This window comes from Chiloscyllium punctatum, chromosome 13 (assembly GCF_047496795.1).
Source record: "Chiloscyllium punctatum isolate Juve2018m chromosome 13, sChiPun1.3, whole genome shotgun sequence".
Lineage (NCBI taxonomy): Eukaryota > Metazoa > Chordata > Chondrichthyes > Orectolobiformes > Hemiscylliidae > Chiloscyllium > Chiloscyllium punctatum.
Genome location: NC_092751.1, coordinates 19233254 through 19377432, shown reverse-complemented (window position 1 = coordinate 19377432; position 144179 = coordinate 19233254).

The following is a 144179-nucleotide window of genomic DNA, read 5'->3' as shown; positions in this document are numbered from 1 at the left end:
TCCCTCTCTCTCTCTCTCTCTCTCTCTCCCCCTCCCCTCCATCCCTCCAATCCCTCCCCTCCCTCTCTCTCTGTCTCTCTCTCTCTCTCCACCTCCCCTCCCTCCCTCCTTTCCCCCCCTTCTCTCTCGGTCACTCCCCCTCCCCTCCCTCACTATTATCCCTCCCCTCCCTCTCTCTCTCGCACTCTCTCCCACTCCCTCCCTCCCTCCTATGCCTCCCCTGCATCTCTCTCTCTCACTCCCCCTCCCCTCCCTCCCTCGTATCCCTCCCCTCCCTCTCTCGCTCTCTCACTCCCCCTCCCCTCCCTCCCTCCTATCCCTCCCCTCACTCTCTCTCTCTCTCTCTATCCCCTCCCTCCCTCATATTCATCCACTCCCTCTCTCTCTCTCTCTCTCTCTCCCCCCTCCCCTCCATCCCTCCAATCCCTCCCCTCCCTCTCTCTCTGTCTTTCTCTCTCTCTCCACCTCCCCTCCCTCACTCCTTTCCCCCCTCTCCCTCAGTCTCTCCCCCTCCCCTCCTTCTCTATTATCCCTCGCCTCCCTCTCTCTCTCGCTCTCTCTCTCTCCCTCCCCTCCCTCCCTCCTGTCCCTCCCCTCCCTCTCTCTCTCTCCCCCTCCCCTCCCTCCCTTCTATCCCTCCGTTCCCTCTCTCTCTCCCCCCTCCCCTCCCTCCCTCCTATCCCTCCCCTCCCTCTCTCTCTCACTCTCTCCCCCTCCCCTCCCTCCCTCCAATCTCTCATCACTCTCTCTCTCTCTCTACCTCCCATCCCTCCCTCCTATCCCTCCCCTCCCTCTCTTTCTCTCTCTCTCTCTCTCCCCCACCCCTCCCTCCCTCCTATCCATCCCCTCCCTCTCTCTCTGTTTCTCTCTCTCTCTCCAACTCCCCTCCCTCCCTCCTTTCCCCCCCTCTCCCGCTCTCTCTACCCCTACCCTCCCTCCCTCCTATCCCTCCCCTGCCTCTCTCTCTCTCGGTCTCTCCCCCTCCCCTCCCTCCCTCTTATCCCTACCCTCCCCTCCCTCTCTCGCTCTCTCTCTCTCCCTCCCCTCCCTCCCTCCTATCCCTCCCCTCCCTCTCTCTCTCTCTCCCCCGCCCCTCCCTCCCTCCTATCCCTCCCCTCCCTCTCTCTCTCTCTCCCCCTCCCCTCCCTCCTATCCCTCCCCTCACTCTCTCTCTGTCCCCCTCCCCTCCCTCCCTCCTATCCCTCCCCTTCCTCTCTCTTTCTCTCTCCCCCTCCCCTCCTTCCCTCCTATCCCTCCCCTCCCTCTCTCTCTCTCTCTCTCCCCCTCCCCTCCCTCCCTCCTATCCCTCCCCTCCCTCTCTCTCTCTCTCTCTATCTCTCCCCCTCCCCTCCCTCCCTCCTATCCCTCCCCTCCCTCTCTCTCTCTCCCCCCACCCCTCCCTCCATCCTATCCCTCCCCTCCCTCACTCTCTCTCCTCCCTCCCCTCCCCTCCCTCCCTATTATCCCTCCCCTCCCTCTCTCTCTCTCTCTCTCCCCCTCCCCTCCCTCTCTCACTCTCTCACTCCCCCTCCCCTCCCTCCCTCTTATCCCTCCCCTCCCTCTCTATCTCTCTCTCTCCCCCCTCCCCTCCCTCCCTCCTAACCCTCCCCTCCCTCTCTCTCTCTCTCTCTTTCTCTCCCCCTCCCCTCCCTCCCTCCTATCCCTCCCCTCCCTCTCTCTCTCTCTCTCTCCCCACCACTCGCTCCATCCTATCCCTCCCCTCCCTCACTCTCTCTCTCTCTCCCGCCCTCCCCTCCCTCCCTCCTATCCCTCACGTCCCTCTCTCTCTGTCTCTCTCGCCCCCTCCCCTCCCTCCTATCCCTGCCCTCTCTCTCTCTCTCTCTCACTCCCCCTCCCCTCCCCCCCTCGTATCCCTCCCCTCCCTCTCTCGCTCTTTCTCTCTCCCTCCCCTCCCTCCAGCCTATCCCTCCCCTCCCTCTCTCTCTCCCCCTCCCCTCCCTCCCTCCTATCCCTCCCCTCCCTCTCTCTCTCTCCCCCTCTCCTCCCTCCCTCCAATCCCTCCCCTCACTCTCTCTCTCTCTACGTCCCGTCCCTCCCTCATATTCATTCCCTCCCTCACTCTCTCTCTCTCCCCCAACCCTCCCTCCCTCCTATCCCTCCCCTCCCTCTCTCTCTGTCTCTGTCTCTCTCTCTCTCTCCACCTCCCCTCCCTCCCTCCTATCCCTCCCCTGCCTCTCTCTCGCTCGGACTCTCCCCCTCCCCGCCCTCCCTCTTATCCCTACCCTCCCTCTCTCTCTCTCGCTATCTCTCTCCCCCTCCCCTCCCTCCCTCCTATGCCTCCCCTCCCTCTCTCTCTCTCTCACTCACCCTCCCCTCCCTCCCTCCTATCCCTCCCCTCCCCCTCTCTCTCTCTCCCCCTCTCCTCCCTCCCTCCAATCCCTCCCCTCACTCTCTCTCTCTCTACTTCCCGTCCCTCCCTCATATTCATTCCCTCCCTCCCTCTCTCTCTCTCCCCAACCCTCCCTCCCTCCCTCCTATCCCTCCCCTCCCTCTCTCTCTGTCTCTGTCTCTCTCTCTCTCTCTCCACCTCCCCTCCCTCCCTCCTATCCCTCCCCTGCCTCTCTCTCGCTCGGACTCTCCCCCTCCCCGCCCTCCCTCTTATCCCTACCCTCCCTCTCTCTCTCTCGCTATCTCTCTCCCCCTCCCCTCCCTCCCTCCTATGCCTCCCCTCCCTCTCTCTCTCTCTCACTCACCCTCCCCTCCCTCCCTCCTATCCCTCCCCTCCCTCTCTCTCTCTCTCCCGCTCCCCTCCCTCGCTCCAATCCCTCCCCTCACTCTCTCTCTCTCTCTACCTCCCGTGCCTCCCTCATATTCACCCCCTCCCTCTCTCTCTCTCTCTCTCTCTCTCCCCCAACCCTCCCTCCCTCCTATCCCTCCCCTCCCTCTCTCTCTGTCACTGTCTCTCTCTCTCTCCACCTCCCCTCCCTCCCTCCTTTCCCCCCCTGTCTCTCTCTCTCTCTCTCTACCCCTACCCTCCCTCCCTCCTGACCCTCCCCTGCCTCTCTCTCTCTCGGACTCTCCCCCTCCCCTCACTCCCTCTTATCCCTCCCCTCCCTCTCTCTCTCTCGCTCTCTCTCTCTCCCCCTCCCCTCCCTCCCTCCTATGCCTCCCCTCCCTGTCTCTCTCTCTCACTCCCCCTCCCCTCCCTCCCTCGTATCCCTCCCCTCCCTCTCTCGCTCCCCCTCCCCTCCCTCCCTCCAATCCCTCCTCTCCCTCTCTCTCTCTCCTCCTCCCCTTCCTCCCTCCTATCCCTGACATCCTTCTCTCTCTCTCTCTATCTCTCCCCCTCCCCTCCCTCCCTCCTATGCCTCCCCCCTCTCTCTCCCCCTCCCCTCCCTCCCACCTATCCCTCACCTCCCTCGCTGTCTCTCTCTCGCCCCCTCTCCTCCCTCCCTCCTATCCCTCCCCCCTCTCTCTCTCTCATCCCCTCCCCTCCCTCCCTCCTATCCCTCCCCTCCCTCCCTCTCTCTCTCTCTCTCCCCCTCTCCACCCTCACTCCAATCCCTCCCCTCACTCTCTCTCTGTCTACCCCCTCCCTCCCTCATATTCATCCCCTCGCTCACTCTCTCTCTCTCCACCTCCACTCCCATCCTTCTTTCCCCCACTCTCTCTCTCTCTCTCTCTACCCCTCCCCTCCCTCCCTCCTATCCCTCCCCTGCCTCTCTCTCTCTCGGTCTCTCCCCCTCCCCTCCCCCCCTACCTATTATCCCTCCCCTCCCTCTCTCTCTCTCCCCCTCCCCTTCCTCCCGTCTATCCCTGACCTCCCTCTCTCTCTCTATCTCTCCCCCTCCCCTCCCTCCATCCTATCCCTCCCCTCCCCCCTCTCTCTCTCTCTATCTCTCTCCCGCCCCTCCCTCCCTCCTATCCCTCCCCTCCCTATCTCTCTCTCTCTCTCAACCCCACTCCTCCCTCCATCCTATCCCTCCCCTCCATCACTCTCTCTCTCTCCCGCCCTCCCCTCCCTCCCTCCTATCCCTCCCGTCCCTCTCTCTCTCTCTCCCGCCCCTCCCCTCACTCTCTCCTATCCCTCCCCCCTCTCTCTCTCACCCCCTCCCCTACCTTGCTCCAATCCCTACCCTCCCTCCCTCTCTCTCTCTCTTCCCCTCCCCTCCCTCCTATCCCTCCCCTCCCTATCTCTCTCTCTCTCCACCTCCCCTCCCTCCGTCCTTTCCCCCCCTCCCTCAGTCTCTCCCCCTCACCTCCCTCCCTATTATCCCTCCCCTCTCTCTCTCTCTCTCTCTCCCCCTCCACACCCTCCCTACTAGGCCTCCCCTGCCTCTCTCTCTCTCTCACTCCCCCTCCCCTCCCTCCCTCCTATCCCTCCCCCCTCTCTCTCTCTCCCCATCCCCTCCCTCCCTTCTATCCCTCCGTTCCCTCTCTCTCTCCCCCTCCCCTCCCTCCCTCCTATCCCTCCCCTCCCTCTCTCTCTCTCTCTCTCTCTCTCCCCCTCCCCTCCCTCCCTCCAATCTCTCATCACTCTCTCTCTCTCTCTACCTCCCATCCCTCCCTCCTATCCATCCCCTCCCTCTGTCTCTGTTTCTCTCTCTCTCTCTCTCTCTCTCCAACTCCCCTCCCTCCCTCCTTTCCTACCCCCTCTCTCTCTCTCTCTACCCCTACCCTCCCTCCCTCGTATCCCTCCCCTTCCTCTCTCGCTCTCTCTCTCCCCCTCCCCTCCCTCCCTTCTATCCCTCCGTTCCCTCTCTCTCTCTCCCCCTCCCCTCCCTCCTATCCCTCCCCTCCCTCTCTCTCTCTCCACCTCCCCTCCCTCCCTCCAATCTCTCATCACTATCTCTCTCTCTACCTCCCATCCCTCCCTCCTATCCATCCCCTCCCTCTGTCTCTGTTTCTCTCTCTCTCTCTCTCCAACTCCCCTCGCTCCCTCCTTTCCTCCCCCCTCTCTCTCTCTCTCTACCCCTGCCCTCCCTCCCTCCTATCCCGCCCCTCCCTCTCTCTCTCTCGCTCTCTCTCTCTCCCCCTCCCCTCCCTATGCCTCCCTCCCTCTCTCTCTATCTCACTCCCCGTCCCCTCCCTCCCTCTTATCCCTCCCCTCCCTCTCTCGCTCTCTCTCTCCCTCCCCTCCCTCCCTCCTATCCCTCCCCTCCCTCTCTCTCTCTCTCCCCCTCCCCTCCCTCCCTCCTATCCCTCCCCAAACTCTCTCTCTGTCCCCATCCCCTCCCTCCCTCCTATCCCTCCCCTTTCTCTCTCTTTCTCTCTCCCCCTCCCCTCCCTCCCTCCTATCCCTCCCCTCCCTCTCTCTCTCTCTCTCCCCCTCCCCTTCCTCCCTCCTATCCCTGACCTCCCTCTCTCTCTCTCTCTATCTTACCCCCTCCCCTCCCTCCCTCCTATCCCTCCCCTCACTCTCTCTCTCTCTCCCCCCCACCCCTCCCTCCATGCTATCCCTCCCCTCCCTCACTCTCTCTCTCACCCCTCCCCTCCCTCCCTCCTATCCCTCCCCTCCCTCTCTCTCTCTCTCTCGCCCACTCTCCTCCCTCCCTCCTATCACTCCCCCTCTCTCTCTCTCTCCCCCTCCCCTCCCTCCCTCCTATCCCTCCCCTCCCTCCGGCTCTCTCTCTCTCTCCCCCTCCCCTCCCTCCCTCCATTCCCTCCCCTCCCTCTCTCTCTCTCTTTCAGCCTCTCCTCCCTCACTACAATCCCTCCCCTCACTCTCTCTCTCTCTCTCTACCCCCCTCCCTCCATCATATTCATCCCCTCCCTCTCTCTCTCTCTCTCTCTCTCTCTCCCTCCCCTCCCTCTCTCACTCTCTCTCTCCCCCTCCCCTCCTTCCCTCCTATCCCTCCCCTCACTCTCTCTCTGTCCCCCTCCCCTCCCTCCCTCCTATCCCTACCCTCCCCCTCTCTCTCTCCCCCTCCCCTCCCTCCCTCCTATCCCTACCCTCCCTCTCTCTCTATCTCCCCTCCCCTCCCTCCCTCCTATCCCTCCCCTCCCTCTCTCTCTCTCTCTTTCTCTCCCCCTCCCCTCCCTCCCTCCTATCCCTCCCCTCCCTCTCTCTCTCTCCCCACCCCTCCCTCCAACCTATCCCTCCCTTCCCTCACTCTCTCTCTCTCCCCCCTCCCCTCCCTCCCTCCTATCCCTCCCCTGAGTCTCTCTCTCTCGGTCTCTCCCCCTCCCCTCCCCTCCCTCACTATTATCCCTCCCCTCCCTCTCTCTCCCTCTCTCTCTCTCTCCCCCTCCCTTTCCTCTCTCACTCTCTCACTCCCCCTCCCCTCCCTCCCTCCTATCCCTCCCCTCCCTCTCTCTCTCTCCCCCTCCACTTCCTCCCCCCATCCCTCACCTCCCTCTCTCTCTCTCTCCCCCCACCCCTCCCTCCATCCTATCCCTGCCCTCCCTCACTCTCTCTCTCTCCCCCTCCCCTCCCTCCCTCCTATCCCTCCCCTCCCTCTCTCTCTCTCGCCCCCTCTCCTCCCTCCCTCCTATCCCGCCACCCTGTCTCTCTCTCTCCCCCTCCCCTTCCTCTCTCCTATCCCTCCCCTCCTTCCGGCTCTCTATCTCTCTCCCCCTCCCCTCCCTCTCTCTATTCCCTTCCCTCCCTCTCTCTCTCTCTCTTTCCGCCTCTCCTCCCTCACTACAATCCCTCCCCTCACTCTCTCTCTCTCTCTCTACACCCCTCCCTCCATCATATTCATCCCCTCCCTCTCTCTCTCTCTCTCTCCCCCTCCCCTCCCTCCCTCCTATCCCTCCCCTCTCTCTATCTCTATCTGTCTCTCTCTCTCTCTCTCCACCTCCACTCCCTCCCTCCTTTCCCCCCCTCTCTCTCTCTCTACCCCTCCCCTCCCTCTTTCCTATCCCTCCCCTGCGTCTCTCCCTCTCGATCTCTCCCCCTCCCATCCCCTCCCTCCCTATTATCCCTCCCCTCCCTCTCTCTCTCTCTCTCCCCCCCTCCCCTCCCTCTCTCACTCTCTCACTCCCCCTCCCCTCCCTCCCTCCTATCCCTCCCCTCCCTCTCTCTCTCCACCTCCCCTTCCTCCCTGCTATCCCTGACCTCCCTCTCTCTCTCTCTCTATCTCTCCCCTCCCCTCCTCCCTCCTATCCCTCCCATCCCCCTCTCTCTCTCTCCCCCACCCCTCCCTCCATCCTATCCCTCCCCTCCCTTACTCTCTCTCTCCCCCTCCCCTCCCTCTCTCTCTCTCTCGCCCCCTCTCCTTCCTCCCTCCTATCCCTCCCCCTCTCTCTCTCTCTCCCCCTCCCCTCCCTCCCTCCTATACCTCCCCTCCCTCCGGCTCTCTCTCTCTCTCTCCCCCTCCACTCACTCCCTCCATTCCCTCCCCTCCCTCCGTCTCTCTCTCTTTCCGCCTCTCCTCCCTCACTCCAATCCCTCCCCTCACTCTCTCTCTCTCTCTACCCCCCTCCCTCCCTCATATTCATCCCCTCCCTCTCTCTCTCTCTCTCTCTCCCCTCCCCTCCCTCCCTCCTATCCCTCCCCTCCCTCTATCTCTGTCTGCCTCTCTCTCTCTCTCTCACCACCTCCCCTCCCTCCCTCCTTCCCCCCCTCTCTCTCTCTCTCTCTCTCTACCCCTCCCCTCCCTCCCTCCTATCCCTCCCTGCCTCTCTCTCTCTCTCGGTCTCTCCCCCTCCCCTCCCCTCCCTCCCTATTATCCCTCCCCTCCCTCTCTCTCTCTCTCTCCCTCCCCTCCCTCTCTCTCTCTCTCACTCCCCATCCCCTCCCTCCCTCGTATCCCTCCCCTCCCTCTCTATCTCTCTCTCTCCCCTCCCCTCCCTCCGTCCTATCCCTCCCCTCCCTCTCTCTCTCTCCCCTCCACTTCCTCCCTCCTATCTCTGGTCTCCCTCCCTCTCTCTCTCTCTATCTCTCCCCCTCCCCTCCCTCCCTCCTATCCCTCCCCTCCCTCTCTCTCTCTCTTTCTCACCACCCACTCCGTCCTATCCCTCCCCTCCCTCTCTCTCTCTCTCTCCCCCACCCCTCCCTCCATCCTATCCCTCCCCTCCCTCTCTCTCTCTCTCGCCCCTTCTCCTCCCTCCCTCCTATCACTCCCCCTCTCTCTCTCTCTCCCCCTCCCCTCCCTCCCTACTATCCCTCCCCTCCCTCCGGCTCTCTCTCTCTCTCCCCCTCCCCTCCCTCCCTCCATTCCCTCCCCTCCCTCTCTCTCTCTCTTTCAGCCTCTCCTCCCTCACTACAATCCCTCCCCTCACTCTCTCTCTCTCTCTACCCCCCTCCCTCCATCATATTCATCCCCTCCCTCTCTCTCTCTCTCTCTCTCTCTACACCTCCCCTCCCTCTCTCACTCTCTCTCTCCCCCTCCCCTCCCTCCCTCCTATCCCAACCCTCACTCTATCTCTGTCCCCCTCCCCTCCCTCCCTCCTATCCCTCCCCTCCCTCTCTCTCTCCCCCTCCCCTCCCTCCCTCCTATCCCTCCCCTCCCTCTCTCTCTCTCCCCCTCCCCTCCCTCCCTCCTATCCCTCCCCTCCCTCTCTCTCTCTCTCTCTTTCTCTCCCCCTCCCCTCCCTCCCTCCTATCCCTCCCCTCCCTCTCTCTCTCTCTCCCCACCCCTCCCTCCAAACTATCCCTCCCCTCCCTCACTCTCTCTCTCTCCCCCCTCCCCTCCCTCCCTCCTATCCCTCCCCTGAGTCTCTCTCTCTCGGTCTCTCCCCCTCCCCTCCCCACCCTCACTATTATCCCTCCCCTCCCTCTCTCTCTCTCTCTCTCTCACCCTCCCTTCCCTCTCTCACTCTCTCACTCCCCCTCCCCTCCCTCCCTCCTATCCCTCCCCTCCCTCTCTCCCTCTCCCCTCCCCTTCCTCTCCCCTATCCCTCCCCTCCCTCTTTCTCTCTCTCCCCCCACCCCTCCCTCCATCCTATCCCTGCCCTCCCTCACTCTCTCTCTCTCCCCCCTCCCCTCCCTCCCTCCTATCCCTCCCCTCCCTCTCTCTCTCTCGCCCCCTCTCCTCCCTCCCTCCTATCCCTCCACCCTGTCTCTCTCTCTCCCCCTCCCCTTCCTCCCTCCTATCCCTCCCCTCCCTCCGGCTCTCTCTCTCTCTCCCCCTCCCCTCCCTCTCTCCATTCCCTTCCCTCCCTCTCTCTCTCTCTCTTTCCGCCTCTCCTCCCTCACTACATTCCCTCCCCTCACTTTCTCTCTCTCTCTACACCCCTCCCTCCATCATATTCATCCCCTACCTCTCTCTCTCTCTCCCCATCCCCTCCCTCCCTCCTATCCCTCCCCTCTCTCTATCTCTGTCTGTCTCTCTCTCTCTCTCCACCTCCACTCCCTCCCTCCTTTCCCCCCCTCTCTCTCTCTCTACCCCTCCCCTCCCTCCTTCCTATCCCTCCCCTGCATCTCTCCCTCTCGATCTCTCCCCCTCCCATCCCCTCCCTCCCTATTATCCCTCCCCTCCCTCTCTCTCTCTCTCTCCCCCCCTCCCCTCCCTCTCTCACTCTCTCACTCCCCCTCCCCTCCCTCCCTCCTATCCCTCCCCTCCCTCTCTCTCTCCCCTCCCCTTCCTCCCTGCTATCCCTGACCTCCCTCTCTCTCTCTCTCTATCTCTCCCCCTCCCCTCCCTCCCTCCTATCCCTCCCATCCCTCTCTCTCTCTCCCCCCACCCCTCCCTCCATCCTATCCCTCCCCTCCCTCACTCTCTCTCTCCCCCTCCCCTCCCTCTCTCTCTCTCTTGCCCCCTCTCCTTCCTCCTCCTATCCCTCCCCCTCTCTCTCTCTCTCCCCCTCCCCTCCCTCCCTCCTATACCTCCCCTCCCTCCGGCTCTCTCTCTCTCTCTCCCCCTCCACTCCCTCCCTCCATTCCCTCCCCTCCCTCCGTCTCTCTCTCTTTCCGCCTCTCCTCCCTCACTCCAATCCCTCCCCTCACTCTCTCTCTCTCTCTACCCCCCTCCCTCCCTCATATTCATCCCCTCCCTCTCTCTCTCTCTCTCCCCCTCCCCTCCCTCCCTCCTATCCCTCCCCTCCCTCTATCACTGTCTGTCTCTCTCTCTCTCTCTAACCACCTCCCCTCCCTCCCTCCTTTCCCCCCCTCTCTCTCTCTCTACCCCTCCCCTCCCTCCCTCCTATCCCTCCCCTGCCTCTCTCTCTCTCGGTCTCTCCCCCTCCCCTCCCCTCACTCCCTATTATCCCTCCCCTCCCTCTCTCTCTCTCTCCCCCTCCCCTCCCTCTCTCTCTCTCTCACTCCCCCTCCCCTCCCTCCCTCGTATCCCTCCCCTCCCTCTCTATCTCTCTCTCTCCCCCTCCCCTCCCTCCGACCTATCCCTCCCCTCCCTCTCTCTCTCTCCCCTCCCCTTCCTCCCTCCTATCTCTGACCTCCCTCACTCTCTCTCTCTCTATCTCTCCCCCTCCCCTCCTTCCCTCCTATCCCTCCCCTCCCTCTCTCTCTCTCTCTTTCTCACCCCCCCTCCGTCCTATCCCTCCCCTCCCTCTCTCTCTCTCTCTCCCCCACCCCTCCCTCCATCCTATCCCTTCCCATCCCTCACTCTCTCTCTCTCCCGCCATCCCCTCCCTCCCTCCTATCCCTCCCGTCGCTCTCTCTCTGTCTCTCTCTCCCCCTCCCCTCACTCCCTCCTATCCCTGCCCCCCCCCTCTCTCTCTCACCCCCTCCCCTCCCTCCCTCCAATCCCTCCCCTCCCTCCCTCACTCTCTCTCTCTCCCCCTCCCCTCCCTCCCTCCTATCCATCCCCTCCAACTCTCTCTCAGTCTCTCCCCCCTCCCCCCTCCTATCCCTTCCCTCCCTCTCTCTCTATCTCTCTCTCTTCCCTCCCCTCCCTCCCTCCTATCCCACCCCTCCCTCTCTCTCTCTATCTCTCTTCCCCCCTCCCCTCCCTCTCTCTCTCTACCTCCCCTCCCTCCCTCCTATTCCTCCCCTCCCTCTCTCTCTCGCTCTCCCCCTCCCCTCCCTCCCTCCTATCCCTCCCCTCCCTCTCTCTCTCTCTCTCACTCCCCCTGCCCTCCCTCCCTCCTTTCCCGCCCCTCCCTCTCTCGCACTCTCTCTCTCCCCCTCCACTCCCTCCCTCCTATCCCTCCCCTCCCTCTCTCTCTCCCCCCTCCCCTCCCTCCCTCCTATCCCTCCCCTCCCTCTCTCTCTCTCGCCCCCTATCCTCCCTCCCTCCTATCCCTCCACCCTGTCTCTCTCTCTCCCCCTCCCCTCCCTCCCTCCTATCCCTCCCCTCCCTCCGGCTCTCTCTCTCTCTCCCCCTCCCCTCCCTCTCTCCATTCCCTTCCCTCCCTCTCTCTCTCTCTCTTTCCGCCTCTCCTCCCTCACTACAATCCCTCCCCTCACTCTCTCTCTCTCTACACCCCTCCCTCCATCATATTCATCCCCTCCCTCTCTCTCTCTCTACCCCTCCCCTCCCTCCCTCCTATCCCTCCCCTGCGTCTCTCCCTCTCGATCTCTCCCCCTCCCATTCCCTCCCTCCCTATTATCCCTCCCCTCCCTCTCTCTCTCTCTCTCCCCCCTCCCCTCCCTCTCTCACTCTCTCACTCCCCCTCCCCTCCCTCCCTCCTATCCCTCCCCTCCCTCTCTCTCTCCCCCTCCCCTTCCTCCCTGCTATCCCTGACCTCCCTCTCTCTCTCTCTCTATCTCTCCCCTCCCCTCCCTCCCTCCTATCCCTCCAATCCCTCTCTCTCTCTCTCCCCCACCCCTCCCTCCATCCTATCCCTCCCCTCCCTCACTCTCTCTCTCCCCCTCCCCCCCTCTCTGTCTCTCTCGCCCCCTCTCCTTCCTCCCTCCTATCCCTCCCCCCTCTCTCTCTCTCTCCCCCCCTCCCCTCCCTCCCTCCTATATCTCCCCTCCCTCCGGCTCTCTCTCTCTCTCCCCCTCCACTCCCTCCCTCCATTCCCTCCCCTCCCTCCGTCTCTCTCTCTTTCCACCTCTCCTCCCTCACTCCAATCCCTCCCCTCACTCTCTCTCTCTCTCTCTACCCCCCTCCCTCCCTCATATTCATCCCCTCCCTCTCTCTCTCTCTCTCTCTCCCCCTCCCGTCCCTCCCTCCTATCCCTCCCCTCCCTCTATCTCTGTCTCTCTCTCTCTCTCTCACCACCTCCCCTCCCTCCCTCCTATCCCTCCCCTGCCTCTCTCTATCTCGGTCTCTCTCCCTCCCCTCCCCTCCCTCCCTATTATCCCTCCCCTCCCTCTCTCTCTCTCCCCCTCCCCTCCCTCTCTCTCTCTCTCACTCCCCCTCCCCTCCCTCCCTCGTATCCATCCCCTCCCTCTCTATCTCTCTCTCTCCCCCTCCCCTCCCTCCGTCCTATCCCTCCCCTCCCTCTCTCTCTCCCCTCCCCTTCCTCCCTCCTATCTCTGACCTCCATCCCTCTCTCTCTCTATCTCTCCCCCTCCCCTCCCTCCCTCCTATCCCTCCCCGCCCTCTCTCTCCCTCTCTCTTTCTCACCCCCCCTCCGTCCTATCCCTCCCCTCCCTCTCTCTCTCTCTCTCTCTCCCCCACCCCTCCCTCCATCCTATCCCTTCCCATCCCTCACTCTCTCTCTCTCCCGCCCTCCCCTCCCTCCCTCCTATCCCTCCCGTCGCTCTCTCTCTGTCTCTCTCGCCCCCTCCCCTCCCTCCCTCCTATCCCTGCCCCCCTCACTCTCTCTCTCCCCCTCCCCTCCCTCCCTCCTATCCATCCCCTCCAACTCTCTCTCTGTCTCCCCCTCCCCCCCATCCCTTCCCTCCCTCTCTCTCTATCTCTCTCTCTCCCCCTCCCCTCCCTCCATCCTATCCCTCTCCTCCCTCTCTCTCTCTCTCCCCTCCCCTCCTCCCCTCCCTCTCTCTCTCTCCCCCTCAACTCCCTCTCTCTCTCTATCTCTCCCCCTCCCCTCCCTCCCTTCTATCCCTCCCCTCCCTCTCTCTCTCTCTATACCTCCACTCCTTCCCTCCTATCCCTCCGCTCCCTCTCTCTCTCTCTCTCTCGCCCCCTCCCCTCCCTCCCTTCCTCCTATCCCTCCCCTCCCTCTCTCTCTCTCTCTCTCACACACCCCCTCCCCTCCCTCCCTCCTATCCCTCCCCTCCCTCTCTCTATCTCTCTTTCCCCCTCCCCTCCCTCCCTCCTATTCCTCCCCTCCCTATCTCTCTCTCTCCCTCCCCTCCCTCCCTCCTATCCCTCCCCTCCCTCTCTATCTCTCTTTCCCCCTCCCCTCCCTCCCTCCTATTCCTCCCCTCCCCAGCTCTCTCTCTCCACCTCCCCTCGCTCCCTCCTTCCCCCCCTCTCTCTCTCTCTCTCTCGCCCCCTCCCCTCCCTCCCTCCTATCCCTCCCCTGCCTCTCTCTCTCTCGGTCTCTCACCCTCCCCTCCCTCCCTCTTATCCCTCCCCTCCCTCTCTCTCTCGCTATCCCCCTCCCCTCCCTCCCTCCTATCCCTCCCCTCCCTCTCTCTCTCTCTCACTCCCCCTCCCCTCCCTCCCTCCTATCCCTCCCCTCCCTCTCTCTCTCTCCCCCCTCCCCTCCATCCATCCTATCCCTCCCTCCCTCTCTCTCTCCCCCTCCCCTCCCTCCCTCGTATCCCTCCCCTCCCTCTCTCTCTCTCTCTCTCTCTCTCCCCCTCCCCTCCATCCCTCGTATCCCTCCTCTCCCCCTCTCTCTCCCCCTCCCCTCCCTCCCTCCTATCCCTCCCTCTCTCTCTCTCCCTCTCCTCCTTCCCTCCCCTCTCTCCCATCCCCTCTCTCGCCCTCTCCCTCCCTCGCTCCCTCCCCTCTCTCCCTCTCCTCTCTCTCTCTCTCCCCCCGCTCCTTTACTCTCGCTCCGCCCTCTCACTCTTGACCACCTCAATCAGTGTCTCTCTCTCTGTCCCCTCCTCCCTCTGTTTGTCTCTGACTGAATCTCTCTCCCTCCCTCCCTTTCTCTCAGTCACAATCTGTTTTCCTGGTCTTTCCCTCTTCCTCTGACCCAGAGACTGGGGGTTGGGTGGGGGGAGTGATTGGTCGTGAGGCTGCCTGTGGTGGGGTGTGGGAGATGTGGGAGGTAGGAGAGGGGGATAACGGGGTATCGATTGAACTGCTGGAGGGAGGCAGAGACGGCAGGACAGAGAGAGTGAGGGTGAGGGGAAAGGGAAGAGTGGAGGCAGGTGGAGAAACCGGGGTTGTGTGTGTGTGAGAGAGAGGGGGAGAGAGGGAGTAGAGGAGGGGTGGTGATAAAGAGGGAGAGACTTGAGTAGAAAGTGGGGGGAAGATGAAATGGGGTGTGCAGGTTGGTTTGGGGGGACAGAGGGAGTTAAACCCAGCTCCTGAGCTCAGGGCGCGGTGCCCTCCCCTTCCCTGAGGACCAGGACTTGGGGCTGAGTCTGTCTCTCTCCAGCTCAGCTTCTCCAACACAAAGACACACAACAACATCGGTCACTCTGCTGCTCGGCACGCTTTAATCAATATTTTTATTGGTTACAAATGGAAGTGATGGATACAGTCAGTGGGATGGTGCCTTTTCTCACTGGCCCCTGAGTTGTGAGAAACACTGAAATGTTCCCCTGTAACCCCCTTGGGGGATAAGGATGGACAAACCAGCGCTACCCTCAGTCTGTTACCATAGCGACAGGCAGCTCCATCGCTGAAATACTGAACTGAAATGTGAAAATCCCGGATGGATTGATTAATGAGGGAGTTTAATGGATGGATGGATTTGGGTGAAGGGATATTTCAGCACATTCTTCAGCTGGTGCCTGAACTTGGTCTGGGTCACGGCATAAATCGCGGTGTTTGTGCAGCAACTGAGGAGCTGCAGCATGAAGCCCAATTCCTGCACAAAGGGATGGAGATACACAGACCGATACCCAATCCACCACATCCGTCTCCATATAGAATACAGCATGACCGTTGACCATAACAGGATGAAATTGGCCGAGATCACAAACAGTAAAATGATGGATTTTTTTCGGTTTCTCATTTCAGTGTCAGACTGAGCGTCCCCATTGGTGTGAGCGCGGAGTCTCCTGCGGGCTCTGCTGGTCACTAAAATGTGTCTGACGGTGAGAACATTGAGCAGCAGAATCAGGAGAAATGGGACACACGGGGTTAGAATGTGGTGGAGGAACTCGATTGTGACCCAGACAATGGAGAATGCAACAGCGTCTGTTCCATCACAAAACCAGGGCTGGTTCCCCAGGTAATACACAGCCGAGAGCATAAAATACCAGGAAATGTTCTTTAAACAGCTCAGCACAGTCACTGCTCCCAGAACCACAGCCGCCGTTTTCTCACTGCAATATTTACTTTTCAGCTTCTGGCAACAAATGGCCACAAACCGATCAAAGGTGAAAGTGACGGTGAACCAGACAGAGCAGTCAGTGACTGCATAAAGCAGGACGGTGTGGATATTACATACGGGGACGGAGTACAGGAAATAAAACTGTTCCTTATAAACAATGGGAATGTGTCTCAGAATCACGTCGAGGATATGACCAGGAGATCCGCCGCTGCCATGGCCCCCAGGTAACGTCTGACACATGGAGACAATCCACAATCTTTATAAAGCAGGACGTAGATGGTCACTACGTTAACTGTGAGGAAGGAAAACAAACCCATTATCCATCAGCCTGGAGGCAAAGGGACCCGTTTGATCGGGGACCCAGTGAGATTTTCAAATGTGTCCCTGTATTCAGGGATTTATTAAAATAATTGGAGCTGGAATAACAAATGGGAAGGTGGGAATTACTGACAAAAATGTGACATAAACCACAAGAAACCCTCCCTCCCCAAACTCACAGAGACACATCCATAAGGACAGATGGTTTCTAGAACATTCCCACACACTCGATCACTCGAGAGCAGACACAGGTCACTCCATCCCAGTTCCTAATACGGAGGGTGGGAACGTTACTGTCCTGAAGGATTCTCTCCCAGTTTCCGGAAGACAAACGGAGTTTGGGAATTCCTGTATTTTGGTCTAAATTGTGGTCGATCCTGTGTCGTGAAGAAATGTAAACGCAGGGAAAACGTATTCACCCCTTTAACTGCCTGAGGGCCCTTCGGAACAGTGTCTCCTTCTCCCTGGAACGGGATCTCTTCCCTCGGGATCTTATCGTTTGTTCAATTCACTGACGTCCGGCCGTTCACAAACAAAGTCAGGGACAGAACGTTCCGGGGAATGTCAGTTATAGAATGTCAGGGACAGAACGTTCCGGGGAATGTCAGTTATCGAATGTCAGGGTCAGAACGTTCCGGGGAATGTCAGTTATAGAATGTTGAGGACAGAAATTTTCGGGGAACTCCTAGACCTGTCCATGACCTTTCCCCCCTACCCACCCCGCCAACATGATGTACTGTTCCTGGACACACTGTAACATTAATGAGGTGAGAGACGGAGGGTCCAATCACAGGAATGGGAACTAAAGGCATTGCCAGATCAGCTGAAATGGTTAGATATACCACATTCTCAATCCACCTCACCGAACCAGCCCAGACACCATCCACCCAGAGGAGATATCTGTTCACCGTGGAACACTGTGTAGACCAGGCCAGTATCCTGCTCAGTACAACCCAGCAATCTGTCCAAATTCATCCATTACACTGGTCAATACAACCCAGCAATCTGGCCAGAGTTGAGCACTGTGCAGACCACAGCAGTGCATTGATCTATAAACCCGGACTAGATATCTGTCCAGGATGGGGAGCTGTGGAGACCACAGCAGTGCATTGATCTATAAACCCAGACTAGATATCTGTCCAGGACAGCGAGCTGTGCAGACCACAGCAGTGCATTGATCTATAAACCCAGACTAGATATCTGACCAGGATGGGGAGCTGTGCAGACCACAGAAGTGCATTGATCTATAACCCCGGACTAGATATCTGTCCAGGACAGCGAGCTGTGCAGACCACAGCTGTGCATTGATTTATAAACCCGGACTAGATATCTGTACAGGTCGGGGAGCTGTGCAGACCACAGCAGTGCATTGATCTATAACCCCGGACTAGATATCTGTCCAGCACAGGGAGCTGTGCAGACCACAGCAGTGCATTGATCTATAAACCCGGACTAGATATCTGTACAGGTCGGGGAGCTGTGCAGACCACAGCAGTGCATTGATCTATAACCCCGGACTAGATATCTGTCCAGCACAGGGAGCTGTGCAGACCACAGCAGTGCATTGATCTATAAACCCGGACTAGATATCTGTCCAGGACAGGGAGCTGTGCAGACCACAGCAGTGCATTGATCTATAAACCCGGACTAGATATCTGTCCAGCACCGGGAGCTGTGCAGACCACAGCAGTGCATTGATATATAACCCCGGACTAGATATCTGCACAGAACGGGGAGCTGTGGAGACCACAGCAGTGCATTGATCTATTAACCCAGACGAGATATCTGTCCAGCACGGGGAGCTGTGCAGACCACAGCAGGACACTAATGTGTGAACCTGAAACAAATATCTGTCCAGAATGGGGAGCTGCACAGACCACATCATTGCAGAATCTATAAACCTCAACCAGATAGTCTGACCAGCACAACGATCTGTGCAGTGATCACCCGTGAATTAATTTGCAAACCAGGAGCAGTTACCCTCCCAGCATGTAGGACAGTGTACCCCACCCCAGTGCATTGATCTGTAACCCAGGAGCAGTTACCCTCCCAGCATGTAGGACCGTGTACCCCACCCCAGTGCATTGATCTGTAACCCAGGAGCAGTTACCCTCCCAGCATGTAGGACTGCGTACACCACCCCTGTACATTGATCTGTAACCCAGGAGCAGTTACCCTCCCAGCATGTAGGACTGTATACCCCACCAAAGTGCATTGATCTGTAACCCATAAGCAGTTACCCTCCCAGCATGTAGGACTGTATACACCACCCCACTGCATTCCTCAGGAACACTGTGTTAGATCCCTGCCCAGTGTGGGGAAAGTTGCAGCCCATGCTGGAAGTGACAGGATGTGCAGCTCCCACCCATTTCCAGCTCCATCTCTCCATTGTGCACTGACAAGGGGGTGCTGTGGGTATGAACATCATATGCCAGAGAGAGATGGCGGGGGAATCAGTTTAGATATCACCAGATGGGAAGGGTTTGGGAAATAGATAAAGATGGGGAGACTGAGAGACAGTGTCATGGAAGGATGTGTTCCCAGGTTGCAGAATGCTGAAAGGTAGACACTTCGATTGCATCCTGTAACATAAGCCAGTCTTCCCAGGAAAAATGGGAAAATGGGATATTGGTGTGAGGTCAGATGATGGAGAGTTTTGGATGAGCATTTGTTCTCCAGCTTTGTAAATGGAGTCCTTCATGTCTGGAGGTACACCCCATCACCCAGATGCCCCTGGATATTCCGTGATCCCTGACACTGGGGCCATCTTTAAAAGCCCATTGGGCACACGATTGAGCTTTCTCAGTTTGGAGCTGCCCTGCACAGTTTACCCAGAGCCTGGCAGATAAGGGGCAATTACACCACGGTTTGTCAACAGGGGCACGGAGGGTCTGGTGGATGGGCTAGTACAGAGGGTGACCATTCTCTTCCCAAAGGGGGCCACACCACCAGACCGACCGAGCATGGTCTGAGCTCCCCACCCAGCTCAGTGCAGTATCTGTGGTCTGAAGAAATGTCCAGCAATACAGGACAAGCATCAATAACCTTCCCCACTCTGTCAGGATAAGGGTCACCGTATTCTATCTGCTCCCTCACACTCACTGTATATCTGTTATAGCACCGACCCCCGGACAAGGCTCATGGTCCACCACTCTCACTGTCGCATGCTGCACCCTGTCTCTCTGTCTCTCTGTCTCTCTGTCTCTCTGTCTCTCCCTCCACTTCACCCCCACACTAATAACACTGCATGGATACAACACTGTGGACTGACTCCCACCGGACACCTCACCATGACCCCCTCCCCAACTACACTAACACTAACAGTAGGACCACAACCACTCCCTCCCTCACTCCCTCCCATTCCAGGAGAAACAGCCTGGAATAGGACAGAAAGGGCCAAGCCATGTGAAGGAATGCCCGATATCCGTTCCCTCACCCCCTCCCCCCGCCATGTGGGGAGGACCCTGGTAGGAGCCGGAGAGGACCGGGACGCCTGATGTGGAGATTCTGAAACATCCACGTCCCACCAACCGAGTAAGGAGCAATGTTAAGTGAAGGGCAATTCTCACTTTAAACCCACTGGCAGCTCCGTTTCCCCCCGGCACAACTTAGAAGCCGTGGCCCTGATACCATCTCCCTTTTGTGTCGAGCTGGTACAAATGGAATCCCCACGGTCTCGGTGGGCAGGAGGGTGGGCTCACAACACATCGTCACCACCACCTCCCAGGAAGGGAGCACGGAGACTCCCTCCTACACCTCCTCCTGTAAACAGCTCAGATACTGAAACTAATCTGTGATAGTAACTGCTCTCCCCACTTGTCCTGATATCTTCAATAATCTATGCTCATATACACGCAGGACCATCTGCTCCTGCACCCCCTTTATAATGGTACAGCCTGTTTTAAACTGTCTTTCATTGTCCTTCCTACCACAGTTCATCACCTCACACTGCTCTGCATTGATCCCCACCTGCCTTACACCTGAACACTACACCAACGTGTGATTGTCCTGTTAGAGTTCCACACTCTCCTCCATAGACTTCAGAGTTCTTCCAGGTTCGGTGCCATCTACAAACATTGAGATTGTTATAGTGTCACAGTCCCCATGAAACAACTGAAATCCTGCCCCACATACACGAGTGTGAGCAAGTGAAATACTGATATATTCATATGGACAGAGTCTAATAATGACATACTGTCAATCGAGCAACAAAAGTCCTGACACACACCAGACTGAGCAAATGAAATATTGACAAACCACAGAGCAAGAGAAATCCGGATAGTTCCCACTTATCGATATTCATCAGGGTATAATGTGATGAAGTTGAAAGTGTGTACTGTACCTTTAAGAGAGAGGGAATGCTGTTCTGAACTGAGAGCTTACAAGCATCTGTGATACGAGAGGATGGCAGACCCTGAAACAGTATATTGCTGTAGAGCTGGAGTCGGGTAATAAGCAGTTAAGAGAAAGAGAGACCAAGAGTTGTGAATAGTTCATGTAAAATGTTCACTTTCAGAGTGAAAAAATAAATTGATGATTTTATTTAAACAGTGGAATTTGGGAGTTCTCTGTCCCTCATATTTTAACAGTTTACGAGGCGAATTGAGCATTTCTTTATGTTTCATTTAATTTACCAGATGAGCTTCACGCCGTGTCCTAACCATCCCCGTGTGTGTATCTGTGTGTCTCTGTGTGGGGCAGGTCTGGCTGTCTCTGTGGTGCTTAAAGTGATGCAATACCACCCTCTGCTGGCCTCCCCACGCCACTGCACAGGCATTGGCAGAGGGTGAAAACCAACAGGGATTCATTCAGAGAGGGGGAGGGAGAGGGCAGCTGCTCACAGCACCATCCAATGTGATGTCTTATCCATGGACTGATCTAAATGTCCTTTAAATGTTGTAACTGTCCCTGCTTTCACCACTTCCTCTGGAAGTTCATTCCACACACAAGCCAGGTTCTGTCTAAAATAATTACCTCTCATGACTTTTGTAAATCTTTTTCCTCACACCTTAAAAATCCCTCAGTTTTGAATCCCCAACCCGAGAGAAAAGACATCAGCCCTTCAGCATCTCTGTAACTCTCATTATTTTATAAACCTCTGTAAAGTTACTGCTTCATCTCATAGTCTTCAATGAAAAAAGTCCCAGCCGATCCAGCCTCTCGTTAAAGCTCACGCCCTCCTTTCCCAGCAACATCCAGGTTAATCTCTTCTCAACCCTCTCCAGCTTAATAATATCAACGTCAGCAATATCAAAGTGAATAGTTAAGGTATTTTCTAAGGGTATGGGGAGTCCAAAACTAGAGAACATAGGCTTAAGGTGAGACGGAAAACATTTAAAAGTGACCTAAGGCGCAGCTTTTTCACCCAGAGGGTAGTGTGCCTATGGAATGAGCGGGCAGGATGACCAGATTGGACACAGAGGTCTCACCAATGTCCTGTACAACCTTAACATGACATCCCAATTCCGATACTCAAAGGACTGTCCTATGAAGACATGTGTGTTAAACACCTTCTTAACCACACTATCTGTATGAAATACACATTTTAAAGACTTAAACCTGACGGCCTAGGTTTCTGTACTACAGCACTGCCAAAGGCTCTACTTTTAATTGTATAGGTCCTGCTCTTGTTTGATTTACCAAATCCAATACCTCGCATTAATCCAAACTAAACTCCATCAGCCACCCCTCAGCCCAGTGAGTGATATTACTGTCACCTCCCCTCCCCCTTCAATTTTAAAGTGCCCATCCCTCTCCAGGAGGCCTGCACACTCCGGCCTTGATTTTCACAAAGACACTGAGCTTGGTTTGCCTTGTGTGTTTAGAGGGAGGATGGACAGATTGCAGACACAGTCAGTGGGGAGGAGAGGCTGGACAGTACTCAGCAGCCTAGTGTCATTTCATGGTTTTAGGAAAAGGGGAGTCACACGTGAGAGTTGGGTAAGCGTGATCGGTGTTTTGGGGTCAGAAATTTAGCTCTTCCTTCGTCTCTGGTGTTCAGTAATAAATATCTATTTGAGACCCTTCATTGGGCAGAGTGTGTCTGTTGGATTTCTTTCCCTAATATTGCAGACTACAGATCATAGCAATTAAAGCTGATCATAGTTAATTTCAATGGCACAGCACGTGCACTCAATATCCTACAGTTGAGACAAATATCTTGCATTTGTTTAAGAATACAAAGTGTTTTGTGTAGTTCAGTAATGGTAACCTGATTATAATAAATCCACACCGAGCTGAAAGCTGAAACTTAAAATATGACCCAAAATCTGGGTATGGTCGTGTAGTGGGTAGTGTCCCTGTCTCTGAGCCGGGCTCTGGATTTGATTCCAATTCCTGAACTTGTGTGGTAGTGATCCTAGCTCTGGGCTAGAAGGACTGAATTCAAGTTCTGCCTGTTGCAGAGGTATGTCCCAGTATGTCAGGACAGTCTGATGAACAAACACACAGGAGAATAATGTTACAGCTTTATGGGTATTGTCGAGCGATGCTAGTGTCCCTTCCTCCGGGCACAAAGGTCTAGGCATAAAGCCCACAGAAGTGTCTCAGGATATATCTGAACAAACTGATTAAAATGGATTTAGAATTGTGACTTGATGGAGAAGGAAGAGGTGTCAGTATTGAATTTCAGAATTTAGGCCCAGAATGACTGAAAGTACAGCCATTCGTGTTGATCGGGGTCACATTTCGCAGCAGTAAAGGTTTATAAAATCAAAATGGCCATGGATAGGGTGAGTAGTCAGGGGTTTTTTCCCCAGGTTAGGGACGTCCAAACCTAGAGGGCATTGGTGGAATGTGAGAGGGGCAAGGCTTTGAGGAGGCCTAAAGGGCACCATTTCACACAGAGGATGGTGTGCGTATGGAATGAGCTGCCATAGGAAGTGGTGGAGGATGGTACAACTACAGCATCTGGGTACTGAGAGACCTGGCGAGCCTTTCCAACAATTTCTGTATTTCTTGAAAAAATGCATTCAGTTTAACACAGGTATTCTGAATAAATTAAACATTTTTATTTTTTAATGATGCAGGGACATATAAAAATATCTTCAACTTGACCGAGACCATTTTCTGCGAAGGGTATGGCACTGTGTATGACAGCAGAAAATTTGCACCTGCATGGAACAGGGAATGTGATGGAGAAATAGTTTGGACAATTTACAAGGAGACCTCACATGGTCCAGTTTGGGAGAGGATGACATTACTGTGTGATTCAACTCAGAGAGGGAGAAAATATAATCTGCCTGAGAAGGAATGGCCTATTGCACTCTCTCTCCTTCATTGTTCCTCATCACAGCAATGTGCACGAGCTAAAAAAAAACTCTACAGTCATTGTTACCATTCTTATTTTTATGGAATCAAACAGGCCCTTCGACCCAACAAGTCCATACCAACCTTCCCAACCCATTTCCCTATATTTACCCCTGAATATTGCACACAACCTAGAAATCCCTGAACACGACAGACAATTAGCGTGACCAATCCACCGAACCTACACAGTTTGTGGTAGGAAACTGGATCACCCATTAGAAGCTCACACAGACAAGGGGAGAATGTGCAAACTCCACACAGACAGTCACCCATGGCTGGAATCGACCCCAAGTCCCTGGTGCTGTGAGGCTGCAGTGCTAACCACCGTGCTACCCTTTGGATGATCCCGAATCAGAATTCACTGGAATCTACTCACTGCCTAAAGCAATGGGAATTCAGCCAAATCCAAACTCTCCCAGGATGAAATCCCATTGCTAGCAGGTTGTGTGAGTACAATATCTTCAAAAGCAGAATAAGGTTTTGGACAATCTCACAATTGTTCCTTTGTCATGAGTTCCAATAATATTTGGACCAAGTTCTGTCAGGTGAAACTTGGTGTGTGTGTGTATGTGTGTGTGTGTGTGTGTGTGTGTGTGTGTGTGTGTGTGTGTGTGTGTGTGTGTGTGTGTTTCAGCATTTTTAGAATCGGAAATATTGATTATATATTTGCAATACCCAAACAGAAAATGAAACAGTGGCCCAAAAGGCCGGGGACTATAGACCGGTGAGCCTGATGTCAGTGGTGGGTAAGTTGTTGGAGGGGATTCTGAGGGACACGATTTACATACATTTGGGAAGGCAAGGGCTGATCGGGGTAGACAACGTGTCTTTCTGCATGGGAAATCATGTCTCATTAATTTGGTTGAGTTTTTGAAGAGGTGACAAAGAAGATTGATGAAGGCAATTTGGTAGACATTGTTTATATGGACTTCAGCAAGGTGTTCATTTAAAGAACAAAGAGCAAAGAAAATTTACAGCCCAGGAACAGGCCCTTCGCCCTCCAAGCCTGAGACAATTCAAATATACTGTCTAAATCTGTCGGTCTATTCCTAACCATCTGTATCCCTCTGCTCCCCACCTACTCATGCATCTGTCCAGACGCATCTTAACTGAATCTACCGTGCCTGCCTCTCCCACCTCTGCTGGCAACGCGTTCCAAATGTCCACCACCCTCTGTGTGAAGTACTTACCGCGTGTATCCCCCTTAAACTTTCCACCTCTCACTTTGAAAGCACGACCTCTCCTTATTGAATCCTTCAACCTGGAAAAAAGCTTGTCTCTGTCCACTCTGTCTATACTCTTCATGATTTTGCAAACCTTAATTAGGTCCCCCTTCAATCTCCTTTTATCTAGTGAAAATAAACCTAACCTACTCAGCCTGTCTTCATAGCTAGTATTTCATTCCGATTGCTAGACAGATTAGTAAGTTTCAGTCACATAAGATACAGAAGAAGCTAGTCACAAATGGCTTGAAGGAAGAGGGATATTTTTCAGACTGGAGGCTTGTGAGCAGCAGTCTGCTGTAAGAATCAGTACTGAGTTCACAGCATTTCATCATTTATGTAAAGGATTTAGATGTGAATATTGGGGCAATAGTTAGTAAGGTTACAGATGACATCAGAAAGGTGGTGTAGTCGATTATCTCAGAGTACAACAAGACCGCAATTAGATGGGACAAAAGGACAAGGAGTAACAGATGAGGTTTAATTTAGATAAATATGAAGCTTTGCATTTTGGGAAGGCAAATCAGGGCAGACATTATACACTTCATGGTCAGTTACTGGGGAGTGTTCTGAAACAAAGGGACACAGGGCTGCAGGTACATTGTTCCTTGAAAGTGGAGTCGCAGGTCCACAGTGTGGTGCAGAGAACATTTGGCACATTTGCCTTAATCAGTCAAAGCATTGAGTATAGGAGTTGTGGTGGTATGTTGTATCTGTACAGGATGTTGGTGAGGCCACTTTAAGAATACTGCGTACAATTTGGTTTTCTTCAGAAATGACTTACACGGAAATTCCAGGACTGGAGGTTTGAGCTTTAGGGAGAGGCTGGTTAGGTTGAGGTGTTACCCCCTGGAGTGTCAGAGGCTGAAGGGTGACACTATAGAGGTTTATAAAACCATCAGGGGCATGGATATTCTGAACAGCCACGTTCTGCTCCCCAGGATAGGGGAGTCCAGAACAAGAGGGCATAGGTTGGAGGGGAGAGGGCGAATGATTTCGAAGGGACCTGAAGGTAAATGTTTCACAAAGAGAGTGGTGTGTGTACACAAAGTGCTGTCAGAGGAAGTGCTGAAGGCGGTTACAATAGCACATTTAAAAAGTATCTGAGAGGAGGGATATTGGCCAAATGCTGGCAATTGGGACTGAGTCAGATTTGATATCTGATCGTAGTGAACAGATTGGACTAACGGGTCTGTTTCTGTTCTGCATGACTCTCTGATTCTATAAGAGGGATGACGAAAAATTCTGAAAGGACCTTTCAAGTGGGAATTCTCTTCACTGGAAGTTTATGTGCCTCTATGTTCACATTGATTGAAAGCAAAATATTTGACAGAGAAGTGAGTCACGGATATTGGGATACAGACAGGAAAGAGGGGCTGAGTCCACAACCTGATCAGCCACAATCTTAGTTCCTGGTGGAGAAGGCTCATAGTATCTAATGACCCACTCCTGTTCCTCAGTCCCATGTTCCTGTGTTCCATTCAACCCCTCATCCCTGCTAGACAGGAGCAGTTGGAGGCCACTTACTCCTATAACATGGTGCACAGAAACAGAGGGGACCATTCAGCCTCTCAAGCCTGTCACAAACGCTTTGAAGTGATTTGGGAAATGTAATTGGAAAATCCAGGCACGGGTATGAAAGACGCCCCTCATCTCTCTTTATAGAGCTTCCCCTCTCTGCAACTTGTGCTTCAGTTGTTGGTCACGTTGTAGACCCAGATTCACTGTGAATACAGCCCATATACCTCACTCAGAGATGGCTCACAAAATCATCTGCTCTTCCTGACTGAAATATGCATTACCAGAACATCCATGAAAATAACACCCACTAACTTTCCAATAACAGAATGGGAGAACATCAGAAACAGGGGCAGGTCGTTCACCCCCCCAAGCCTGCCTTGTCCTTCACTAAGATCATGACTGATCTACTCCTGGTCTCAATTCCTCTTTCATACCCAATTCTTCATAACCCTCACCTCTCTGACAGGTCAATATCCATCTACCTCCTCTTCAAATACTTTCAGTCATCTAGCTCCGGGAACACTCCTGAGAAGTGAAATCCTGACATTCAATCCCACCTGTTTGAAGAAAACACGTGCTGCTCCTATACCATGGCCTATTGATATGAACAAAAGAGGTTGAGACAAGGGTTCAGGTAAAAATTACTGGCCCCGATATCAAGGCAGTGGTTGACTTTTGTTGACATCAAGGAGCTTAACAAAACTGGACTTAATGGGAATCAGAGTAAACTCTCCAGGGTTTGGGATCAAACATGGCACAAAGGAAGATGTTCATCATCTCAGTCCTGGGTCACCTCTGTGGGAGATCCTCAGGGTAGCTTCCTCTTCACAAACAGCTTCAGCTCCTTCATCAATGTCTCCCCACCTTCACCCACCCCACCATAAGATCAGAAGTGGGGATGGTCACCGAACATTCCACAATTTTCAGAACATTTTGTCCCCCGTCAGCTCCTGAACTAGTCTGTGTCCATGTGCAGCAAGACCCAGACTCCATTGAGACTTGTGCTGTTAAAGTGTCGGTAACATTCATGTAAAAGCACAGCCTGACACTGCACATTGTCACAGTAAAACAAGAGTTCATTCGGCATCTCACGCTGGTTTCACAGGAATGTGAGGAAGTCGGTCAGCCCATTGACACTATTGGAGAAGAACAGGGACAGCCCATTCAGTGCCTCCAGCCTATTACTCAGGAAGAGAAGGAGTCTAGTGTGATGGACCACACCAGAGCGCCTGGAAAATATTTGAAGGCGGTAACCTAGACTCTTTTTTTATTTTAATGGAAATGTAAGGTGTCTGTTCTAGACGCAATGTGACTGGTCAAAGTACTTGGTGTGAAGCAAAACACCATTTATTGAAACATGAAAGATAAAATGAAAGCAAAGAAAGAGGAATCTAGAATAACTTAATTCTATTGGACAAGGTAACAGAATAATAGACCTAGGAACTATTACTAATGAACTGTTCCAATATAGGAAAATCACATAAACACAGCCCTTGGCAAAAAGGAATATTCAGACACAGAATGTCACAAACATTTCTCTCATCCAGGAATTAAAAACAGCACCAAGAGAAAACTCAGGGAAAGTAGCAGGAGACATTCACTGAAGCTTCCAACTCTGTGGTGACCCCAATAGTTTCTGATGTTACTGAGAAACCAAAACCCAGTGATCCTAATCTGTGAGAGCTGGCCACACCCATTCAGCCTCCATTAAAATAAACACAAGGTCTCTGTCGTTGTTTACTCGAGTGGTCTAAACTAACCAGCTTGGTAATGGTTGTTCAGTCTCTCTCTTAAAAGAAACCTGGACAAAATAACCTCTTAAAACTGCAGCATCATCACACTTATCAGTACATCGAGCTTTCAAAAAGAACCAGGGGTAAGCCAATCCGGGCCTTGACCCTGTCCAATCGGACGAGGAATAAGCCATTCAGATCCTTGGGTCACTTACACAGCAATGGGATGGGGCCATTCAGCCCCTTGAGTCAATTTCACAGGAACAGTAAGAGGCCATTCCCCCCTCAAAGCACTTACACAGGGACAGAATGATGTAATTGATGCTGATTCCTGATGAATTGCTTATGACCGAAACATCGATTCACCAGCTCCTCGGATGCTGCCTGACCTGCTGTGCTTTTCCAGCAATCGACGCTGTACTCTGATCTCCAGCATCGGCAGTCCTTACTGTCTCCAGAATGATGCTCTAACATGATGTCCAAGTGGGGCAGAGGCTGCACAGAAAGACTGCTCCATGTTGTTCCTCCTGGCTCCGTTGCTTATGATAAACACGTGGGACTTTAATGTGGTTTTCTAGTGGTGAGGAGGGAAGCCTTATGTCTTGTGCGAAGTCTCAAGAAGGCATCTTTCATCTCTGAGATGCCAGCCTGGTGTTCTCTGTGCAGGGCGGAAGCTGTTGAGAAAAGCCACCTGTTTCAGATGGAAGGGATTGTGGCTGCTGTTGGGGATTGTGAGCAACCTGACGTTCAGTACGGGTTCACTCGCCAACTGCACAGTTAATTTAGGCATATAAACGATTAGGAAGGTCACGTTAGACTGATGAATGGACTCTCTAAGTTCAAATCATGCTGATCTTGTTCATGTTGATCACGACGAGTGCATGTCCTGTTCAGTGTAACCTGTATGCCTTACTCTGTCCAAATCTATTTCCACCCTATTATCTGTCTGGCCATGCTTACTATGACCTGCCCCCACTGCTCATAAATAAAGTGTTTCCCTGTACTGAGGTACACGTGACAATAAATCACACCAATCAATCCTGGGTAAAGTATAGAATTTCTCTCCCTGTCACTGTCTCTTTTGGAAATAAGTGATCGCTGCCACTCCTCGTGTTTCAGCATCACAATTTCTTCGTCTCTCACAACTCTACAGATTAAACACTCAGTCTCTTCACTCTATCCTCCTGTTTCCATCACTGGTGTCTGTGGTAATGAGACTATTCCTTACAAAGGAGATCAAATCTGTAGAGAGTGCCCCAATGCTCTCTCAGCAAGGCTCTACAACAGCAGGAAGATGGCTTTACTTATGTACTCGAATCATCTTACAATGAAGGACAGCATACCATTGACTGCACCCATTACTTACACAGGGTTTGATTCAGAGCAGTCAGCACAGACTTGAGAGTGGGAGATCATGCTTCGCAAATTTGTTAGAGTTCTTTGATGAAGTTATGAGGAAGGTTGACGAGGACAGAGTGGTGTACGTAGTCTCCATGGATTTCAGTAAGGCCTTTGATAAGGTTCCACATGGCAGGCTGCTCTGGAAGGTTACATCACGTGGAATGCGGGGGGGAGCTGGCCAATTGGATACACAGTTGGCTTGATGGTAGGAAGCAGAGGGTTTAGTGGAAGGATACTTGTCAGACTGGAGGCTGTTATCTATGATTATCTATGATTATCTATGACTGCAGACACTTGTGATAAAACTTTTCAATGATCTCTGAATCGGCCAAACAAGACACTGTATTGTATCAAACTGCTCTGAGGTCTTAAAGGATAAACCCGAACAGACCACCCGGCCCCAGACTCAGTATAGGAAAAAGGGAACGGGAAACACAGTCCTGTTGACCCTGCAGAAACCTCCTTCCTAACATCTGAGAGCTTGTGACAGCATTTAAACAGCTTTCCCATAGACTGCACAGAAACATCAGGAATGGAGTAGGCCATACATCACATTGAGCCTTCCTCATTGTCGTTCATGTTCAAACATCTCCACAATGCACATATCCCACACAATGAATATATCCGTTAAATTGATTAACCTTGGGAAGCTATAAAATAGGAAGTGCAGTAGTCCCTTTGGTCCATCAAGTTTGCTCCCAATTAAATACAATGATACCTCGCCCTTTATTTCCACACCGTACTCCTGCTCTCCCACCATCCCTTTACTGTCTCTAAATCTGTATTTATATTCAGTGTCTTGGTTTCCATGTGCGAGCGCATTCCCCAGGTTCTCCAGTCTCTGAGGGCAGACATTTATTGTCATCTCAGTGCAGAATAGCCTGTCTGTATCTAATACTGTGGCCCCTTGTTTTAGACATCACAGCCTGGAGAATTATCATCCCTGCTTCCATTCTGTCTCACCCTGTCAGAGTTTTATATATCTCACTGAGATCTCCTCCCATTTTCCTAAACCCCATGGAATACAGGCCCAGTCGCCCCCAAACTCTGCTCCCACAGCAAGCCTGTCATCCTAGAGATCGGTCTGGTCATCTTTCGCTGCTCTCTCTCAATGTCAGGTTTGCTCTTTATTAGGTACAGAGACCAAACCTGCACACAATATTGCACAATGTTCAAGATGGGGTCTCACTAAGGCCCTGTACAGCTGCAGTAAGACACCCTTATCCCTGGACTCAAATCCCCCTGAAATGAAGGTCAACACCCCATTTACCTTCCTAACTGCTTTCTGCTCCTGCAATATTGCTTTCAGTGACTGGTCTGCAGGGTGATCCAGATCCTTTGCAATGTTACAGCTCCCCACTTGGTAGGTCTATGTACACTGGGCAGCGTGTGAATGCCATTCCCAGTATTGCCTGTGGGTTCAGACCTCACTGCGCTGCAGAGACCTCGGAGGCTGCGCAGAAGGAAACAACAAAAAGGAGCAAGCATCCCTTTGTAGATCAACATGTTTCAAACAATCCCTTTTCAAACGATAGGCTTCCAGTCTATTGTTCCCACCAAAGGGCACACCGTCACCTCTCCCCACCTTGCTCTCCATCTGCCACGTATTTGCCCATTCACTCCACTTGTCTTCGTCACCTTGAAGCTTTTTTACAACCTCCTCACCCACTCACCATCCAACATCCTTCCGTTCTGTCAGCAGGTTGGGATATATTGTATTTGATTCCCGCAACCAAATGTTTAATGGGTATTGTGAACAACTGGGACCTGAGCACCGATCTCTGTGATATCCCAGAAACCTTCCTCTGTTATTTTATTTAAATAATATTTATTTCCTGAATCTGGGTGTGACTGGCTGGGCCAGCATTTGTTGCCTGTCCCTGGTTGCCCCTTGAGAAGGTGGTGGTGAGCTGCCTTGTTGAACCTCTGCAGTCCACTGTGGATTCAGTGACAGTAACACCATTGAATGACAAGGGGCAAGTTAGATTGTATTTTATTGGTGATGGTCACGGTCTGGCATTTGTGTGGCGTGAATATTACTTGCCATTTGTCAGCCTGGATACTGTCCAGATCTCGTCGCATTTGGACATGGCCTGCTTCAGTATCTGAAGAACCACAAATGTTGCTGAACATGGTCCAATCATTGGCGAACATCCCCACTTCTGACCTGAAAATGGAGGCAAGGTCATTGCTCAAGCAGCCCGGAAGATGTTAGGGTCTAGGCCACTGCCCGACGGCCTCCTACAGACTTCGAGCTGAGTTGATTGACCTTTATCAACCATGCCCACCTTCCTCCGTGTCAGGTATGATTCTAACCAGCGGGGAGTTTGCCCCTGATACCCATTGATTCCAGTTTTGCTAAGACCCCTTGATAACACACTTGGGCGAAGGCAGCCTTGATTTAAAGGGCTGTCACTCTCACCCCACCACAGTAATTCAGCTCTTTTGTCCATGTTTGAACCACGGTAATGAGGTCAGGAGCTGTGTGGCCCTGGTGGAGCCCAAACTGTGCGACATTGACCCGGTTATTGCTGAGCAGATGCTGCTCAAAACCACTGAGACCTTCCACCACTTTACTGATGATCGAGAGTAGACTGATGGGGTGGTATTGGCCGGATTGGATTTGGTCTGCTTTTTATATACAGGAGATACTTGGGGTAATTTTCGACGTAATCGGGGAAATTTCATTGTTGTAACTGTATTGGAACAGCTTAGCTAGGGCAGTAACAAGGTCTGGAGCACAACATTTCAGTACTATTGCCAGAATGTTGTCAGAGTATGTACACTCTGCAGTATCCAGTGTCTCCAACTGAATCTGTATATCGTGTGGACTGAACCAAATTGGTTGATGACTGGTAACTGAATTGCTGAGGACCACTGGAGGAGGCTGAGATGGATCATCCACTCAGCACTTCTGACTGAAGATTATTGCGAATGCATGAACGTTATCTTTTGCACTGAAGTGCTGGGCTCTTCCATCATTCAGGATGGGGATACTTGTGGGATCTCCTCCTCCAAAGACTTGTTTAATTGTCCATAACTATCCTCAACTAGAAGTGGAAGGACTGCAGAGACCTGAACCATTGCTTGTGGAATCACTTAGCCTGTCTGTCACTTACTGCTTGTGCTGTTTTGGTGCACAAGCAGTCCTGGTTGGTGGCTTCATCAGGCTGACACCTCATTTTCAGGTATGCCCGGTGCTGCTCCTGCCCTCCTGCACACTCCATTGAATCAAGGTTCATCCTCTGGCTTGATGGTAATTGTTGTGAGGGGGATATGCCAGGCCATGGGGTTGTGCTGGAGTACAAATCTGCTGCTCTCGATGCCCCACAACACGTTATGGAAACCCAGATTTGAGCTGCTAGTTCTGTTTGAAGCCTGTTCTATTTAGCACGGTGATAGTGCCACCCAGAATTATGGAGGTTATTCTCAATGTGAAGGTGTGACTTTATCTCCACAATGACTATGCAGTGGTCACTCTTATCCGACACTGTCATGGACAGATACTTGTGCAACTGGCAGATTAGTAAGGCTGTGGTCAAATATGGCTTTTCCCTCTTGTTGGTTCCTTCACCACCTGCCGTAGACCCTGTCTATCAGTTATATCCTTTAGGACACGGCCAGCTCAATCAGTAATGCTGCAGCTGAGCTACTCTTGATGTGGACATTGAAATCCCTCACCCAACGTACGTTTTGTGCCCTTGCAACCCTCAGTGCTTCCTCCAAGTGTTGATCAGCAGAGAGGAGTACTGACTCATCAGTCGGGAGAGGCTGGTACATGGTAATCAGCAGGAAGTTACCTTTCCCATGTGTAAACTAACACTATGAGTCATCATGGGATACAGAGACACTGTTGAGGAATCCCAGAGCAATTCCCTTCCAACTGTATCCCACTGTGCCGCCATTTCTGTTGTGTCTGTCCTGCTGGTGAGAGAGGAGATATCTGGGGAAGGTGATGGGGTGTCAGGGATATAGTCATACTCACAGAACCATACCTTAAATACAATGTCAGGCTGTTGCTTCACCTGACTGTGTATTTCTATTCACTGTTTCCTGCCAGCTGTCCCATTCTAGAAGCTTGTCCATATATTCGCTCCAATCCACGAAGATTTGATTTTGCAAACTAGGCTGGGAGGTTTATTAACATTTTTTTCTGAAAATCCACGTGTTTTACATCTATTGCTTCTCTTTCATTTGTCTCCCGGTCAGTTTCTGAAACATAATTCCCATTACATAAATCTATGTTAGTGTTGTCTATGACCATTATTTTCAATCCCAATAATTTCTCCCAAACCATTTACTTACTATGTTCTATGTTCCATGTACTATTTCGTTTCCCACACTGGACTTTCCTGGTATTGTCAGAAAGTTCTGTGAAGACAGAACTGAAGCAGTGGGTTCATAGTTTTCCCATTTCCCTGTTTCCCATTCTCCATTCTCTGGTTTCAAACTAGAAGGAACCGCACTGTTTTTTCATACTTCTCACATTGACATAATTTGACAAGCTATAACAGTTCACTCTTATAACCTTTGTGAACATTATCTTCAGAAACCTATCAATTCCTGTCTTAAGCTGCTCAGCTCCACATCAGACACGCACAGGAGCATAGTCTCTGTACCAACAGAAATACAGCACGATCTATATTAGTCCCACTTTCCAACACCAGGCGCATAGCCTGGAATGTTTTGACACTTCCAAGTGCTCGGCCAAGTATACTTAACGATTGAGAGGTTAGCCGTGATAACTCCCCTCTCAGGAAGTACATTCCAGAACTCAACACCCTCTGGGTGAAAAAAAGTAATCTTTAAATCCTCTCTGAACCTCAAACCCTTCACTTTAAAAGTGTGCTCCTTTGTTCTTGAAACTCTGTCTAAAAGGAACAGCTACTGTCTATCCACCCTGTCCATGCCCCTTGTTACCTTATCCTTCTTAATCACATCCCCCTCAGCCTCTCTGTCCAAAGTAAACAACCTGAACTTATCCAGCCTCTTTCCATAGCTGATATGCTCCATCCCAGGGAACATCCTGGTGAATCACCTTTGCAACCCCCTCCAGTACAATCACATCCTTCCTTTTAATGAGGCTCCCAGAACGACGTACAGTACTCCATCATGGACTAAACCAAGCCCTGTATAACACTTCTAATCTACTCCCTGATTAATAAACGCTCCACCCAAGGTTCAATTCTTAACTCGTCCATTACCCTGTTCAGTCACATTCAGGGATGTGTGGAGAAACATCCTCTGAGCTCCCTAGTGTGCTGCCCATGTGTACACATTGTGTACACCCCATGTCTGGTTCCTCCTTCCAAAGTACATCACCTCATATTTATCAGGATCACATTCAATCTGCCATTGATCTGCCCATCTGATCATTCCACTTGTATTTTCCTGCAAAATCAGAACTTCCTCCTCACTGCCAACCACCCGGCCAATCTTTGTGTCAAACACAAACTTACTTATCACAACTCCCACCCCTCCACCCCCCCCCCCCCCATCCAGATTCACACCTACACCATTTATGAATGCTACAAACTATAAGGGACACAACACTGATCCCTGTGGTACACCAGGGGACACTGGTCTCCAGTCACACAAACAGCCTTCTCCCACCATCTCTGACTCCTCACACAAAGACAATTTTCGTTGTAACTTTTCAAGGTACCCTTGATAATGTGAGATTTTACTTTATGTTTTTCAATTTCCCATGTGGAACTTTGTCAAAGGCCTTGCTGCAAAACTAAATAAGTGACCTCCTCAATCTAATTCAATCAAACTCATTAGATGTGACTTCACTCTGATAAAGTCATGATGATTATCCCTGATCAAACCTTGCGACTCTGATTGGAGTTCGATTTTCTCCTTCTCTATTTTCTCCAGTAGTTTCCTGAACAGTGATCTAATACTCGCTCATCTATAGTTACCTTGGAAAATCTCTACCACCCTTACTGTGAATTTGGAATCATATTAGCTGCTCTCCAGTCCTCTAGCACCTCCCCATGGTCAGATTCTAATTAAAATTTCCAGTCAGGGTCTTTCCTCCCTTGACTCCAACAGTATCCAGACCTGCGGATTGGTCGAAATTTATACCAGACAGAGCCTCAAACTCCTGCTCGTATTTTACATCAATCTTTTCAAGACCTTTCCAGTCCATCTTCTCGAATTGCGTACCTGCATCCTCCTTCTCCCAAGTAAAACAGCTGTGATGTTTACATGTAACAATCTATCAATGTTCTCCGGGTTGACACACAGACTGCCCCTTTGGTTTCTAATGGACACTAACTGTTTGCTGATTATTCTGTTCTACTTGACCGTGTAGAATACCGTGGAATTCTCCCTAATCTCGCCTGCTTGCACTTCTCCATGTCTCTCTGTTATTCAGTCCCCTCAATGTTCCTAAGTTTCTAAGTTTCACTACAATCACCTCTCATGTTTTGAACTCGATTTCACAGGCTGAGTTTCCCCATCAGACAGTACTACCATTTTATGGATTAGTCTGGAAAATACCTTTCGCAGTTTCTCTGTAGTCGTAATATTCTATCTTAGATTGGGACTCCAAGCAGTACACAATACTCTAAGTTTAGTCTCAGCAACACTCTATGCAGCTGGTGCACGACATCTTCTATATTGCAATTACATTCACATGAATGTAAACCTAATTTTTAGTTTCCTATTTGCATGCGTTCTTCCCAATTCCTTTCACTTTAACTTTTCTTATGATGATAGTGGAAGAGTTATTAAAAAAAAGATCCTCCTGAATATCCAACGATACGTTATCCATTAGCTCCTCGTTGCCTACGTCCACAAGAATCATCTTCAAACCATTCCAAAAAATGTTTGCCACTTATGGTTTTCGTTTCATCGATGCATTATCATCCTCCCCAGTTTTCCCATTACCTTCTATATATCCAGTAACACGTTCTTTGTAATTCAGCCGAAGAGACACCCCGACCGTGGATGATAAGTTACTGATCTGTAGTTCACCACTCTCCATCTTCATCCTTTCTTAAACTGTTGGATAATATTTATAACATTTGCCATATCCAGATTGGCTAAATATCTTTCTGGAATATATTGGAAAATAATATGAAAATCTGAGATGCAATCAATACGTCTATTGCTGCTTCCTCTGAAATTCTGGTATGAAGTACATCTGATCTGTCAGATCTATAGATACTCATTCCAGCTTACTTTTAAAAGATGACCTCAACACTGATAACAATGATCTTAGTCTTTACTTACACAAGTCCCATGGTCAATTGGTATTTCTGGGAGAATTTCTGGATATTCTGCCTTGAAGATAGACACAAAGAAATTGTTTCTTTCCCCTGTGATTTCTCTGTTCTCGACAATAAATAACCCTGTCCGCACACCTACTTTCTACATTTGACCTTGTTTTTACTTTTGTTTCATACACTGAGGTACGTTTTTTTTAAGCAGTCTTTATGGTTTTCTTTTGTTTGCATGCAGTTTCACTTTTTGATTTCCTTCTCAGTTTCTTGGTCATCCGTTGCTGGGTCCTATATTTCTCTGAATCCACTGGCTTACTACAACACTTGGCATTTTTCTAAGCTGCTTCCTTTGACCTAATAGGCAGTTAAAGGTGAGATTGAAAGGGTTAGGTCGGAGAGGAGGGTGGACCAGATTGATGGGAAGGAAGATGAACACATAGTAACGTTCAAAAGCGGGAGTGTGCTGAGTTGGAATATTGAACTGGGATAAGGTGGAGTTAGGGGAAATGGGGAAACTGGTGAAATCTGCATTAATACCTTGTGGTTGGAGGGTCCCAAGGTAGAAGAGGAATCTTTCTTCATCAATGCTTCGGGTGGTTAGGTTTTGGTGATGGAGGAGGCCAGGACTGTCATGTTCTTAACAGAGTGGAAAGGGGAGTTAAAGTGTTTAGCCACAAGGTGGTGGAGTTGGTCAATGTGGTTGTTCCAGCGATGTTCTCTGAAATGATCCACATATGTCTCGCCAATGTAGAGAAGACCACACTGAGTTTAAAGGATGCAGTAGATGAGGTGTTCTGTCTCCCTTCATCACCTATCACTTTCAACACCACCTTCATCTACCTATCACATTCCAAGCTCCCTCCCTCCTGCCACACCCCCTTCTCATTTATCCCTCAGCTCCCTTGACCCAGAAGCCTCATTCCTGATAAAGGGTTGTGCCCGAAACGTCAATGCTCCTGCTCCTAGTACACTGCCCGACTGTGCTTTTCCAGCGCCACTGATCTCCAGCAGCTGCAGTGCTCACTTTCTCCTCACACCTTCAGGGCTTGCATGATTCAGATTTATAACAGTTACTTCAAATAAACCAAAAACTACCGTGTACTCAAACAGCATAAAAGAAAAACAATGCATTGTGGTCACTGTTCCCAAAAGGCCCTTTACAGCAAAGTTTCCAATTAGCTTTTCTGATCATCCAACACCAATTCCTAAATAATCTGATCTCTAGCTCAGTGCTCGACAAAATGTTAATGCCACCATCTAACACAAGCTCATGAAATCCATTTTCCCCAACATTAGCATTCAGTTGGGTTAACACAGTTTAGATATAATGTAAACAGGACATTATTACCGCAGTACCCACAAATGTGTATATCTCATTTTCCTGTTTTATAACATGTCCAGCATTTGTATTGCAGCTTTCACTTTGACATATAACTCCCATCAATGTTTGCTCCTCCTTGCTGTTTTTACGCTCTACATTACAAGATTCTGTAGAATCTGAGCGACGTGGGCTTTGGTGAGATTAATGTTAGAGATCATCTTGCCACATCATTTATGATCTTCTTAAGCATCATTGTGACATTTTCTCCAGATCTCCCGTTAGTGGAGTAGAGAAGGACAATGATCGTTCATAAATGCTGTGTATTTCCCCCAGAGAGCTGAGACAGCTCTAACCTGGGTGGGAACCTTACAGCAGGATGGTAAAGCATTGCTGCTGCTGTACAGGATCTTAGTGAGATCACATCTGGAGTAGTGTGTACAGATTTAACGTCTTCAATGAAGAAAGGATGTTGTTATATTGGAAGCAGCTCAGAGATGGTTCCTTCAACTGATTCCTGCAATGAAGATGCTAGCTTATAACGAAAGGATGATCAGGTTGATCCAATAGCCATTGGAGTTTACAAACTGAAAGAAGATCTTATTTTAACATAGATGACACAGATAATCGAGGAATCCATTCCATTCTCCAGCCTGTTACACAGGAACAACAGAAGGATATTCAGGCCTTTGACCCTGTTACACCAGAATAGGGCGAGGCTGTTCAGCCCCTGGAGCCGAATGTATATTGACAGGAGGAGGCCAATCAGCCCATTGAATCTATAACACTGGCCCCAGAGTAGGCCATGCGGCACCAGTATCCTATTACACAGCAACTGGATCAGTCCATTCAGCCACCTCAAGTCCGTAGCATAGGAACTGAAAGCGGTCACACAGTGACTGGAGATTGTTACACTAGGATAACAGGAGGTCATTCAGACCCACCGAGTCTGTTGCAAGAGAATTGGATAAGGATAAAACTATCTGTGACTTAATTCATGAGAAAGGACGAGGTAATTCAGACACGTGTCTGTTGTATGGGAACAAGAGAAGACCAATCACTCCCTTGGTCCCATCTCTGGGATACATGAGGAGACCGTTCAGTATCTTCACCTATTATGGAGGAATATGAGAAGACCCATCAGACCCTCAAAATGTTACACAGCAACGGGAAGATTCCATCATCCCCCACCCCTCTAACGCATCAACAGGAGGTGGTCATTCTGGCATTGGAGATGACTACATGGGAACACCAGAGAAAGACTTCATCCCATCGATTTTGTACACCAGCAGGATGATGAATCCAGTCAGCCACACATACCGCTTATGCAGCAATTAGAGCACATCTCTTAAAACCCTTTTGCCCATCAAACAGGAATTCAAAGAAAACGTAAAGGTTTTCAAAAGGGAAAAACTTATAATAACTGAATACATTAGGGAGTAAAATGTAACAAAAAAGTATTGTAATTTAAGGCAAATTATTCAAATCCATTGTTGTGGACATTTGCAAACGTAAACCACAATTCATCGGAGTCAACATGGTTTTGCAAAGGATAAATCATGATTGAAGTGTTTTCTTGATTTATTTAAAGATGTAACAAACAAGGTGGATAGTGGGAATCCTGGAGATGGAATATATCTGGTCTTCGTGAAGGATTCAGATACGTCCCTTCTCCAAAGAGTGAGTGGTAAGATCAGACAGCATCAGTTTAGGAGTGATTGATTGGCTTGGATGGAGGATTGGTTAACCAAAAAAATGCAGTCAGATGAATTAACTGTGTCATTTTCTATTGGAAAATGCAATTTGTTGGGTGCCATAGATTTCAGTTCTCATGCTTCAACCATTTGTGATCGACATTATTACTCGGTTGACGGGATAGAAAATACTATATTGAGGAGAACGTGAGGACTGCAGATGCTGGAGATCAGAGCCGGAAATGTGTTGCTGGAAAAGCGCAGCAGGTCAGGCAGCTTCCAAGGAACAGGAGGGCTGATGCCCGAAACGTCGATTCTCCTGTTCCTTTGATGCTGCCTGACCTGCTGCACTTTTCCAGCAACACATTTTCAGCTCTAGAAAACACTTTCGCTACATTTTCAGATGACACTAACATTGGTGGAAAATTATGTCGGAATGATGATACAAGAGATTTAAAAACTATATGGATAGGTTGGGTCAATGGGCCAACATTTGGCAATGAAAATTAAAGTGGATAAATGTGGGGTTATTCAAGTTGGCCAGCCTAATAAAAAGGCAAATTATTATCTAAGTGGAGAGAAACTTCAAAGTGCGTCAGTGCAGAGGGAGCTGGTGCCTGCTTGCATATCACAGAAAACTTGCTTGCGGGTACTTGAAGTAATGAGAAATGCAAGTATAACTTCAGCATTTATTTGTAAAAGGATAGAGTAGAAAGGTTGCTGTAGCTATGCAAGGCATTAGTGAGGCTGCAACTGGAGTACGGTTTGGGTGTCCTGCAGAATGAGGTATTTCCATTGGAGGCAATTCAGAAGAACTTCATTAGATTGATTCCATATTTGAAGTGTTTGTCTTATGAAGAGAAATTGAGCAGTTTAGGCCTATACTCTCGAGTTTATAAGAATGAAAGGAGAGCTCATTGAGGTCTGTAGAATGCTAAACGTAATTGAAAGTGTAGCTGTGGAGTGGATATGTTTTCATGTGGCGCAATCTACAATAAGAGACTAGAGTTTGAGGATCGAGAGAGGGCAGGAAAGTGGAACAAAGGCCACGATGACATCAGCCATGATTGTATTCAATGGCGGAGCAGGTTCGAAGTGTTGGATTCGTAACTGATGCTCCTTGTTCATATTCAGCTTTACGACTGTGTTACACAGTAATGGGGGAGGATTATGTATCAAACAGGAAGCAGGCACTCCAGATAAATCACTCTAAGTCAGTTAGACAGAACGTCACCAGTGGAGTCACACAGTGACCAGTGCTGGGTCCTCAACTATTTACAATCTATATCAATGATCAGGAGGATGGAACAGATATAGAGATACTGAGTTTGGTCATGTTGCTGTGATTAGCAAGAGATTAAATTATCAAGAGAGGGTGGAGGGTCTACAGATCGATATAGAGAGGTAAAGGCAATGGCGAATAATTTGGCAGCTGCAATATAACATGATATAATCTGTCATTTCATTTACTGGAATAATGGAAGGCAGTATGTTACTAAAATGGAGAGGGATTACAGGGATTAATGATACTGTGTACTGGGGGGTTCACTCAGCCCCGTTCAGACATGGGAGGTTTTTCTCCATCCCTGATCGTCTGCTCCTTGATGCTCCAAGTGACCCCATTGCTCTCCGTACACATGGAATGCTTTGAAGTGTTTGGTTGGTGATGGGGGATGCTGTTATCAAATGTGTATCAAGGGGATGGTCTTTATCCAAGATACATTCATTCCTTTCTACATGGAGATCTGAAGACGATGGGAATGGCTGCCTGCTTGTGAATGAAGAGGCTGTGGTTGCTGTTTGGACAGGGGTATTCACTAACATGATGTACTGTGATGGGTACACTGCAAGATTAATACAGAGAGTGCTCCTTCAGTTCCTCTACCTCTCCACATTGACACGGCTAATCCGCAGATGCCATATATACACCATCGGGAATCCCACTATACTCGATACACCCAGCAGTTCCCTGGTGAGGGTGAAACAATGTATTTACCTCATCCACCATATATATCCTCCGTCACTGAATGGTTACATTGATGGCAACATACTGGGAAAAGATGGATATGTCACCCAGTCCTGTTTGAAAAGTTCCAGAACATAGAAGCAGAATGAAACTGTGACCCGAACAGCCATTGTGACCCGGCAGCACTATCCTTCCCCCTGGGGTGTAGCTGCAGGATGTGTTAAAGAAGGTGAAACCGCTCTGTGACCAGCTCCTTGTTCAGTCAGGGTCCCTCACACTCTGCTCCTGGGTTAAGTGGAGCTTGGGAAGCTGTTCCTGGAAAATCCGGGGTGGACACAGATCCCTTTCCCCACTCACACTCACTGCGTGGTTTCAAAGCTTCCCCTCTCTGCAACCTCTGCTCCATTTATTGTTCATGTTGCAGACCCAGATGTTGTAACTACAGTCCCCAGGCTCCAGCCAAAGTTGGGTCACCAAATCCTCAGGTCTCCCTGAATGTCTGAGGCAGCTCACAGCACAACCTCCAGCAAACCATCCCCAGCTGCTGCACTAACTTTTCAATAACAGGAGTCAGTTAGAAACCCCTTGTCTATAAGTGTTGTGGACCAGACCAGATTCCTGCAAAATATTTTAAGAAGGCTGCTTAGACCCAAACCTTGCGTTATTTTGAATATAGATGGGAAGTGTGCTTTCCAGATATGTTGCGACTGGTCAAACCACTCGACGTTAAGCAAAATCTAATCTATTTAAATGCTTTAGTTAAAATACAATCAAAGAAAAGAACATTTCAGGATGGCTTATATGTTGGAACACTTACACAAACAATAGATACCGTACCTTCTTGGTATACACTTCTTGGCATAAAGATATATTCAAATACAGATCCTTACATGCAGTTTTCTGATCCAGGAGAAATCAACATCAACAGAGATCTCAGAGAGAAAAGCAGCTGGGGATCATATATTGAAAATTCCAACCCTTCTGGGACCCGAACGGCTTCTGAATGCTGCAGCTAAAAACAAAACGAGGAAACCTGGTCTGGGAGAGCTGGTCACTGCCCTTCCATTGTTACCAACGTTTTAATAAAACCTAAAGGCTTTCTCAGTTATTTACTTAAACTGTTTTCAGACACAGTTCTTCACCTCTGCCTTTAAAAGCTCTCATAAAAAAAAATCCAAGAGACAATAACCTTTTTACAGTGATAGTATTCTCACAACTCCATCTTTAATAAAATGATCCATCAATATACAACGGTGGATTCATTTTAGACCTCCTAATCTTCCTCTATTAGTAGACTGGAATGAATATATATTACATTGACTCTGAGTATACAAATGTTCACAGCTCGTTTCGATTTCAGTCATTTTACTTCTGCCACAGAATGCCTTTTGTCTTTCTTCGTCTAAGTCTCCATAACGTGTCAAAACTTACTTTTTCTCGCCCTGTCAACTTTATAATTTCAAATTGATTAGCAGCAATAATAAACTCAATAAAAACAGACTGGTATTTTTCTTCCGAGAGTTCTCCACAAACATTAAGGGGTCACGATCAGTGATAAAGATTTGTCTCATGTATGTTATTCACAATTTAAATGCTGAAATGTTGTAACACCAACACCAAGCTCAAGGCCTCCTTCCCCATTGGAGAATCAATCTATTGATGTTTCCACTGGACGCTCCAACCACACATTACATAATGGAGCACTTCTCATCTCTCCCATAGTCCTTCTGAATGACATAGCTCCTCATGTCTCAGCATAAAAGAATTACATCCTTCTGTACCTCTTAATGCTGTAACCTCTTTACCTGCTACTCCTGCCCTTTGCCAGTAAACCTTACTCTCCCAGGGATATATTTTAAAAAGACCTCACACATTCTTCTCAATCCCTCACAGAAACCAAACTTTGATTTCTGAACCCAAACATCATTATCAGCCATTTCTAATCATCCCATTGTTACTCTCTGCCCTTCCACATGAATTCTCATGACTGCAGGAAGTGAATTGTTGAACTTCTCCAAAATTAGAGTCTCTCTCAGAGTGTCATAACTTTGCTCTGTTTCAATACCCTTCACTACCTTTCAAAAGTACTTTGTTAGATTCTTTCAAACACAACGTGTGTTTAACCAGGGGTGCTATTTTAGATTCCTGAAACACTGTCGGCTTCTGGCACAAGCTCATATGCACTTCAGATGGCTTTCTACACCTCCTCCAATAGGGATACAAATACCTATCAGCTTTGTTTGGATAAACTAAATCCACATGTTCTCTGGCCACTGCACTTGTTTAGCCACTTTCTGAAATGAAATTAAAAAGGCTCCCCCATAATTCTCATCCAATTTAGATAATGCCTGGATGTATTTAAACAAATCCTGATCAGGACTTTGGTTACCATAGGGCTGCTCAACCTCACTATCCTCTAATGAAAATACATACAAAATGAAGAGGAATTTAGAATAACTTAAATATTGGAAACCTTAACCGAATAATGGATACAGTACGTTCTACAAATGAACTGTTAAATCTATTAACATCATCTAAACACACCCCTTGGCAAAAAGGAACATTCAGACATACATTCTTACATACAGTTCTCCAATCCAGAAGGAAACACCATCAAGTGAGGCTTTAGAGAGAGTAGCAGCTAGGGATAATTTACTAAAACTTCCAACCCCTCTGGGACCCCAAACACCCGGTGATTGTTACAGCTACAAGAAAAAACAAACTAGAAAGCCTGGTCTGTGTGAGCTGGCCATTGTTACTACTATTTATTAAAAACCCTAAAAGTCCCGTAAGTTATTTACTTCAGCTGTTTTCAGTCGGCAGTTTGGCCTTTAAGACCTCTTACTAAAAAGAATGAGAAACTAACGTTTTATTTAAAAAAGTGACAGCATTGTCAGGCAATTTAGAAGCCTGGTCCTCCACTCAGTGGGCTTCCTCGTCTTACTTATCGCAAGGTCACCTGAGAGGGGCAACCACAGGTACAGACCAAGTTACAAGGAGGTGTCTTATAACTTCTGAAACACGCCTGTCCATGGACCATCACATGGGTCATACCAGGAAGTGAACAACAGCCTGACACACCATTTCAGTATTTCTGAGGTACACAATGCCAGCACTCGATACACTAGGGAGCCAAAACCCAAGGCCAGAGAATGATACAGAGGGACAGAGAGCTTCACTTTAAAGTCAGAAACAGTAAGTTAATTAACTGAAAAGATGTTGTGGAAATATGTGGAAAAAGACAGGGCAGTGGGACTAACTGGAGAAGTGAGATCTTCGAGAGTAAAATGACAAGAATGTGAACATTGAATAAAGGCATTGTCAGATCAGCGGAAATGGTTTGTTACATCAAGTTCTGAATCTGCTTGACCGAACACCACAAACAACATAAACTGGGACAAGATGACAGCCCAGCATGGAGAGCTGTGCAGGCCATGCCAGTGTGTTGCTCAGTAAACTGCACTATCCAAATTTGTTTCGGCAGGTTTGAAGCCGGGAGCGTCAGCAGCAGATTATTAACTTCATTAAGCCTGAACTTCATAGCTCAAGGTTCAAACAACAGATGAAATAAACCAGTGAGATATATTCTGGAGTGGTGAGTATTTCAAGTTAGAAATGGTCAGGGAATGGTGTCAAGAATCATCTCATTGTCAAAGGGATCTCCCACAGTTGTGACTTGTCTGCTTCAGCTGCAGATATTGGCCAGGGATGGGATGGAAACAGTGGAAGGAAGTGGAGTTTGTAACCAGAACAGTAGAGAGTGACCTCCCTGCTCTTAACAGCAAAGTCAATGATACAATGCATTGTGGTTCTCCCCTGAAACTGAATAGATCAACATAGAGATCCGTGAGTAACACTGCCAGAGCAGAGAGGGAGGCAGGAATTGAACACCTTCATTGATGTAGTTAGTAGTGGTCTGTAGAGGGAATATCTGGATTGAGAGATTCAACAGGAACAATATTAGTGGCAAGATGTGTAGACTATATGAAATAACAATAATACAGTCATAACTGGTTTATAGAAAACAAAATCTGGACAGTGACACTTACCAGGAACACCAACGATAGCCAGGAAGGGATAATAAAAATATTGAATAATGAGAAGAGCGTAATAGATCCGCCTTGATAATGACCACCAATAAAATGCAGAAAGATACCAAACATAATCGGATAAGCTCCTGTATATTGTTTGAATATTCCAGTCTAATGTTCTCACATTCTGATCCATTGTTGGAACATTCCAGTCTAATGTTCTCAGATTCTGATCTCTCCTCCCCCTCTCTCTGGCTCTGCAGATCCCTGTCAGTGCTGTCGGTGATGCTCCCGCTCATGTTGTGGGATAACACATTGAACGGAGCCCATTTATCATTAAAAGATGGAAACCCTCCACTGGGATAATTAGAATCCATGGAGACTGGCGTTAATCACAGTCACTGAACAAATAGGCTCAGTTAACCAGTTCAATAAATCACTTTTCATTTACTGGTTTTGGATGGAATGGATGAGGGTTGATGAGGAATGGATCATAAATCTTTAAATCTTTTAAATCTTTTTATTAACTTGTATATGAGAGTATTAACAGGACACTGCAGGGGTCTATATATGTTCCACTCTGTTTATGAAAGGAAGCAGTTATAAAATAACAGATCGGCTACATAAAGAAAATTCGGGTGATCAAGTTTCTCGATACTTGAGTATTTCAAGTTAGAAATGGTCAGGGCATGGTGTCAAGAATCAGCTCATAGTCAAAGGGATCTCTCACAGTTGTGACTTGTCTGCTTAGCTGCAAATATTGGCCAAGGATGGGATGGAAAGTACGCAAAGTACAGTACTTATTGACCAGTGTGCGGCCACTCCTGGTTTTAATGCCCTGTTGTCAAATCCTTTCATAACCTTGAGACAGAGCATTGAGACTGCTGCTCAGGAACAGGCCGAAGCAATTCTGTCCCTATGGGTCTCTTACAGAGGGATAGGAGAAGGCCATTCAGTCCGTATTAGTCTGTTGCTACTTAAACAGGTGGAAATCTAGAATATTGGCACATTTTGCCGAAAGAATCATTGAAAACGAAGAGATGCAGCTGTATGAGGTGTTACTGAGAGGGCACCTGGAGTACATTGTGTTGTTTGTGTTTCTGTAACTGAGAAAGGATGGACCTCCATCAGATACAGTTTAACGGCTGCTCATAATCCATGGGTTGCTGTGTTATTTATGTCTAGTGTCTGTTACATAAGGACAGGAGGAGGCCATGAATCCTCTTAGTCGATTTCAGAGGGACAAGAGGAGGTCATTTAGCTTCTCCAGTCTATTACAGAGGGACAAGAGGAGGTCATTCAGCCTCTCCAGTCTATTACAGCGGGACAGGAGGAGCCTATTCAGCCTTTCAAGCCCGTTATAGGGGGGCAGGAAATGTTTATTTAACATTTCAAGTCTGTTACACATAAATATTAGTTTTAAATTAGTTGTGGAATAGGAAAGACCTGATGTAAACATTAAAGGTCTAACTTTGAACAAGGCCAATTTTGAAAGTAATAGGTGAGCCCTGTGAAAGGCTGATTGGAATACCCTATTCACAGGTAAAGGGATGGTTGGTAAATGCAAGGCCATCAAAACTTGGTTTCAGAGAGTCCAGAGCTAACGTGTTCCTATTAGTGAGATGGGCAAGGCTGGTGGGTGCAGGGAGTGCTGGATAGTTAGATATATTGATGGTCTGGTCAAGGTAAGGAAGGAGGCATATGTCAGGTAAACAGAGCTGAAATCAAGTGAATCCCGAGAGGAGTATAAGGGCAGTAAATGTATAGTCAACGGGGAAATCAGGCTAGAAAAATGTGGACATGAGATGGCTTTAGAAATAGGGTTAACGAGGCATTGAAGCAACTCTACACATCCTTTAATTGCAAAATATTACCTAGGGAGAGAATAGGGCACCTTAAAGATCAGTAAGGCTACGGATGTGTGGAACCGTAGGAGATGGAAGGGATACTAAACAAGTATGTTGCCGAGCATTTAATGTAGAAGAGGTTACAAGAGCGAGAGAATGTAGAAATACATAGTGATATCTTGAAAAGTATCCATATTACAAGGAGATGTTTGACATTTTAAAACACATAAAGGTGAACAAATCCCTGGGACCTGGTCAGTTGTATCCCAGAATATTGTGGGAAGCTAGGAAAGAAATTGCTCAGCCTTTTGCTGATATATATGTAACATTGATTTCCACAGGTGAGGTGGCAAAAGACTGGAGAGCTGCTAATAGAGTGTCATTATTTAAGAAAGGAACTAAAAACCAGGTAACGAAAGATCGGTGAGCCTGACGTCAATGGTGATTAAATTGTTGGAGGGCTTTTTGAGGGAAACGAGGTATATTCATTTGGAAAGACAAGGACTGAAGAGGGCTTTGTACATTGGAGATCACGTCTCACTGACTCAATGGAACTTTTTGAGGAAGTGAAGAAGATGATTGATGAAGGCAGGACAGTGGGTGTTGTCTTCATGGAGTTCAGTAAGAAAACCAAAATGTTCTACATGGTAGACTGGTTAGCAAGGTTAGACTGCCTGGGATCCAGGCAGAGCTCGCCATTTAGGTCCAAACTTTTCTTGAATATCGGAGACAGGGTGTGACAGTTCATTTAACATGGAGACCTGTGACCAGTGGCACTGCTCGCAAAGATCAAAAGTGGGTCCACTGCCTTTTGTCGCTGATACAAATCATTTGCACTTGAGTATATGAAGTATGATTAGTAAGTTTGTAGATAATTCCAAATTTGGTGGTGTAGTCGATAGTGAAGACTGATCTCTCACAATATAATGAGAACTTAATTAACTGAGCTGAGGAGTGGCAGATGGAGTTTATTTTAGATAAATGTGAGGTGTTGCATTCTGGCAAGAAAAATCAGGGCCAGACATATAGTTGGGTTCCTGTCGAAAGCTGCTAATCAAGGAGAACGCGATAGAAATTATAGAATCCCTACAGTGAGGAGACAGACTATTCGTCCCATCGAGGCCACACCGTCCCTCTAAACAGTATCCCACTGGACAAACCCCGACCCTATCCCTCTCAGCCTGCATTTCCCATGGCTAATGCACCTTGCCCTCACATCCAGGGTACTGTGCACAATTTAGCATGGCCAACCTACCCTTATCTGTATATCTTTATACTGTCGGAGGGAAACATAGCACCCGGAGGAAACTCACACAGTCACGGGGAGAATGTACAAACTCCACACAGCCAGTCATTCAAGGATGGAATTGAACCCCGATCGCTGCCCTGTGAGGCACCTTGTGGTGCAGTTTCTCTGTTCCTTGAAAGTGCTGTCACAGGTAGACAGCCCAGTGAAGAAGGCACTTGGTGATCTTCCCTTTATTGGTCCGTGCTTTGAGTCTAAACATTAGCATGACATGTTGCATCTGTACAGGACATTGGTTTGGCCACTTTTGTAATATTGCCTTTAATTCTGGTCACCCTGCTGTCGGAAAGATGTTGTCAAACTTGAAAGGTTGCAGAAGAGATTTAAAAGAATGTGCAGGTGTTGGAGGGTCAGAGTTACAGGGAGAGTTTGAATAGGCTGGGACTATTTTCAAGTGTTGAGGCTGAGGGGTGACCTTAAAGAAGTTTATAAAATCAGGAGGGGCACAGAAAAAGTAAACAGTCAATGTAGGTTCCCAGGATAGACAATTCCAAATATAGAATATAAAGGCTTAAGGTGAGAGGAGGAAGATTTAAAAAGGGACGTGAGGGACAACATTTTCACACAGAGACTGCTGTGTGTATGGATTGAACAGACAATAGAGGTGGTGGAGGCAGGTACAGTTACACAATTTAAAAGGCATTTGGATGGATACATGCATGGGAAGTATTTACAGGGAGATGGGCCAAGTGCTGGCAAGGGGGACGAGATTAATCTAGGATATTTGGTTGGTATAGCTGACCAGACCGAACGATCTCTTTCCATGCTATACATCTCTGAAAGTCTATTGACTCTTGAGTGTTACATGGGAACAGGAGGAGGCTATTCAGCTTCTGAATTCTGTCAGTCAGCTGGTTTGCTCAATTACTGACAGCAAAATACAAAAATACATCATTCAAAATTTGATGGTGTTTTACAGAAACAGTAGAATGGCCTTTCATCAAGAAAAGTTGTAAAGAATGTGAAGAGGCCATTCCTTCCCCCACCTCCATTCCACAGGAGCAGCAGGTGAGCACAGAGCTATTGGAGCCTGTTACTCTGGAGCAGGAGGATGACATCAATATACACAAAACTTCAATTAGGAGGCAGTAACTCAACTGCTCGTGACTGGGACACAGGAATAGGAGGGAGTCACTCAACTGCTGAAGACCGGGACACAGGAACAGGAGGTAGTCACTCAACTGGTCGTGACTGGGACACAGGAACAGGAGGGAGTCACTCAACTGCTGAAGACCGGGACACAGGAACAGGAGGGAGTCACTCAACCGCTCGTGACTAGGATACAGGAACAGGAGGGAGTCACTCAGCTGCTGAAGACTGGGACACAGGAACAGGAGCCAGTTATTTTACTGCTCGAGACTGGGACAATAGATCAGGAGGGAGTCATTCAACTGCTTGAGACTGGGACATGGGAACAGGAGGGAGTCACTCAACTGCTCGAGACTGGGACACAGGAACAGGAGGCGGTCATTCAACTGCTCGAAACTGGGACACAGGGAAATCTCGAGGCAAGTGAGGCCCGAGGATCCTGTTACACAGGAACAGGAGGAGGGGACTCACTCCTCACCAGTATAGGACACTGGGAGAGAAGGGGAGTTTGCTTGGAACAAACACAAATAGATGAATAAGTTGCATTCGTGGTCCACACAATCCTGCCCCTCCATTCACTAAGACCACGGCTGATCTGATGGTGATTCCCTCATTCCATTTTACGGAGACTGTCTTCTCTGCAGCCTCTGCTCCATTTGTTGGTCATGTTGCAGACCCAGATGCTGCAACAACAGTCACCATAACTCATCAAGAGGGTCGGGTCAAACCGGATGAGTCAGGATTTGAAGGGTCCAATAACAAGAATGAAAACATAAAATAAAGGTATACCCAGATGTTTAGTTCTCTCACATTCGCAATCCAACTCACATAACCAGCCCGTCCATTGTATGTTCAGGATGGAGCACTGTGTAGTTATGGCTAGCGTACTGCAGGATACAACCCAGCAATGTCCAGAATGGAACTCTGTGCAGCCCACACCAATGCTGGATCTACAATCATGGGCTAAATGTCCAGTGTCGGGAGCTGTGCAGACCGCACTGGTTCATTCATATATAAACCCAGGCTGTTGCATTGTTTAGTAACACTGTGTTAGATCACTGCCCAGTGTGGGGAAACTTGCAGCCAATGTTGGAAGTGACAGGATGTGCAGTTCCCATTCAGTTACAGCTCCATATCACCACTGTGCCTTGACAAGGAATGTCATGGATGTGAAAATCACTGCGATGTAGAGATGTAAATGGAAACAGTTTAAATATCAATAGTTCTGATTAAGGCGAGTATCACACCAGTATTTAAACCTGAAATACCTGAGATAATATCCAATGAGGTTTCGTGAATGGTGCAAAGTAGTTAGAGGGGGATGGTAATGTTATAGTGGTTGCACTATAATCAACAATGTGAATTAGAGGAACAAATATGCAGGGGACTGGGGAGACTTGCAGGAACAATAGGGTTGTTATAATGGGTGATTTCAATTTTCCTAACGTTGACTGGGGCTTCCAGATGGTTAAGAACTTAGATGGAACGTAATTTGTTAAGTGTGTTCAGCGAAGTTTCCACAATCAATATACAGAGCATTGTACTCGGGAAGAGACAAACACGACATACTGTTGGGAAATAGGGCAGGATAGGTGACGGAGATAAAGTGGGGGAGCATTTTGGGAAAAGTGACCAGAGCTGTATTAATGTTAAAATAGGTATGGTAGGGACAAGATTGGTCCACAGATTCATGTTCTAAATTGGGGCAAGGCGGATGTGGTTGGAGTTAGACAGGGGATTGCAGGGGATGATTGGAGTTGTTTGATTGCAGGTAAAAGGATCCCGGGCAAGTGGGTGGACTTTAAAAGTGAGATAGCTTGAGTTCAAGGTTTCCATTTTCCTGTGAAGGTGAAGGTTATGTGAGACGGGAAGAGAGAACTCTGGATGTCAAGAGATATTGAGGCTTTGACCAGAAAAAAGGAGGCGTGGCTCATGTTCAGGCAGCTCATACCAAGGGAATCCCTGGAGGTAAATACAGGGGATAGAGGAGTTTACTGAAGAAGGATATCAGCAAGGCCATAAGGGGGTATGAGGTAGTCTTGGCTGAGAAGATTAGAGTGAATCCAAATTCAGTATAGTAAAAATAAAGAACAACTAGAGAGAGAATAGGATGCTTTAAAATCCAAAACCGGCATGCATGTGTAAAACCTCAAGAAATGGGTGAAGTCCTCAATTTCCCCTCTGTGTTTATCTTGAAGAAAGACATGAAGACCTGTGACCTTTAGGAGGTTAGTTGTCATATCTTGGTACTGTCCATATCACAGTAGAGTTGCTGTTGGACATATTAGAATGCACAAAGTCAGACAAACCTCTTGGTCTGACCAGATATATCTAAGAGCACTGCACGAGGCGAGAGAAAAAGCTTAGGGACCAAGATCCCGGAAGACTGGGCGGTAGCAAATGTTGTGCCCTTATTCAAGAAGGGCTGCAAAGAAAAGCCTAGGAAATATAGACCAGTAAGCTTCACACCTGTTTTCGGTAAACCACTTGAGAAGGTTCTGAGAGATAGGATGTGCATGCATTTGGAAAGACAGAGTTTGACTTGGAGCAGTCAGCATGGCTTTGTGCGTGGTGGATCATGCCTTACAAATTTTGTTAGAGATTTTTGAGGAAGTGACCAGGAAGGTCGATGAGAGCAGGGATGTATGCATATTCTATATGGATTTCAGTCAGGTCTTTGATAAGGTTCCACATAGTAGGCCGCTCTAGAAGGTTAGATTGCATGGTATCCAAGGTGAACTGGCAAATTAGACTGAGCTGCCAGTGGAAGTGATTGAAGTGGGCACACTAACAACATTGAAAAGGCAATTGGACAAATACACAGACAGGAAAGTATTAGATGGATACGGAGCAAAGACAGAGAAATGGCAGATTGGTAGATAAGGGGCAACTACACTATGGTTTGTTGACGGAGCACAGTGGGCGTATTGGATGGGCGAGTACAAAGGGGGAACATTCCCATCCTAGAGGGTGCCACAACACCAGACCCACCGAGCATGGTCTGTGCTCACTACCGAGTTCAGTGCAGTATTTGAGGTCTGAAGAAATGTCCAGCAATACAGGACAAGCATCAATAACCTTCCCCGCTCTGTCAGGATAAGGGTCACCGTATTCTGTCTGCTCCCTCACACTCACTGTATATCTGTTATGGCACCGATCCCTGAACAATGCTCATGATTCCCCACTTTCACTACTGCATGCAACACCTTCTCTCTCTCTCTCTCCTTTGCAATACCTCCCACACAGTCATAGAATATTCTGGAGAATGCCGATTATAGAATGTTCCAGATAATGTTCCAAATATTTCCCAGTTTCAGGAAAATGGCAGTGTCCCAGTGTGTAACACACACTTGACTCACCTTAATGATATTAAACCAAAAACAACTTCTAAACACGCCTTGTTACAAATACAATTTCGAGCAGAGAACATTTTTACCCTCAGGCGTTATTTTGACCGTTATCTGAACTGTACCACTTTCCTTGTTATGAATATTTCTCTTACCCTTTGTCTGTGACTGTTTCTGTCTGTAACATTTACACTGTCTCCAACTCAGTTAGCAGGACGGCAGGTTTTGATGTAGAGGGAGGCCAACAGCGCAGGTTCAGTTCCTCACATTGACAGAGATTACCAAGAAGGGGATACTCTCTCAACCTCACCCCATCACCCGAGATGTGGTGATCCTCAGGATAAACCATCATGAATGGTCTCTCTAATGAGAGTTTTTTGGGACTGTATTCTATCAATGTTAGCATTTTAATTTTAAAAATATTTAAAAAGAGATTTTGAATATAATAAACCAATAACAACACAACTCAAATGTCTGAAAAAAAATTACATCCAATTGCATGTATATACAAAACGAGTTAAAACACTACACAGACAGAAGAAAAAAACAAAACTAAACAATAAATAATGAATAAATAATACAGCTCAGCATAACAAAAGGACAGCTCTCGTTCATCAAGAGCATTAACTGATACACATTTTTATGTTCATAATTCTTCCTCACTGGGAGTTCAGACATCCAACACAACAGAATATTTTTCCTAGCAGGGAAATTACGGAATGTAAGGATGTATTGTTTTTCCCCATGTGCATCTGTGGAAAGTACCCTGGGCAGGCCCAGAAAAAGCGAAACCAGGTCCATCTCCAATTCAGTCCCTTGGACCCACTCTATCACATCTAACACAGTGATCCAATATAGATGAAGTCTGCAGCAGGACCACAAGCAATGAGTAAGAGTGCCTGTAGTCATTCTGCATTTAGTACATGCTAAAGATCATCCCACTTTGCATTTTGAGAGACAATTTGGGGTCAGATAGACCCTACGAAGAATTTTCAACTGTATGGTATGGGTCCTATTACAGATCAAAATCCTTCGGGCTTTTTCACAAATATGTCTCCGAAGTGGCCTGAACCCCAAAATCTCTCGCAGACATCACAAAGCTGCACAGTCTCGTCTGAGGGGACACTCTCCAACTAATGATAAAGGCTCATGACAGAGAGTGTATTCGAAGCAATAAGCATCCTCTTCCCTTTATCGGATCTGTATGAGTGTGGTAAAAGTGTGTTTTTAAAAATCAAATCTCTGATCTGGATAAAAATACAGAAGAGGTCTCTACTAGGTAATCCATACGTACGAGTTATTTGATCAAATGATATCATTGTTTCTCCATCAAATAACACGTGGTGGCTCAGTGGTGAGCATTGCTGCCTCACAGCACCAGGGTCTCGGCTTTGGTTCCGGCCTTGGGTGACTGGCTGTGTGGAGTTAGCATTCTCGCCGTGTCTGTGTGGGTTTCCTCCTACAGTACAAAGATGTGCATGTTAGATGAATTGGTCATTGATAAATCACCCATAGTGTTCAGAGATGTGTAGGTTTGGGCATTAGTCAGGGTAAATATAGGATGGTAGGGGAATGGGTCTGGGTGGGTTACTCTTCAGAGGGTCGTAGTGGACTTGCTGGGCCCAAGGGCTTGTATCCACACTGGAGGGATTCTACTAATTCAAAATCACTCAAGCAAGATACACCCCTTGCTGCCCACAGTTTAAACCTGGAATCCATTAACCCCGGATGACAACCCAGTGTACCAATTACAGGGGTAAGAAACATGGTTTTGGCTGTATTGCCCTCGATCTGACGCATTGTCATTCATGCTTTAACAATATTGATAATTATTGGGTTATGACAATACTTCATAAATGTTGTCAATTTAGCTAAGAATAACAGACTAATAAAGGTTCACTTTATCTCATCGGATTCAATATCTCACAGTATTGACGCCGAGTCCTCAGCAGACCAGGCACTAACATAGGATAAAAAAGAGATTAATTGATAGCTTTTATCTGGGCGATCTACTCCCCACAATCTGTGGGGTAGTTGCAATTTGGTTAGCTTGATAAAGAGTCGCTTATGCTGCCAAATAAAAGAGCTAAACCAGCCATTATGTCTCCTAAATACCTATGGGGGAAATATCAAAGGAAGCATTCCCACGGGGTATAGTAAATGAGGAAGGACATTCTTTAATAAGAGCTATCCGACCTAGCCAAGAAATTGGAAGTGCCTCTCATCTTTGAAGGTCTTGTTTAATCTTGTCAAACAAATGGACATAGTTCACGTTCAATAAATGATCAAAGACGGATGTAATGAATATACTGAAATAGAGAACCTCGCCCCCCCCCAACCCCGTGACCATTTAAAAGGAAACCAGGATTTGCCCTCATTCAGGTATTTCCCCAAGACCTCCCATAGACATGGCCTCCAACGTTGTAAAATTAATCTTAAAGCCCGAAAAGGCGGCAAGCGAATTATTGCATTGCATCATGTGAATTGCCGAAATTGCGGGATTTGACAAAAACATAAGTCCATCTGCATACAACATAATTTTATGTGACTTTTACCCCACTTCTGGGCCAGGTATGTTGGGGTAAGATTTCCAATTGTGTAGGATGCCACCGAATCTAAGATTGTTGCAGGGATGGGGAAGAGATCAACCCTCGTGTGCCAATTCTGCAGGTTAAAGAAGAAAATAAAATCCTTACTTGTGAGGTAGATCTGCCTCCAGACATCCACCAGCTCTAGTTCTAGACACAAATCCATAAATTGCTGACATTATAACGAGGGTATTGGGGGACTTTTGGACATTCTGTCCATCGTGGGGCGATAAGACAGTCAAAATCTCCAATAATGCGCCATGATGCAAGATAACTGAATTTGGAAAATGCATCTACCAGGATTTTAAGAGGTTGCACCGGGTGGCAACAAACATTTAAAATACTGTATTAATTCCCGTAGTTCAAGACTTTGAGGATTATGATCCTTCCATGGGTGTTAATACAATCTAGTAATTTAAGTGGAAGATTCTTCCTATCCATTATGACTTTCCCCCCACTCTTAGTAAGAGTGGTGCTAGTGTCCCTACCTCCTGGCACAAAGGTCTGGGTGCAAATCCCACAGAAGTGTTTCATAACACACCTGAACAAACTGGTTAAAATGGATTTAAAATTGTAACCTGATGGAGAAGGAAGAGGTGTCAGTATTGCATTTCAGAATTTAGGCCCAGGATGATTTGAAGCACAGCCATTCATGTTGGTTGGAGTCACATTTCGCAGCCATAAAGGTTTATAAAATCAAAATTGTCATGGATAGGGTGAGTAGTCAGGGTTTTTCCCCAGATTGGGGCGTCCAAAACTAGAGGGCATTGGTTGAAATTGAGAGGAAAAAGGTTTTGACGTGTGCGTGTGGAATGAGCTGCCACAGGAAGTGGTCGAGGCTGGTACAAATACAGCATGTAAAAGGCATCTGGATGCTGACAGACCTGCCGAGGTTTTCCAGCAATTTCTGCATTTGTTGAAAAATGCATTCAGTTTAACACAATATTCTGAATACATTAAACATTTTATTTTTTAATGACGCAGCGACATATAAACATATCTTGAAATAGACCAAGGCCATTTTCTGCTCAGGATATGGCACTGTGTATGACAGCAGCAATGATGCACCTACATGGAACAGGGAATGTGATGGAGACATAGTTTGGGCAATGGACAAGGAGACCTCACATGGTCCAGTTTGGGAGAGGATGACATTACTGTGTGATTCAACTCAGAGAGGGAGAAAATGTAATCTGCCTGAGAAGGAATGGCCTATTGCACTCTCTCTCCTTCATTATTCCTCATGACAGCAATGTGTGCGAGCTAAAACAAAAAATCTGCAGTCATCGTTACCATTCCTATTTTAATAGAATCCCTACAATGTGCAAACAGGCCCTTCGGCCCAAAAGGTCCATACCAACCTTCCCAGGCTCACTCCCTTACATTTATCCCGACCGATGCATCTAACCTGGAAACCCCTGAACACTTCGGACAAATTATCATGACCAATCCATCTAACCAGCACAACTTTGGACTGTGGAAGGAAACTGGAGCAACCATTAGAAGGGGAGAATATGCAACCCGAGTCTGGAATTGAACGCAAGTCCCTAGTGCTGTGAGGCAGCGGTGCTAACCATTGAGACACTGTGATACCCTTAGTCGATCCCTGGCCAGAATTCATTGGAATCTCTTCACTGCCTAATGCAAAGGGAATTCAGCCAAATCTAACTGTTCCAGGATGAAATCCCATTGCTAGCAGCTTGTGTGAGTAGAATATCTTCAGAAGCAGAATAACATTTTGAACAATCTCTCAATTTTTCCTTATGTCATGAGTTACAATAATATGTGTGTGTGTGTTTAGAAAGGGAAATGTTGATTCTGTATTTGCAATATCCAAACAGTTTGCCATGCATCTTTCCACCATAGTTTGAGTAATATTGCTCTGAATCATAAACGTGCTATTTTAGCAGATTAAAGAAACTAGCCTGACTTGTTGCTAAAACTGACACTGACCCAGTCTGAGACCGATATCATCGGCCATATCACAAACCTGGTTACATTTGACATGTGTTGTGAGCAGTGGAGGAGTGGGACTAGAAAAGGAAACAGTGACCCAAAAAGCCGGGGAACTATAGACCGGTGAGCCTGATGTCAGTGGTGGGTAAGTTGTTGGAGGGGATTCTGAGGGACAGGATTTACATACATGCTTATGCCCGAAACGTCGATTCTCCTGCTCCTTGGATGCTGCCTGACCTGCTGTGTTTTTCCAGCAACACATTTTTCAGCTCATGCATTTGGGAAGGCAAGGGCTGATCGGGGTAGTCAACGTGGCTTTCTGCATGGGAAATCATGTCTCATTAATTTGATTGAATTTTATGAAGAGGTGACAAAGAAGATTGATGAAGGCAGTTTGATAGAAATTGTCTACATGGTCCTCAGTAAGGTGTTCACAACATTCCGATTGGTAGGCAGATGAGTAAGGTTCGGTCACACGAGATACAGAGGAAGCTCGTCACAATTGGCTTGAAGGAAGAGGGGTATTTTTCAGACTGGAGGTTTGTGAGCAGCAGTGTGCTGTAAGAATCAGTACTGAATTCACTGCATTTCATCATTTATGTCAAGGATTTAGATGTGGATATTGGACCCATAGTTAGTAAGTTTACAGACGACATCAGAAAGGTGGTGTAGTAGATTGTCTCAGAGTACAACGAGACCACAATTAGATGGGACAAAGGGACAAGGAGTGACAATATAGATAAATTTAGATAAATACGAAGTTTTGCATTTTGGGAAGACAAATCAGGGCAGCAATTATACACTTAATTGTAAGGTCCTGGGGCGTGTTGTTAATCAAAGGGTCATAGGGCTGTAGGCACATAGTTCCTTGAAAGTGGAGTCGCAGGTAGACAGAGTGGTGCAGAACAAATTTGGTACATTTGTCTTAATCAGTCAGAGCATTGATTATCGGAGGTGTGGTTGCATGTTGCATCTGAACAGGAAGTTGGTGAGGCCACTTTAAGAATACTTCTTGCAACTCGGTTTGAGCTTCAGGGAGAGGTGGATTAGGTTGAGGTGTTTCCCCCAGAGTGTCAGAGTCGAACGGCGACTTTATAGAGGTTTATAGAATCATCAGAGGCATGGATATTCTGAACAGCCATGTTCTACTACCCAGGAGAGGGGAGTCCAGAACAAGAGGGCATAGGTTGAAGGGCAGAGTGCGGATAACTTAGAATGGACCTGAAGGTAAATGTTTCACACAGAGAGTGGTGCGTGTACAGAAAGTGTTGTCAGAGGAAGTGGTGAAGGTGGCTAAAATCGCACATTTAAAATGTATCTGAAAGAGGAGGGATATTGGCCAAATGCTGGCAAATGGGACTAGGTCAGATTTGATATCTGATCAGAGTGAACAGATTGGACTAACGGGTCTGTTTCCATTCTGCATGACTGTCAGATTCTATAAGAGGGATGGCGAAATATTCTGAAAGGACCTTTCAAGTGGGAATTCTCTTCATTGGAAGTTTATCGTGTCTCTATGTTCACATGGATTGAAAGCTGTTTAGTTATATATTTGACAGGAAGTGAGTCACGGGTAATAGTATACAGACAGGAAAGTGGGGCTGAGTCCACAATCTTAGTGCCTGGTGAAGAAGGCTCAAAGTATCTAATGTCCGACTCCTGCTTCTCAGTCCCATGTTTCTGTATTCCTTCCAGCCCCGCATACCTGCTAGATAGGAGAGGTTGGAGGCCACTTACTCCTACAATCTGTTGCACAGAAACAGAGGAGACCATTCAGCCTCTCAAGCCTGTCACACATGCTTTGAAGTGATTTGGGAAATGCAATTGGAAAATCCAGGCACGGGTATGAAAGAGGCCCCTCATCTCTATTTACAGAGCTTCCCCTGTCTGCAACTTGTGCTTCATTTGTTGGTCATGTTTAGACCCAGATACACTGAGAATACAGCCCATATACCTCACCCAGAGATGGCTCACAAAATGCTCTGGTCTCCCTGACTGCAACATTCCATAACAGACATTCATGAAAATAACACCCACTAACTTTCCAAGAACAAAATGTGAGAACATCAGACACAAGAACAGGTCATTCACTCCCCAAACCTGCCTTGCCCTTCACTAAGATCATGACTGATCTGCTCTCTGTCTCAAATCCACTTTCATACCCAATTCTTCATAGCCCTCACCTCTCTGACAGATCAATATCCATCTACCTCCTCTTCAAATACGTTCAGTCATTTTGCTCCCCAACACTCTTGAGAAGAGAAATCCTGACATTCAATACCTCCTGTTTGATGAAAACACTTGCTGCTCCTATATCATGGTTTATTGATATGAACAAAAGAGGTTGAGACAAGGGTTCAGGTAAAAATGACTGGCCCTGATATCAAGGCAGTGGTTGACTTTTGTTGACATCAAGGAGCTTAACAAAACTGGACTTAATGGGAATCAGAGTAAACTCTCCAGTGTTTGGGGTCAAACATGGCACAAAGGAAGGTGTTCATCATCTCTGTCCTGGGTCACCTCTGTGGGAGATCCTCACGGTAGCTTCCTCTTCACAAACAGCTTCAGCTGCTTCATCCATGGCTCCCCTCCCCACCCTCCCCACCATAAGATCAGAAGTGGGGATGGTGGCTGAAGATTCCACATTGTTCAGAACATTTTGTACCCCCGTCAGCTCCTGAAACAGCCAGTCTCCATGTGCAGCAAGACCCAGACTCCATTGAGACTTGTGCTGTTAAAGTGTCGGTAACATTCATCTACCAGCGCTGCCTGTCACTGCACATTGCCACAGTAAAATAAGAGTTCATTCAGTACCTCACGCTGGTTTCACAGGAATATGAGGAAGCCATTCAGCCCATTGACACGATTGGAGAAGAACAGGGACAGCCCATTCAGTGCCTCCAGCCGATTACTCAGGAAGAGAGGGAGCCTAGTGTGATGGAGCACACCAGAGCCCCTCGAAAATATTTGAAGGCGGTAGCCTAGACTCTTTTTTTTATTTTAAAGGAAATGTGAAGTGTCTGTCCCAGATGCAATGTGACAGGTCAAACTACTCGGTGTGAAGCTAAATACTATTTATTGAAACTCGAAAGATACAATGAAAGCAAAGAAAGAGGATATTAGAAAAACGTAATTCTATTAGTCAAGTTAACAGAATAACAAATCTATGAACTATGACTAATGAACTGTTCCAATATAGGAAAATCCCATAAACACAGCCCCTGGCAGAAAGGGAAATTCAGACACAGATTGTCGCAAACATTTCTCTAATCCAGGAATTAAAAACAGCACCAAGAGAAAATTCACAGAGTAGCAGACAGGAGATAGTCACTGAAGCTTCCAACTCTGTGGAGACCCCAACAGTTTCTGATACTACTGAGAAACCAAAACCCAGAGATCCGAATCTGTGAGAGCTGGCCACACCCATTTAGGCTGCATTAAAATAAACCCAAGGCCTCCCTTTCTGTTAATCAGTGGTCTTAACTAACCAGTTTGGTAACGATCATTCAATCTCTCTCTGAAAAGAAACCAGGACAAAATAACCTCTCAAAGCCTGCAGCATCATCACACTTGTCAGTACATTGAGCTGTCAAACAGGAACCAGGGGTAACCCAATCAGGCCCTTGGTCCTGTCCAATCGGAAGAGGAAGAAGCCATTCAGACCTTTGAGTCTCTTACACAGGAACAGGAGGAGGCCATTCAGCCCCTAAAGGCATTTCCACAGCAACAGGATGAGGCCATTCAGCTCCTTCAGTCTCTTACACAGGAACAGAAGGAGGCCATTCATCCCCTAAAGTCACTTATACAGGAACAGGAGGAAGCAATTCAGCCCCTTAAGTGACTTAAACAGGAACAGTAGGAGGCCATTCCCCCTTCAACGCACTTCCAAAGGGACAGAATGAGGTAATTGATGTTGATTCCTGATGAATGGCTTATGCCCAAAACGTGGATTCTCCTGCTCCTCGGAGCTGCCTGACCACCTGTGCTTTTCCAGCAATCTACTCTCTACTACAATCTCCAGCATCGGCAGTCCCCATTATCTCCAGATTGATGCTCTAAGATGATGAACGATTGGGGCAGAGGCTGCACAGACAGACTGCGCCACATTGTTCCTCCTGGCTCCGTTGCTCATGATACACACGTGGGGCTTTAACGTGATTTTCTAGTATTGAGTAGGGAAACCATTTATCTTGTGTGAAGTCTCAAGAAGGCACCTTCCATCTCTGAGAAGCCAGCCTGGTTTTCTCTATGTAGGGCAGAAGCTGGTGGGGATGGCTACCTGTTTCAGATGGAACGTATTGTGGCTGCTGTTGGGGATTGTGAACAACATGACGTTCAGTACAGAGTTCACACGCCGACTGCACAATAACGTGGGGAGAGTTAATTTAGGCATATAAACTATTTGGAAAGTCACGTTAGACTGATAAATGGACTCTCTAAATTCACATAATGCTGATCTTGCTCATGTTGATCTTGTTGATTGCTTGTCTTGGGCAGTATAACCTGTATGCCTTACTCTGTCCAAGTCTATTTCCACCCTATGATCTGTCTGGCCATGCTTACTATGATCTGCCTCCACTGCTCATAAATAAAGTGTTTCCCTGTCCTGAGGTACACGTGACAATAAATCACACCAATCAATCCTGAGTAAAGAATGGAATTTCTCACCCTATCAATGTGTCTTTTGGAAATACACCTGCTACACCTCATGTTTCAGCATCACCATTTCTTCGTATTTCCCAGCTCTGCAGATTAAAATCTCAGGTTCTTCACTCTACCCTCATGATACCGCCATCTGCATCTGTGGGAAGGATATCATTCCTTACAAAGGAGATCAAATCTGTACAGAGTGCCCCAAATGCTCTCTCAGCAAGGCTCTACAACAGCAGGAAGATGGCTTTACTTATGTACTCGAATCATCTTACAATGAAGGACAGCATACCATTGACTGTACCCATTATTTACACAGGGTTTGTATCGGAGCGGTCAGCATAGACTTGAGAGTGGGAGATCATGCTTCTCAAATTTGTTAGAGTTCTTTGATGAAGTGACCAGGAAGGTTGACGAGGACAAAGCAGTACTCGTAGTCTCTATGGATTTCGGTAAGGCCTTTGATAAGGTTCCACATGGCAGGCTGCTCTGGAAGATTGCATCACGTGGAATGCTGGGGGAACTGGCCAATCGGATACACAGTTGGGTTGATGGTTGGAAGCAGAGGGTTTCGTGGAAGGATGATGGTCAGACTGAAGGCTGTGTCCATTGCTGTTTGTTATCTATGATTTGGTTGAGAATATGCAAGGCATGATTAGTAAGTTTGCAGATGATATTAAAATAAGTGGTGGCATGATCAGGGAGGGAGTTTATCAGAAATTGCAGCAGGACCTTAATCAGGTGGGGAAGTTGGCCGAGAAATGGCAAATGGAATTTAATATAGATGGGTGAGCTCTTGCATTTTGGAAACTCAAATCAAGGTAGGAGTTTCACGGTAAAGGGGAGGGTCTTAAGAGGTGCAGGGGCAGAGAGACCTTGGTTTTCACAGGCACAGTTCTCTAAGAGTAGAGTCACAGGTTGACAGGTCAGTTAAGAAGGCTTTTGGCACATTGGCCTTCATTAGGCAGGACATTGAGAAGAGAAGTTGGGAATTTATGTTGCAGTTACACAGGACTTCGGTAAGGCCGCACTTGGAGTATTGTATTCACTTTTTGTAACCTTGTTATCGGGAGGATGTTATTAAATTAGAAAGAGTGCCGAAGAAATCTACAAAGACGTTGCCAGGACCAAATGGTCTGAGTTATAGGGAGAGGTTGGACAAGCTAGGACCTTTTCTTTAGAGTGTAGGAGAATGAGGGAGTCCTTATAGAGCTGTATAAAATCATGTGGATATGGATAGGGTTAATGCTCTCAGTCTTTTTCCAAGGTGTACAGAATCGAGGATTAGAGGGGATCAGTTTAAGGTTAGAGGGGAAGGAATAAATGGGAACCTGAGTGGCCACATCTTTAAACAGAGGGCTGGTACATGGAGGAGCTGCCAGCAGATGTGGTTGGTGGTGGGGCGGGGGGGGAAGGTGTACATTAAAAACATTTCAATGCATTTGGAAAATATGTCGATAGGAAAGGACTGGAAGGATATGGGCCAACTGCAGGGAAATGGGGTAAGCGTGGATGGATATTTACAAGGTGGACTCGAACCCCTCTGTTAATTAAAACCAAACACCCAGAAAAGCTCGCCTCACCCCTCGTAATCTCTTAAAATATGAGCGAGCCCGGGTGTCCTTGGAGAAGGAGCACGCGGTGTACACCAACACCCTGGAGTTGATACCGGCCAGTCGAGTGTTTCCTTCCCTTTGGAGACTGGATCATTTTGTGACTGTGACTGTGACTGTGAACACGTGCAAGGACTCTCCCTGTTGCTAAAAAAAAATGTGCGACACAGATCTCCTATATTCCACTATTTAATCAAAAATTATCAAGTTAGTTTCTTAACTTTAATAGTGAACACTAAACAACAACTATTCACAAATACAAGCCCCTCTTTTCTTAGCTACTTACTATCTGACCCCAACTCTGTAAAAATATGCTGTTCCGACAATCCACATATTAAACATTACAATCTCAAGAGCACACCATCTCTATCTTCCCTGCTGTGCTCACTCTTCCAGCTGCTAATCTCCCTGCTTCTATTTTTTTATTGCAAGTAGGTTTCGATGAACATGTGTCTTTGATAGAGAGTGTTTGAGATGGCCAGTTAGCACTCCTGCTCTACAGCAGTTACTCTGCTGTTGGATGGCAGTGGCTCTCCCTCCAGTGTTCAAAATGCTGGGTATGCATACTCCGAATGATATAATAATTCCCATAATTTGGTTGCTTACCAGGTGTCCAAACAGTAATATTCAAATTCTTTTGGCTTCTGGTATCTTGAGCGTTATTTAAACTCTTTGGTTGCATTTGAATTGCTGTCAAAACAGCAACCAAAACTCAGGTATCCATTTCTCAGCTAATGGTGACATGTCGAACAGTTTGACCATCAGCTGGCATCTGTGGCATTAATTTCTATTCGTCAAAAATCGTTCTGTTTCAATGTACCCTACATGTTTTTAGCTTCATAACATCTTCCCGCTTCAGAAAATAAAATGAACAAGCAGAATGAAAAGATGGTTACATTTCTTTTCCACTAATTCGTAATCCCAATTTTATGAATTGCAAAAGTATTAATCTCAGTTATATCATTCATATTAATTCTGCACACCATTATAACACTGGAATAAGGTAAATCGTATCGATACTTTTTCCTTTAAATCAGCGATAACACATCTGCTATCACATTGTAGGAGCCGCAGCATGTACATTTTGTAAGTTTAAAGTCGGTGTGATAAGATTCCAATGAAATAGTCTTATGTTCTGCTCTTTAACTATTCCAAAAAATGCGAGAGATTTGTCATTGTCCACAACCATCTCTGACAATTTGTTTGTCATATACACATTAAAATATTGTCAGGCCAGTGTGAAACTTAATCATTCTTGTTCAATAATGGAGATATTGTATTTTTTTTCTGGTGGATATTGAGTTTTTTCGACAAGTAGACAAATAGCCATTCAATTCCATCATCCTCTTTCTGTATCAATACATCTCTGACCCCTATATCCCGAGCATCAAACACAGTTTTCAAAGGATTTCAGAATATTTGGTGTAGCTAAAACTGGTGTGGTGATTAATCCTGCTTTAAAATTCTCAAATGCCTCCTGGCATTGTTCTGTCCATCACAATTCTGTGTTCTTCTTTACTAAGTCCATCAGTGGTGCCAATACACTGCTGAAGTTTGGGACAAACTTCTGATAGAATCCACTCAATTCCAAAAATCGAAGCACCTCTTTCTTCGAGGATGGTCGTGGAAATTCCTCAAAGCCCTTCGTCTTTGTGTTCCATGGGGTCAAACTTCCATGTCCAATGTAATGTCCCAAGAACGTCCCCTCTGCCTTCGCGAATTCTGTTTTCTTTAAGGTCATTACCAGGTTTGCTTCTTGTAATCGTTCAACATGGTCTGCTAACTGTAACATGTGAGCTTTCAATCACTTGCTAAAGGTCACTACATCATACAGATAAACTGCACAATTTGTTCATCTGGCCCCAGCTCTGTTCCTGAGTCTTAAATGTGGCTGCTGCATTATTCATCCATATAAAATACTCGATAAAGTTTTTTGTCATCTCCAGCATCTTTACTCGATAGCTTAACTGACTCCACATTTTTTTTATTTGAAAGGGGCCACTAAACTTGGCTTTGAAGAGATTTCTTACCACTGGTGGCAATACTAATACGTCATCCCCATGGGAAACCTTCAAAGTTTCAGAGTTTTTACCTGCCACCTGCTTCACTCTATGCTGTGCTCTTCAGATACTACTTAGCAAACTCACCTACTCCATCTACTTTCTACTTCACCGTACACACAGAATCCAAGTGTGAGATTTCTGACTTCGGTCCTGTCAATTTATATTTAATTAATTTCAAAGGACCTCTCACTTCACAAATGAATATTAACTCAGAGGAAGTGAACTGAGTAAATTTATTTGGGGTATCTCTAATGGAAAACAATATAATTGGACACCTTTATTCCAATCATTCGGGTAATCATAACAGTACGCTATTAACATGGTCCACAGTGTCTGATGCTAACTTTCCAAGGCTACCTGGGATTCAGGATCCGACGCACTTGATTTAAACTGCTGCATGCTGAACCTATCCATGACTTCCTTAAAAAGCTGAGCAGTAAAATGAGATCCTTGGTCTGACTGAATCTTACTGCCTAGCCCACAGCGAGTAAAGAAAGCTATTCACCCCTCCACCTCCTTTTTTATCTTAACATTCCATAATGGAATTGCCTCTGGAAATCTGGTAGACATGTTCACTATTGTCAGCAAATATAGTTTTCCATTTCTATTTTAGGAAGGGGAGCTACACAATTAAACATAACCCACGTGAAATGTTCTTCGAATGCAGTAATTGGCAAGAAAGGTGCTGGTTTTATTACTGCCTGTTACTTACATACCATTTGCTTTTATATCATGTACAAAAAAAACCCACGTCCTTGTGCCTTCCAGGCCACTAGAAATGCTTCTGTACCTTCGCTTGAGTCTTCTGTACACCTAGGCGACCGCTTGTTTATGTGCTAGCCATAACACTGTATGCTACAGGAAACACAATGTGGTGCACTTCAGCCCATTTCCCTTCTGCACTGACCTATTGGGTTCTCCATTTTAATTTTAGGATTCTATCCTTAAGTTAGTAACATTCGACAATATATTCTTGATTCCTTTTCTGTGTGTGTGCATGTGTATGTGTGTGTCTATATGTGTTGTAAGTCCATTAGCCTTTGAGGACGAAACACCTCTGCCTGATCCTCTGCCTGTTCAGGTGTTTTCTGCACCGTTACATCAAACAGTGAGTCAGTTCACGAAGCATCAACTCATTTGTCTTTTTCTTTCGTTTTTCCTTCCTGCTGTAACTTATGACGGTGAAACTTGGGGCGGCACGGTGGCACAGTGGCACAGTGGTTAGCACTGCTGTTTCACAGCGCTAGAGACCCAGGTTCAGTTCTTGCCTCAGGCGACTGACTGACTGTGTGGAATTTGCACGTTCTCCCCGTGTCTAAGTGGGTTTCCTCCGAGGGCTCCGGTTTCCTCCCACAGTCCAAAGATGTGCAGGTCAGGTAAATTGTCCACGATAAATTCCCCGTAGTGTTCGGCAAGGTGTAAATGTAGGAGTATGGGTGGGTTGCGCTTCAGCGGGGCGGTGTGGACTTTTGGGCCGAAGGGCCTGTTTCCACACTGTAAGTAATCTAATCTAATGATAGTGGGATCTTGTTACTACACACTCTGGAAATATTCCTCGGTATTTTTCTTTTAACATCTCAATTCCATAGTCTTCTGTTGACTTCTCCAACACATGGGGTGCCTATCCCACCTCGCCTCCTGCGAAATCGTTCCCAAGACCAAACTGTATTCCTGGAAATGACACTCTGTTATTTACTGTCACTGTTACTTACCCAACCTTGATTTGGCACCGCATCCTGATGTTACACAAGGGAATGCTTAATTTCTGTCAACATTCTACAAATTAACACGCTCTTGATTAACATGCCAGAAAGAGTGAAAAGACTTTCATCTCTTACTATTAGAGGGTGAGAGAAAGTGAGGGCTGCAGATGCTGGAGATGAGAGTTAAAAAGTGTGGGGCGAGGAAAGCATAGCCAACCAGGCAGCATCCGAGGGGCAGGGGCGTTGACTTTTCAGGCATAAATCCTTCATTCGGAAAGTGGGGGGCAAGGGAGGGGGAAGGAGGTTGAGAAATAAATGGGAGTGTGGGGATGGAGCTGGGTGGAAGGGAGCGTGGAAGGCGATAGGTCGATGCAGGTGAGCTGTAATAGTGATAGGTCGGAGAGGAGGGTGATAGGACACCTATTGGTGGTAGGACAGCTGGAACCCTCAAACTGTACAGCATCAGCGTTGACTTCACCAAATTTCAAATCTCCCCTCCACCAACATCTCCCAGATCCAACCATTCAATCTAGCACTGCCCTCTTGAACTGCCCTAACTGGCCATCTTCCTTCCCGTCTATTGACTCCACGCTCCTTTCCGACATATCACTATCACTCCCACGTATATCTTCTTATTGCCTTCCCAGTGACCCTTTCACCAGCCCAACTACTACTCTCGTATTTATCTTTCAGCCCCCTTGTGCCCCCACCACGTTCCTGACAATTGGTTTCTGCCTGAATATTCGATTGTCCTGCTGTCTGGATGCTGCCTGATCTGTTGTGCTTTTCCGGAGCCTCACTTCTCATCTATTAGAGACTGAGCAGATCCCGTATCTCACAAAATTATAACATTTTGTCCTTCTCCCCCTGTTCTTTCTGAGTAAACTTTATCCACAGAGGCGAATTCTTTCAGAGATCAGGTACCGACTCCATACCCAGCCCTTGCCTTGGCTGTGCACTCTCCTGCAGCTCCTCGGCTCTACTTGGAGTCTCCTTTACCAGTTTCACGAATGCCACTGGGCTTAGCCTCTTCTACCGCATCTTTCCCCAAAGTGCCTACATTCAACGCCCATCACAGTGTGTCCCAGCTTACTGCAGTGAAACCACCTTTCCCCTGTGCCCTTCTTAAACCATCGGCACTGTCATTGTATGTGTTCCACTCCCTTATAGTGAGAACACCTGAGGCCTTTCACCACCTTTCAACCCCCTTGGGCTTCTTTCTTCACCTGTGGGAAAGTATTGTGCGCTACTGTTTGCTTTGTAATGTGTGATCGTCCCTTCTCCCAATTTCTATCCCTCACAACGTGAAAATCCTGCCAGAAGCTAAATATCATCTCATGCACCAGTGCATGTTTACCTGCCATTTCTGCTACACTTCTCACTTTTTGAACTTTCGGTACATTCACATGAATTCTTACTATCTCTGGAAGTGAGTCTTTTAACTTCTCCAGCAAATTTATCTCCCTCAAGCCTCACAGGTCTTATCCATTTTTAAGGCCAGCACCCAACTGTCAAAATGACTGTGGCTAATTCTTTCAAACTCAATATAATTCTGACCTGGTTCCGTCTCTATTTTTCTGAACTTCTCTCTTTATGCTTCTAGTACCAATTCATAACCAATCAAAATAGCCAATTTGACACCTTGATAATCTCTTGACACCAGATATGACAGCGCTGCACATACATCACCAGCTGTTCCCAACAGCTTAGTCTGAACTAGTATTACCGACAAGTTCATTGGATACGTCATCTGCCTTGCCATGTTTTCAAATGAAATAAAAAAGGATTTGACATTTTTCTCACCGAAATATGGCAAGTTATTAGCATAGTATTATACATCCCTACGTTTTCCCTTTATCTCCATCCTGTTAATTTAACTTCCTTGTCTAATTCCCAACTTCTGAATTTCAAATCCTCTCGTTCTTTCTTTTTCCTCTCTTTCTCTTTCTTTTCTCTCTGTTTCCTTTCCTTTATTTATCTTCTATCTCCAGTTGCCACATTTGCAATTTAAGGTTTTACTAACTCTACTGCAGATACATTAAAGTGCTTGACCAACTCCATTAAAATTTCAGCTTCCCTTTTCTCCCTGGTTAAACCCAATTCCAACCTATTTGCTAATTCTAAAAAATGTCCTCCTTCTGTCCTTCTAACTTCCTTGGAAAATTTGGGAACCTCTTTAGTAATGTGAAAAGCCATTTCCCTCTCTTTTCATTTAACCAACCACAAGTAACAAAATTAAACGGATTTTCCCACTGGTTTTATTTGAAGATCAAAATCACTAATTGCAATGAATTGGAATTTGCTGGGACCTTTTGTACCCTAAATCTGTTCAGGTTTGTCCAAATCCCATACGGCAAGGCCCCAAACTGTTAGGACATCAATGTCGAACCCCTCTGTTAATTAAAACCACACACACAGAAGAACTCACCTCACATCATAGTCTGGTCAAACGTGAGCGACAGAGAACTCCTAAATTCCACTAATAAACAAAAAATAACAATTTATATGTGTGCAAGTTAGCTCACTGAGATTGAAGGTTTGTTTTCAGAGGTTTCGTCACCATGACTAGGTGACATCATCAGTGAGAGACTCCGCTGAAGCTCTGGTGGTATGTCCTGCCTCTATATTTATAGGTCTTGGTTTCTTAAGATGGGTGATGTCATTTCCGGTGATTTTAACAATACAATGTAGACAGGATCTAAATTGATGCTTTTATTGATGGACTTCTGGTTAGAACGCCATTCCTACAAGAAGGTACTTGCGTGTCTTAGTATGTGTGTGTGCTTTGTCCCAGTCAATGTAGTGCCTTTCTTTGTCTGTATGTATGGAACATAGTGATAGTGCGTCATGTCTTTTGGTGGCCAGTCGGTGTTCATGTATCCACGTAACACAACAACAGGACAGTTTCAATGGTGGAAAATTGATTTTATATACACTGTTTAATTAATGTGCGTGTGCAGATAAGTAGCATTTTTCATATGTGCACAACACATTGTAAATGAATAACAGAGACACAGTTAACGTAACAAGAAACGTATGATGTATAAAATTGATAAAACATTAAACATGATTTGATCCTCTCAACGTTCCCTCCTTTTCTGGCATTCCTAACTCTAATCTCTCATTCTTACCAGGATGTGTGCTCCACATTCTTGATTCTAGTGTCCCAATTTATTTCAGTTAATCCCCTTTTTACCGGGACTTCAATATATTGGCCTGTTGGGTTCTTTCCAAAGTTAGTGTCTGTCATATTATTGGAGATAAATATTCTGGCATCAGGCTCAGCATTTGAACGTATTACTTTGTTGCACGCGCACTGTACAAAGGACCACAGCACACAGGCATTGCCAAAACATTGGGGAATGTTCATCTACTTCTTTCGATAATGTAGTTTTCTCATTTTCCACATCTCCATATCTATATCCTCTCTCTCGTTCTCCCTTTGTATCAAGTTAAGAAATCCACCAATTATTCTTCGTGTCCTATCTCTCAAAACTCCTTCTTTCAGTTTATATCTAATACTCTCTTCAAGATGTAATGTGGTTATAATTAAGCAATGTAACTACCAAGACATGCGGGAGGAGATGGCCAGAGTTAATTGGAAGGGGAGCTGAGCAGGAAAGACCATGGAGCAGCAATGGGATGAGGTTCTGGGGATAATTCGGAAGATAATACCAGAAATGCAACCCTAAGAAGATGAAACATGCTCATGGGAGAACAAGGCAGCCATGAGTGATAAGGCATCAAACCAAAAGAGAAAACATGCAATGTGGTGAAGATGATTGGGAATCCAGAGAATTCATTGGCTCTGAAACTACATAAGGCTGGCATTACTGACACCACAGAGCTCTTAATAATAGTCAGGGAAAGGAACAGAGGAAACACATTCACTTTAAACACAGAAGATGGTATTTCTCAAGGAAAAAGATTCAGGTGAATTAAGATCAGTTAAATGCTTTTGCGGAATGGGTCAGATTGGAAGCAAGACCCGGGGAGACAGACCCTCAGCAGAATTAAAGTTTGAAAATGGAAGTATTTCCACATCAGAAACCAGGTTAGGCCACTGAGTGCAGGGCTGATGGGTGAATGGGTCTCAGTGAGTATTGGGGAACAGACAGCAGAATTGCATTGCAGGTATTGCAGCTCGAAACTGCGTATTCATATAGTGCTGTAGACCACAGCAGCAGGAGAAGCAGAACAGCAATCAACCACAACCTGTAACTTTTTGCCAGGGTAATACCTCAGTGTGCCATTACCATCAACACCATGGTAATGGAAAATAAGGCTCAGTGACGAGTGTGGGTGAACATGTCAGAGTCAGAATCACATGAACTTTAACCTGATGCTAACTCATTAAAGCTACCAGACTTGGCCAACAGATCTGAACGAAGCCCTGCAGTTCTGCCACAGTTAGTCATAAATGATGATGGACGATTAAACAAATGACTGGAGGAGTGGGCTCCACACACATCACCATACTAAATAATGGAACAGACCTGCACATCAGTGTAAAAGAGAAGGATGTTTTATCTTTTATCTGGCACCATCTTCTGCCAGAAATGTTGAGTCGATGATGCACCTCACCCATATCATGATGCCCACAAAATCACAGATGCCAGTCTTCAACCAATTTGATTCGCTGCATGTGCCATGGGGAACAGCTGAACACAGTAGATACGACAAAGGCAATGGACCCTGACCCCATTCCTGCAATAGGACTGAAGACTTGTGCTGCACAACAAACCGTGTCCCTGTTTCATTCCAGCTCCAACTCTGATATCTCCCTGGCAATGTCGAAAATTACTAAGCTAAGTTACATCCCCAAAGACGGGAATAATTACAATCTGACCAATTACCACCCCCTCAGTCCCACCACGACAGTCAAATTGGTGGGAGCTCTTTTTGACAGAGCTGTCAAGCAGCACAGAAATAACCTGCTCAGTGTGGTTTCCGATAGGTCCCCATGTGGAGATGGTGCTGTTGTGGTAATGTCACTGGAATTCTAATCCAGACCAGGCTAATGATCTGCCAGCGGGTGGAAGTTAAAGACAATTAATAAAATATCGAGATCTAAAATCTGGGATCAGTAACAGTGACCTTGAAGCCAATATGGATTATAAACAGAATTTCTTTCTCCAATGTACTTTTAGGAAGTGAATCTCCCATGATTTCCTGGGCTGGACTAAAACTGACTCTGAAGACCCTGACATGTGATAAACATTTCAATTGTCTCTGAAACGGCCAAGCAAGACACTCATTTGTATCAAACTACTCCGAGGTCTGAAAGGATGAAACCGGACAGAACACCTGGCCTCAGCATCAGTGTCGGAAAAGTGAATGGGAACACAATCCTGTCGACCCTGCAGAAACCTCCTTCCTAACATCAGATAGCTTTTGACAACATTGACAGAGCTTTCCCACAGACTGCACAAAAACAGTGGGAAAGGAGTAGGTTATACAACACAGTGAGCCTTCCCATTCTAGTTCATGGAAAAACTCTCCTCAATGCACTTTACCCCACACGATATACATATCCGTTAATGTGAGTAACCTTGGGAAGCTATAAAATAGGTGGTGCAGTAGTACGTTTGGTCCATCGAGTTTGCTAACCAATTCAACGTAATAATGCTTGGCCCTTCATTTCCACACCGTACTCCTGCTCTCCCACCATCCCTTTACTGTTTCGAAATCCTTACTTATAATCAGTGTCTCGGTTTCCAGGTGCGAGCGAATTCCCAGGTTCACTGGTCTGTGAGTGCAGACATTTATTCTCATCTCAATGCAGACTGACCTGCCTGTACCTAATACTGTGGCCCCTGGTTTTAGACGTCCCAACCAGGGAAAGTATCATCCCTGCTTCCAATCTGTCTCACCCTGTCAGATTTTTGTATATTTCACTGACATCCCCATTCATTTTCCTAAACCTCTTGGAATACAGGCCTAGTCTCCCCAATCTCTGCTCCCACAACAAGCCTGTCATCCCAGAGATCAGTCTGGTCATCCTTCACTGCTCTCCATCAATGTCAGGGTTGTCCTTTATTAGGTACGGAGATCAAAACTGCACATAATACTGCACAATGTTTGAGATGATGTCTCACCAAGGCCATGCACAGCTGCAGTAAGACACCCTTTCTCCTGGACTCAAATCCTCCTGAAATGAAGGTCAGCACACCATTTGTCTTCTTAACTGTTTTTTGTCCTGCAATATTGGTGTTTTTTTTTAGATCCTCCTCACCCACTCACAATCCCACATCCGTTAGTGCTGTCAGCAGGCTGGGATATAGTGTATCTGATTACAGCGACCAAATGTTTAAAGGGCATTGTGAACAGCTGGTCCTCAAACACCGATCCCTGCGTCACGTCAGCAACCTTCCTCTGTTAATTTCTATTTATTTATTTCATTAATCTGGGTGTCACTGGCTGGGCCAGCATTTATTGCCTGTCCCTAGTTGCCCTTGAGAAAGTGGTGGTGAGCTGCCTTGTTGAACCGCTGCAGTTCCACCTGCTGTGGTTGACCTCCAATGCCATTAGGGAGGTAATCCCAGGATTCTGACCCAGTGACTGTGAAGGAGCGGTGATATATTTCCAAGTCAGGATTGTGAATGGCTTGGAGGGGAACCTAAAGATGATGGTATTCCCATACATCTGCAGCCCTTGTCCTTCTAGATAGACGTGGTAGTGAGTTAGGAAGATGGTCTCTGAGGATCTTCGTTGAATCATTTCATTGCAGCATGTAGATTGGAAAACACTGCTGCTGCTGCTGAGCGTTGATGATGGAGCACTGTGGATGAAGGGACAGTCAGACTAGCTGCTTTGTCCTGGATGGTATCAAGCCTCTTGAGTGTTGTTGGGGCTGCACTCATCCAGGCAAATTGGGAGTCTTCGACCACACTTCTGACTTATGCATTGTAGATGATGGACAGACGTTTGGAAGTCAGGATGTGAGTTACTCGCCGCAGTACTCCTAGCTTCTGACCTGCTCTTGTAGTTACTGTGTTTATGTGGCGAGACCAGTGAGTTTCTGAGCAATGATTACCCACCAGGCCTTTGATACTGGGAGATTCAGTGATAGAAACACCATTGAATGCCAAGGGGCAGGTTAGATTGAATTTTATTGGTGATGGTCACGGTCTGGCATGTGTGGCCTGAATATTACTTGCCACTTGTTAGCCTGGATACTGTCCAGATCTTGTCGCATTTGAACATGGACTGTTTCAGTATCTGAGGAGCCACAACTGTTGTAGAGCATTGTACAATCATTGGTGAACATCCCCATTGCTGACCTTAAAATGGAGAGAAGGTCATTGATGAAGCAGCCCTGAAGAAGTTTTCAGCCAATTCTCGAGGAACTCCTCCAGACTTGGAACTGAGTAGACTGACCTTTATCAACAATGACCATCTTCCTCCGTGTCAGGTATGATTCCAACCAGCAGGGAGTTTGCCCCTGATACCCATTGATTGTAGTTTTGCTAATGCCCCTTAATGCCACACTTGGTCGAAGGCAGCCTCGTTTTAAAGGGGCTCTCACCTCACCTCTGGAATTCAGCTCTTTTGTTCATGTTTGAACCACAGTAATGAGGTCAGAAGCTGAGTGGCCCTGGTGGAGCCCTAACTGGGCGTCATTGACCAGGGTATTGCTGAGCACGTGCTGCTTAAAAGCACTGAGACTTTCCACCACTTTACTGATGATCGAGAGTAGACTGACAGAGTGGGAATACCATCATCTTTAGATTCCCCTCCAAGCCATTCACCATCCTGACTTGGAAATACATTTGCTTTTCATAAACAGGAGATACTTAGGGTAATTTTCCACATAATCGGGGATAGCCATTGTTGTAACTGTATTGAAACAATTTGACTTGGGGAGTGATAAGTTATGGAGCACAAGTTTTCAGTACTATTGCTAGAATGTTGTCAGAGCATGGACTCTTTGGAGTATCCAGTATCTCCAATCGTTTCTGGATATCGTGTGGACTGAACCAAATTGGTTGATGACTGGTAACTGAATTGCTGAGGACCACTGGAGGGGGCTGAAATGGATCATCCACTCAGCACTTCTGACTGAAGATTGTTGCGAATGCATCAGCCTTATCTTTTTCATTGAAGTTCTGGGCTCCTCCATCATGGAGGAAGGGGTTATTTGTGGAATTTCTTCCACCAGTGAATTGTTTAATTGCCCCCAACGTTTCTCGACTAGATGTGGGAGGACTGCAGAACATAGCTGTCATCCTTTGCTTGTGGGATCACTTCGTTCTGTCTATCACTTACTGCTTCTGCTGTTTGGCGCACAGGTAGTCCTGTTTGGTGGCTTCAACAGGCTGACACCTCATTTGCAGTTTTGCCTGATGTTACTCCTCCCTCCTGCACACTCCATTGAACCAATGATGATCCTCTGGATTGATGGTAATTCTTGTGAGGGGGATATGCCAGGCCATGAGCTTGTGTGGGTGTACAAGTCTGCTCCTATTGATGAACCACAGCACCTTATGGACACCCAGACTTGAGCTGCTTGATCTGTTCGAAGTCTGTCCTATTTAGCACCGTGATACTACCACCCAAATTGGTGGAGGATATTCTCAATGTGAAGGTATGACTTTGTCTCCACAATGACTATGTAGTGGCCACTCTTACCGATACTGTCATGAACAGATACTTCTGCAACTGGCAGATTAGTAAGTCTGTGGTCAATATGTATTTTCCTCTTGTTGGTTCCTTCACTATCTGTCGCAGTACCAGTCTAGCAGTTATATCCTTTAGGACCGGGCCAGCTCGATCAGTATTGCTATAGCTGAGATACTCTTGAAGGTGGACATTGAAATCCTCTACCCAGAGTAAATCTTGCGTCCGTGCTACCCTCAGTGCTTCCTCCAAGTGTTGATCAGCATGGAGGATTTTCCATATTCGGTATCTATATCCTCGAGTTCGACACTTTGCACAAGAATGGAAACATCTACCTTCTCCAACCCCTTCTGTGTCTTGTTTGTTTGAGCAGTATCACTCCTCATTCATTTAAACCCCAATGAATAATCACCTCACCATTTTAGAGATTCTCAATAACACAACCCTTTCTTCCCAGGAAACTGCCAAATGTTCCATCCAAGTTACTTGCTGCATCATCATGCTGACTTTATGTTTCATACACAGGAAGACTCCAATGCCTTTACTGTTCCTTTTCTGGAAGTCCTCTCCATTAAATAACAGCCTGCCTTTTGATTCTCAATGTCATCCATAAACTTGGATGTATATTGCACTCAGTTCCCTCCTTCAGGCTGTCAGCATAGATTGCAAATAACTGATGCCATCTGACTGATATTTGTGGTACTCCAGCAGATAAACCTTGACCATAAAGATCCATTAGTCCTGATTCTCCGATTTCTGTGTTAAACAATCATCATCCCATGTTAATACAGTATCTGACATCCTGGAGCTTCTGTTCTGTGCAAGAACTTTTAATGTGTAATACCTTGTGGAAAATCTCTGGAAAGCCTGGTATCCACCTGATCCCCTTTATCAAGTCCGTTTGTTACATTTTCAGGCATCTCCAGAAATACTTTGCATGATTTTACAGGGCAAAATATCACTTCCTTTTACCAAACCACCCCGACTCTGGGTGAAGCTTTTCTAAATGTCCATGCTGGGCAAGATTTCCAAATTAAGCTCGTCCCATTTGATTTCCTTTGGCCCAAAGGCCTCTAAATGTTTCCTATTCATATGTTTGTACAAATGAGATTTAAATGTTGTAGCTGTCCTTGCATCTCCCACTCTTCCTCTGGAAGCCCATTCCATACCCACGCCACCCTCTGTGTAAGAACGCTGACCCTTCATCCCTTTTATATCTACCCTCTTTCACCTTAAACCTATTCCCTCTATGTTTGGATTCCCCTACCCTTTGGAAAAGACCTTGGCTATTCACCCTATCCATACCTCTCATGATTTTATAAGTTTCTATCATGTCACTCCTCAACATCCTACACTCCATCTGATACTAACTTCAAGAACAAGCGTTTAAAGATAAGCACTGCAAAATTGAAACAATTTTAAAAATGACAGGTAACCAACACTCAGCCCAAACGTCATAATGTGATTTGTTTTTCTCCATGTTACAAAACTAAGGCAGCATGAAACGCTTACTAGTGTCAATAAGAAGGCAAGCACCTGAATTCCTTTATCTAAAGGGGGTGATGATTACGACAGTGAAAATGTATCTGTGGCCAGATGTATATCATAAATCTTGTTCTACTGAGACTTTATAAAGCTCTGGTTAGGCCCCATTTTGAGTACTGTGTCCAGTTTTGGACCCCCACCTCAGGAGGGACATCCTGGCACTGGAGCGTGTCCAGCGGAGATTCATACGGATTATCCCTGGAATGGTAGGTCTAACATATGAGGAACGGCTGAGGATCCTGGGATTGTATTCATTAGAGTTTAGAAGGTTAAGGGGAGATCTAATATAAACTTACAAGGTAATACATGGCTTGGAAAGGGTGAACGCTAGGAAATTGTTTCCATTAGGTGAGGAGACTAGGACCCGTGGGCACAAACTTAGAATTAGAGGGGGTCAATTCAGAACAGAAATGCAGAAACATTTCTTCAGCCAGAGAGTGGTGGGCCTGTGGAATTCATTGCCACAGAATGCAGTGGAGGCCGGGAGGCTAAATATCTTCAAGGCAGGGATTGATAAATGCTTGATGTCACAAGGGATAAAGGGCTACGGGGAGAATGCGGGTAAGTGGATTTGAAATGCCCATCAGCCATGATTAATTGGCGGAGTGCACTCGATGGGGCGAATGGCCTTACTTCCACTCCTATGTCTTATGGTCTTTATGGTCTTATACCACATGGTCAACATTCTCCCTCCTGGCCTCCGTATGACTTTGTATGGTTGTGTCTTCTTTATCTTGCATTCAATAGAGAGAACCCCTTTCCTCCATTCACACCTTAAATTCGACCGTTATTCAGAATCTTTCCTTTCACCACTGCTAAAAGCCCGTTTTTCTTTTGCCACACCCTCTTTTCCCTGCCACCCATCCTCCACTTCTGGCAAGGGATTAAAAGAGCATTTTGCAATTGTATTCAGTTTCGATGAATTGTCACACTGGACTGGAACCGCTAACTCGGTTTCTCTGTCTCTGCAGATGTTGATAGACCTGCTGAGTTTCTCCAGAAATGAGTAGGCACAGAACAAATCTTCAATTAAACAAATAAGTATGGATACTGGAAATAAAAATGCAAAAACCTTTGTAGAAGGTTCACTGGACCTGAAAATTTAACTCTGCATTCACTCCAGAAAATTCTGCAACACATTTAGAAATTTCTTCAGCAATTTCTATTTGTTGAACAATTTCCAACGACATATTGTCAAAGATGACCAAACATCCTGTCCAACATGGAGTGCCATACACTGGGAACTGAACAGTAACGCATGGTGACAAGTTCCTTGACTCTGAAACTGCATAAGGCTGGCATCACTGACACTGCAGAGCTCTGATTCATGGTTAGGGAGAAAAACAGAAGGAAACATATTCACTTCAAATACAGAAGATGGCATTACTGCAAGGAAAAGATTCAGATTAGTACATTAAATGGATATAGTTTATGTAACAAATTGGAGGCGTGACACCAAGTAAAGACTTCCAGCAGAATGAGAACATGAAAGTGGAAGTATTTCCGCATCAGAAACCAGAGTAGGTCACGGAGTACAGGGCTGATTGGTGAATGGGTCTCGGTATGAACTGGGGCCAGTCAGTAGAATTGAATTGTAGATATTGCAGCTAAAACTGGGTTAACATCTGATGCTGTAGATTTCAATGACAATCTGTAACTTTTCCCCCAGGATAGTCCATCCATCTACCATTACCATCAAGCCGATCCATGGGTCAGTGACAAGTGTGGGTGAACATGGTCGGGTCGGAATCACGTGCACCGAAACCTGATTACAATCCATTAAAGCTACCGCACTTGACTGGTTACATTACAAACAGCAGGACTAACATCTGATACAGAAAGAGATGATCCCAAGACTAACAAATCAGATCTGAGCTCTGTCGTCCTGTCAATTCCATGCATAAAAGTCAATGGACCATTAAACTACTTACTGGAAGAGAGGACTCCACAAATATCCTCACCCTAAATAATGGAACAGCCCTGTACGACAGTGTAAAAGATGCAGTATCTGCACCATCCTCAGCCAGAAGTGTTGAGTCGATTATCCATCTCACCCTCACCATGATGCCCACAGAATCACAGATGGCAGTCTTCAACCAATTCAATTCACTGCACGTGACATGAAAAAAAAACAGCTGGACACTGTAGATATGACTAATGCAGTGGGCCCTGACATCACTTGTGCTGCACAACAAGCCGTGCCCCTGGGGAAGCTGTTTCATTCCAGCTCCAACTCCGACATCTCCCTGTCCATGTGGAAAATTACTCAACTATATCCCATCCGCTAAGAGGAGGATTACTGCAAGCTGACTCTTTACTAGTCCTTCAGTCCCATCACGACAGTTAAATTGGTGGGAGTTCAAATTTGACAGAGCTGTCAAGCAGCACAGAAATAATCTGCTCAGTGTGGTTTCCGATAGGTCCACATGTGGAGATGGTGGCGTTGTGGAAATGCCACTGGATTACTCACCCAGACCAGGCTAATGCTCTGGCAGCGGGTGCAAATTAAAAACAATTAATAAGAAATTAATAAGATCTAAAATCTGGTGTCGGTAATAGTGATCTTGTGTTCAATATCAGTTGTAAACTTCGATTTGTTTCCCCAATGTATTTCAGGAAGTGAATCTCCCGTGCTTTCCTGGTCTGGCCTAAAAGTGACTCCAGACACACAGACATGTGATAAACTCTTCAATGATCTCTGAATGGGCCAAGCAAGACACTCAATTATATCAAACTGCACTGAAATCTTAAATGATAAACCCGTACCGAACACCAGGCCCCAGCCTCGTTAGTAAAAAAGGGAATGGGAAACACAATCCTGTTGACTCTGCAGAGACCTCTTTCCTAACAGTCGAGAGCTTGTGACAATATTTTCAGAGCTTTCCCACACACTGCAAAGAAACATTGTGACGGGAGTAGGTCTTACAACACATTGAGCTTTCCCTGTGTAGTTAATGGCCGAACATCTCCACAGTGCAGTTTTCCCCAAACAATAATCATATCCCTTAATATGTTTAAACATTGTGAAATAAAATGGGAACTGCTGTAGTGCCTTCAGCCCATCAGTTTTGCTCCTCCATTCAATATACAGGCAGGTCTCCGATAACACGTGTTGATTAAATACAATTTGGCTGCAATGTGATTCGTGAATCTTTTTCCTTGAAAGTGAATTCCCGTTCACTGTTTCTCCATTCCTTGCCGGGAACCAGCTGGACAGCAAAACCCTGCCTCAGTATCCTCTCTCTGCAAAATGTACAAACAATGTGGTCAGCTAAAACAGGAACGCAATGCGCTCAGGAAACCTTGAAACTAAGGCTGAAACTGGAAATTGTCGACTACATTTAGAAAGAACTTTATTTCAAACTGTGGAGAGAATCTTGAGGAGACCTGGAATTCCCCATCCGCATCATGTGGTTATTCAGCCCCCACGTGCTTTCTGGTGAAAGGTACAGTGCTCCAGTGAGTGACTGTAGTGTGAAAGTGTTACATTTACGGCACTGTTCCATCACAACATGTGATTTAAAGATTTATTTAGACTGAACGAGTGTGGTTGTTCGACCAAATTTAATTTTTGGTTTTTACTGATTTTTTTGGGGTTTGCCCCTTACCCTCTTTTGTCCATAGACCCCATTATTAATATTGCACGATTTTCGGCAACGCAGTGTTGCACAGAAACAAAACTACCGTGTTATTGGAGAACAACCTGGACTGATAGCTGATCTTCTATCTTCACACCATACTCCTGCTCTATCCCTATCCCTTTAATTTCCAGAAATCCTTATTTATATTCAGCATCATGATTTCTCAGCCTGATCTGGGAGAGAGTACCCCTGGTTCACCAGTCTCAGAGTGCAGACATTTATTCTCACGTAAATGCAAAGCGGCCTGTCTGTACCTGATATTGTGGCCCCTTCCTTTAGACATCCGAGCCAGGGGAATTACCACCCCTGCTTCCAATCAGTCTCGCCCAGTCAGAGTGTTATATATTTTACTGAGATTTCCACTCATTTTCCTAAACCGCATGGAACACAAGTCCAGTCCCCCCAAACTCAGATCCCATAACAAGTCTGTCATCCCAGAGATCATTCTTGTCATCCTTTACTGCTCTCTCTCAATGTCAGATTTGTCCTCTATTAGGAACAGAGACAAAAACTGCACACAATGCTGCAAAATGTTCGAGATGGTGTCTCACCAAGGCCCTGTAAAGCTGCAGTAAGATACTCTTACTCCTGTACTCAACTCCCCCTGAAATGAAGGTGAATACAGCATTTATCTTCCTCCCTACTTGCTGCTCCTGAAATATTGCTTTCAGTGACTGGTGCACAGGGAGAACCAGATTCCTTTCAATGTTACAGCTCCCCACTAGCTGGGTCTATATACACTGGTCAGCGTGCCAATGCCATTCCAAGTATTGACTCCTGGATTCAGAACTCATTGCCTGACATGGACTCGGGGGCTGCACAGAAATAAACAAAAATGCAGCTTAAGTTCCTTTATAGAGCAACATTTTTCAACCGCTCCCTTTTCAAATGATACGCTGCCATTCTATTGTTCCCATCAAAGTACACAGCATCTCATCTCTCCCATTGATCTCCATATAGCATGTATTTGCCCAGTCATTTCACTTATCTCAATCACCTTGGAGCTTTTTTGCATCCTCCTCACCCACTCACAAGCTGACATTGTTTAGTGCTGTCAGCAAACTTGGGAATATTGCATTTGAGACACTCAACCAAATATATGATGCGTATTGGCAATAGTTGGCGCCCAAGCCACGATCCTTGCTGTATACTCCTAGCCTTCCATTTTAAAAAAAAACTTTTTATTCCCTACTCACTGTTTCCTGCCAACTCTGTCCTTCGAGAACCATGTCCATGTATTAGCCCCAGTCCCACAGGATTCAAATTTGCACAATAGACTTGGGGCTTTATCAAAAATCTTTCCGAGATTCCATTCGTATTGCAATGATAGCTTCTACATAATTTTGCTAAAAGCCACTTTCTCAAATATGATTCCTATTTCATGAATCTCTGTTGACTTTGTCTATGCCCATTAATTTCAGTCCGATACTTTCTCCAAACTGTTTAGTTGATAATTTAATTCTATTCCCTTTTTCTCACCAGAATAAAGTTCCTTCGTATTACTAGGAAGTTTTCTTTTTTGTTTTGCTTTCTTCTGTGAAGGCATAACTGAAGTATTTGCTCCATAGTTCTGCTATTTTGCAGTCCTCAATTATCTGGTATCAAACTGTAGGAAAGCTGCACATTTATTTCCCTTAATTTTGCCATTAACATGTTTTCAAAAAATATTACAAGTTCTGTCTTATAGACTTTGTTAAGATATTCTTCAGAAACCTATCAATTCCTATTTTAAGGTACTCAGTGATTGACCTTCCACAGTCATACAATCACAGAAGCAAAGACTCTGTACTATCAGAAATACAGCACGGTCTACATTAGACCCACTTAATGACACAATATCCGTAGTCGTGAATCTTAAGGCATTTCAAATGCACTGCCGTGTATTGTCTCATGGTTTTGAGGTTACCATGACAACTCACCTCTCAAGAAAAGCATTTCAGATCCCAACACACTCTGGGTGAAAAGCAATACTCAAATCCTCACTAAACCCCAAACCCTTCACTTTAAAAGTGGAGCCCTTTGACTAAAAGTTAAAGCTGCTGTCCATCCACCTCAGCCTACTCGCCTCCAAACGAAACAACCCAAGCTTATCCAGCCTCTCTCCATAGATGATATGCTCCATCCCAGAGAACAACCTGGTGAATCTCCTTTGCACCCCCTCCAGTGCAGTCACATGCTTCCTGTAATGTGGTTCCCTGAACTACACAGAGTATTCCATCTTGGAATCACCAAAGTTCCGCATAGCTCTTCTAATCTATGCCTCAATGAATCAAGGTTATGTTTACAGTCCCCTATGCTTTCCCAAATTGTGTAGTAACCTGTCCATCACATTCAGGGATGTGTGGAGAAACACCCTCTGACCTTTCTAATGTGCTGCCATTCATTGAGTCCTCCCCCGTCTGGTTCCTTCTTCCAAAATGCATCACCTCATATTTATCAGGGTTACATTCCATCTGCCATTGATCTTCCTAGCTGACCATTCCATCTGTATCTTCCCGTAACTTAAAGCCTTTCTCCTCACTGCCAACCAACCGGCCAATCTGCGTATCAAAGAGTTATCACACTCCCCACCCCCGCCCATATTCACAGCGACATCATTTATGAGTACCACAAATATTAAAGTTGAAAATCACACAACATCAGGTTCGAGTCCAACAGGTTTGTTCGGAGGCACTAACTTTCGAAGCGCTACTTCTTCATCAGGTGATTGTGCGCTTTGATGAAGAAGCAGCACTTCGAAAGGTAGTGCCGCCAAATAAACCTGTTGGACTATAATCTGATTTTATGCGATTTTTAGCATTGTCTACCCAGTCCAAAACCAGCACCTCCGAATCACAAATAATAAGCGACACAGCACCGATCCCTGTGGTATACCATTGGACACTGGCCTCCAGTCACACAAGCAGTCAACGACCACCATGTGTCTCCTACCACTACACTTCATTTGGATGCAATTTAGCAAGTCACTAATGAGTCCTACCTGTTCCCTGGCCATTCTGTTCCGCTGGACACACTTGTATATTATCTGTGAATTCTCCCTAATCTTGCCCTGCCAGCAGGTTTCCATGCCCCTGTGTTAGTTAGTCCCCTATGCGTGCAGAATTTCCTCCTTATTGCAGCCTTAAATGGTCGTCCTTTATCCTGCCATTATTTCCCTTGATTGTGTATTAGGCAGCCGGAGAAACATCCTGTTAATTTCCAATTTGTCACATGTTTTGTGACTTTTATAAATTTTACAGTGATCCATCTCTCATTCTTTGAAACTCTAGAGAACACAGGCCGAGTTTCCTCATCACGCAATCTCACCAATTGAAGGATTAATCTGGAGAATGTCCATTGAACATCCTCTGTGGTCAGTATATTCTTTCTCACATTTGGTGACCAAAACTGTACTCAATATTCCAGGTACAGTACTCACCAACACGCTGTTAAACTGCTCCAACATGTCTTTACATCTATATTCTGACTCCTTTAAAGCAAGGCAATTCAAACTTTAACTTACCACTTGCATATATTCCTCCAAATACACTTCACATTCATTGCATTTACGAACTCATTGTGTGAGTTCTTATAGAAAGCCTTCTGATAATCTAAAATATGCCAATTGTACTGGTTCCCCATTATCTATGCTGTAAGAATCAACTTCAAACAATTCCAAAGCTTGTCAAGTATGATGTCCCTTTCAGAAATACAGACTGATTCTCTCCAATGTTGCTGTTAATGTCTAAATAACGAATATCACATCCTATATAATAGATTCCAACAGTTTCCCCACAAATGTCAAGTTAATTGGTCTGCAGTTCTCCACACTATCTCTTCTTCCCTTTGTAGATGCTTGGATCACTACCGTTCATCTGTAGTGCTTGGATCCAGACTATGCAGAATGCACTGGGTAACAGAATGCAGTCATCGACCGTGCAACTAATACTTCTATTAGTGGTTTATTTCTGAAGATTTTGGTATGAAGTACATCTGGTTTGTCAAGGTTAGCTATGCTCAATCCAGCTGTATGTTCAAGTAAAGCCTTGTTACTAATATCAATTGACTTTATGTCTTTCGATCCACAAGTCCTATATGATGATGTCGAATTTCTGGGTGATTTTCTGGATCTTCCTCCATGAAGACAAATGCAAAGTAACTTGTTATTTGCTTGGCCATTTCCCTGTTATCCATAATAAGCTCGTCTCTCCTGATTGCAGATTTACACATCTGACAATGCTTTTTTTTTTCCTTTGAAATATAGATCATAGATTTATTTAGTATGTGTTCCTGTTTGTTTGCATGCATGGTCGCTTTTTGATTTCCTTACCCTTTTCATGGCCCCCCTTTTCTGGATGGTAAATTTCTGAGAATTCTCAGGATTCCATAATGTGCGGAATTCTTCTGAAGTCACTTCCTGTGATTCATGTAATCTTTAATTTATTATGCTAATCATTGTTAACTCACTTTCTCACTCTTGGGTGCTTTACCTGAAATAAATAGACATATTTTTCAGACTCTGTAGTACTTCTATAAATCTCCTGGTCCTGACCATATATATTCAAGAACACTGCAGGAGGACAGGAAAGAAATAGCAGGGGCCCTGTTTGGTACTTTTGCATCATTGGTAGCCAATGGGTGAGGTCTTGGAGGTCTGGAGGGTATTGAATGCTGTGCCGTTATTCACGAAGGGCTACAAATAAAAAACGGGGAATTATAGACCAGTAAACCTAAAATCTGTAGCAGGTAAGTTACTTGAGAAGATTCCAAGGGAGAAGATATACATGCATTTGGAAAGACAGGGCCTTGTGAATGGGGGATTATGGCTCACAAATTTGTAAGACTGCTTTGATAAAGTGACCAGTAACTTTTACAAGGGCATGGTTGTATGTATAGTCTATACGGATTTCAGTAAGGCCTTCAATAAGGTTCCACATGGTACGCTGCTCTGGAAGGTTAGATCATATGGAATTGAGGGGGAGCTGGCAAATTAGGTCCAAAATTAGATTGATGATTGGAAGAAGAGGGTAATCGTGGAAGGATGCTTGTCGGACTGGAGGCCTATGATGAGTCGAATGCCTCAAGGATCGGTGCTGGGACCATATATTCATATATTACACATATCTATGATTCAGATGAGAATGTACAGGCATGATTTGTAAGTTTCAAGGTGACACTAAAATAGGTGGTATAGTGGACAGCGAGGAAGGTTATCAGAAATCTCAGAAATTACAGCAGTACCTTGATCAGGTGGGGAAGTGGGCCGAGAAATGGCAAATGGAGTTTAATTCAGATAAGTGTAATTTCTTGCATTTTAGAAAGCCAAATCAAGGCAGGAGTTTCATGGTGAATGGCAGGGCCTTAAGGAGTGTCGTGGAAAAGAGTGACCTTGGAATTCAAGTGCACAGTTCTCTGTAAGCGGAGTCCCAGGTAGACAAGGCACTGAAAAAGGCTTTTGACTCACAGGCCTTCATCAGTTGGAGCACTGAGTATCAAAATTAGAGAGTCAGGTAGCAGTTATACAAGATGTCGTCGAGTCCATACTTGTCGTATCATGTTCAGTTTTGTTCACTTTGCTCGAGGAAGGATGTTATTAAACTGGAAAGAGTGCAGAAGAAATTTACAAGGATGTTTCCAAGAATCAATGGTCTGAGCTATAGTTAGAGGTTGAACAAGCTAGGCGTTTTTACTTTAGAATGTATGAGGCTGAGGGGGATCTGATAGTAGTGTATAAGGTCAGGGGAGGCATGGGTAGAGTCAACGCACTCAGTTATTTATTTTCCCCCAGGATTGGGCAATAACTGACTAGAGGGCATCAAATTAAGGTCAGAGGGGAAAGAGTAAAAGGGAACCTGAAGGGCAATTTCTTTTAAACACAGGGTGGTATGCATATGGGTTGAGCTGCCAGCAGAAGTGGTTGAGGCGGGTACATTCACAAAATTTAAAATACATTTGGACAAATACACAGGTCAGAAAGGATTAGAAGGATACAGGGAAATCGCAGGGAAATGGGGTTAGTGTAAATGGACATTTTGTTCGGAATGGTCCAGTTTTGGCTGAATGGCCTGTCTCCGTGCTGTTAGACTATATGGGTCTAACAATCATTGTTCTCCTACTGAATGTTATATTGTATTTTTCCAATTCACTGGAGTGAACTTGACCCTCTAACCTCTGGGCTTCCATGGTGTTTGACCAGAATGTTCAAACATTCCACATTGAATGCAGACGCCGTGTGAAATACAACATATTAATGTCACTATTCCTCTAAAGCTGCTTCAGAGCAAGGTTAGTAATTAGTCCTTCCGACCACACAATAGAAAATAGACTATAGACAATAGGTGCAGGAGTAGGCCATTCTGGCCTTCGAGCCTGCAAACAATTCAATATGATCATGGCTGATCATCCTTAATCAGTATAACACAACACCAAATCAGAAATAATCTGCTCTCTAGTTTGGTTCACAACATACTCTCCAACCTACCTGATATACACTTATGGAATTTAAGTTTCACAACATTAGCAGTCACTTAGTTAACTCAGTTTCGATGCAACTTGACACCACTCATTATTACAGCAGAACCCACGAGTATTTGTTACTCATTCAGAGAATGAGCGCTTAGCTGGATAACCAGCATTTACTGGCCATGCCAGACGGCAGTTAAGAGTAAACAGCGTTGCCTTGGATCTGGAGTGACATGCAGGCCAGACCAGATAAGAACAGCCGTTTCCTTCCCTAAAGGACATTAGTGAACCAGATGAGTTTTTCCAACAATCAGGAATGGATTCCTGATCATCATCAACCCTTGATTCCAGATACTTATTGAATTGAAATTCCACAATCTGCCATGGCAGGATTTGAAACCATGGCCCCAGAACATTACCTGGGTCTCTGGGTTAAGACCCCAGTGATAATATCAGTATGTCATAGCTTCCCTTTGCATATAGTTGCATATATAATTTCTAGAGCATATGATGCAAAATATTTGCGTGACAGTTTTGGTTCAGATATATAACACAACAACTTTGTTTCTCCTTGCTATTTGTAAGACCCACCCAAACTGATTCTGTGAAATCTGAGGGACAGGGCCTGTGTCGTTATTAGTGATAGACTTGGATAAGACATTCGGGGAGGCTCACCTCGATGCTGAGATGATCTACAGACATGCCCAGCAATACAGGACAAGCATCAATATCCACCCCGCTCTGTCAGGATAAGTGTCACTGTATATTCTCACTGCTCCCTCACACTCATTGTATGTCTCTTATAGCACCTACCCTCGACCAAGGCTCATGCTCTAACTCCAAATAAGGCTCAAGCACGACCACTCTCACTGATGAATTCATCACCTTCCCTCCCCCACATTTTCTGTCCCTGATGCAATAGCCCCGCACACTAATAATATTATATGGATACAACACTATGGACAGACTCCCTCCGGCTACCTCATCATGTCACACCTCACCTAACCCAGCACTAAAAGCAGGGCCATCCATCCCAACAACCTGGAATAGGACAGAAAGGGCCAAGCCGGGTGCTGGAGTGCCGGATATCCGTTCCCTCATTCCACGTACCCTGATATGTGGGGAGGATCCTGGAGAGCTCCAGAGAGGACCATTACGCCTTGTGTGGAGTAACTTAAACATCCACGTCCCACCAACCGAATAAGGAGCAGTGTTCAGGAAGGAGCAATTCTCAATTCAAACCTACTGTTAGTTCCAATCTCATCTGTCTCACTCGTAGAAGAACAGATACCCCATTGCACAGAGGTGCAGGCATTGAAATACACAGACGCATTGGTAATTACCCCAATATACTAACATGCACAATGAGATAAGCATGCACATACGGAGAAGCACATAAAGACATAAACAGTCACACACAATTGGACACAAACACAGATAGAAACAACAGGCTGACAGACCGACATAGTCACACAAATACAAACGTAACAAGCACATGGACACACACGCACATAAATGCACATTAAGACACAGACACGAATGCCATTAAGACACAAATAAATAAGTTTTTGATTTATAAGGACATCAAGGATTCTAGGGAGAAGGTAGGAGAATGATGTTGAGGAACATATTAGAAATGACTGAATGGTATATCAGATTCGATGGGCCAAATGGTCTAATTCTGCTCCTTTTATAATGCTCGTGTGGTGTTATGCTATCAGGTATTCTCTTCCTGAGACAGCAGCAGCATCATATTTGATTGGAAACAGTCAGTGATAATGTGGGAAAAGATTGGAGGGCAGAATGGTTAATGTCTATTCCGAGTTATTGTACCAATATATCCGAAAAGGGGCAGTGATTTGAAAACAGTTTTTAAAAAAATGTGTCCCACAATGAAAGAAGGATGTCCCTTTCCATTTATTGTTGTGCTATCTGTGGTGTCCTCATCCTCAGGGAGCAGTGAAGACTCGGTTAATTTAGATGATTTAGTTTGAGCTTGACTGATCTTTGCCGGACAGGAGAGTCAATGTTTATTGGGAACAGACAGGAGACGGATGGTCAGACACACTTGGATCAGCCAGGAGCATTCTGAATGGTACAGCCGAATGGCCAACTGCTGTCCCTTTCCAAAGTGTTGTTCCATCAATCCACCCTCCCGGCCGTTACAGGAATATACTGCTGCCCTTATCCCATGTGTTGTTCCCTCAATTCATTCATCGATGCTGTTACAGAGATATATTGCTGTCCCTACCTCATGAGTTGTTCCCTCTATCCACCCCTCAAAGCAGTTACAGAGATATACTGCTGACCCAACCCCAATCCACCCCTCAGTGCGATCACAGGGTAGAGGACTATCCCATTCAGCCTGAATGGATCGTTACAATGAGACGGGAGGAGACCATTCTGCTCCTCTAATGAATTACACAGTAATATAGGGATGAAGTAATTCAGCTCGTTGAGTACATTACACAGCCCACGACGAGACCATTCAACCCGCCTGAACTGCTGCACAGGAACAGGGATGTTGTCACTAACAGGAAATAGACAATAGTGACATATGATTTTTAAAATTAAAACTGTAACTAGTTTTGACTCAGAGATCACTGTAGGGTCATCAATGATCAATAATCTATGTAAAATATCTGGATGAAGGGACTGAATGGATCAAAGCTGAACTACCTTGTACACCAAAATGATCATTCAATAGATCTTCAAATGGAGGTAGTGAATCTGCATTATGATGTAGACAGGGAAGATTAGTGAGCGTACCCTCAGCAGAAATAATATAATGTGAGTTGTCTATTGCAGTCAGGAACAATTTAAATGGAGAGAGATTGCAGAACTCTGTGATGCAGATGTTTTTCATAATCTTGGTACATGAATCATATGAAGTCTGTCTGCAGATGCAGCAAGTGATTCGGAAGGTAAGTAGAATGATGCTGTTTGTGGCAACGGGTATTGGGTTTAATTAGGAATATTTCACTGTATCTGTACAGGGAATTGCTGAGACCACATCAGATACACTGGGTGCAGTTCTGATCCTCGAAACTAAAAAAACGGATACAATTCCTTCCAAAGATGTTCAAAGATGCTTTCCTTTACTCATTCCTGAAATGAAGGCCTTTTGTTGTCGGGGATTATCTGTTTAGATCTTAGATGAGAAATCTTACTTAACCACGATTTTCAGAGAAGTCTTTCAGCTGGCTACATATTTTCTCTTGTTAAGAAGACGAAAGCTAGATAATAATCTTTTGAATGAGATGCATTGGTATTAACACAAATATTATGAAGATATCAACCCATTTTTAAAAATTACGCAGATGCATACAAGCATCTCATCAAATCATAAAACGGGCACATTATTTTCTTTTGCTAATGAAAGGCACTGTGCACAACAACAGCAATGATGCTGCAGACAGCATACAGTCAATTATAATCCATTCCAGAGAATGTACATGGAGAGTGCACATGGTACAGTTTGGTGTTCAGTTGATATTCTTGAATTTTTCAGCACAGAGACGGAGAAAAATATTACTTGCTTCAGAAGCCGCACCCAATTGGTCTCTCTCTCTCTCTTACTTTGCTCTGCCTGAAAACAAGGTGTAAGAGCACAAAAATCCTGAGTCATCTTTACCACTCGCGGAGGATTCCTGATGAGGATTCATAGGAATCTCTGTACAGCTCAAAACAAAGGGAATTCAGCCAAATCCAACTGTTCTGGGAAGAAGTCCGCTTTCCCAGACATTTGTGTGAGCAGAATAAGTTCAAAGTCAGAAACATGTTTGGGACCCTCTATCATTTTACCATTTGTTCACAGTTCAACTTTCTGTGTCTCTGATTTTTCCAGAAAATTACCCAGTCCGATACCTATGTCATTGGACACAGCACTCAACTTGTTACATTTAAAATTTGCTTTCACCAATAGAGGAGTGGGAAAAGACATGAGTGACCCTCCAACATTGGTCAGAACATGAACAAGAGATTCACAAAGGGTTGTTAAGGTGTGAATTCCCTTCCACAGAAGATTGTGGTGCCTGGATATTTCCATTTGTTCAAAATTATCTATGCAAGACATTTGAAAGACTAATGAATGTCGGGAAATGGTACACTGACAGAGAAGTGCTAATGAGACTTTAATCAGATCATAGTGCATGGTAGAGCCATGACAAAGTGTCTGATGACCCACTCTTGCTCCACAGTCCCGGGTTACTATGGTGCATTCAGCCTCTCACAGCTCCTGCAAGGTGCAGATGGGGGCCACTTGCTCCAAATACCTGGTCCACAGTAACACAGGATCTCAAATAATCCCTCACAACTGTCACGCACAGATTGGAAAATGTTATTTGAATCCAGGTTGGTTTTGAAAGACGCCTCTGGTCTGTTTACGGAGTGCTCCCTCACTGCAACTTGTGCTTCATTTATTGGTCTTGGTCTAGACCAGGATTCGTTATGAATAAAGCTCCATACCTCACTCACAAAAATGCTTTGCTAGCTCTGATTACAACATACAATAACAGTACATCCAGGAAAATTACAGCCGTTTACTTTGAAATTACAGAAAATGAAAACATAAGAAACAGGAATAGGTAATTCGGACGATCAAGTCATTCTATACGATCATGGCTGATCTACTGTTAGCACTAACTCCTCCTTAATGCCCAGTTCGTCACACTCCTCAGCTCTCTGGCAGGTCAAAGATTCATGTACCACCTCTTTAAATACTTTCAGTGATGCAGCTCCCCTAACTCTCTAGTCCAGATAATTCCTGACATTGAGTACCCTCTGTGAGAGGAAAACACTCTACACATACATCGTCACCTATTGATTTGAACAAGAGGTGAACACAGGGGCTCAGGAAAGAGTGAATGGCCTTGATATCAAGGCAGTAGTTGACTGAGGATGTCATCGGGACCACCTAGTTGTTTGAGCTTAATGAGAATCAGGTCTAACCTCCTCACTGTTCGGGGTCTTTCAGAGCACAAAGGAAGATGTTTATGATCAGTGGCCGACAATCCTCTCAGTCCCGGGACATCTCTTCAGGAGATCCTCAGATTATCTTCCTCAGCACAAACATCTTCAGCTCCTTCGTCATCGTCTATGTGCCCCCATTCCCGGCGCCCCCCATCTATCCCAAGATCAGAAGCGGAGTGATCACTGAAGATCACACAATATTCAGAACATTTGTCCCCACTCAGCTCCTGAACCGGTCTGTGTCCATATTCAGCAAGACCCAAACAACATTCACGTTTGTGCTGTTAAAGTGTCGGTAACATTCATGTAACAGAACGGCCAGGCACTGCACATTTCCACAATTAAAAGAGAAGCTCATTCAGCACCTCAAGCTGGTTACACCCGGATATGTGGAAACTATTCAGCCCATCGAAATGACTGATCAAGAAGAGGGATAGCCCATTCAATCCTCCTGCCTGTTCCACAGGAAGAGGAGGCGTCTGGTCAGCATATTGAACTGTTAAACAGGATCAGGCAGAGTTCAGTAAGACCCCTAAACCTGTTCTATGGAACCAAAAGGAGACCATTCACCCCTCGAGACACTTACACAGGAATAGGAGGGTGTCATTGATGCTCCAACCTGGAAAACGAATAGAGCAGAGACCGCACTCATAGACTGCTCACGATGCTCCTCGTGGCTCCATTGCCTGTGGAACAAATGATTCTTTAACGTGTTTTGTCGGCAGTGAGGAAGGAAGCCAAGTGTTTTGTGCCAAGCCTCAAGGAGGCATCTTCCATCTCCAAGAAGACAGACCCATGTTCTCTGTGGGGATCAGAAGCTGGTGGGAATGGTTATCTGTTTTAGAATGAAGGTATTGTGGCTCCTGTCACGATGGTGGATAACGTGAAGTATGATCGCACACCAAATGCACTGTATAAATGTTGGAAGAGTTGAGTTAAAGACTGGTTCTCTCTCTCTCAATCGAAATGGGGAGTGGCGTGGAGTGAGAGGAACATTCTTAGAGTCTGTTAAGTCTTCCACCGTGTGGACCCACCAGTGCTTCAGGGTGGAGGAAATGCTGAAGGCCATCCTGCACTTGGGACAGCTGAAAGGCCTCTCCCCCAAGTGTGGGAAGGCCTTCAGCAATTCCTCCCTGCTGAAGCACTGGCGGGTCCACACTGGGAAGAGGCCGTTCAGCTACCCGAGTGCTGGAAGGCCTTCAACAATTCCTCCAACCTGCTGACCCACTGATGGGTCCAATCATGTAAACCAAGTTAAAAAAAAACATGGACTTTATCACCGTATTCGTTCTGTTTATTGAACACAAAATACGGGGACAAAATGATTTTCCGTCCGTACTAAACTATGGGAAGTACGAAGAAATAAGATACACTCGTGATATTGAGCTACATAAATTGAAATGTGCATTAGAAAACCACGGCGGTGGTGTGCAATCTTTCTCAATCATTATTTGGCCCACAGCTGAGATGCTGATTTCCCCTCTGTCATTGATCCATCTCATTGAGATTCTCTGGCGCATTATCTCAGTATTGAGGGGGTTCTCAGTTCCTGCTGCTGTTCACCCAGTCTATTTAAATTAAATCACCTTCTCACTGTAGAGAAATAAAAAATCACTTGGCCTTTTGGACTCTGTTTAACTGTCAGCAACTCAGCTCTGTGATATTATTGGCGATAAATGCTCTGGGACCACAGCCAGTATCCGCACAGTGCTCAAACGGTATGGCAATAGATAAAGGCCTTGCAGTCCGTGAGAATTTCTAAATAAAACTTCAATTTCCTGTCTGTTCCTGTCTATCTCCCCTCATGCTGTCTTCTGCTCCATCCAACTCACCCTCGTTTAACATCCCTGTTTCCAAATTGTGCAGTTGCACAGCTTGCTTTTTTGGCCATTTTGGAGAAATGGATAGAGCAGGGACAGGAATGATTGTTGTAGGGTCCGGGGTTTCGATGCTTCATCGAAAAAAAGGAAAGTACTAACAGTGGGGCAGGGGTGGGGTTTGGGGTGGCATTGAAAATCAAAGACAGCATTATGTTGGTAGAAAGGATGTTTGATAAGGACTCGTCTAGTGAGGTCGTATGGGAAGAGGTTAGAAACAAAAACGGAGAGGTCACTCTGCCGAAAGTTCTCTATTGCCGTCTGAAATGTTCCAGAGATGTAGAGGAAATGATTAAAAAGATGATACTGAATAGGAGCGAAAATAACAGAGCATTTGTTATGGAAGAATTTAACTTTCCAAATATTGATTCGAAATGGTACAGCAGAAATACTTTATATGGGTCAGTTTTTGTTCAATATGTGCAGAATGGTTTCCTGACACATTATGACGATAGGCCAACAAGGGCCGAGGCCACATTGGCTTTGGTACTGAGTAATGAACCAGACTAGGTGTTAGATTTGGAGGTAGGTGAACACTTGGCTGATAGTGACCACAATTCAGTTATGTTTACCTTAGCGATGGAAAGGGACAGGTGGAAACTGCAGGACAAGAGTTATAACTGGGGGAAAGGTAATTATGATGCGATTAGGAAAGGTTTTAGGATGCATAGGATGGGGAAGGAAACTGCAGAGGATGGGTACAATTTAAGTGTGGAGCTTTTTGAAACAACAGCTACTGTGTGTCCTTGATAATTTTATACCTGCCAGGAAAGGAGGAAATGGTTGAGTGAGGCTGCTGTGGTTGACTGAAGCAGTTGAATCTCTTGTCAAGAGGAAGAAGGAGGCTTATGTAAAGATGAAACATGAAGGCTCAGTTCGGATGCTTGCGAGTTACAAGTTAACATGGAAGGACTTTTTTAAAAAGCTAAGAATAGCCAGGATGGAGCATGACAAGTCTTTGGCAAGTAGGATCGCGGAAAACCCTCAAGCTTTCTATCAGCATGTCATGAATAAAAGAATCACCAAATGAAGATTAATGGCAATCAAACACAGTAGTGTTAAGTTGTGTGTGGAGTCTGAGGAGATAGGACAGGCTGTAAATTAATATTTGAATCAGGATTCACAATGGAAAAAGAAAATACTGTCAAGGCCAATACTGAGAAACAGGCTATTAGTCTAGACGGGATTGAAGTTCGTAACGTCGAGATGTTAGCAGTTCTGGAGAGTGTGAAAATAGATATGTCCCCTGGGCTAGATGGGATTTATCCTAGGATTCTCTGAGAAGCTAGGGAGGAGTTTACGCAACCAACTGTTCGGATTTTTACATCGCCATTGTCTACAGGAATAGTGCCAGAAGATTGGAGGACAGCAAATGTTGTCCCTTTGTTCAAGAAATGGAGAAGAGACAACCCTTGTAATTATAGACCTGTATTACTTTGGTTGTGGGTAAAGTGTTGGAATGGATTATAAGAGATAGGATTTACTAACATCTAGAAAGGAAACATTTGATTCGGAATAGTCAACAAGGTTTTGTGAAGGGTATGTCATGCCTCACAAATCTTACCGAGTTCATTGAGAAGGTGACCAAACAGGTGAATAAGAGTAAAGTGAGGTATGTGGATTTCAGTGAAGCGTTTGATAAGGTCCCCCATGGTCGGCTATTGAAGAAAATATGGAGAGTGTGGTGTTTGAAAAGCAGAACAGATGAGGCAGCATCCAAGATGCATGCAAGTTGATGTTTCTCTTGTTCGCCCTTCATCAGGAATCAGGTCTGCAGCATCTGCAGTCTTCATTTTCTCCTCGCTCCTCGGATGTTGCCTGACCTGCTGTGCGTTTCCAGCGCCACACTCTCAACCCTGATCTCAAGCATCTGCAGTCCTAACTTTCTCCCAGAAAATATGGAGACGTGGAATTGTGGGTGATTTAGCGTTTGGATCACAAATCGGCTAGCTGAAAGCAGACAGAAGGTGGTAGTTGATGGGGAATGTTCATCCTGGAGTTTAGTTGCCAGTGGTCTACTGCAAGGATCTGCTTTGGAGTGACTGTTGTTTGTCCTTTTGAAAATGCCCTTAATGAGGGTATAGAAGGATGAGTTAGTAAATTTACGGTTGTCAGTAAGGTCGGTGGATCTGTCGGCAGTGCTGAAGGATGTTGTGGGTACTGAGCTGTAATGTTCTATGTGCATGGACCTACAATGGGCTAAATAGCTTTCTTCTGTGATGTAACGATTCTGAGGTACTCTGGTCCACAATAAAAGCTTCAGGTGCCTGAAGAGTCAAGCTGGTCCAGTAAAGGACACACACTGCACAATCATCCATCATCTCTTCCTGTTCTCTGATATACAGCGGCATCAAAAAATCAGCCCAAACAAAATAGATTAATTCAAATTCAAGCAGTCAGGAGAACATTCACCGGAGGGGATTGCCGTCAGAGGATTCAATGAATAAGAAGATTTCAGAATAACACAAAAAAAAATATCACAGCAGCATAATAATTGGCAGCAGAGTAAAACGTACAGTTCCAAATATGTTCAAGTTCAGCATTGTGTTCAGTTTTGGTCACCTTGCTGTAGGAAGGATGGTATTAAACTGGAACTTTACAAGGATGTTGCCAGGACTCAAGGGTCTGAGTCATAGGGAGAGGTTGGATAAGCTGGGACATTCCTGTTTAGAGCGTTGGAGACTGAGGGGAGTGAAATGCGTCGAGAGTCTAGTCATGGCCCACATCAGTTCCAGTCTCCCAGCCTGCCTCGATCCCCTACAATTTTCCTACCAGTGGAATGGGTACATAATGGGTGCCATATCCCTGGAACACCTGGACAAAAAGGACACCCACGTCAGATGCCTGTTCATTGACTATAGGTTCACCTTCAACACCATTATTCCCTTCAGACTGATCACAAAACTCCCTGACCTTAGTCTTGGCTCTGCCCTCTGAAACTGGATCCTCAGCTTTCTGACCCACAGTACACAATCAGTGAAAATAGGTAAGTGTGTCTCTTCCATGATAACATTCAACACTGAAATCCCAAAGATGTGTCCTCAGCCCCCGACTATACTCCCTGTACACCCACGATTGTGTTGCCAAATTTTGAACGAATGCCATCTACGTGTTCACTGATGACACCATCATAGTAGGACAGGTATGTAATGATAACAAGTCAAAATACAGAACGGAAATAGTGGACTTAGTGATATGCTGCACTGAGACCATCCTCTCTTTCAACGTCGGCAAAACAAACCAACTGATCAATGACTTCAGAAAGAAATTAGGAGAACATGCCCCTATCTGCATCAATGGAACTGAAGTTGAAAGAGTGGAAAGCATTAAGTTGTTTGGAGTGATGATAACCGACCTCCCATGTGGATGTGACAGCCGAGATGGCACAAGAACGCCTCTTCTTTCTCTGGCAGCTCAGGACATTTGACATGTCCACAAGGACCCTCACCAATGTCTATAAATGCACCACTGACAGCAAACTATCTGTGTGCATAATGACCTGGTGTGGCCACAGACCTGCCCAGGACAGTAAGAGAAATGACAGAAGGTTGTGTGCACAGCCCATGCCATCACGGAAACCAACGTCCTATCCATTGTCTCCATTTACACAGCTCACTGCCACGGAAAGGCTGACAACATGATCGAACCATGGATCTCCTGCAATCTCTTCCATCATGGAGACAATACAGAATCTTGAACACACAAACCAGCGGCTCATGAACAGCATCTTCCCAGCCATTATTAAACTGAGGAATGGACTCTCTAACTTCAAATAATGCTGATCTTGCTCACATTGATGTTGCCAATGGCATACCCTTTCTGGTGTAGCCTTTATGCCTCAGTCTAAGTTTTTCCTTTACCCTATGATCTGTATGTCCTTGCTTATTGTAGGAGCGAGATTCCCCAGCTAGGGACAAAGACTCTGGAGGCAGACAGGACACAGGCACGGAATGGACTTTAATTCAAGCAAAACCTGGCTAATGCTGGGAGAATCCCAAAGGATCTTCCTCTAATCTGGCTTTGACATGAGAAGACAATCCTTTCCTTAATCTTTAGCTCAGATCAGACGGCAAATCAATGACACACTTCGATTTTGCAGTAAAAAGACAGTATTTTTATACGTTCTGTGTTGCAATGATCATACACAACCTTGTCAGTGTACCATCCACTCCCCTTCTGCAGAACCAATCTTGATAAACAACTGATCATTGATGGACACTCCCATGGACAGCCCGAGCTTCTTATTTGTTTTGGATGTTTAACGATTGTTGTTATCTCGAGGCCTTGGGATCTTTCTATAATGCATTCCAAAGTTCGGGGCTCTGCTCTTTTCAGTCATATCCCTCATTTTTTATCTTGAAGGATTGCATGAATTCTATTCTCCAATGGGCAGGCTATCTCTTATCAAATTCCGTGATCACATTTTACAGTAAAAAGCTGATTCTGATACAAAATACGTAATATTATTATTTCCACGGTTAACCTTTTTCTTCGCGAATTCGACAAGACAAGCCAGGCATCTCTTTAAGGTTTTATTATTATGTTGAAATCTGTGTCCATGATTATTTACAAAATATTTAACTAGAACTTATTACTATTGTAACCAGTTTCAAAGGCACAGCTAGCTTCTGAAAGATAACTTGAGATGCTATTTTTGTGGATGAAAATAATCCTTACTGAGATCAGAATAAGTTACTTTTTGTAGTGATTCTTCAATGTTTTTGTGCTACAATTTCATTTTTTCATCTGTGTTCTGTTACAAATCATCATTTTTTTTTAAAAAAAGAACCTTCTTTACCACTATATTGGCATGTTTCCGAATCTTGCGAATCAGATTATCCTTTCTTTTGCTTTGGAATAATTCCCTGTTCAAAGGCCCTTTTTTCACTGATGCTGAAGCAATCTATTTTAATTTCTGTCTATTTTGTGGCTCTTCAGAAACAGACAGCTGAAGTAGACTTTTAAATTTCGGCCACTCCATGTCTCTAAAAAAAGGCAGCTCCAACTCTCACTATGATCTGCCAGAACTGTGTATAAACAAAGAGTTTCACTCTACTTAGATACATGCGACAATGAATCCTATCAAATCAAATAAAACCAAATCGTATGATCGAGAGAGAGAAATTGTCACAAGGTCAATACACCCCGATGAAACCTCTGCAGCCTGCCACATCCGGCCAAAAATCGTGATAGTCGATTAAACAACTAACTGTTCGAGAGGGCTCCACAATTATCCCCATTCTATCAATGGATCAGCTCTGCACATCAGTGTAAAAAACAAGGAAATAGTATCTGTACCATCCTCAGCCAGGGGTGTTGAGTCGATGATTCAATTCACCGTCATCATGATGCCCACAGGATCACAGATCAGTCTTCAACCAATTCAATTCGCTGCACGTGCCATGAAGAAAAAGCTGAATACAGTAGAAAGGCAAATGCAATGAGTCCTGACCCCATTCCTGCAATAGGACTGAAGACTTGTGCTGTACAACAAGCCGTGCCCCTGGGGAAGCGGTTTCCTTCCAGCTACAACTCTGACATCTCCCTAGCAATGTGGAAAATTACTCAGTGTCGGGGAATAATTACAATCTGACCAATTACAACCCTCTCAGTCTCATCATGATAGTGAAATTGGGACTTCGTTTTGATAGAGCTGTCAAGCAGCACAGACATAAACTTGCTCAGTGTGGTTTCTGATCGGTCCCCATGTGGAGATGGTGCTGTTTTGGAAAAGTCACTAGATGAATAATCCAGACCAGGCTAATACTCTGGCAGCTGGTGGAAATTAAAAACAATTAATAAAATATCGAGATCTCAAATCTGGTGTCAGTAACAATGGCCTTGAAGTCAATGTCGATTGTAAACACCAATTTCCTTCCCCAATGTACTTTCAGGAAGTGAATCTCCCATGCTTTCCTGGTCTGGCCTAAAAGTGACTCCAGACACACAGACATGTGATACACTCTTCAATGGTCTCTGAAAAGGCCAAGCAAGACACTCTATCGTATCAAACTGCTCTGAAGTCTAAAAGGATAAAACCTGACAAAACATCCAGCCCCCAACCTCGGTATGGAAAAGAGAACGGGAAACACAATCCTGTTGAGCCAGCAGAGACGTCCTTCCTAACATCTGCGAACTTGTGACAAAATTTACAGAGCTTTCCCACAAACCGCACAGAAACATCGGGAATGTAATAGGCCATTGAGCCTGCCCCATTCTAGTTAATGTCTGAACATCTCCTCAATGCACTTTCCCCACACACTTTACACACCCCTTAATGTGATTAAACTTGTGAAGCTATAAAATAGGAACTGCGGTCGTCCCCTTGGTCTGTCGAGTTTGCTATCCAATTCAATATAATGATGGCTGACCCTTTATTTCTACACCATACTCCTGCTCTCTCCCCCATCCTTTGGTGTCTAGACATCCTTATTAGTCTTTAGTGCCTTGTCTTCCACAGCCTTATGTAAGAAAGAATTCCCAGGTTCACCAGTCTCTGAGTGCAGACATTTATTCGGATCTAAATGCAATGTGAGCCATCTGTATTTAATACTGTGGCCTCTTGTTTTAGACTTCCCAGCCAGGGAAATTATCATCACTGCTTCCAATCTACCTCACCCTGTCAGTGTTTTATATATCTCACTGAGATCTCCACTCATTTTCCTAAACCTCATGGGATACAGGCTCAGTTGCCCCAAACTCTGCTCCACAAAAAGTCTGTCATCCCAGAGATCAGTCTGGTCATCCTTCGCTGCACTCCCTCAATGTCAAGTTTGTCCTTTATTAGGTACGGAGACCAAAACTGCACACAACACTGCACAATGTTCGAGTTGAGGTCTCACCAAGGGCCTGACCAGCTGCACTGAGACACCCTTACCCGTGGACTCCAGGCCTTCTGAAATGATGGTCAATAACAATTTATCTTCCTGACTGCTTTCTGCTCCTGCAATATTTCTTTCAGTGACTGGTGTACAGGGAGATCCCAGATCCTTTTCAATGTTACAGCTCCCCACTTGGTGGGTCTGTGTAAACTGGTCTGTGTGCCAATGTATTCCCAGTATTGGCTTCTTTCTTCAGAACTCACTGTCCTGCATGGAACTCAGATGTCTGTCTAAATAATAACAGAAGAAAAGTGCAGTTCCCTTCATAGATCGACATTTCTCAACCACTTCCTTTTCCAATGGTTGGCTGGAACTTTCGTGTTTCACAACAAAGTAGACAACATCACATCTATCCACACTGCTCTTCATCTGCCACATGTTTACTCATTCACTCCGTTTGTTTCAATCTCCTTTAAGTTTTTTTCACATCCTCCTCACTTTCAAAATCCTAGTTCCGTCAGCAGACTTGGAAACTTTGCATTTGATTCCCTCAACGAGATGTTTGAGATGTATTGTGAATATCTGGCACCCCATCACCAATCATTGCGATGCCTCATGAGCCTTCCAAACTGAAAACCATCCATTTATTCCTACTCATTGTTTCCTGTCAACACTCCCATTTTAACACAATGTTCATATATTACCCCCCATCCCAGGTGCTTTTACTTTGCATACTAGGGTTGGGTCTCTATAAAAATCCTTGCTGAAAATCCTAGTTCAGTGCCTCTATTGTATTTTCTTTAATTAATCTACCAGTGAGTTTCTCAAATGTTTCCCATTTCATCAATCTGTGTTGCTTTTTTTCTATGCCCATTATTTTCAGTTCCAATAATTTCTCCAAATTAGTTTATTTACTAGTTTCATTCCACATCATTTTCTCATCAGACTCAGGTTTTCTCCTATTGCTGGGAAGGCTTTGTTTATGTATTTTTCTGTGAAGACAGAAGTGAAGTAGCTGTGTCATGTTTCTCTGTTCTCCATTCTCCATTCCCTGGTTTCACTCTGTAAAGAAGCTGAAACTTTGACTAAAAAGAACAGCTGTTGTCTATTCACCCTGTCCATGCCCCTTGTAATCTTAAATCTGAATTACATTCCAACTCAACTTCCTCTGCTCCAAAATAAATAACTCGAGCTTACCCAGCCTCTCTCCACAGCTCATATGGTCCATCCCAGGGAGCATCCTGGTGAATCTCTTCTGCACCTCATCCAGTACAATCACAACCTTCCTGTAATGCGGCTCCCAGAACTGCACACAATATCTCATTTGGCCTTACCGAAGTGCTATATAAAACTCGGATAATCTTTGGGTCAATGAATAAAGGCTTTACCTACAGTCATGCTGAACTCATCAATTATCATATCCAGTCACATTCAGGGATGTGTGGAGAAGCACGCTCTGAGATTCCTAGTGTGATGCCATTCTTTGAGTCCTCCCCTGTCTGGTTCCTTCTTCCAAAGTGCATCACCTCATATTTATCAGAGTTACATTCCATTTGCCATTGATCTGACCATCTGACCATTGTATCTATATCTTCCTGTAATATAAGACCTCCCTCCTCACTGCCAACCACACAGCCAATCTTTGTGTCAAACACAAAATTACTTATCACACTCCCCCTACCCACTTCACATTCACATCACTTATGAATACCACAAATAATACGGAACACAGCACTGATCTCCACCGGGTACACCGGGGAAATTGGGCTCCAGTCACACAAACAGCCTTCTACCATGAAGTTGTGTTTGGATACAACTTGCCAAGTCACTAATAGGCCCTACATGTTCCCTGGTTGTTCTGTTCCACTTGATATACGTGAAGAATAACTGGGGATTCTCCTTAATCTTGCCCTGCCAACAGGCTTCCATGCCCCTGTGTTAGTCAGTCCCCTCCGAGGGAAGAATTTCCTCCTTATTACGGTCTTAAATGCCATATCCCTTATCCTGTCATTATTTGCCTTAAATATAGAGTAGACAGCTAGAGGAACATCCTGTTTATTTCCACCTCATCACATGAAGCATAGATTTTTGAAATTTCAATGAGATCACCTCTCATGCTTTGAAACTGGAGAGGTTGCGGGACAAATCTCCCCATCAGAAAATCTTGTCATCTCAGGAATTAATCTGGAGAATGTCCATTGCACGTCCTCTGTGATCAGTTTAATCTTTCTTAGATTAGGTCACCGACACTGCACTCAATACCTCAGGTACACTCTCACCAACACTTCATGATGTCTTTACCTCTATATTCCAATCCCTTTAAACAAACTCCAACCTAACTTTAACATTCTAATTACATGTATTGCTCCAAATACCATTCACACTAATTGCATTTACGAACTCACTCTGTGAGTTATCGAGGCATAGAGATGTACAGCATGGAAACAGACCCTTTAGTCCAATCCGTCCATGTCTAGCAGATATCCCAACCCAATCTATTCCCACCTGCCCGCATCTGACCCATATCTCTCCAAACCCTTCCTATTCATTTTACCATCCAAATGTCTTTTAAATGCTGCAATTGTACCAGCCTCCACCACATCCTCTGGCAGCTCATTCCATACACGTACCACCGTATGTGTGAAAAAGTTTCTCCTTTGGTCTCTTTCACGTTTAGATTTTTTAAAGTGTGGAAAAAGGTCCACACCAACCCGCAAACCACCCAGATCCTTCCCCCTACATTTACCCCTTAACCTAACAGTGCAAGCAATTCAACATAGCCTGCACCATTTTGGATTGTGGGAGGAAACCCACGCCAACATAGGGAGAATGTGCAATGTCCACCCAGCCTAAGGCGAGAATCGAACCCGAGTCCCGTGGCGTTGGGAGGTAGTATTGCTAACCACTGTGCCACCCAACACCCTTCGCTTGTCTGCCTAAACCTATGCCCTTTAGTTCTGGACTCCCCGACGCCAGGGAAAAGACTTTCTCTATTTATCCTCTCCATGCACTTCACAACTTTGTACATCTCGAGAAGGTCACCCCTCAGCCTCCAACGCTCAAGGGAAAACAACCCCAGCATGTACAGCCTTTCCTTATACGTCATATTCTCCAACGCTGTCAACATCCTTGTAAATCTTTCCTGAGCCCTTTCAATTTTCACAACATATTTCCGATAGGAAGGAGACCAGAATTCCACGCAATATTCCATCAGTGGCCTAACCAGTGTCCCGTACAACCACAACATGACCTCCCAACTCCAATACTCAATACTCTAACCAATAAAGAAAAGCATACCAAACACCACCTTAACTATCCTACCTACCGGCGACTCCACTTTCAACGAGCCATGAACGTGCACTCCAAGGGCTCTTTGTTCAGCAACACTCCCCAGTACATTGCCATTAAGTGTAGAAGTCCTGCTAAAATTTGCTTTCCCAAAATGCAGCACCTCGCATTTATTTCAATTAAACTCCATCTGCCACTTCTCAGCCCATTGGCCCATCTGATCAAGATCCTGTTGTACTCTGAGGTAAACCTCTTCGCTGTCCACTACACCTCCAATTTTGCTGTCATCTGCAAACTTACTAACAATACCTCTTACGCTCACATCCAAATCATTTACGTAAATGATAAAAAATTGAGGAACCAGCACTGATCCTTGTGGTACTCCACTGGTCACAGGCCTCCAGTCTAAAAAATAACCCTCCACCTCCAACCTTTGTCTTCAACTTTTGAGCCAGTTCTGTATTCAAGTGGCTAGTTGTCCCGGTGTTCCGTGAGATCTAAACTTGCTAACCAGTCTTCCATGGAGATTCTTTTCGAACGCGTTACTGAAGTCCATATAGAACACATCTACCGCTCTGCCCTCTTCGTGACTTCTTCAAAAAACTCAATCAAGATCGTGAGATATGATTTCCCACGGTTAAAGCCATGTTGACTATTCCTAATCCGTCCTTGTCTTTCCAACTCCATGTATATCCTGTCCTTCAGGATTCCCTTCAACAACTTGCTCACCACCGACGTCAGGCTCACTGGCCTATAGTTCCATGGTTTGTCCGTGCCACCCTGCTAAAACAGTGGTACCACGTTTGCCAAACTCCAGTTCTCTGCCACCTCTCCTGTGATTATCAATGGTACAAATGTCTCAGCAAGAAGCCCAGCAATCACTTCTCTGGCTTCCCACAGAGTTCTATGGTACACCTGTTCGGGTCCTGGGGATGTATCCACTTTTACACGTTTCAAGACATCCAGCACTTCCTCCTCACTAATATGGACATTTTTCAACGTGTAACCATCTATTTCCTGACATTCTATATCTTCCATATCCGTTTCCACAGTAAATACTGATGCAAAGTACTCGTTTAGTATCTCCCCCATTTCCTGCAGCTCCACACAAGGGTTGCCTTGCTGATCTTTGAGGGGTTCTATTCTCTCCCTAGTTATGATTTTGTCCGTAATGTATTTGTAAAAACCCTTTGCAGTCTCCATAATTCTACTTGCTAAAGCTATCTCATGTCCCCTTTTTGCCCTCCTGATTTCCCTCTTAAGTATACTCCTACTGCCTTTATACTCTTCGAAGGATTCGCTCGATCTATCCTGTCTATACCTGACATATGCTTCCTTCTTTTTATTAATCAAACCCTTTAGTTATTCAGCAATCCCTATACTACCAGCCTTTCTTTTCATCCAAACAGGAATATACTTTCTCTGGATTCTTGTCATCTCATTTCTGAAGGCTTCCAATTTTCCAGCCGTCCGTTTACCTGTGAACATCTGCCCCCAATCAGGGTTTGAAAGTTCTTGCCAAATACTGTCAAAATTGGCCTTTCTCCAACTTAGAACTTCAACTTTAAGATCTGATCTATCGTTTTCCATAACTATTTTAAATCTAATAGTATTATGGTAGCTGGCCCCAAAGTGCACCTCCCCTGACACCTCAGTCATCTGCCCTGCCTTATTTCCCCAGAGTGGGTCAAGTTTTGCACCTTCTCTAGTAGGTTCATCCACATACTGAATCAGAAAAGTTTCTTGTACACACTGAATATATTCCTCTCCATCTAGATTCTTAATGCTATGGCAGTCCCAGTCTATGTTTGGAAAGTTAAAATCTCCTAACATAATCACCCTACTTTCTTGAGAGAATCAAATGCAATATTTCCAAGTCTTTAGACAGCACAAAGCGTTGTTGGATGTGAGGAGGAGTGGATGAGGAGGAGGTAAAAACGCTCCTGTAATAGAGACAGGCAGAGTGAATGGGCCAATGTTTGCCAGATGAAGAGCAACGTGGTTAGATGTAACGTTGGGCACTTTGTTTGGAAATATAGAACAGCAGTCTAACATTTGAAAACGGTTTGGTAAAAAATGTTATTCTATAAAGGGACATACGTTGTTTAGTTTTCATCTGCGCAGACCTTGGAGGTATGTGCAGCACAGTGAGTTCTGAAGAGAGAAGTTAAAACTGGGTATGACATTTGCACACAAATCAGTGTATATAGAGTCACCAAACGTGCAGCTGTAACATTGCAATAAAAAGGATGTCGTTGTTCACCAGTTACTGAAAGCGATATTACAGAACAGAACTCAGTTCGGAATATAAATGATATGTTGAACTTCATTTCAAGGGGATTTGAGGACAGGAGTAACAGTGCTTTACCGCACTGTACGGGGCCTCAGTGAGAACCCATCTCGAACACTGTGCAGTAATATGTTCAGGTTTGGTCTCCTTATCCAATAGATTTCTCAATCTATACTCAATGTTCTATTAGATGAAGTTAAGTGTATATACTGGCTTCTGAAATGCTCTGTCGAGCTGCGACTCCACTTTCTAGGAACTACCTGGATGCCTCTGTTTGAAAACGCTCCCCGTGGTCCTAACATTAACTGTAAATCTTGTTATGGGTTCTCTTACAAAATGCAACGCATCACATTTGTCTTTATACTCCATCGAACATTTCTCAGCCTACTGGCCAATTGATCAAGATCTCATTGTTTTCTTAAATGACCTTTTGAATTGTGCATGATATTACCAATTTTAGTGTCGTCTTATAAAAGTACGATCCATGGTATCTGTTTTCATACGCAAATCAAACATAAAACGAATGACCAATAGTAGTCACAGGAACAATTCATGTGGTACACGGCTGGTCACAGGCCTCCAGTTAGAACAATAAACCTTTCTGAGCACCCTCTGTCTCTTCCTCTCAAGCCAATTTTGCATCTAATTGGCGAGTTCTCCCTGATTCACTGTGATTTTCCATTATTACCAATCTATCATGTGGAACCTTGTGGACTTCACGGAATTTCATGTAGACAACGACTGCTGATCGAGATTTGTCTGTCTCCATGGGTATCTCTCGTAAAACTTCAATCAAGTTTGTGGGATAAGTTTTACTAAACACAATCCTGTGGGTGGCACAGTGCAATAGTGGTTAGCATTGCTGCAACACAGCGCCAGAGACCCTCAGGCGACTGACTGTGTAGAGTTTGCACATTCTCTCTGTGTCTGCGTTGGATTCCTCCGGGTGCTGTGGTTTCCTCCCACAGTCCAAAAATGTGCAGGTTAGTTGAATTGGCCATTCTAAATTGCCCGTAGCGTTAGGGGAAGGGGTCTGGGTGGGTTGCGCTTTGGCAGGTTGGTGTGGACTAGTTAGGCCGAAGGGTCTGTTTCCAAACTCTAAGTAATCTAATCTAACCAACCCTGTGCTGACGATCTAGAATCAGTCTATGGCTTTCTGACGGCATGAAGATCTTGTCTCTCAGAATTTCCTCCAAACACTTATGCACTGTTGACATCAGATTCACAGGACTGTAATTCCCTAGACTTTCCTTGCAGCGTTTTTACGCTAAATGTCCCAACATTAGTAGACTTCTGATACACCGGCACCTTACCCGTGGCTGTCAATCATACAAAAGAAAACAAAGGAACTGAGCATGTTGCAAATTCGAAATAATATCTGAAGTTGTGAGAAAATTTCAGCAGGTCTGATGGCCTCTGTGCACTGAAATTAGAGTTAACGTTTCGGACACAGTGACCTTTCCTCACTGCACTGTGGAATGGTACAAGTATCTCAGCAATGGCCCCATAATTTCTTCCCCAGCCTCCCACAATAACCTGGGCTACACTTCAACAAGTCCTGCTTATTTATCTAAGGTTATGGATATTAAAAATTCTTGCACTTGCTCTTCTGTAACGTAGCCTCGTTTCGAAACATCATGACACGGATTTATTTCACCGAGTTCCGTAGCTTCTACGTCTTTCTTCACAGTAAGTCGTGACATGATACATTCGTGCATGATCTCAACTATCCAGCAGTTGCGGGATGTCAGGCAGCGGAATGGGGAAGGTAGAGTCCTTGTGAGGAGAGTGAACCCAGCACGTCCAGGTGCTTTTTGATTGTCACGTTGAACTGTTAACTATGTTATTTTGTGCTTTTTTTTATTTCTATCGGAAGGCCGGTAATGTTTTACATTTTAACGTTGTTTTCTTTATTTTTCTGCTTTACACCAGGATTATTTTCTCGCGCGTGTTAGGAGGGGCACATTCGTACCTAACATTGCATCATATGATGATTAGTAAACTCTTCACTCTCTTCATGTGAATACATATGACAATAAACCCAGTAAGCGTAATTCATCTCCTGTGTATCCGTATTTGGATCGTTGTTTGATTGTCAAGAAGACCTATTCTCTCCCTAAATGCTCTTTTGCCTTTGAATAATCGTTTTGGATTGGCTTTCATTCTGTTTGTCAAAGCTTTCTTTCTTCCCTCCTGATTTCCCTCATAAGAGCATTGTTACAATCCGTATGCTCCTCAAGGGATTCACTTGATTATAGATGTCTACACATGAAGTATGCCTCCTTCTATTTTAATGGCAAGAGCATCAAAAGCCTCTGTCATATAATATTTCATACTCCTGCTAACGTTGCCTTTCACACTTACTAAACATGCCGTCCCTGAATTATCATTATCTCGCTCTGGACAGACTTCCACTTGCCTGATGTCTCTCTACCTGTGTACAGCTTCCACAAGCAATTTTTGAATGATCCTGCCAAATACTATCACAACTGACATTGTCCCCTTTTTATAACGTTAACTTGTGGACAAGGTCTATCCTTTTCCTGAACTATTTTTAAACTGTTATAATTACAATCCCTGGTCCCAAAGTGCTCCCGATCTAACAGCTCAATCAGGAATTCCATATGTTCCCAAGAGCAAGTAAGGTTATGGCCTACATCTGCTCAGTCATGATCTTACTGAATGGCAAGGTATGGATGATGGGTCGAATGTCTGAATTTACCTGTTTGTTCATGATTGTGTGTTGGTTTGCATTTGTTTTTGTCTTTGCGTGCGTTCTGTAGTCTATATCTCTGCATCTGCATCCCTGAGCTTTTGGGATTCTGTTGCTTTGGGAGTGAATCCATTGAAATGGGGATCAAAACATCCCTCCTCACTGTCGCAATCTCTCTCCGTTAATCTCTACTTCTGGTGTTCAAAGTCAGACCACGCTCTGCGAGCAACTTGCACCTCTGCACAAGCAGCAGCTTTGTTTCTACATTGGAATTGAATTGGCTTCATTGTCAGGTGCCCACCAATGAATGAAGTGCATCGTTTGCAGTGTCTTCGCTGATGACACCATTTTAGATACAAGGTACTTCGGTCCAGTATCTTAGGTATTTGGCCCAAAATGAAAAGAAAATAAATCAAAGTCCAGCAGAAGAGCAAAAACTAACGTAAAACAGACTCGACCTAATGTCCCTTCAAGACAGTCTGCCTCAGTAACGAGTCTCCAAACCGCTCTGAGCCCAGTCACCGGATAACTGACCATTTCAGCTGATCTGAAAATGCCTTTAGTTCTTATTCCTGTAATTGGACCCTACATAACTCACTCCATTAATGTTGCATAATGTCGATGCACAATACATCGTGTTTGTGAATACCAATTGTCCTGGCAGGAGCCAAAATCTCTTCATTCAAAAGCAGTCAGCTTCTTACATCGTCTTCGGCCCTCCACATCGAATGAAAGGTTGTCCCATTGGAACATGACTCAAAACACCCTCCGTCGAGCACTCCCTACTGCCGTCAATCAACCAAATCAAAATATGGTGTGTCTTTGCAGAGAGCAATTGGGGAAACTGGGAACATCAGGCCATAGACAATCATGGAGATGGAGCAATACTTCCCATGTTTGAACATTTTGGAGTGAATACTCCAGTGCATATTGCGTGAATAATTCGTGGATTCTGCCTCCATTTATGTAAGATAGTAATTTATCCTTCTGATAACATTCACACGCTCACAGATACGTACGTTCCATTCTTCTGCAAAATTGATGACTATTGCTCATCCATTTACCAATTCTCTACCTCCCGATTCTCTACCTCCTCTTCACAACATAGTTTCGTGTCTATGCTCGTGTTATCCACACGTTTTGCTGTTTTCTTGCATTTCTCAAAGCCACAGGCAGAGTTTTCAAATAGTTGAGGGCCGAGCACTTGTCACGGTGTCTCCACAGTCGTTAGTTTCTGTTAACATAATAACTCGCATTCATCCCTTCCTTCAGTTCAGTTCCCAGCTCCTCACCACCACTACCACCCCGACCCCCGTTATCCTGGGCAGCAACTTCGAAAGTCTCAAAATCCCCTTCAATTTCCTATGTAACAGGCATGAGAGATACAAACCTCTACTCCAATTGCTGAATAACAGCCTTGAATAGCTGGATGACATCATTCTGTTCCTTTTTACAACTCATGATGGGCTGAATATCCTGCTTCATTATAGTTGTGCATGGTGGTGAAAGTATTGGAACCATCAGTAAACAGCCCACTTCTGAATTTATACTGAGGGCAAGGTCATTGATGCTGCAGCTGCTGATGGCCCACAGTGCTTCATGGATGCCCAGTTTTCATTTGGTCGGTCCTTTCGAATTTTGTCCAACTTCGCAGGCCGTATTGCAACATAACATAGTTGCCGTATCTTCAATATGAAACTGAGGTATTCCCTCTGCCAGGAGTCAGTGCTGGCTGCTCCTATGCGGAAATGTGTACGGCAGATGCTGGAGATGAGAGACAAGAGTAGAGTGGTGCTCTAAAAGGACAGCAGGATAGGCAGCATCCGAGGAGCAGGAAAAATGTCGTTTTGGGAATAGCCCTTCATCAGGAATCAGGAATGCTGGCTGCTCCTACAGACACTGTTATTGGCATACCCATTTGAGACAAGTAGTTTGGTGAGAATATGCTCCTCTTGTTGATTCACCCATCACTTCCCATCGTCTGCTTGCGGCATATTTGAGGCTTCAAACTGTTCAGTTATTGGCCAGCCTGTGGAGACACTCACAGTGCTGCCTCCGATATGTTTTCAAAATCGAGGGAAATGCGTTATCACCGAGGGGTGGTGTGGAGTGCAAAATGGTCGAACATCAAGCGATTTCCTTGACAATCTCTGAGGTGTTACCGTGACATTCGCCTGGTTCTGTAATCAATGTCGAGCAATTCCAGGGTTACTTCTTTCCTGATTACAACCCATAGTCCTCCTAGCATTGATTGTTCTGTCCAGCCGGTGCGTCAGGATATACCCAAGGATAGTTATCGTGCTTCATGAAACAGTAGCCAGCAGGATGGATACTGTGAATATGTTGATATAGACAGTTTCCTTACCAGGAAAATATGATGAATTAAAGACACAGTGGAGCAGGAAAGAAATGGCGTATAAAGGTGAAGGAGAGACATTCTCTCTGATTGTGTTTTGTATTCCCAAACAGACTCAGGACTTCACTACATACATTATGGAAAATGCATTTGATTCAATGGTATTAGACAGACATAGCGATAGAATGACCGATACTGGGAACTGAATATCCAGAGCAGTTTAGATTTGGGAATGTCAACCACAAACGAGAAGCAAGTGGAGGAGAGCACGAAATAAGGGATGGCACTTTTAATGATCGTTAAGAGTGGATGTCACATCACATTTTTGGGTTATTATCTGAATCCTATTCATTTTATGTCCAAATTGCTAGTTTTTTTGCGTTTGGGGACAGATTCCCACCGTGAGGCTGAGTGAGTCTTGCCAATCGCAATGGGCAGAAGAGCCATTGTCATGTGAGTCTTTATGATTCTGTCACATTCTATACCCGGCATTCCCGAAGGCATTCCGCACTGATGTTTTTCGCAATTTTCTACAACTGACTTTCTCCGAACAGTTCTTTGCCCAACATTCCATAGCTGACTTTTCCAGAGCATTCTATATCCAACATTCCCCAGAAAATTATTTAACTGGGATTCCCCAGATCATTCTGGAACGTACATTCTCCAGAATATTTCCATGCATAACATTCTATCACTGACATTCTCCAGAACCTTCTCGAACTGACATCCTTCTGAATATACTGTACCCAACATTTCCTGGAGTATTCTATAACAGACATTCCCCAGAACTTTCTATAACTGACATTTCCCAGAACCTTCTCCACCCAACATTCCCCAGAATATTCTATGACTGATATCCCCCAGATCATTCCCTACCTCATATTCTCCAGACAAATCCATACAAACTATAGAATAATTGAGATTCGCTGGAACATTCTGCAGTTGACATTCCCCAGAACATTCGTTACGCTACGTTGTATAACTGACATTCTCTGGAAAATTCTGTTCCCAACATTCCTTGGAACATTCTATACACGACATCCCATAACTGACATTTCCCGCAATATTCTATCACTGACATTCTCCGAAACACCAAACACGACATTCCTCGGAACAATCTATGCACGACATGCCCCAAAACATTCTAAAACCGACATTACCTGGGGAATTCTGGACTCGACATTCTCGGGAACACTCTTTCATTGACATTGTTTGTGACTGGCCGGACGTAAGTCAATTGAACAATAGGTAAGCTCCCGATGGAAGAGATGCCTTTCCAGCGAGATGGAGACACTGATCCGAAGTCGCCTCAGGGAGTTAAATGGTTCAGTACAGTTTCCCCATTTACATTTCTGCTCGACACTGGATCGACGATAATTTAGATAAAAAGACAGAAATTTCCAACTTCCGTTTGTCTTCTAGGAAATGGGAGAGAATCATTCAGGACAGCAACGTCTTCACTTGGAACTGGGATGGTGTGACCTGTGTCTGTTCTCGAGTGATCGAAGGCATGGAAATATTTTAGAAACCATTTGTTCTTATGGATGGATCTCTGTGTATTTGCGGGGGAGAGGCGTTCCTGTGTTTTATGACAATTTTTGCCAATAATTCATACCATCCATTTTGTTTTTTCAGCTCCAATTAATTTAATAAATCTCTGATTTCCGAGACACGTATGAAAATCGCTCTCTGTCTTCAATCAAGTTGCTCAATATGCCTCTCGGCTGTTGTATAATCTGTTGGTTTGCCTTCCTCCGAGTTAATGTATTGACGATCTACGTCCTGCTTTATAAACATTGTGGATTATCTCTTTGTGTCAGACGCTACCTGGGAGCCATGGCAGTGGCGGATCTACTGGTTATTATCGTCGACTTGATTTTGAGACACATTCCCATTGTTTATCAGAAACTGTTTTATTTCCTGTTCTCCATCCGCGTATGTAATACCCACGCCGTCCTACTTTATGCAGCCACTGACTGCTCTGTCTGGTTCACTGTCACTTTCACCTTTGATCGGTTTGTGGTCATTTGTTGCCATAATTTGAAAAATAAATATTGCCGTGAGAAAACGGCAGCTGCGGTTCTGGGAACAGTGACTGTTCTGAGCTGTTAAAAGAATGTTTTCTGGTATTTTATGCTCGAAGGTAGTTATCAACAATTAAACGTACCCTGGTTTTGCAATATAAAATGGGCTTTTCTTGTCTCCCCTCTCTGGGCAACAATCGATTTCCTCCATAACATTCTAACTCCGGGTCTCCCATTTATCCTCATTCTGCTGCTCAATGTTCTCACTGTCAGGCACATTTCTGTGACCAGCAGAGCCCGCAAGAGACTCCGGACTCACACCAATGGAGACGCTCAGTCTGACACTGAAATGAGAATTCGAAAAAAAACCCATCACTTTACTGTTTATGATCTCGGCCAACTTCATCCTGTTATGGTCAACGTTAATGGTGTATTCTATCTGGAACCCGATGCGATGGATTGTGCATAGCACTGTACATCTAGAGTACTTTGTGCTGGATTTGGGCTTTATGCTACAGCTCCTCAGTTGCTGCACAAATACAGCAATTTATGCCGTGAGCCAGATTATTCAATCAATAATTAATCCATCCGGGTTTTTCTTATTTCAGTTCAATGTTTTAGCAATGAAGCAGCCTGTCGCTATGGTAACAGAATGAGTGTCGTGTTCGTTTATCCAATCTTATCCCACAGGTTGATACAGGGACTCATTTCCAGGCTTCCCTCAACTCACGGATCATGGAGAAAAGACACCATCCCATTGACTGTACCGTACAATGTAATCATTTAACAATAAAAATGTTCATTATGAAGTACCAAGCAACAGAAGGAACGATACTGCTGATAGTCTTTGTGTTGAACAAGTTGAGCTGAGTGATGCAGACTCATCCCCAAGTCCTGGTCCTCACAGAAATGGAGCGGACAGGGCCTGAGCTCAGAAGTTGCGTTTAAGTCACCGTGTCCTTGTTTTCACCTCTGGGTTCCCCACTCCGACCAGGCCTTTGGCAGAATTCATCTCTCTACCCAGTTCACCCAATCTTCACTCAACCGCATCTGAATATCTCTCGATCTCCACTCCTCACTCTGTCTCTTGCCTGCTCGTCCTTTCACTTGCACTCTTCCTCATTTACTCTTCACTTATATTTCTCCTCATTTCTCTTCCTCACGCCCTGTCTGTACACTCTCTCTTTCTCTCCCCTCTGCATGTCACTCTCTCTCATCTAACACAACCTTCTCCTTCCCTCTCTCATCCACCCCCCAGATTCTCTGCCTTCTCTGTCTTCTCTGTCCTTCCCTTTCTCTCTCACTCTCCTGCTGTGTCTCCCTCCTTTCTATCTCTGCCAAATTTCCTCTGTCCAGCCACCACACGCACTTGCCACCATCCTCAGACTCTTCACACTTTTCGCCGCTAGGGAGTCAGAGAGGGGGGGGGGGGGGGAAGGACGAGCTAGACAGTGTAGCAGATGGAGAGGGCAGAAGGGAGATATTCAGGGAAAGTGAAATGTAGGAGGATAGAGAAAGATAGTGGGAATGCTGGAGAGAACAAATCAAGACAACAAAGATGCCCTCCAACCCATCTCGTCCACATCCTGCAACTCCGCCCTCAGACCTTACCCCTCCAACCGTAACAAGGACAGAAAGCCCCTGGTGCTTACCTTCCACCTTACCAACCTTCGCAGAAACCAAATCATCTGCCGACATTTCCGCCATCTCCAAAAAGATCCCACCACCAGGGATATATTTCCCTCCCCACCCCTTTCCGCCTTCTGCAAAGACTGTTCCCTCCGTGACGACCTGTTCAGGTCCACTCCCCGCTACAAACCACCCTCCCGTCCTGGCACCTTCCCTTGCCACTGCAGGATTTGCAAAACCTGCGCACACACCTCCTCCCTCACCTCCATCCAAGGCCCGAAGGAGCTTTCCACATCCATCAAAGCTTTACCAGCACATCCACCAATATCATTTATATTATCCATTGCTCCCGATGTGGTCTCCTGTATATTGGACAGACTGGACGCCTCCTAGCAGAGCGCTTTAGGGAACATCTCCGGGACACCCGCACCAATTAACCACACAGCCCTGTGACCCAACATTTCACATCACCCTCCCACTCTTCCGAGGACATGGAGGTCCTGGGCCTACTTCAACGCCGCACCCTCACCACCAGACGCCTGAAGGAAGAATGCCTCATCTTCCACCTTGGAACACTTCAACCCCAGGGCATAAATGTGGACTTCAACAGTTTCCTCATTTCCCCTTCCCCCACCTCACCCTAGTTCCAAACTTCCAGCTCAGCACTGTCCCCATGACTTGCCCTAACTGCCTATCGTCTTTTCCACCTATCCACTCCATCCCCCCCACCGACTTATCACCTTCATCCCCTCCCCCATTCACCTATTGTACTCTATGCTTCTTTCTCCCAACACCCACCCTCCTCTAGTTTATCTCTCCACCCTTCAGGCTCTCTGCCTGTATTCCTGATGAAGGTCTTTCGCCCGAAACGTCGATTTTACTGCTCCTCGGATGTCACTGAACTGCTGTGCTCTTCCAGCACCATAAATCCAGAATCAAGAGAGCGTCGAGCAGGACTTTGGCGGAAGGTCAGCAAAATATTTTAAAACTCACCTCAAGTGTCGGGGCCCGCCATTGTTGCTCCATCTGTAGGACGTGCGGGAGGATCGAGCAGGAGGCTGTCGAAGACATCATCTGTTCACATATTTTGGCAGTCGCTTTATCGAAAACACAACTTGGGTAATGTCTCTCACCAATCCTTCTCTAACCAAAGAGGAGTTCGTTGTGTAGGTTGCTAAGTTAACAAGCATTTTCTTTTTTGTTTCACTTTTTCAGCTGTTTATTGGGGAACTTGGAATCGTGGGAATGGAGTTTAGGCAGTTGAATGTTACTCCTGCAGTATGTGGGTGGTAATTGTCATCTCTCGTGTCCCTGCTGACTTCATTTGTGGGCACTGCACCCAACTCCAGATCCTCCATTACAACGTTAGGGAACAGGAGCTGAAGCACGATGAACTTCAGATCACTCGAGAGGCGGAGGGGTTATGAAGAGGAGTTACAGAGTGGAAGTTACTCCACAGTAACGTGAATTAGTTAGATGGGTTACCATATGCAGTAGGAAATAGAACCGATGGGCAGTGCAGGGATCTCTTTGGTCGTTGTAGTCAACTCGAATACCTTATTGGATACTGTTGCGGTTGGGATGGTGACGACCGAACTGGCGTAACATATGGTTTCTGTCGCAGATTCTGCCCCTGTTGCTCAAAAGGGAATGGGAAGAGGAGCAGAGATTTATTCATTGTTTTTGGTGCAGATAGGAGGTATTTTTAGGGCGAAATAGGTAGTCGCAATCACTGTGTTGCCTCCCAGGTGCCAGAATGAGCGATGCCTCTAATTGTGTTTTCTGGATCGTTGACGAGGAGGGGGAGCAACCACAACTCGTGATCCACAAAGGCACTAACGGCGTCGGGAGGAAGAGAATGGAGATCTCAGTCAGAATTCAGAGACCTAGCGTGGAAACTGAGAGCAAGAACAAACAGAGTTGTTACTTCTGGTTGGTTGCCCATGTCATGTGCTAGTGAAGCGATGAACAGTGAGGGAGAGTAGTTGAACACGTGGTTTCAGGGATGGTGCAGGAGTGAGGGTTTTGGTTTATTGGATAATTGGAGCTCTTTCAAGGGAACGTGCGACCTCTAAAGCAGTATGGTCTTTAGCAGAACCAGAGGCATACCAGCATCCTGGGAAGAGATATGTGAATGTTTCTCAGGGGGCGGGGGTGTTCCATCTCGTTCAGCAGTCGGTTGGGAACCTGAATTATAGTTCAGTTTGCAGGACATTTAGGGTAGTGAGATCAGGGATAGGTTTACATCGTCGCAATAAGGCACCGGCAAACAGGATGTTGGATTGAAGTTTGTTTATTTCAATGCCAGGAACATCCGAATTAAGGTGGGTAGAATTGTAGCATTTCTTGCTACCTGGGATTTCGATGTTGTTGACATTTCAGAGACATATCTGGGAAGGGACAGGAATGGTTGCTGCAGATTACAGGATTTAGATACTTTAGTACGAACAGAGATGATGTCAAAAGAGGTGGACGACATAACTTTGTTAATCGAGGGTAATATTACAGCAGTACAGAGAACGTTCGAGGACTCAACCACTTACGTAGTTGGGCTGTGGTTTGAAACAGGTCACATCCTGTTGCATGCTTTCTACAGGCCTCCGAATTGTTCCATGGATTTAGATGAAAGGATATGAGCGAGATTAACAGCGTAATTGTTATGGGAAACTGTAACTTCCCCATTAAAGTTTTGAAATACAAGAGTTCGAAGTAGTTTAGATGGATCACTTTTCATACAATGTCTGCAGGATGGTTTTCTGACACAGTATGGAGACAAGACAACAAGGTGCGATGCCATATTGTTTGGTAATGAACATCACCAGGTGTTAAATTTACTGGTAGTGGAACACTTTGGGGTTCGTGATCACAATTCGATTATGTTTCCAATGGCAATGGGCAAGGATATGTGAACACCGCAGGGAAAGAGTTGTAACTGTGGGAAAGGCAATCATGACGCGATTGGGAAAGATGAAGGAAACGTAGGATGGGGAAGGAAACTGCAAGAGATGGACACACGTGAAATGTGAAGCTTATTCAACGAACAACGAATAGGTCCTTGATAAGCAAATAATTATTCGGCAGCGATGTGGTTATTGATAGACTGAGCCATTGTTTACCAAAGACATTGACGGTCTTCTCAAGAGGAAAAAGGCTTCTGGGAGATTGTGCAGTGAAGGCTAAGTTAAGAGGGATTGAGAGTTATAGCTTAGCCAGAAACGATCTAGAGAGAGAGAGACCTAAGAAGAGCCAGGATGGAACGTCAGAAATTGTTAGTGGATAGGGTCAAGTAAACCCTAATACCTTCTACGGATATATCAGGAATAATAGAATGACTAGAATAAGATTAGGGCCAAACGAATAGAGTAGTAGAAATTTGTGTGGAATCTGAGGATATAGTTGAAGCGCTGAATGAATACATTTCGTCAGTATTCACATTGGAATAGGGCAATGCTAGTGAGAATTCAGAGATACATTCCCTAAGATTAAATGGGATTCAAGTTGGCAAAAATTATTTTCAGGAATTTTGGAACATCAGAAAGTAGATAAGATCCCTGGGCAGTAATAGATTTATCTTCGGATTTTATGGGAAGCCAAGGAATACATTGCACAGCCATTGAGTTTCATTTTAACGTCATCATTGTTGACAGGTTAATTCCAAAAGACTGGAACACAGCAAATATTGTTCCTTTGTTTAAGAATGGGAGTTGGACAACTCTGGTAATTATAGGTGAGAGAGCCTTACTTCAGTTGGGTGTAACGTGTTTGAAGGGCACATTAGTGATAGGACTTGTAATCATCTGGAAAGGAATAATTTTATTAAGGAAAATCAATTGGGTTTTGTGAAGGGTAGGAGGTGCCTCACTATGCTTATCGATTTCTTCGAGAAGGTGACAAAGCAGATGAGTAAAGGTAAAGTGATTGCTGTGATCTGTACGGCCTCCAGTGAGGCGTTTGATGAAGTACCACATGAGAGGCTATTGCGCACAATCCAGAATTTTGGAATTGAAGGTGATTTAGCGGTTTGGATCAGTGTTGGTTAGCTGAAAGAAAGCAATGTATGGTGGTTAATGGGAAATATTCATCCTGGAGCTCTGTACCAGTGTTGTGTCACAAGGATCTGTTGCGGATCCATTGCTGTACGGCAATTTTATAAATGATCTGGATGTGGGCCAAGAAGGATGGGATACTAAATTTGCCGAAGACACTTTGGTCGGCAGATTTGTGATAGTGCTGAAATATGTTATGTGTTACAGAGGCACATCGATAAGATGAGGAGCTGGGCTCTGAATGAGCAAATGGAGATAATGCAGAAAGGTGTAGGGGAGTTCCTTCAGGAGAAATAATAGGAATGCAGAGTACTCGGCTCGTGGTAAAGTTCGTGACAATGTAGATGAACGGAGATATCTCGGTTTCCTGGTGCATAACACCCTGAACATTACCAGCTAGGTTGGTAGGGTTGTTACGAAGGCATATGGTGTAAAGGTGTTTATTGGGAGGGGGTTTGAATTTCGGAGCCACGATGTCATGATTCAGATATACAGGACACTGGAAAGGTGGCATCCGGAGAATTGCGTGCCGTTTTGGTCACCGAGTTTTAGGAAGGATGTGGAAGCTTTGAAAAAGATTCAGAGGAGATTAACTGGGATATAACCTGGTGTGGAGAGAAGGTCTTATGAGGAAAGACTGAGGGAAGTGAGGTTGTTATTTGTTGGAGAATTTGAGAGGTGACTTTGTCGAGATGTATAATATAATCCGAGAATTAGGTAGGGCGGATAGTGAGAGCGTATTTCACCGGATGGTGAAGACCAATATGAGGGCACTTAAATTTAAATTGAGAGGTGATAGATTTAGGAAAAATATTAGGATTAGTTTCTTCAATCGGGGTACAGTAGCGAGGAGGAACGGCGTGCCTGCAGTAGTAGTAGACTCGCAGAAAATTAGGGTTTCTAATTGGCATTGGACAAATGTGTGAATAATAATGTAATGATGTAGGTTAGATGGGCATCAGATTAATTTCATAGATCGGCGTAACATCGAGGGCCAACGGTCTGCACTGCGCTGTAATGCTCTATGTTCGATGTTGTATATTCCAGGAGTGGGAGGGTTACAGAAAGGGACAGATAGAAGAGATAAGCAGAGAGATTGTGTGAGGATGTGGTTGATAGAGAGAGAGATTGGGAGGGGTATAGAGAGAGACTGTGAGAAAGTTACCGAGTGAGAGTGTGACGGATGCAGAGACAGAGAGGGGGAAGAGGATGTCGAGCGTGACGGATAGAGGAAGAAAGTGAAATAGAGAGCAAGGGTATAGAGAGTGTGTGGGATTTGAGAGGGAATGAGACACAGAGAGGGACTAGGTGAAGGGGGAATACAGTAACAGAGCGAGTGAGAGGAATGGCGATAGTAAAAGCGAGAGTGGGGGGGAAACAGAGAGAGACTGGGAGAGATGATGGAGAGAAAGAAAGAAATTGGGAGGCAGGTAAACAGCGAAAGAGTGGGAGTAAGCTGGAGGGAGAGTGTGATATCAACTGGCGTGGAGTTAGAGGAGTGACAGCGTCAGAACGGTAAGAGAGACAGACACAGAGTGAGTGGCATCGAGAGAGAGAAAGAGAAATGGAAAGCTCGTCGAGGAAAAGGGAGAGTAGGAGGGGGTAAAGAGAGGGGAAGGGATTGCCAGAGGGTAGTAAGAGATTAAATAGGAGGGGTTAGAGGGAGGGAGACAGAGGGAGACAGGTATCGAGCGAGAGAGTGAGAGGGAACTCAGTGAGACCGTGAGGCTTAAACATAGAGAGAATAGAGGAGTGCGGAGAGATGTGTGTGGAAGTAATGGTGATTGAGCGAGTGGGAGAAGGGCAGAGAGGGAGAGGGAGAGTCGGAGAGAGTGAGAGATTGGGAGCAGGGTGGAGACAGGGAAAGAGAGAGATAGTGGATGGGGGAATAGAGAAAGTAAATCTGTGTGTGGAGTGAAGAGACTAAGTGTGAGGAGCGTGTAGAAATAGTAAGAAAAGGAGTGGGGGAGTGGTCGAGAGAGAGAGATAGAGTGCGGGAGTTGAGAGCAGAAGGGACATGGGCTCGGAGAAATGGAGTGAGGGAGGGACAGGGAGGGAGTCACAGAGGGTGGAGGTGTTGAGAGTGGTTTGAAGTAGGGTAGAGAGGGAGCAGTTACAGTGATAGAGAAAGGGATGTCTGTGGACAGATGGAGGAAGAGGGAGAAGCCTAGGTGCATCGACAGAGTGTTGGAGTGGGCTAGAGAGAGAGAGATTGACAGAGAATTGGGAATGCGAGAGAACTCGTGGGGTTGGGGTGGTCGAGAGACAAAGGCAGAGAGAGAGTGGGGGAGTATGGAGAGAGAATGGGAGCGAGTTAGAGAGAGAGAGAATGTTGTTTCGAGATAGACTGGGTGGGCGGTAAAGAGAAAGACTGAGACGGGAGTTTCTAGAGAAATCGAGAGGTGAATAAAGAGAGAGGTGGAGGGTGGTTGTGAGAACAGTGGGAAAGGAGACAGAGAGAGACAGAGAGAGGATGGTCGAGACAGAGAGCATGGAAGGGTTACAGAGAGAGAGGGAGAGTGAAGGGACAGCGAGACAGAGATTGTGGGGAGTGGAAGAGAGTGGAAGAATGGGAGGGTGTAAAGAGATTGTGTGAGGAGGATGTAGACATAGAGTGGGAGGGGTGCAGAAACAGAGAGAGTGGGAGGAGGGGAGAGAGAGAAACGGGAAGAGAGAGAGACAGAGGGAAAGTGCTCGCGAGAGATCGAGAGTGAGCAGTACAGACATAGAGTGAGAGTTTGGAGAAACAGAGTCACAGAGAGAGAGGGTTGGAGAGAGAGAAACAATGGTTACAGACAGATAACGAGAGAGTTGGATGGGGAGCGAGAGAGAGAAAGAGTGGGGGAATGCAGAGGGAGACACTGGGTGAGGTGTTGGAGACATAGAGAAACAGAGTGGGAGGCAGATAGAGGGAGAGATTAGCAGAGATCTGAAGAGGGAGAGAAAGAGTGACAGGGGTTTAGAGAGAGAGTGTGAGCAGTGAGAGAGGCAGACAGGGAGAGGGAGGGAAGTGGAGAGAGAGGTTGAGTGTTCGTGCAGGGAGCAAAATACTGGAAGTGGGTTGAGAGAGACAAACAAAGAGAGTGTCGGGAGAAAGAGATTGGGATGTGATAGACGGAGAGAGAGCGGGAGTGGGCATGAAAAAGAGAGGGAGAAAGTGGGGGAGGAGTAGAGAGAGAGAATTGGAAAGGACAGAATCAGAGGTAGATGGTTATCGAGAGAAAAAAAGTTGATTGGCAAAAGACAGTCAGAGTGTAATGGTTAGATAGCCTGAGAGGGCACAGAGTGACAGAGTGTGAGGAGGGTATAGACAGAGAGAGAGGGAGAACGGCAGAGAGGATGATTGTGAGAAAGGCAGAGAAAGAGAGAGAGGACGTTTAGGAGAGGGCTGAAAAGAGAGAGAATGGGGGCGGGGTAGAGAGGAGAAAGAGAAGAGTGTGTCGGGAATGGAGAGACAACGTTTTTTGGAGGTCTGTCGAGGGAGGTTGTGAGGAAGGTATAGTGAGAAAGAGTGGGAGATGGTAGACAGAGAGTTGGGGTGGGTGTAGAGAAAGAGAGTGTGGGAGGGAGGAGGGACAGAGAAAGACAGAGAGGGAGAAGGTAGTGAGAAAGGGAGAGGGAGGACGAGTGTCAAGAGAGAGTGGGCCAGGCTTATAGGAAGAGACAGAGAGTGGGAGAGGTGTAGTGAGAGAGCGAGCGAGAGAGAGTGTAGAGAGAGGAAGAGACTGAGACAGCGCGTAGGAGAATACAGGGAGATAGTGAGGGGGGTTTGAGAGAGAGTGTGAGAAGGGCATAGAGAGAGAGAGATTCGGAGTTCGGACAGAGAGGCGAGGGTGTGAGAGAGAAGGAGAGGTAAAGAAAGAGAGTGTGGGATTAGAGAGTGAGGTAGTGGAAGGGGTAATAGCGAGATAGCCAGAGTCAGATCATGCTACAGACAGAGTTGGGCAGTATTGGAGACAGAGAATGGGGAGGGAAGAGAGTGAGGGGGTACAGAGACTTAGAAGGGGAGGGTGGAACAGAGACAAATTGAGGTGTCGAGAGAGAAAACATGAGAGAGTTACAGAGAGAGAGAGGTGGATGGCTATAAGGTGAGAGAGACTGTGGGGGAGTGGAGAGTGGGAGAGATGGAAGGGGTAGAGAGAGAGTAGGCAGACGGTCGAGATGTAGAGAAAGAGAGTGGGAGGTGATAGAGTAGGAGAGAGTGAGAGCGGCATGGGGAGAGAGATTTGGGTGTGGGGAGAGAGTGGGACTGAGCTTGGAAGCGTGAAAGCGCGAGGGAGTTGGAGAGAGTGATGCAGTGGGAAGGGATTAGAAAGAGTATGGGAGAGGTGTCGAGAGAGTGGGAGTAGGAAGAACGATAGTGCAATAGAGAGGGGTAGTAGAGAAAGAGAGAATATATAATGTGTATTGGCAGAGAGTGAGAGCGATAGAAAGTGTCGGAGGGGATTGAAGAGGGGAGTGTTTGGAGAGGGAGAGGATGTGAGGGGAGGTAATCAGACACAGAGAGTGAGAGGGAGGGGTTCGAGAGAGATAGAAATGGAAAGGACTACAGAAAGAGTGGGAGGAGGGACAAAGACACATGGAGGGAGGGGTTGAGAGAGAGTGGAAAGGTTTCAGAGTGATGCAGAGAGGAGATAGGGATCGGGATACAGATAATTGATGGTGAAATAGAGAGAGACTGATATGAGGGTAGAAAGTGTGTTTGAGGATTTATAGAGACAGAGTGGGAGGAGATAGAGAGGGCGTGGGAGTGAGCTTGAGGGAGAGTGGGAGGGTGTTGGAGAGAGAAAATGGGACGGGGTAGAGAGAGAAAGTGGGCCAGGGTAAAGAGAGAGTGCGATGGAGAGAGAGAGTGAGTGTAGGGGGGCAGTAGAGAGAGAGATAGTGGGAGAGAGATTAAAATAGAGAGGGTGGGTGTGGGTTGGAGAAGGTGAGGGGAGCTGGAGAGAGTGTGGCTGGTGTATAACGAGAGTGTGAGGGAAAGCTGGAGAGAGAGTGCAGGGGGAGATGGAGAGACAGTGTGAGGGGATTGGAGAGAGGGAGTCGGAGGCAGGAGATCGACAGATAGTGAGGGACGATATGGAGAAAGAGAGGAAGGGGAGAGAAAGAGAGAGAAAGAGGGCGAGTGTGGAATGGTGTTAAAGGGAGAGTGTGAGGGAGCTTGAAAGAGAGTGAGAGAGGGAGGCGATAGAGAGAAAAAGTGTGAGGTCGTAACCGAGAGGGAGCAAGTGAGCGCGAGGTAGGTGGAGAACGAGAAAGTCGATCGGGTTTATACAGAGTTGAGTGAGAGGAGGAGTTTCGAGAGAGAAAGAGAGGAAGCGGGATAGAGGGAGAGGGATGGGGACAGACAAACAGACAGAGAGGTAGGAGGTCGAGAGAGATGGAGTGAAATGGGGTGCTGAGAGAAAGTGTGGGATGGAGGAAGAGAGAGTGGTAAGGGAAGTGAGACAGAGCGAGAAAGAGGGAGTGGAGACAAGGGAGGGAGAGACACAGAGAGGGATGGGTCAAAAGAATGAGAGGGTGCATAGAGAGAGAGTGGAAGGGGTCGAGAGAGAGTGTATGGGGTAGAGAAAGAGTCAAACAGAGGGAGTGAGGGATGTGGTCAGACAGCGTCAGACAAAGGGAGAAGGAGAGTTGGAGAGAGAGGAAGTCAGACAGAGAAGCAGACAGAGGAAGAGGGAGCAGGAGACAGTTAGACAGATAGAAGGGGGTATAGAGAGAAACGAAGAGAGTTAGTCAGAATGAGGGTGAGAGTCAGACAGAGGGAGAGGGAGACGGAGTCACACAGAGAGAAAGGGTGAAATATGGACTCAGACAGATTGAGATGGGGTGACAACGTGTCAGAGATAGGGAGGGGAGAAAGAGATTGAGGCGGGAGGGAGAAACAGTCAGGCAGAGAGAGAGGGTGAGAGAGGGAGTCGAGGAGAGGGAGAGAGAGAATGAGAGTCAGAATGAGAATGAGGGATAGGGAGAGTTGAGGAAGAAAAGAGTAGGAGGGAAAGAGAGAGTCAGACAGAGGATAAAAGGGGAGATACAGAGACAGGCATAGGGGAGGAAAAATGGGAGTCAGACATTGGGTGAAGCAGAGAGAAAGGGAGAGTCAGGGAGAGGGAGAGAAACGGTCTCACATATGAGGATGGAGCGAGAGGGTCAGACGGGGAGAGGGAGAGGAGAAAGAGTCAGACAGAGCGAGGAAGAGAGGGAAAGCCAGCTCGAGAGAAAGAACCTGGCTGGGGGAGTGGGTGAGATAGTTTTAGACAGAGGGAGAGGGCGATAGAGAGTCAAACAGAAGGGGGAGAGAGAGGCAGACAAAGGGACAGACTGAGAGAGAGTCATGTCCAGGGAGAGGCAGATAGAGAGAGTCAAGTAAATGAAGAGAGAGAAAGATAGAGAGAGTCAGATCGAGGGAGACAGATAACTCGACAGAGGGTGAAGAAGAGAGAAAGAGAGAGATAGTCAGACTGGAGTAGAGTTCCAGAAAGGGAGAAATAGTCCGGCAGATAGACACCAAGAGTGAGAGTCACAAAGACACGAAAGAAACATTTAGACAGAGGAGGAGAGACAGAGAGAGTCGAACAGAGGTCGAGGGAGCGAGAGAGAGTCAGATACATGGAGAGTAAAAGGGAGAGAGAATTAAAATAGAGGGAGGGGGAGTGTAACAACTCAGACAAATGGGGGAGGGAAAGAGAGTTTCAGAGAGATGGAGTGGGAGGCAGAGACAGAGAGACGGAGAGAGGGAGAGGGAGGGAGGAAGACGGTCAGGAAGAGGGAGAGGGAGGGCGACATTCGGGCAAAGGGAGTGGGCGAGAGACAGAATCAGTAGGGCGAGAGACAGACATTCTGACGGGAGAGGGAGAGTCAACTGAAAGTCAAATTGGGTATGAGGGAATGAGAGAGAGTGTCAGGCAGAGGGAAGGCGAGCAAAGATCAGAGAGATACAGACAGAGTTAGAGGAAGAGAGAGTGAGTCAAGAAGAGGGAGAGGGAGAGAGTTATGCAGAGAGAAGGGGGAGAGAGAGAACGAGAATCAGACAGAGAATGAGGGAAAGAGGGAGATAGAGTCGGCCATAGGGAGAGGAAGAATGAGTCAGACATTGAGAGACATAGAGAGAGCTAGAGAGAGTCAAAAAGAATGGGACGGAGAGAGAGAGTGTCACACTGTGGAGATGGAGGAGGGAGTCTGAGACAGAGGCAGAGGGAGAGAGAGAAAATGTCACGGAGTGCGGGGGGAGAGAGAGAGACAGATAGGGGAAGTGGGAAAGCGAGAGAGAGAGAGAGTCACGCCGTGGGAGCGGGGGAGAGAGAGAGACGCAGACAGAGTGAGTGGGAGAGAGAGAATCAGACCGGGGGATGAGAGAGTATCAGACAGAGGGAGACAAGCAGGGACAGTTTCAGGCAAAAGGGAGTGGGAGGAAGAGAGAGTCAGACACAGGGAAATGGGGAAATGGACAGAGTTTTTTAAAGAGATAGATGAAGAGAGAGAGTCGAGCAGAGGGAAGGAAGTTTGAGAGAATCAGATAAATGAAGCTTGAGAAGCTTAGAGAGAGTCTATTAGAGGGCGGGGTTAGAGAGAGAGTATCGGGCAGAGGGTGAGGAAGACAGATAGAGTGTCATGCAGATGTAGAGTTCGAGAGATGGAAAAACAGTCCGTCAGAGGGATAGGAAGAGATAGAGTCAGGGACAGTGAGATAGGGACTTTCAGTTAGAGGGAGTGAGAGAGTGGAACAGACTGCGAAGGAGTGTGACAGTCAGACACATGGGGAGTATATGGGAGAGTTAGAGAGAGAGAGAGGGTGTGTAACAGTGTCCCTATGATGGAGCGAAAAGAGAGAGAGTGTCAGACAGATGGAGATGGAGAGAGAGAGAGAGAGAGAGAGAGAGAGAGACAGGGAGAGAGGCAGGGAGACGGAGGGAGGGAAAGGGTCAGGCAGAGGGATAGGGAGAGAGAAAGTCAGGCAGAGGAAGAGACAGAGTCATACAGAGGATGAGGGAGAGCGAGAATCGGGCAGAGGGAGAGGGAGTGACAGACAATCAGTCGGGGGAGAGAGATTCTTACAGAAGGAGAGGGAGAGACAGCAGAGAATTCAAATGGAGGTTTATTGAAATAAAGAGAGAGGGTCAGGCAGAAGGGGAGTGAGGGAGAGACCGAGAGTCAGACACAGGTCGAAGAAGAGAGACAGAGTCAGGCAGTGGGAAAGGGAGAGGGATAGACCGTGTCACATAGAGGGAAGGGATCATAGAGAGAAAAAGAAAGACAGATGGAGAGAGGGAGAGAAAGAGTCAGATAAAGAGAGAAGGGATGACAGAGATTCAGACAGAAGGAGTGAGAGACAAAGTGAGACACAGACAGAGAGGGAGAGAGTGGAAATGAGTAAGAATCTAGAGCGAGTGAGAATCAAAAAGAGGGAGAGGGAGGGAGAGAGAGTGTCAAACAGAGTGAGTAGTTTAGAGAGAGAGAATCGGATCGAGGGTCAGCAAGAGGGCGTCAGGCAGATGGAGAGTGGGAGAGAGGGTCAGACAGTAGACTGGGTTTGACAGAGAATGTCAGACAAAGGGAAACGGATCGTGACAATCGGATAGAGGGAAGTGGCGCGAAAGAGAGTGCCAGGCAGATGGAGAAGGAGGAAGAGGAAGAGAGATACAGACAGGGAGATGGCGAGATGGAGAGGGTCAGGCAGAAGATCAGGGAGAGTGCGTGTCATACAGAAGATGATGCAGTGAGAGAATCGAGGAAAGGGAGAGGGAGTGATAGAATCAGTTAGAAGGTGTGGGAAAGACGGGAGAGTATCGGAAGCGGGAGAGGGAAAGGGAGAGAGGGTCAGACAGAGGGAGAGGGAGGGTGAGTCAACCATGGGAGAGGGAGGAGGATAGATACTCTCAGAGGAGTCGAGAAGGAGAGAGAGAGAGAGAGAGAGAGAGAGAGAGAGAGAGAGAGAGAGAGAGAGAGAGAGAGAGAGAGAGAGAGAGAGAGAGAGAGAGAGCCAAACAAGGGGGGAGGGTGCGGGAGAGAGAGAGTGAGGGAGAGTGACAGAGCCAGACAGAGCTGGTTGAGAAAGAGGGTGAGAGACGCTGACAGAGAGAGATACAGAGAGAGAGAGAGAGAGAGAGAGAGAGAGAGAGAGAGAGAGAGAGAGAGAGAGAGAGAGAGAGAGAGTCAAAACGAGGGAGTGAGAGCGAGAGCGAGTTTCAGACAGAGTGAACGGGAGACAGAGTAGGACAGAGGGAGAAGGAGAGAAAACGTCAGACAAATGGACTGGAAAGGGTAGAGTGAGAGAGTCAGACAGAAGAAGAGGGAGAGAGTCGGGGAAGAGAATTTCAGACAGATTGAGATGGAGAGAATCGTTCTGAGGGAGGGGGTGAGACAGAGTCATAGAGGTGGAGTGTGAAAGGGAGAAAGAGCGTCTGACAGAGAAACAGAGAGAGTCTAACAGAGGGAAGCAGACAGCAGGAGAGGGAGAGAGAGTAATAATTTCAGACAGGGGAGAGAGTGTCAGACAGGTTAACAGGGAGACAGAGTGGAAGTTAGGCAGAGACAGAACGAGAGAGACTTTTTTGCAGAGGAGAGGGAGGAAAAGAAAGAGTTAGGGAGGGTAAATGTGAAAGAGAGCGAGAGAGAGAGAGAGGGAGAGGAAAGTGAAACTCAGACATAGGGAGAGGGAGGGGGAATAAAGAGAGAAACAGGCAGTGGGGGTGGGGTAGTGAGAGTCAGACAGAATTTAGGGGAAGAATGAGTCAGACAGAGGACTAAGGAAAGATAGTGAGTCAGACGGCTGGTGTGCACGTGCGAGAGAGAGATGAACAGAATGACAGTGCGTTAAAAAGAGGTAGTGGGAGCAATGGAGGTAGACAGAGGTAAAGGAGAAGGAGAGAGAGTTTCAGATAGGGAGAGGAAAGTGAGATTCAGAGAGTGGAGAAGGGAAAGAGAAAGAGAGAGTGTTACACAGAGGAAGTGTGGGAGAGAGAGGCGGGCAAAGGATAGAGGGGAGAAGAGTGCATGAGAGAGAGAGATCAGATCCGGGGGAGGAAGACACAGAGATGCAGATGGAGAGGAACGCGTGTGAGAAAGAGAGAGAGCGTTAAACAGAGGGAGAGGATAGAGGCAGACACAGTAAGTGGACGAGGGAAGGAGATGGAGTGTCAGGCAGAGTAAAGGAAGCGAGTGAGAGTCCGACAGAGTGAGACAGAGTGAGAGACAGACAGAGGAAGGGACAGCAAAACATAGAGTCAGTTGGGGGGAGAGAATCTGACAGATGGAAAGGAAGAGAGAGAATGACTCCAAAGAGGGAGAGGGGAAGAGAGGCAGAGAGAGAGAGAAAGAGTCAGAGAGGGAGGGAGTGAGGGGGAGAGAGAGAGAATTGGACAGAGGGATACAGAAGAGTTTCTGACAGAGGGAAATAGAGGCAGAGTGTCAGATTGAGTGGGGGACCGACAGGGAGGCAGTTAGATGGAAAGAGAAAGGGAGCGATTGAGTCATATGGATGGAATGGGAGAGTGAAAGAGACAGAGAGAGAAAGGAGAGGAAAGGGGGGAGAGAGAGAGAAAGAGTCAGGGAGAGGGAGAGCGGAGGAGACTTCCAGAGAGAGTGAGAGAGGGAGAGAGACAAACAATGACTCGGACAAAGGGGGAGGGAGAGAGAGAGGCAGAGAGATGGAGTATGACAGGAAGAGTTCTAGAGTCAGACGAAGGGGGAGAGGTTCAGAAAGGTGAATAGAATTTCAATCACAGTGTCACAGAAAGGGAGAGTCGTAGTGAGGGAGAGAGAGTCTCAGAGATTTAGAGTGTGAAATGGAGAGTCAGAGTCAGACAGAGGGAGAGGGAGAAAGAGGGACAGACACAAAGAGCAAGAGACATGCTGATAGAGCGCAAGGGGGAGAGAGGCGAACAGCACGAGAAGGAGAGAGAGAAACAGTGACGGACAGAGGGAGAGAAAGTGTCAGGTGGTGAGATTGAGAGAGTAAAAGTCAGGCAGAGGCAGAGCGAGTGAGAGAGTTAGGCAGACGGAGACGGAGAAGGGGCGGGTCAGATATAGGGTAAGGAGGGACAGAGTCAGGCAGACAGACAACAGGGGGAGAGGAAAGTGAGCCAGACAGACAGACAAACGGATGGAGAGGAAAGTTAGACTCAGAATGTGGGAAAGGAACAGTGAAAGAGAGTGACTCAGACAGAGGAACAAGGGGAGAGATTGAGATAGTCAGATATATTTTGGGGGAAAAACAGCAACTCAGGTAGCGTGTAGGTGAGAGAGAGAGAGAGAGAGGGAGAGAGAGAGAGACAGAGGAAGAGAGCATTAACTGGGGGGTGGGGAGGGAGAGAGAGAAAGTGAGGCAGAGTCAGTGAGTGGGAGTTGGAGCGAGAGAGAGTGTTAGGCAGAGGAAGAGGAAGTGGGAGATAGACATAAGGGGAAAGGAGGGAGAGAGAGAGTCAGCAAGTGGGAGAAAGAGAGAGAAAATCTGACAGCGGGAGTGGAAGAGAGAAAGAGTCAAACAGAGGGAGAGGGAGCGAGTGGACAGGAAGAGAGATGCTGAGTACGACGGATGGAGAGGCAAAAAGAAACTGTCAGACACAAGTAGTGTGTGACAGATGGAATGAGATTGTCAGGCAGAGGTAGAGGGAGAAATTTTCAGACAGAAGATGATGGACAGAGAGTGTCGGAGCGAGAGGGTCAGATACAGGGAGAGAGAGATTTTCAGAGAGAGAGAGAGAGACTGAGAGTTGCAAAGTCAAACGGAGGGAGAAGGAAAGAGAGCGTCAGAGCAGGAGAGAATTCCAGACAGAATATGACGGAGAGTGCGAGAGAGAGAGACAGTCGGACTGAGGGAGAGGGAGACAGCGAGTAAGAGAGGTGGAGTCCGAATGGCAAAGTGGAAGAGGCAGGCAGTGAGAGGAAGGGAGAGTGAGAGAAAGGCAGTGTCAGTGAGTGAGAGAGCAGAGAGAATGTGAGAGACAGAGGGGGAGAGGGATAGAGAGCGACAGTGTCAGAAAGAAGGACAGAGATGTCAGACAGGGGAGAGGAAGAGAGAGTAAAGCTCAGGAAGAGCGAGATCGAGAAATAGATGAGGTGGAGGGAGAGTCAGAAGGAGAGAGACAGTCAGAGCGAGGGTAAGGATGTAGCGAGAGAGAGACAGAAGGAGGGAGATGAAAGTCAGATTCAGACAGTGGGAGAGGAAGACGGAAAGCCAGAGCGTCAGACAGAGGGAGTGCGGACAATGGGCAAGGGAACAGGAGAAGCAGTCAGGCAAGGTAGGAGAGAGAGAAAGACAGACAAAGGGAGGAGAGAGATTCGACAGAATGAGAAGGTAAGAGAGGGGAAAGGAGAGGGAGAGAGCGAGCGAGAGAGAGAGATTCAAACAGCGGGACAGGAGAGAGACAGCCAGATCTTGAGCAAGGGAGAAAATGTGTCAAGAGAAGGGAGAGTGGCAGAGAGAGATTCAGACTGAGGTAGAGGGAGAGTGCCAAAAGAGTAAGAGTAGACAGAGCAGAACCAGAGAGAGGGAGAATGAGATAGAGTGAGTGCCAGGAAGAGGAAGGGGCAGGGAGAGGGAATGGTATGGAGGGAGTGAGAAACTGACATATGGCGAGTGAGAAAGAGAGAGAGAGAGATTTAGACAGAGAGTTTCAGACAGATGTAGGGGTGGGCGGGAAAGAGTCAGAGCGCCGGAGAGAGCGAGAGAGTCAGACAGATTAAGACAGTTCGAGTGCCAGGCAGAGGAAAGGGAGAGATAGAGTCATTCAGAAGCAGAGAGAGGCCGGCAGAGTCAGACAGAGAGAGAGAGAAATTCATACACAGGGAGAGATGGGTAGAGAAAGAGATAGAGACAGAGAAATGAGAGAGAGAGAGTATCGGACTGACACAGAGGGAGGGTGACAGCGAGAGTCATACATAGGAAAAACATGGAGAGAGTCAGACATCACGAAAGGGACTGAGAGTGTCAGACGGAAAAGCGGGGAAGACGGTGAGAGTCAGACAGAGGGATAAGGAGTGAGAGTAATGCGGAGGGAGGGACACGAAGAGAAAGACAGAGGTTGAGGTAGAGTAAGAGAGAGTCTGACAGAGAGACAGGGAAAGACAGAGTCAGACAGAGGGAGAGGGACAGAGTCACTCAGAGGGAGGGGAGCGAAAGTTTCAGACAGAGAGACAAAGAGAGACAGGAAACGGGTGAGAGATAAAGTGTCCGAAAAAGGGAGAGCGAGAGTCAGACTCAGGGAGAAGAGTGAGAGAGAGTCTGACGGAAGGAGGGGGAGAGTGAGAGATTCAGACGCAGGAAGATGGAGATAAAGTGTCAGAGAGAGAGGGAGAGAGAATTTCAGACTGAGGGAGGGCGAGAGAGGGAGTCAGTCAGTGGGAGAGGGAGAGTGACCGAATCTGGCAGATGTTGAGGGAGGGAGAGAGAGAGTCAGACAGAGGTAGAAGGAAGAATGGACAGATTTTCAGACAGATCGAAGGAGAGTGAGTGAGAAAGAGGTGGAGGGAGTGACAGACAGGATGTCCAACACGGAGAAGGAGAGACAGAGTCTGGCAGAGGGAGAGCGTGAGACACAGTCAGACAATGGGAGGGAGAGAGAACGAGACATTCTGACAGAAGGCGAGGAAGAGAGAGCAGACAGTCAGACAGTGGGAGAGGGAGGGAGAGAGAGTCAGACAGAGAGGGAGGGAAAGATACGGAGAGTCAGACATATGGAGCGGGAGAGGGGGAGAGTCAGGCAGAGGGAGAGCGAGAGTCTGACAGTGGGAGAGGGAGAGGGAGGGAAAGACAGGGAGTATGACGGAAGTAGAGGGAGAGGGAGAGGGAGAGGGAGAGCGAGAGTCGGTCAGTGGGAGACAGATATGGAGAGGGAGACAGTCAGAGAGAGGGGAGAAAGAGTGAGTGTTTGAGAGAGAAAGTCAGAGAGAGGGAAAGAGGGGGTTTGGGAGAGAGAGTTTCAGACAGAGTGAGGGGAGAGTGAGAGAGTCGGGCAGAGGGAGATGGGGTAGAAGGAGAGAGTGTGTGAGTCAGTGAGAGGGACAGGGATGGAGACAAACTGTCACACAAATGGATAAGGGAAAGACAGAGCGATTCGGACAGGGGGAAGGGGAGGAGAGAGAAAATGAGTCCGCCAGAGGGAGAAGGGAGAGAAAGAAGTTCAGAGAGAGGTAGAGAGACAGAGAGAGATTCGCATCGAAGAGAGAAGGAGTGTGACAAATTCCGACAGAGCGAGAGGGGGAGAGTGAGTTAGACGGGGAAGGGGAGAGAGGGAAGGTCAGAGAGATTGATAGGAGAAGACAAAGTCAGACAGAAAGAAAGTTAGCAAGAGTGAGTCAGAGGGAGAGTGATGGAGGGAGAGTGTCAGACAGGAGGAGACGGATAGAGAGAGAGTTAGACAGAGGTAGAGAGAGACAGTCAGACTGAGGTTGAAGGACGAATCGATGGAAACAGACAGTGAGAGTTAGTGAAGAGTGAGCGTCAGTCAGTGGGGAAAGGAGAGGGATAGAGTGAGATTCAGGCAGTGGGTGTTGGGGAGAGAGAACCCGACAGAGAGAAAGGGGGATAGAGTCAGATGTAATGAGAGGGTGAGACACACACACACACACACTGGAGCTGGTCGGGGAGGAAGATGCAAACAAACGTAGAGGGGGAGTGAGAGATTTACACAGAGGAAGACGCTGATTAGGAAAGAAACAGTAAGACAGAGAGGGAGAGGCATAGAGAGACAGATAGAGGGAGATACGGTGAGATTGAGAAAGCGAGTCAGAGAGAGGGTGAACTAGGTAAAAACAATGACTGCAGATGTTGGGAATCAGATTCTGGATTAGAGGAGCTGGAAAAACACAGCAGTTCAGGCAGCATCCGAGGAGCAGTAAAATCGATGTTTCGGGCGAAAGCCTTTCATCAGGAAAATAGGCAGAGTGCCTGAAGGGTGGAGAGATAAATGAGAGGAGGGTGGGAGTGGGTAGAAAGTAGCACAGAGCCCAATAGGTGAGTGGGAGAGGGGATGAAGATTATATGTCAGGGAGGAGGGTGGATTGGATAGGTGGAAAAGAAGATAGGCAGGTAGGACAAGTCATGGGGACAGTGCTGAGCTGGAAGTTTGGAACTGGGGTGAGGTGGGGAAGGGGAAATGAGGAAACTGTTGAAGTCCACATTGATGCTCAGGGGTTGAAGTGTTCCGAGGCAGAAGATGAGGCGTTCTTCCTCCAGGCGTCGGATGGTGAGGGAGCGGCTGTGAAGGAGGCCCAGGACCTCCATGTCCTTGGCAGAGTGGGAGTGTGAGTTGAAATGTTGGGCCACAGGGCGGTGTGGTTGATTGGTACGGGTGTCCCGGAGATATTCCCTAAAGCGCTCTGCGAGGAGGCGTCCAGTCTCCCCAATATAGATGAGACCGCATCGGGAACAACAATAACTGATATGACTGGATGTGCAGGTAAATTTTGATGGATGTGGAAAGTTCCTTTAGGGCTGTGTGAGCAGGTGTGGGCGCAGGTTTTGCAATTCCTGCGGTAACAGGGGAAGGCGCCAGCATAGGAGAGTGGGTTGTGGGGGAAGTGGACCTGACCACGTAGTCACGGAGGGAATGGTCTTTGCGGAAGACGGAAAGGGGTGGGGAGGGAAATATATCCCTGATGGTGGGGTCTGTTTGGAGGTGGCGGAAATGTCGGCAGATGATTTGGTTTATGCGAAGGTTGGAAGGTTGGAAATTGAGCAGCGGGGGGTTCAGTCCTTGTTGCGGTTGGAGGGGTGGGGTCTGAGGGCATAGGTGCGTGGTATGGGCGAGATCCATTGGAGGGCATATTTAACCACGTGGTAAGGGAAATTGCTGTCTCTAACGAAGGAGTCCATCTGGTGTGTTCTGTGGTGGAACTGCTACTGCTGGGAGCAGATACGGCAGAGGCAGAGGAATTGGGAATATGGAATGGCAATTTTGCAGGAGGTACAAAGTTAAAAATCACACAACACCAGGTTATAGTCCAACAGGGTTTTTGGAAGCACAGTAGCTTTAGGAGCGACGCTCCTTTATCAGGTGATTGTGGAGGGCTCGATCCTAACACAAAATGTATATATAAATTTATATAAATTCTGTGTTACGATCGAGCCCTCCAAAATCACCTGATGAAAGAGCGTCGCTACGAAAGCTAGTGTGCTTCCAATTAAACCTGTTGGACTATAAGCTGGTGTTGTGTGATTTTTAACTTTGTACACCCCAATCCAACACCCCGGCATCTCCGAATCATTGCAGGAGGTAGGGTGCGATGAGGTGTAGTCCAGGTACTGTGGGAGTCGGTGTGTTTATAAAAAAACGTCGGTGTCACGTCTGTCGTCATTAATGGAGATGGAGAGGTCGAGGAAGGGGAGAGAGAGAGAGAGTCAGACAGTGGGAGGGGAGAAAACTCAGACAGACAAATGAGCGCGAGAGAGAATCAGAAGAAGAAGACGGAGTGAGTGTCAGACAAAGGAAAGGCTAGCGAGAGAGTTTCCGATGAAACAGATGAAGATGAGGTGAGAATCAGGCATAGAGAAGGGTAGAAATAGATATTCGGTTAAAGGGAGAGAGAGTCAGACAGATGGAAAGGAAAACGGAGTCAAACTGAGGGAGTGAGAGAATCAGAAATAGTGGGAGGAAGGGAGCGAGAGTCAGCCAGAGAGAGAAGGTAAGAAAGAGAGAGTCAGACAGAAAGAGGGGGAGACAGAGACTTTCGGACAGAGGGGCACTAGAGAGTGAGTCCGTCAGAACGAGACGAATAGAGATTTACAGGGATTTGGAGAGTGAGAAAAGGTTTCAGACACAGGGAGAGGGATAGGCATAGATTCAGACTGCGGGAGAGGGAGAGGCCAGTAGAACGTCCGACAGAGGGATGGAGAGAGAGGGAAAATGTCGGATATTGGGGGATGTTATGATTTAGAGTCTGATGGATCGAGAGGGAGAGGGAGTGAGAGTGTTTCAGGCAGAGGGAGACAGTCTGACAGAAGGAAACGGAGAGAGAGAAAAAGAGTCAGACAGAGGGAGAGTGAGAGAAAAGAGAGTGTCAGAAAGAGGGAGTGGATGAGTGACAAAGTCAGAGGGATACAGAATTAGCGGGACAATCAGTTAGAGGGGCACAGACAAAGCGAGAGGGAGGGCGACAAAGTCAGATAGAGGTAGTGGTAGATTGTGAGGCATTTAGAGGGGTAGTAGGAGAGCTTGATTGTCAGACACGAGGGGGATGTTTGAGGGAAACCACGAGAAGAAGGGAGACAGACAGACAGTTGGAAAGGAAGGGATGTAAAGAAAGAATGAGTCAGAGAGAGGGAGAGTAGGAACCAGTTAGAGGGAGAGCGAGTAAGAGAGGTGAGCGAGAAGAGAGAAAGAACATCAGACTGAGGGTGAGGAAGAAAAAGGGCAGGCATTCTGAAAGAGTGAGTCACGCAGAGGTGGGGGGAGAGTCACGCAGAGGGAGTAGGATAGAGAGGGATGCATACAGAGGGAGGCGGAGAGCGAGAAAATGTCACACTGGTAGAGACAGTCAGGCAGAGGGCGAGGGCGAGAGCGAGAGTCAACATCATTGTGGTGCTGGAAAAGCACAGCAGGTCAGGCAGCATCCGAGGAGCAGGACAATCGACATTTCGGGCTGGAATCCTACCTGATGAAAGGAAGGGCTTCCAATCAACCCTAGCGCTCGTGAATGAACATTTCAACGCCCGCTTCCGAAGACATGCAGGTCATTGACCTCCTCCACATCCACTCCTTCAGCATCCAACAGCTGGAGTAAGAATGCTTCCTCTTCCACCTCGGAGCACTTTAATCCCAGGGCTTCAATGTGAACGTTATCAGTTTCTTCTTTTCCCCTTCCCTACCGTACCCCAGTTCCAAACAACCAGTTCAGAACCATTCTCATAACCTGCCCTACCTGCCAATCTTCCTTCCCGTCTATCTGCTCCACCTTCCTCTCTGACCTATCATCTCCATCATCACCTCCATCTACCTGTTGTACTCTTCGCTACCTTCTCCCGAGTTCTACCCCCTACCATTTGTCTTACCACCACGGAGGCTCCCTGTCTCCAATTCTGATGAACGTTTTTTGGCCGAAACGTCTATTTGCCTCTTCCTCAGAAGCTGCCTGACCTCCTGTGCTTTTCCAGCAGCACTCTATTCCTGGTATTATTTCGGTCTTGTTGCGTTTGGCATGCGTCTGCTTAAGGATCTGAGGAGTCATGAATGGTTCTGGACAATGCGTAACCATTGGTGAATATTTTCTCCTTGACCTTATCACGGAAGAAATACATACTTGGGACGATCTATTCCCACTCCCAGAGAAGCCCAGAATGGACTCTTCTCACCCCGAGGACGCTCAACACGCAGTGGAACCCTCCTTCTGACCGTCTGAGTCAGAACAAACTGCCTGAAAAATCCGTCCGATAATAAAACAGTTGCTCGTGATCTTCCTGAGCTGAAAATGTGTTGCTGGAAAAGCGCAGCAGGTCAGGCAGCATCCCTGGAGCAGGAAAATCGACGTTTCGGGCATGAGCCCTTCTTCATGAATGCGAAAGGTGTGACAAGCAGGCTAAGATAAAAGGTAGGGAGGCCAGACTTGGGGGAGGGTCGTTGGAAATGCGATAGGTGGAAGGAGGTAAAGGTAAGGGTGATGGGCCGGAGTGGGGATGGGGATGGAGAGATCAGGAGAAATATTGCAGTTTAGGAAGGCGGTGCTGAGTTCGAGGGTTGGTACTGAGACAAGGTGGGGGGAGGACAAATGAGGATACTGGAGAAATCTGAGTTCATCCCTTGTGGTTTGAGGGTTCCTAGGTGGCAAATGAGGCGCTCTTCCTCCTGCCGTCATGTTGTTATGGTCTGACGATGGAGGAGTCCAAGGACCTCCATGTCATTGGTGGAGTGGGAGGGGGAGTTGAAGTGTTGAGCCACGGGGTGGTTGGGTTGGTTGGTCCGGGTGTCCCAGAGGAGTTCTCTGAAACATTCCACAAGTAGGCGGCCTGTCTCCCCAATATAGACAAGGCCACATCAGGTGCAGCGGATGCAGTAAATGATGTGTGTGGAGGTGCAGGTGAATTTGTGGCGGATATGGAAGGATCCCTTGGGGCCTTGGAGGGAAGTGAGGGTGGCGGTGTGGGCGCAAGTTTTGCACTTCTTGCAGCGGATGCAGTAAATTATGTGTGTGGAGGTGCAGGTGAATTTGTTAACACCTCTGGGACACCCAGAGCAACCAATCCAACCACCCTGTGGCCCAACACTTCAATTCCCCCTCCAACTCCACCAAGGCAATGTAGTCAAGTGATTCATTCCTTGTGATGGAAATGATTACAGATTCAGAGAAATTTGAGTGAAGACATTGCTCCTCACCTGAGTCTCTCAGGCTGCTGTACAGGTCTGAGAATGTGACTGATTGTTCTCGATTCCTATCAGCACAGACAGCTGATAACATGAGACAACATGAATTCCGACAACTTCTTTTGTCATATTTTACAGGTCAATGAGAACACCTCTAATTCTCATGCAATCCAGGATGTCTAAATTTAATCCTCATAGTTGCACTGCACAAAAAGTCTCCAGTCCCAGGAATGTGTCTGGTGCCCGTCTGTTACAATCACTCCAATGCGAATATCTGCTTCTTTAAGTGAGGAAACAAAGTCTGCACACAACTGTATCCCTCGGGTTGTTCCACAATTTGAAAATCACATGACAATGGAGATATTCCTTTTCACGTGTTCAAGTCAGTTCAGGTGTAATTTGTAGCCGAAGGAAATCTGTGTTCTGTGAACATAATGGTATTATTTGCAGACTGTTACATACAGCAACATCACCGTCTCACCATCACAAGTTATAGCTCTATTAAATATAAAGCAGAAAACTTCATATGAAGCGTCCACTCCCTCTCTCTTTAATAAAATGACTTTCTGGTAATATATTGCTAAAGCAAATACAATACAGTGAGGTAGTAAGTTGGTAAAAGTGGCTCATGTTAACTTTTACATTCAAGAACTCAGGACAAAGCGTTTGATTCCTCATCAGGCAGCACAGACTGTCAGATTTACAGACAGAGATCCGGATTGTTCAGGAAGAACCATTTTTCAGATAGACTGGTTGGTGGTGAGTGGTAGAAAACACTCACAGTCAAAGAACTTTGTGATCTGCCACTTGTTCAATGAGAAGTGCTCCTCTGTTTCAATTTATGAAAGCAGGTATGTAGTTCATTGGCTGCCTGATTTGCAGACAAAGTGAAACTTGTCAGGGATTGTCAGGTAAATTACATTATTATTGACAGTCCATCGCACCCAGCAAAGACAGCCTTGTGTACTGAAAACAGAACAGATTCTAGTAAACAGACACCTGTCCGAAATTCAACATCTGACTGATTTGACAGACATGTTGCCTGTTTGAACAGCATGAACAGATAACTAATATCCTAAAAGTTTGAAATGTTCAAGCAATATTTAGAAGGATGTTGCTTGAATTGGAGGGTTCGAGCTTCAGGGAGAGGTTTGATAGGCTGGTCTATTTTGCCTGGAGCTTCAGAGGCTGAGGGACGTCTTAGAGATGTTAAGAAAATCATGAAGGAGATGGATAAACTAGTGAGTAAGCTTCGAGCCTTCGAAAGAAATGATGATAACGTGCCTTACAGAGTGAAAATGGGTGAATAATTCGAGGCACATAATCTCACTGATGATGATGGACATGTCCTCACTGAAGCAAGATGCTGTAGAGAGTTGGGTGGGAAGTGGAAGGGAAGGAGCCAATCAACGTTTTTGACCTGCTTTTATGGAGCCAGCAGTGAACGATGTTAAATTAGCAGCATCTATATCAGTTACTAACATGGATTTACACCTCTCCCCTCAGCTAATAAAATTACAGCAGTTAGAGGTGGAACTAAGGAAGCTGGATGATGTGAACTTGTCTTGATCCAGATCGGGAGCAGGACAAAGTATATTCAGATATGGTTGAATGAAATTATGAAAGGGACAAATCTGCGAGTGACATTTTCGTGAAATCGGAGGGCTATTGACGTATAAAACCGAACAATAGCATGGGAACCCTTAGCCAAGGACTTGGAGCGGAGGATATGGTGAGTTGACATCTCCAGATTAGCAAAATTGCAGGGACACTGGGACTGGAAATGAATCGAAGGCAGTATTTCAGTGGTCACGCAGAGGGCGGTGTGTGTATGGAATGAGCTGCCAAATGAAGGAGAGAAGATGGGTATATTTACATTGAACAGACATCTGGATGGGCAAATGCATAGGAAGGATTTAGAGAGGTATGGGCCAAACTGGACTGGATTAATTTAGAATGTCTGAATGGCATGGACGAGTTGGGCCAAAGTATATGTTTCCGATGTGTATATCATTTTGTCTCTCTCACCCACTCAGCAGTATGGGTAACTCAAACAGAAATGTGGATCATTTTCTGTAAACCCTATCAAGATCGATGCTCTCTCACTCTCCAACTAAAGGATCCCATCAAAGCTGGGGCAGATGAGGCAGCAAGTCAGGATGTTGTGCTATCTTTAACTTTGCCCTCCTCAGTCCAGCACCAGCATCTTCACATTGAGGGAATAACTGTGACAATAAGATGAAGAGAAGCAGGAAATAGTCATACTGACAGTATCCCAGACTAATGCAAATTTGCTGGGCAAAGTTTATCCCAACTCATGATTGATTATATCTCCCGAAATAAATCTACCACTAAAGAGTATCGTAAGGGAATGAATGCTGCCGCTCGGTTTAAGGGATTGAAATCACAAGATATAATCTTAGGCTTTGATATTGCGACTGTGTTCTGGTCCATAGCTGGGACCATGGAATCTCAGAATAAGCATGTGTTTACTGTCCGAGGAAAACTGTACACATGGACCAGTTAACTCAAGATCCTACAATAGTCCCGCCATATCCCACAGATTGAAGGCTGATGGACGAATCAAATTAATCTTACAAACACTTTCTCGCCTCAGTCGGTGAGAAAAAACATATCGGATACAAGATAGAATATTGTTTACGTGAGCCAGGCCAGCCTTAAAATTAAGTATTTTGCTGCAAAAGCTCAGAATGTCAGGCAGCGTCACGAAGGGCTTATGCCCGAAACGTCGATTCTCGTGATCCACGGTTGCTGCCTGACCTGCTATGCTGCTCCAGCCTCAAACTATACACTCTGATCTCTAGCATCTCGTCCGCACTTTCTCCTAATTTAACCCTACTGTGAAGCCTTTCCAAGAATACTTACATTGAAGACATACTTCTCCTCGCCCAACAAGGTTCTCAGTGAGTCTGTCTCTCACTGCAACCGACAGGTCAAGACCTCTGCACTGAAGGTCTTCAGCAACATCCTGAAGCAGACTCTCTACGACAGCTACATCTGCTTCCTTAATATCTGCCGACAGAACTGACTGCTCCTGCACGAAAACCGGACTACATACAGAACAAAAACATTTTGACCTGGAGAGGTCATCAGTGCCTTCAAACTCGAAAGAATGCCTGAGACGTGGGTCTATGCCCGCACCGTCGTTTCTCCTGCTCCTTTGATGCTGCCTGATCAGCTGTGTTTTTCCAGCACCAAACTGTCAAATCTGATCTCCAGCATCTGCATTCCCCAATTTCTCCCGCCATTAAAATTGACGCACTGACAGCACAACTGAGAAGATAGAGAGTAACGTACCTGAGACATATAACAGGAAGTGAGAGGGGACAGTTCCAGTAGACTGAAAGTTAGGATTTTAAAATAGACCCACTGATACATTGTGAATTGGATAAGTCAATTTGGGGATTGCTGACTATTTTCTGCATGTTGGGAGTGTTGCTGAACAAAGAGACCTTGTTTCGCATGTTCATAACTCCTCACAAGTAACATCACAGGTAGATATGAGAGTGAAGAAGGCGTCTGGTATGAATTCTTTTCTCGATCAGAAAATTGAGAAAAGGAGTTGGAATGACATTTTGCAGCTGCCCAGGACGTTGCTTATGTCAATTTTGGAATATTGTCTGGTTTTGTGCTCTCCTTCCTATCGGAAAGATGTGAAAATTGAATGGGTTCGTAGAATATTTTTGTAAGGATGTTGCCAGGGTTGGAGTTTTTCAGGTGTAGGGGAGAGTTTTTATAGGCTGGGGCTGTTTTCCCTGGAGCGTCAGAGGCTGAGAGTGAACCTTCGAAGTTTATAAAATCATGAGGGTATGGATAGTATTTTAAGACAATGTCATTTCACTGGAATGCGGGAATACAGAATTAGAGGTCTTAGGTTTAGGGTGAACAGGCAAATATTCTAAAGAGATCTAAGAGACAACGTTTTCAACGCAGATGGTAGTTCATATATGCAAAAAGCTTCCAGAAGAAGTGGTGGAGGCTGGTGCATTTGCAACCTTTAAAAGGCAGCTGGATGTATGTATGAGTAGGAAGGGTCTGGAACTATATGAGCCGGATGCTGGCAAGTGGAATTAGGTTAGGTTGGGATATCTGTATCAGCATGGACCAATTTGGCAGAAGAGTCTGTTTCTGTGATATGCATCTCTATGACTCCATGACACGATGAGAAATATATAGGTAATTGGGCTTCATTACTACAGAAAATGAGAACACACTCATGGAAAAGACGTTGCCCCTTGATAAAGCTCTGGTTCGGTCACAGTTAATCACTATATCCAAATGTGGTCACCACAGTCCTGCTCAGGAAGGGGTTGGGGGTCCTTGAGATTGTGGAGTGCAGATTTATTGGAGAGATTCAGTAACAAATAATATGTATTCCCTGGCTTGATTTGGAAACAAAGTGCTATTTTGTTTGAAGAAAACAATTTGAATGTATTTTGATAGAGCTGTACAAGTGTATAACCATTCTAGATATAGCAGACAATAAATGAAATGATATTCATTCAATAAATGATTAAACATCAGATCAGATTTAAGGTTTGGAAGATGCCAAGTTGCATGTGGTACTGATGGAGCTATGCAAGATTACAATAGATTGACATATCACAGAAAGTAAAATTGATGTACTGTATCCAGTGGGTGATTGCACAAGTATAAAGCTCCGAATTATCGCTTTGAAAAAAAGTGGGAGACGAATAAATGTTTCTGTTGACTGTATTGGCTGAAAATATACAAAACATGCTACACATTAGGGCGGTGCAAGTCGAGATGATCACAGATTGACGAAAGCATTTCTTTCAGACCTGAGGGAAATACACGTACAGAGTTTTGGGCACAGATGGTGCATGAGAATATGGCATTTTGCGACAGAGAGCTAGCTTCGATTTATGGTCCAAGTGGTATCTTCCTTTGTCATAATGCATCTTTAGTCTACTTGCTTAACATCTTCTGATCGCTTTCTCCAGTGATTACATTATCATTTAAGTAAATCTACATCGTTTAGGTAAATTTGCTCTGTACTCCAACTCAGACCAATACATGTTGTCCTTTATGATGGATTCTGGGGAACATTGCCTGCAATAAAGGTGGCGATGGAGACCTCGTCCAAATGGAACCTGAGGCCCAATAACCCTATTCGTCTTTAGACCAAAAGCGAAAACGGGAGTTTCAAATTCTGGTCTAAATTTGAACACACGAGGTCTATAAAACCTCCTCGACTGCATTGTCGCCAGTTTCATCCCGACATCGGTGTCTGCCTTTCTTTATCGGCTCTGGCGTAAACTGCCATCACTCAGAGACATTCATCAGTGTAGAACTGCGCCTGCGTTCAATCTTTGGTGGGAATTTTAATGATGTGTTAAACTAGAATACATCCCCTCCATTCCAATTACTTGGAAGATCAACACCTGCCCTTCGCTCATGCAGCCCTGCCCCTTCTCTCAGGCTAACTGTGATCTGGCACATTTGCGCTGTTTCCTGTTTGTCTCATCTCTAGGGGTGAGGTTGATGTTCACCC